Below are 144179 nucleotides of genomic sequence, written 5' to 3'. Positions count from 1 at the left end.
TCCACTGCTTCACGATCAACTGTTGAGTGATCTCTATAAACCCCAAGATGTCAATGACCTGTATCGTTCGATTATCTTTATGGTTAGGAATGTTACACATGGACATACATGACAAATAGATGTTTTGTCAGATTTGAAAACATACGTTCAGCATGTGGTTGCATGGCATCCCCATATGCTTGAACAGGTCACACTCACTTCAAACTTGTTACCGTCGTTCATGAACTTAACCTCGTACACCATCCTTGTTGGAAATATACCCTAGAGACAATAATAAATTTGTTATTATCATAGTTCCTTGTTCTTAATAAGTGTTTATTATCCATGCTATAGTTGTATTAATCGGAAACTCAAATACATGTGTGGATACATAAACAGACATCATGTCCCTAATGAGCCTCTACTAGACTAGCTCATTGATTAAAGATGGTTAAGGTTTCCTAACCATAGACAGGAGTTGTCATTTATTAACGGGATCACATCATTAGGAGAATGATGTGATGGACAGACATAATCATAAGCTTAGCATCTGATCATGTCACTTAGTTTAATTGCTACAACTTTCGTAATCAAGTATCTGTTCCTTGGACCATGAGATCGCGCCACTCCCTAATATCGGAAGAGTACTTTGTGGGTATCAAACTTCACTTCATAATTGGGTGATCATAAAGGTGATCTTCCACTACAAGAAATATGTCAACTAGTGACCTTCTGTCAGTGACCCTGGAGAATTGGTCATAGATCTATGACAATTTCAGACCAATTGGTCAGAAGTTGTTCGGGGGGCTCCAAACCCTAAACTATAACGACTATTTTGGTCAGAAAGGTCGTAATTTCCTTACACGAAATGGTCATAAAGCAGATAGCACAGGTCCGCTGCCTTATTTCTAGCTGATCATGACCAATATAGATGGTCACAACCTTGTAAATTGTGGTGGGTTGCTATGACTAGGCGCCACCTCATCAGTTTTGCCTATGTGTCATGTCCATGTGGCAGTTTTTGCCCTAGGTTGTGAAGCAACCTATATTTCTGTCATTCCCAAAATTCCCAAAAAATCTCATAAATTCTTTGGGTCATATCTTCGTCAAATATGTAAAAAACCTTCCTTGCCTAGTTCAAAAATAATTCAAAAATATTCATTTTCCTATTCTGTTCAGAAAAACACTTTGTGAAGGAAGTACCACTTTGGCATGTCCAAATGGTATCCATTTTCTACAGTGCTTTCCTATGCCCAAATAACCATCCTCCACCAAATTCCAGCTCAACCCATTCATTATTTTGAGCCCAGCTTCAACATTCGTATTTATGTCTAGTGTGGTACTTTGCAAAGCAAGTACCACCTAGGCTCCTCCTTTTGAGCTGAAAATTTGTGAAGACGGTCTTCTTAGTAACTGATCATCCTCAGCCAAAACTCACGCCCATTAGCCATGTGCATTTCCCGTACCGCTAATCAAACACTTGGCTGCTTATTCATGTTTGAGCATCGATCGGTCTCCTCGTGAGAATCTTATGTTGTGATTTTCTTCCTAGCACCTACCTGGGGAGTGCCCAACCCGCTAGACATGCCTAGGCCGCCCAGAACACATGGCAACGCCACGGTCACGCAGTGACCACGCGGCGGGCATGCGAGTTTATGTGCTCTAGAGTTGGGGCCCTCGGCCACCGTCCAAACCTCGACGTATCGCCACCAAACCATGTATTTATGATTAAATAGGTACTTATGTAACTAGAAAAGATTTTTAGAAAAATTAAATAGCAAACTATGAGGCAGCTGCAGTTCAAATTTGACCCGCTTCCAACTGAATCAGCGGGAATTTGTCTTTTTCACCAGAGGTGGATCAAAACTTTTGACACCCAACCATTTTGTCAATTGTGCATTGAATATGGCCTAGTATTTTAGGAAATTGATTTGGTCCAATTTTGCAACAAATATATGGTAGGTCCTTCACAAAAAAAACTCATTTCAGGCACTCGGAAAATGGAAAATGAATTTTCCATGCAAAGAAAATGAAAACTTCCTTAGGCAACATTGTTGGAATTCCAAGATGCGCCCTTGTGCACAATATGAGATCATTTGAACAAACTATGCCATGAATGTGGCCATAAGATTGATCATTTGGCTTGAAAGCCATGAATCTTCACGCATCATAGCTCATTTCTGAGAACACTTTTTTAAAATAACTACCATATTACATGTTTATTATTTTTTCTGGAAACTTGGTCGCATATGATGACACAATGCGGAGGTTTTCCAATTTTTTAATTTTTTTTAATTTTTTATGCCCGTTTCAAAATGCGGTCAAAACGGCGGGCTTGACCGTTCCTAGCTAGTGGTTGAATCTTGGAAAACTTTTGATGTTTCGCTTGTTAAATAGATACTTATGTACCTAGAAATGATTTTTGAAAAAAATAAAGAGCAAACTACGAGGCAGCTGCAGTTCAAATTTGACCCGCTTCCAACTGAATCGGCGGGAATTTGTCTATTTCACGAGAGGTGGATCAAAACTTTTTACACCCAACACTTTGGTCAATTTTGCATTAAATATGGCCTAGTATTTTAGAAAATTGATTTGGTCCAATTTTGCAACAAATATATGGTAGGTCCTTCACAAAAAAACCTCATTTCGGGCACTCGGAAAATGGAAAATGAATTTTTCGTCCAAAGAAAATGAAAACTCCCTTAGGCAACATTGTTTGGAATTCCAAGATGCACCCTTGTGCACAATATGAGATCATTTGAACAAACTATGCCATGAATGTGGCCATAAGATTGATCATTTGGCTTGAAAGCCATGAATCTTCACGCATCATAGCTCATTTCTGAGAATACTTTTTTGAAATAACTACCATATTACAAGTTTATTTTTTTTCTGGAAACTTGGTCACATATGATGACACAATGCGGAGGTTTTTCATTTTTTTGATTTTTTTTGAATATTTTATGCCCGTTTCAAAATGCGGTCAAAACGGCGGGCTTGACCGTTCCTAGCTAGTGGTTGAATCTTGGAAAACTTTTGATGTTTCTCTAATTAAATAGATACTTATGTACCTAGAAATTATTCTTGGAAAAAATAAAGAGCAAACTACGAGGCAGCTGCAGTTCAAATTTGACCCGCTTCCAACTAAATCGGCGGGAATTTGTCTTTTTCACAAGAGGTGGATCAAAACTTTTTACACCCAACCATTTGGTCAATTGTGTATTAAATATGTTCTAGTATTTTAGAAAATTGATTTGGTCCAATTTTGCAACAAATATATGGTAGGTCCTTCACAAAAAACCCTCATTTCGGGCACTCGAAAAATGGAAAATGATTTTTTCGTGCATAGAAAATGAAAAACTTCCTTAGGTAACATTGTTTGTCATTCAAATATGCACCCTTGTGCACAATATGAGATCATTTGAACAAACTATTCCATGAATGTGGCCATAAGATTGATCATTTGGCATGAAAGCCATGAATCTTCACGCATGATAGCTCATTTATGAGAACACTTTTTTTAAAATAATTGCCGTATTACAAGTTTATTATTTTCCTGGAAACTTGGTCACATATAATGACACAATGCGGAGGTTTTCCAATTTTTTGATTTTTTTTGAATTATTTATGCCTGTTTCAAAATGCTGTCAAAACGGCGGGCATGACCGTTCCTAGCTAGTGGTTGAATCTTTGATTTTTTTGGTGTTTCTTTGATTAAATAGATACTTATGTACCTAGAAATGGTTTTTGGAAAAAATAAAGAGCAAACTATGAGGAAGCTGCAGTTCAAATTTGACCCGTTTCCTGCTGAATCGGCAGAAATTTGTCTTTTTCACCAGAGGTGGAACAAAGCTTTTAGCACCCAACCATTTGGTCAACTAAACATTAAATATGACCTAAGATTTTATAAAATTGATGTGGTCGAAATTTGCAACAAATATTTGCTAGGTTCTTCATAAAAAAATCATTTTGGGCACTCGAAAAATAATTCTCTTACAAAAAACTTATTTCTGAGAACACTTTTTTATGATATTTGCATTATTCAAAGTTTGTTATTCTTAGTGAAAAGTAGGTCACACTTGGTGACACAATGCAAAGATTTTGATTTCTATTTGTTTTTATAAATTTCCTAGGCTGTCAAATAGCAGACATGATTTAACATCTTATTTTCAATCAATTATGACCAATTTAAATGGTCTTAAAATCATCAAAGGGGTACTGCGTTTTGATTGGTCCAAAACCATCTCACGCGGATCATGGATTAGCACCGTCGGATGCACCCGGATCCAACGGCAGCCCACACCCCCCTCGTCGCTCTCGCCCCCTCCCTCTCATTCTCGTCGTCCCACGCGGAGCCCAACCACCCAAACCCTAACTCAGATCCCCTCCCACTCCAGCGGCCGCTGCCCCCTTCTCCCTCCCAGATCCAATCCAAGCCCTCCCACCCCCGGCCTCCATCTCCATTCCTCCGGCGGAGCTCGACCCCCACCCCCCAAGCGCTGCTGCTCCACCCTCTCCCAGATCCCCATCTCCAAGTCACCCTCTCCCTCGCTCAGATCTCGATCCGCCGCCGCCCACCATCGACGACCCTCACCATAGACGAGATCGAGCTCCTCCCTCCCTCCTATTCTCCCCCAGCCTTATCCACTCCGAGCCAACCAACCACTCCGTCCTTGGGATTTTGCCGCGCCTCGTCTCGCCGGCCCGACGAGCACAGGCAGCCAGTCCACGGCCAGGATGGTGACGTGCCCCGCCGCGACCATGTACGCGCACGACACTCCACGCCTCCCCTCCCTCTCCTGCGGTTCCTAACAGGCGCGCTCCTCTCCTCTCCTTGGGTGACATGCAGGGCTTGCAATGGTGGTGCATTGGGTGATGAGCCTGCCACGGTGGTCGTCGCCGTCGGCGTCCCCAGAGTTGGCGCAGGAGGGGCTGGCCGGCGTCCCCTGTCGACGCCCTCCTCCCTCTTCTCCTGCGTGACCTAGAGGGGGACTGCTCCCATGGTGAGATCAATATCCATCTCTCTGTCTACCCCCGATTAGGATTTGCAGTTGCTTTGTTTGGTGATGAAATGGGGAACTCAGAGAGGGAGGGGCTCCTACCCCTGCACCCCATTATTTATACTTGCATTTCAGAGAGTATTCATTTGTAATGCTTGTCTGAATAAAAATCAAAGATCCTGGAGTTTTCCATGTGTGGCTGAACTAATTGTGTCTGTCTGTTAGTTTGAGCCATTGTGCTGATAAGGTATCTGGTTATGCAGAACTGCAGATCGTAGAAAAGATAGATTCAGACATGCTTGTGCTAATTAATTTTGAGAAACTTGCCAAATGGACTAAAATCTACTACGAAGAACATGAATCACTGTGTGTTGTCGTAATTTGTTTGCTTCAATCCGTAGACATGTCAAGTCCTTCTGCACAATGTTGGTAAGCGCCTGATGCATACAACTTCAATCTGTAAGGAGGGGCTAATAGCATATACGTACTTACGGATGGTTGTTGCAGTTTGAAGATACTTTCAGGGTGCATGAGTGTTAGGTTGTTAACTTGTTCCAGAGTACCGATCACTCTATATCTCTAGCCGTTCCTGATGTACGTCTCTATTTTTCTGGATACAGGGATTTTCCTTACAATATGCCGTGTGCAGGGAGCTCAGCATCCGAGTCCCAGCCCACCCCTCGCCCTCGCTCCGATCCCAAGGTACCGCGCGGTTCCCGGCCAGTTCATGATTTTGGCTTCTGCGGGCTCTGATCAAGTTGGCGTCCGGTGGCAGGATGAAGGCCAAGGTGAGATCCCGTGCCGGCGACTCTAGGTCAGTGCCCTGACCCGACCCCTCGCTCGTTATATGGTGTAAGTGCAATGGTACGCTAGCTATGTGGTGTAAGTATCTCCACAAGATTTCATTCAGCAAATCATCTCAATTATCCAGTTTTGAAATATTTTGCCGATGCATCAACTCTATGTGCCAGAGTAGTAGCACTCTTTGTTTGTTGAGTAGATGTTCCTGAGCCATATAACTGCATAGCTGATAGTGTCAAACTATTCACCATATATTTATGTTCCGATATGGCTGCTCTGGTCTAGTTGTGTGAACGGGAACAGGCAAGCTGATCTGTTGCTGTTTTTCTCCCCTTGAACGATCTGGTGAAGGACAAGTTGGTCCATAGGTCCTCCTGCCCTGCTATCTCTCTCTGCTGCATAGATAGGTTCAGTTTTCTTTTGTTCTCTTTCTAGTTTAAGCATGAGGATATTCCAGTGTCTATGTATTCCTCTCGTGCTCATAAGTCAGAACATGTAATCTAATTAGGGACTGCAGACTTGCTCATGTCATGTGCAAAACTTTCATGAATGTACATAAACATTTTCATGTCCAGAACCATGACTGTACATACTCGTATGAAAATCATTCACAACCTTTGTTCACTAGTTCCAACTAGTAATCATGTATATATACGTAAGCTCCAAGCCTGATGTGCTTTAGGCGTTAAATCTGTGTATATATACGATCTTCTTAATGCATGTATAACGTGACACACACATCAGGAAATCTGGTTATGTTTCTTGAGTCAGGATTCACTTGATTATGTTTCTAACTTATCATAATTTATTATTTGCAGATGCTGGCCTTTAGTCTTCAGAAGTTGGAGCTCTAGGAAGAAGAATCCTGAAGAAAATCCACACCCATCAATGCGTTTAGCTCACTGGACTAGTTATTATCTGTTTATTTAGTTGTATTTTAGCTAAATACCAGATTTGTACTGTTATCTCACTGTTACCAGATTTGTATTTTAGCTAAAAACCAGATTTGTACTGTTACCAGCAATGCGTTTTAGCTCACTGGACTAGTTATATGTATCATTGTAATTTACTTTGCTTGTATGTTGTATGAAATATTATGCCTTATTGGCTCTTTTTGAATCAAGTTATCTAATTGCACAAATATAGAACTAACGCGTGGTACAGAAAGAGTGATCCTGGCGACCTACTTTAAAATGAGAAAGAAATAAAAGAAAACTGACAAGTGGGCTGGAAAAACGCCGAGGCCCAAAAAAATGTATACTGTAAAAGGCTGGCCTAAAAGAATAAATGGCTGTTCGGCTTGGTCCATGAAGCTAACAAAAAATTCATAGGAAAAAATATAAATGGGCCGAATTGTTGGGCTAGGCCCATGTAGAAAATCGAATTGGACCGGGCTGATTCTTGTGCCACATCAGATTGCCACGTCGGATGCCTACGTGGCCTGGGGAGGCTGCTAGTGACCAAAACAAAACAGTAGGCATATTTTGGCCGTAAACATCTACGACCTTCGTTAATTTCAGTTTACGACCGCCAGCTTTTGACCTTATGTTTTTGGTCACAAAAAGGTCGCAAATGAAAAACAATGACCTTTCAGTGACCAATAGTCAAGGTCACAAGTTGACATATTTCTTGTAGTGTTCAGGTATCTCGGAAAGTATTTGTTGGGTTGCAAGGATCGAAACCGGGATTTGTCACCCCGTGTGACGGAGAGATATCGCTAGGCCCTCTTGGTAATACGACATCCTGAGTAACTTGTAAGCATGTGACTAATGTGTTTAGTCACAGAGATATTGTATTACGAATGAGTAAAGAGAATTGTCGGTAACGAGATTGAACTGGGTATGGCGATACTGATGACCGAATCTCGGGCAAGTAAAATATCGCGACAAAGGGAATTGTATAAGTGATTATCTGAATCCTTGCGTGGTTCAAATCGATAAAGATCTTTGTTGAATATGTGGGAGTCAGTATGGGTATCCAGGTCCCGCTATTGACTATTGATTAGAGAGGTGTCTCGGTCATGTTTGCATGTTCTCGAACCCATAGGGTCACACACTTAACATTTGGTAATGCTAGGGTAGTACTGGGATATTCATAATGGTGAGTCCGTGATACATCTCCAACGTATCTATAATTTTTTATTGTTCCTTGCTATTAAAGTATCAATCTTGGATGTTTGATTTCTACTACTGTCGGTGTCAAAACCGACGGATCTCGGGTAGGGGCTCCCAAACTATGGACCTTGGATCGATGGGGAACAGTAGACGTGGGACACGATGTTTACCCGGGTTCGGGCTTTCTCAAAGAGGTAAAACCCTACGTCCTGCTTGGTTATATTGCTTGTGTACAAGGGGGTTACAGAGTAGATCTACCACGAGATCAGAGGAACTAAACCCTAACTAGTAGGATGGTATTTGTTCTTCTAGCCTCTACGGACTAAGCCCCTAGTTTATATAGACACCAGGGGTGCTAGGGTTTACAAATAGTCGATTATAAAGGAAACATCGAATCTTCCATCGTGCCTTGGGGTGGACTCCAAGGCACAAAAGGCCTTCGGCCCAGATACAACGCGGCCCACCAATCCGGCCCTATGAGAGATAGGCTAGCCTCCCGAGGACCCCCTAATCCAGGACTCCCTCAGTAGCCCCCCGAACTAGCCTTCAACGTTGGTGTTTGTGATAGGCATTCGCATAACCTGCAGTCTCCGGTTTGCGAGGCGAGTTCTCCATCCTGTCCTGTGTGAGCTCGGAAGTGAGCGGTGTCTGGAACCCAGAGTATTGGCTTTACTTAGCCCTGAAGGTCAAAATGCCCTTAATGTGAACAGTGCCCTCATCTGACAACTTTCGGTGAAGGGTCACGTCCAGTCATAATGCCGAACGGCTGGAAATTCTTGATGCGTGGCTCGAGGCCGCCCTTCCATTGGCATACCTCATCAAGGCAGAAATCATGCCCCCTTTTTAGGGGATATGATCAATGATTTCGATCGTTCCACCCGCGCATAACGTCGCGAGTATATCGGGACCCTTGGCATCTTAGCGGCCTATAAAAAGGGAGGACGACTGCCGCTATCGGCCTACGCCTTCTTCCTCCTCTCGGCGCCGCTCTCCCAACTCTGGAGCTCCAGCACCCAGTCTAGTTCTTCCACAAAGAATCCATCCAAGCCTTGCCTCTCTCAAACCATGGCTGGGTCAGGGTCAACGACAAGTGGGAGGCCTTTGCCGTTACCAACGACGACATTGAAGATATGAAGGGCGCCGGCTATCTATCCGTCCACGTCATGCACCGGGCCCCAGAAGAGGGCCAGGTCATCCCCACGCCGAAGCCAGGCGAGAGGATGGTGTTCATCCCCCACTTCATCTGGGGGCTCGGCTTCCCGCTACACCCCTTTGTTTGGGGGACTGATGTTCTTCTATGGGCTAGATTTCCATGATCTAGCCCCAAACTCCTTCCTCCATATTTTGGCCTTCATCATCATCTACGAGGCTCTTCTGCGAGTCCAGCCGCACTTCGGCCTATGGCTCAAGGTCTTCAATGTCAAGCCGAAGATAGTAGGCGACGCCCAAGCGGATTGCGGCGGAGCGATGATAAGCAAGCTCACTCGCGTTCAGTGGCCAAAGGGCACGTTCATCGACACCGTCAAGGTTTGGCAGAAGGAGTGGTTCTATATCACAGAACCACGGGATGCGGCCTCGACGGCGGCTCCTGAATTCAGATCCGGACCCCCGGCAAGATTGACCTCGTGGACCAAAAAAGGTCTCGATTGGGGATCCGCCGACGAGGTGAAGATGCTACAAAGGCGCCTCTCCAACGTGATGGAGACTGGTGCCCAAACTGACCAACGTGGTCCAAATAATGCTCGGTTGTCGCCTACTCCCCTATCAACAAAGGGCCGCTCCGATGTGGTCCTTCAAGCCCGAGGACCCGACCACTGTGCGGTACTTCTCTGGCACCACCGGTGTGGAAGTTGCTGTTCAAGCCTCACGAGGAGTGGTCGGCAGGGGAAGAAGACATCGGCCTTGATGCTGCAAATCCTCCGAAGAAGGTAATTGAGTTCTTACCCGCGTTATGTTCGGGCATTCGTATTGTGCAAGGCTTAGTCTAAGTTTCTCTTTTACTGTCTTTATAGGGCTGGCTCAAGAAGGCCAAGAAAATCAGTAGTCCGGCCCCATCGCCCGAGGAGCATCGGACGGCTCAGCTGGAGGAGCTGCTAGTCGTGGCGCCTTACAAGGCGCCGAAGAAGAAAGGGAAGAAGAAGAAAGATCTGCCAGAGGCTAGTGAAGGCCTCCGTTCCAGAGGTCGTCCGGACACCAAGGCCGGAGACTCCGCGGCCCCGTCCGCCCATGGAAAGGAAGAGGACGAAGACGAGGAGGAAAGCACCTCCTCCTGCTCCAAGAAGAGGATGGCGTCCGAAGACGTCGAGGAGGAGCAACGTCCTCCAGCCCCGAAGAAGCAGTGCAGACCTAAACTGGTCTTGCCTGATAGCTCAGGCTCCAACGAGGAGTCTGTGGCGTACAAAGAGACCCCGAAGAGGGACCCCAAGGTCAAGCCCCTAAACGCAAGGTACGAATCTTCACATTTTTGTTTATTGCTTTAACTCGTCAATCTTTTGCTAACAGCCACCGGGCGTGTGGAATTACAACCCGCCGCGTGACCACCCCACCGAGCCGAGCTCGGAGGGGACTTCTCCGCCCACCGAACTAGCGGACAGCGGATCTGTGTCACGCTCCGCACCTCCCCCGGTCCTTGAAGAGCCCGGGGAGGTGCTGTCCCGAAGGACCCCACCCTGCCCAAGCACGGGGGAGGGTGATCAGACCATGGCTAAGGCAAATGCCCCGGCCATTGGAGACTAGGAGGATGCGTCCCTCGTGGTGAACAAGAAGGGGGAGTTTGGACCGTCAGAGCCCTACCAACCAGCTATACCGGACCACCCAAGGCCCTCAGAAGTGCCAATCCAGCCTTCCGCCAAAGGGGGAGCCGGGGCCCCGCTGTCTGCATCGGACACGATCAATCGAGCAGCGGCAGGCTAGCCGGACGCGATGGAGGAGTTGGTGAACAATTCCCTCATCGTCGCCGAACACCGCATCCTTATGGGTGCGGTTTTGCAAGGTGTTCGGTCCGTACACACCGGACTGGACAATGCTGTTCGAGGCCTTCTAACAGGCTTCAAGGTGAGTCAAGTAATGTTCTTTCCCCGCAGAGTGGATTTAGCTTTTAGTCATAGTTTCAGCAAGCCTTGTGTATGACAGCCCCCGAGACTCTGTGAGGATTTGCAAAAACCTAACAGTGGATCAGATATCTACAGGGTAGTGGTTTAGACCTTATGATTAATTTGATATTGCAGGCATCATCCTTGGCGGCGGCTTCTAACGTCGCGGTGCTGGAGGAGATGGATCGTAAACTCAAACGCTTCGATTCAGAGCTTGACCTTGTCAATAAGCGATTTGATGAGGTGCAAGGTAAGTCCCGATCGAGATTGATATTCCGGATAGTTATGTTCGGGACTATATGATGGACCTAAGGTGTTTTAACGACCACAGCTGCCGCCGCGGAGGTTGGAGGCCTCAAGGCAGCGCTGAAGAAGGCCGAGGCCGAGGCGGCCGAACGGAAAGCGACGACCGAAAAGGTGGCGGCCGAACTCGAGGTGGTGAGGACCGTCGGTGCGAAGCACGATGCTCGAGTGGCTGAAGTGTAGCAAGAAATCAAGGATGCCGTCACGAAAAGTGAGGACCTCGAGAAAAAGAATAATGACTAGGCTTCCAAACTGGTCAGGGTGAAGCAGGAGGCGAGAACGGAGGTGCGAAGTGTTCGGGAGGAACTCCGCCAAGTGAGGCAGATTGCTGCTGGTAAGCCATACTTACTTCAGAGTGTTTTTGGCGGCCAAAGATTTAGGTTGCTCACCCGAGTCTGGCATTCCGTAGGCGCCTTTGTGGAGCTCCCGAGGAGTGCAGCTGGCGCCGCGAGGCATTATGCGTCTCGGAGGGAGCCGGTGATTTGAGGCTATTCTGGGAATAATTTCAGGCGCGGGAGCACCCTCCCCTCCTCGTTAATCAAATGAGGCAAATGATGAGCTGCACCGCATGGTGGAGCCGGCCATGAAGGATCTGTGTGTCCGGCTATGGCCTGCCGAGGCCATACCGACCAGCTACTTTGGTCTGGTGACCAAACTGTGTGATGGTCCTACCCGTATCTAGGCTATTAAGCGCTCTGTATGCATCGACGGAGCTCAGATGGTGTTTGCAGAGACGATGGTGCATTGGCCGAAAATCAAACCCGTCGAGATGGACACCGGTCCTCCGCCAACCGGGAAGGAGCATCGCCGCCCGGAGTATAACTTCGCCGCCGTGATGGACGGGGCTCGGGCAGTGGAAGCACAATGTTCCAAGGATGTACTCCTGGAGTAATTGTGTTGTAATGTATTAAACTATGGTCGAACCTTTATGCCATTATGCGGCTGTTTTTGTATGGTTTATCATACTCATGTTTTAATTTTGACTCCTTTGTGGTCATTTTATCCTGAAAGTTACCAGTCATCGGCTTCAGCCCCCACGCAGATGCTACGAGGGGTGTTCCGTCCTCCGTATTGTAACCTTCAGCCGACGTGTCGATGCGCAAGAGCAGTAGTGTAGGAGGGGAACGAGGCAATCAGACTATGCGGTTTTAGTACCTTCACTTAGCCATAGAAGCTTGACTGCGGGGGCTGGTGACAAGCCCCCGGTGCGGTGAGATGCTGGGAGAACCTTAGGGCCGGACATTACTCACTTGATTTGTTCGAAGAAGAATCCTTCGTTTTACACGGCAGAATTGCTAACAATTTTTGGTTCAAAGACTAGTCATCGGATCGCCGACCGGTTCTCGCATAATATGACAGTCAGTTTTCGGCTTTCTCCACTAAGGTAGTTAACCGCGCTAGGTGGAAGTACAATCGTAGTGGTTCTCCCTTTAACTTCTTAGCCGAACATGCGGGATGTAAGAAGGCAAGCACAGGAGCGGGGCAACCCAACTATTGATCCAAGACATAATTCGGAACCGGTGCATATAATGTAATATCCGGGATGCCAAACATAGTGAAAGAGAAAGGTGTCGGTCTTTAATGGATGAGGCGGTTGTCTAGGCTGAGCCCCCAGTCTAATAACCGACGCATGAATGAAATCCGGACTGTATAATACTTGATTGAGGCAGGTTCGAAGAGCGAAAGGGAACAAATAGGCAAAATACAACATAAGGAACTCTAGGTGAACCATAAGAAGGTTTGCTTTATTTCCAAGAAGCTCATCACGTCTAGCCGTACAATACGAACAGCCCGGTAAGACATCGTATAGGGATGCGTAAAAAAGATATATTTATAGATGAAAGGTTTACGCAGGGCCTTGATGTGTGGGTTAATAGCCGAACTGTGCCCTGCTGCACCTGTGCGCCTTTGCTTCTGCTACAAGAGACAACTTTGCTTGATGGTTATCCCATGGAGTTCTCGATAGCTTGCTATGTTGGTGGGGCTTGAAGCCGGATCGGTCCTAGATGGTTCCTGTATATTGTCCGAAGATGTTTTGTTCGATAGTGCGATCAGACCGATTTATTGGTTGAGGCCTCACAGCTTCCCATGGTATTTTGAGCGCGAAGTTGCGATATCAAGGCATGTGATATGCCCGTGTGATGGGCGGTCCATGGGGTGCATATTCCTATGTGCGTCGAACGCGGGAAGGCTCCTTGGCCGGAGATGAGGCCCGTGCTCGCTTGTTTGCTTCACGCGCCTTGGTAGCAGGCACTTCGATCCTTCGTATTCAGTCGCCAAGGCCGCAGTGTGTTCCTCGGTCCGAAGAGAGCGCTCTATATTACCATTGACTGTGACAACGCCTCTTGGTCCGAGCATCTTTAATTTGAGGTAGGTGTAGTGGGGATGTCATCAAAACGAGTGAACGCCATTTGGCCTAGGAGGGAGTGATAGCCACTGTGGAAGGGGGCGATATAGAAGATCAAGTCTTCACTCCGGAAGTTTATCTGGAGAGCCGAATACCACCTCTAGGGTGAGGGTGCCAGAGCAACGGGCTTCCACACCGGGGATGACCCCCCTTAAAGGTGGTATTACTGGGTTTGATCCTTGATGGGTCGATACCCATTTTTCGGACTGTATCTTCATAGATTAGGTTGAGGCTGCTGCCTCCGTCCATGAGGACTCTGGTAAGGTGGTATCCATCGATAATGGGGTCTAGGACCAGGTGAAGGAGTCCTGGATTAGGGTGTCCCCGAGCGTCCGTGCTATGTGACATGGGCCGGACTGATGGGCCGTGAAGATACAAGATAGAAGGCATTCCCTCGTGTTCGGATGGGACTCTCCTTTGTGTGGATGGCAAGCTTGGCGTTCAGATATGAAGATTCCTTTCTGTGTAAACCGACTCTATACAACCCTAGGCCCCTCCAGTGTCTATATAAACTGAAGGGTTTAGTTCGTAGAGGCGATCATAATCATATAGGCTAGACATCTAGGGTTTAGCCATTACGATCTCGAGGTAGATCAACTCTTGTAACCCTTATACTCATCAAAGTAAATCAAGCAGGAAGTAGGGTATTACCTCCATTAAGAGGGCCCGAACCTGGGTAAACATCGTGTCCCTTGTCTCCTGTTACCTTCGATCGTTAGACGCACAGCTCGGTACCCCCTACCCGAGATCGGCCGGTTTTGACACCGACATTGGTACTTTCATTGAGAGTTCCACTGTGCCGTCGACAGAAGGTTCGATGGCTCGATCGATCATCTACAATGATGCTATTTCGGGGGAGACTTCCTCCCCGACCAAATTTTCGTATTCGGCGGCTTCGCACTGCGTGCCAACTCGATTGGCCACCTTGAACAGATCGACAGCTACGCCCCTAGTCACCAGATCAGTTTCGGGAACCTAAACTATGTCGCTGATATCCGAGGAGACTTGATCTTCAAAGGGTTTGCGGCCCCGACCATTGCTCTGGCATTAGATCCGGAGCAAACCATCATGTCCGAAGATGGGAGTGTGGAGCCCACCGGACTCTTTGCTGCAAACCGCATTATCGAGGATCCGGAGGCGATGTGTGCACGGCGAACTCGGAATCAGTCCAGGTTCCCCCTATCATTGAAAGGCCGGACTCGCCCCCGGACTCCAGATCCGAACTCTCGAAGTCCGTGCCAAGTAGGCAGGGCCAGGAGGCTTTCACCCCGGCCAGCCCCGCAGACTCTCGCTTCCACGTCCAAACCTCGCTCCTAAACGAGGCCCTAGACTTAATGCGATCCCTCGCTATTACAGAGGAATCACTTCTGAACTACGCCCAACCCGGACTAGGGCCTGAGAGCGGGGAATTTTACGGCACCGGAGATAATAACACTTCGGAGAACGCTAAAGACCTCGAAGCCCCTTTCGAGCCAACATTCGAACGGGATGATTGGGAGGATGGGCAAGTTAACCCTGACGATCCATTCGGGAACGAGGACTCGGAGGATAGTAACTATCTACCAATCTCCGAAGATGCTATGAGCCTCGGTGACGAAGACTTCATCGTACTAGAGGAACCACTCGAGCAGGAGCGCTTTAAGCGCCAGCTAATCGCCACTGCGAGAAGCCTAAAAAAGAAGCAGCAACAGCTCCAAGCCGAGCAGGATACACTCAACGATAGATGGACCCAAGTCCTGGCTGCCGAAGAGTACGGCCTTCAATGCCCAACAAAGAGTTATCCGAAGCGTCGGCTACTTCCACAATTCGACGACGAGGCCGTCGAGCCCATAGCGTCAAGATACGACCGTGCTGATGAACCAGACCGGCGCCACGTGGATGAGATAAAGCGGCCACCTACGCCGAACACCAACCCGCACCACCTCATCGTAAAGGCAGAGAGACAGCGGCTCCAAGATACACCTACGACCTACGGCAGGATTTGGACAATAGAGCAGGCCAAGCCAGATCGATCTATGGATTGAGGGGGCGAGCTCCAACGCGCGAAGACGGCCATCAGGCCTGGCGCGGCAGGCACAACCTCACTCGGGCCAAAACTGCATACAAACTTCATCCAAACTGCGTTGTGACGTCGCCCGATACAGAGGCGCCGCACACCCCCTATGCTTCACCGACGAGGTAATGGAGCACTAGTTCCCAGAAGGGTTTAAACCCGTGAACATTGAATCATACGATGGAATGACAGATCCCGCAGTATGGATTGAAGACTTCCTTCTCCATATCCACATGGCCCGCGGTGATGATCTCCATGCCATCAAGTACCTCCCGCTAAAATTAAAGGGACCAGCTCGGCACTGGTTAAACAGCCTCCCAGAAAACTCTATCGGTAGCTGGGAAGATTTGGAAGATGCCTTTAGAGAGAACTTCCAAGGTACCTATGTTCGGCCTCCATACGCCGATGACCTTAGTCACATAGTCCAGCAACCCGGAGAATCAGCCCGAAAGCTATGGACCAGGTTCTTAATTAAAAAGAACCAAATCATGGACTGTCCGGACGCCGAAGCCCTCGCGGCCTTTAAACACAGCGTCCGGGACGAATGGCTCGACGGACACCTTGGCCAAGAAAAACTGAAGTCCATGGCAGCCCTTACCGCACTCATGACCCTCTTTTGCGCGGGAGAAGACAACTGGCTCGCTCGTAGAAGCAATAGCACTAGCGACCCTGGCACCTCCGAAGCCAGAGATGGCAACGGTAAGCCACGACGCAATAAACACAAGTGTCGAAGCAACAACGAAGATACGACGGTCAACGCCAGATTCAGTGGCTCTAAACCCGGTCAGCGGAAGAAGCCATTCAAAGGAAAAAAGATGGTCCATTCAGTTTGGACAGAATACTCGATAGGCCTTGCCAAATTCATGGCACCCCTGACAAGCCCGCCAATCATGCCAACAGAAATTGTTGGGTCTTTAAGCAGGCCGGTAAGCTAAACACCGAATATAAGGGGAAAGGGCCGCCCAACAAGGACGACGATGAAGAGTGATAACCCACAAGTATAGGGGATCAATTGTAGCCTCTTTCGATAAGTAGGAGTGTCGAACCCAACGAGGAGCTAAAGGTAGAACAAATATTCCCTCAAGTTCTATCGACCACCGATACAACTCTACGCACGCTTGACATTCGCTTTACCTAGAACAAGTATGAAACTAGAAGTACTTTGTAGGTGTTTTTGGATAGGTTTGCAAGAATATAAAGAACACGTAAATAAAAAGTAGGGGCTGTTTAGGTAAAGACATAACTAAATTAGTTTTAGTAGAGAGCTTTTTGTTACGAGAAAGTTATTTGTCCCTAGGCAATCGATAACTAGACCGGTAATCATTATTGCAATTTTATTTGAGGGAGAGGCATAAGCTAACATACTTTCTCTACTTGGATCATATGCACTTATGATTGGAACTCTAGCAAGCATCCGCAACTACTAAAGATCATTAAGGTAAAACCCAACCATAGCATTAAAGCATCAAGTCCTCTTTATCCCATACGCAACAACCCCCTTACTCGGGTTTGTGTTTCAGTCACTCACGCAACCCACTATAAGCGAATCATGAACGTATTGCAACACCCTACAGCGGGGATCCCTCACGCTTGCGCGACACGGAGAGCACCATAGGACAGCACCAATAATAAAACATGCAACTCAAACCAATCACGATCATCAATTAACCCATAGGACAAAACAGATCTACTCAAACATCATAGGATAGCCATACATCATTGGGAAATAATATATAGCGTTGATCACCATGTTTAAGTAGAGAGTACAGCGGGTAAAAGAGGGATTACACTGCTGCATAGAGGGGGGAAGAGTTGGTGATGATGGCGGTGAAGTTGTTGGTGAAGATTGCGGTGACGATGATGGCCCCCGGTGGCACTCCGGCGCCACCGGAAGCGAGGGAGAGAGAGCCCCCCTCCTTCTTCTTCTTCCTTGACCTCCTCCCTAGATGGGAGAAGGGTTTCCCCTCTGGTCCTTGGTCTCCATGGCATGGGAGGGGCGAGAGCCCCTCCGGGATTGGATCTGTCTCTCTGTCTCTCTGTTTCTGCCTTCAGGTCTTCTGCCCTTTCACTGTTTCGTATATATATGGAGATCCGTAACTCCGATTGGATTGAAACCTTTGCCGAGATTTTTTTCCGAAAATTAGCTTTCTTGCGGCCAAAGTAGAGCAGCAACCGCCTTACAGGGGGCCCACAAGGGGGGCAGGCGCGCCCCTGCCTCGTGCCTCCCTCGGGCACCATCTCGCGTTGATTCTTCCTCCCATATTCTCCAAATATTCCAAAAATATTCTCCGTCCGTTTTTATCCTGTTTGGATTCCGTTTGATATGGGGTTTCTGCGAAACATAAAACATGCAACAAACAGGAACTGGCACTGGGCACTGGATCAATATGTTAGTCCCAAAAATAGTATAAAAAGTTGCCAAAAGTATATGAAAGTTGTATAATATTGGCATGGAACAATCAAAAATTATAGATACGACGGAGACGTATCAGCATCCCCAAGCTTAATTCCTGCTTGTTCTCGAGTAGGTAAATGATAAAAAAGATAATTTTTGATGTGGAATGCTACCTAGCATAATCTTGATCATGTATCTAATCATGGCATGAATATTAAGACACGAGTGATTCAAAGCAATAGTCTATCATTTGACATTAAGATAATAATACTTCAAGCCTACTAATAAAGCAATCATGTCTTTTCAAAATAACATGGCCAAAGAAAGTTATCCTGCAAAATCATATAGTCTGGCTATGCTCCATCTTCACCACACAAAATATTCAAATCATGCACGACCCCAATGACAAGCCAAGCAATTGTTTCATACTTTTGATGTTCTCAAACCTTTTCAACTTTCACGCAATACATGAGCGTGAGCCATGGACATAGCACTATAGGTGGAATAGAATATGATGGTGGAGGTTGTATGGAGAAGACAAAAAGGAGAAAGTCTCACATCGACGCGGCTAATCAATGGGCTATGGAGATGCCCATCAATTGATGTCAATGTGAGGAGTAGGGATTGCCATGCAACGGATGCACTAAGAGCTATAAGTATATGATAGCTCAAACTGGAAACTAAGTGGGTGTGCATCCAACTTGATTGCTCATGAAGACCTAGGGCATTCGAGGAAGCCCATCATCGGAATATACAAGCCAAGTTCTATAATGAAAATTCCCACTAGTATATGGAAGTGATAACTCAAGAGACTCTCTATATGAAGAACATGGTGCTACTCTGAAGCACAAGTGTGGTAAAAGGATAGTAGCATTGCCCCTTCTCTCTTTTTCTCTCATTTTTTTATTTTCCTTTTTTTAATATTTTTTTGGTGGGCTTCTTTGGCCTTTTTTTTATTTGGGCTTCTTTGGCCTCTTTTATTTTTTTGTAAAGTCCGGAGTCTCATCCCGACTTGTGGGGGAATCATAGTCTCCATCATCCTTTCCTCACTGGGGCAATGCTCTAATAATGATGATCATCACACTTTTTTATTTACTTACAACTCAATATTACAACTCGATACTAGAACAAAGATATGACTCTATATGAATGCCTCCGGCGGTGTACCGGGATGTGCAATGATCTAGCGTATCAATGACATCAAAAAACGGACAAGCCATGAAAATATCATGCTAGCTATCTTACGATCATGCAAAGCAATATGATAATGAATGCTCGAGTCATGTATATGATGATGATGGAAGTTGCATGGCAATATATCTCGGAATGGCTATGGAAATGCCATGATAGGTAGGTATGGTGGCTGTTTTGAGGAAGGTACATTGTGGGTTTATGGTACCGGCGAAAGTTGCGCGGTACTAGAGAGGCTAGCAATGGTGGAAGGGTGAGAGTGCGTATAATCCATGGACTCAACATTAGTCATAAAGAACTCACATACTTATTGCAAAAATCTATTAGTTACCGAAACAAAGTACTACGCGCATGCTCCTAGGGGGATAGATTGGTAGGAAAAGACCATCGCTCGTCCCCGACCGCCACTCATAAGGAAGACAATCAATAAATAAATCATGCTCCGACTTCATCACATAATGGTTCACCATACGTGCATGCTATGGGAATCACAAACTTCAACACAAGTATTTCTACAATCCACAACTACCCACTAGCATGACTCTAATATCACCATCTTTATATCGCAAAACTATTGCAAGGAATCAAACATATCATATTCAGCGATCTGCAAGTTTATGTAGGATTTTATGACTAACCATGTGAATGACCAATTCCTATCAACTCTCTAAATAGATATAAGTGAAGCAAGAGAGTTTAATTCTTTCTACAAAAGATATGCCCATGCTCTAACAAATATAAGTGAAGCAAAAGAGCATTCTACAAATGGCGGTTTTCTATGTGAAGAGAAACAGGCAATCCAAACTTCAAATGATATAAGTGAAGCACATGAAGCATTCTATAAAGCCATACTCAAAAGATATAAGTGAAGTGCAAAGAGCATTCTATAAATCAACCAAGGACTATCTCATACCAGCATGGTGCATAAAAGAAAAATGAAAACTAAAGCAAAAGACGCTCCAAGATTTGCACATATCGCATGAACGAAACGAATCCGAAAACATACCGATACTTGTTGAAGAAAGAGGGGATGCCTTCCGGGGCATCCCCAAGCTTGAGCTCTTGCCTCTCCTTATTCTCCTCACATCGAGACCTTCTCGATCATCGAACACTTCATCCACACAAAACTTCAACAGAAAACTCGGTAAGATCCGTTAGTATAATAAAGCAAATCACTACTCTAAGTACTATTGCAAACCAATTCATATTTTGTTTTTGCATTGTAGCTACTGTAATATAACTTTTCCATGGCTTAATCCACTGATATAAATCAATAGTTTCATCAAAACAAGCAAACTATGCATCAAAAACAGAATCTGTCTAAAACAGAACAGTCTGTAATAATCTGAACATTCACCATACTTCTGATACTTGAACAATTCTGCCAAAATTAGGAAAAATAAACAATTTGTAAAGAAAGACAGTGCAAAAAGAATCAGAACCAGTTGACGTCAGTAAAAAATGTAAAATCGCGCACTACAGCCAAAGTTTCTGTCCTGCACTATACAAACCAACAAGCATTGTAAACATCCTAAAGGCAAACCTTGGCACATTATTTTTATAATACAATGGAATTGTACAAGGGGGTAATTATTTTTGTTGAAAAGTTTCTGTAATCAAGATTCACAAAGTTTCCGTGAGCATGAACAAAGTTCAAGGCTAGCTCCCACTTTAACAATGCTCGTCTTTCTCACTTTCGCTTTTCTTTTTGAAAAAGTTTTAGGTTCCCCTCTTTATCTGTTTTTTGTTTTTAAACTATATAAAAGCACTCAACAAAAATAAACGACTCTCTAAAACTTCCGGGTTCTCTCCCTGGCAGCGCTTTCTTTAAAGCCATTAAGCTAGGCATATAGTGTTCTAGTAATGAATCCACCCGGATCCCAAGGTATATCAAAGCAAATTTTAATTAGCAATGATTTAGCATTTAGTAGTGAGCACAAAGCAACATATATCAAGCAATGAAGAAGTCTAACTCTCTTCCTATGCATCAGCATGTCATAAAAGAACAATTCATGCACACATAGTAAAGGCCAATGCATAGTATAAGCAGTTTCTTGCAATTTTATCGTGTGGGAAACATAGAGAGGTGGAGGTATAGTTCCTCTCTCATAATAATTGCAAGTAGGAGCAGCAAGCACATGCATATTATATTAATCAAAATAATCATGTGCAATAGTAAAAGGCAACCCATCAATATAATCCTTAATAAGGGCAAACTTCTCCGATATAGTGTAGTCGGGAGAATTCAAAAGGATAATAGGACTATCATGCGCGGGTGCAATAGCAACAATTTCATGTTTAACATAAGGAAATATAGCAAGTTCATCTCCATAAGCATAATTCATATTGGCATCTTGGCCACAAGCATAGGAAGCATCATCAAAAAGGGATATTTCAAGAAAATCAACGGGATCATAACAATCATCATAGCAATCATCCTTCGGTAAGCACGAAGGAAATTAAACAATGTATGGGTTGAAGAGTTACTCTCATTAGAAGGTGGGCACGGGTAGCTAATCCGCTCTTCCTCCTTTTGTTCTTCGCTCTCCTCATCATCTTTTTCATCCAATGAGCTCACTGTTTCATCAATTTCTTCTTCCATAGACTCCTACAAAATATTAGTCTCTTCTTGGACAGCGGAGTACTCCTGAATATATGGTTCAACATAGGCATTAGAAGCATAATTATCATAGCAATATTTAAGTATGGCAAAATTTTCAGATTTGTAAAGAGTAGCATCATACGTTTCAATCAAAGAAGCAATTTCGTAAGCACCCTTAAAAGCAACAAATTCTTCAATTTGTTGAACATCATAGTAATTATAAACACCCTTAGAATACGAAGATATGATTCCATTAACAATAAACTCACATTGGTAGGGAAGGTGTTTCTTAGGGTTTTCAGAACAACAAGTAACTGTCACATCCCTAGTTCTGGTAATGCCTAGTGCTAGCATCTGGTGTTGCATCATGTTTAAATTTTATCTAAATTTGAAATAGGGGTGATCAATCCCTAGCACCAAAAGAACTCAACTAGGTTCAACTTAAAAACATTTTCAGTGAACCCAAAGTGCCTCAAGAAAAGTTCATGATTTTTGGTTAAGGTAGAAACCTCTGCCAAAAATGATGAATATATTTCTAGGACATTTTTGGATTTTTGAATTAACTCATATTGTATTTGACTTGGGGTTATAAATTCCTATAAATACTTTTATAACTCCAATCATTCTGAAAAATATTGTGGGGCTTTGGGCTAGTCCATATTGCATCCACAAATAATTTCAGAAGCAACAAAAATGGGTTAGTATTATTACTAAATCAAAATAGCAAAAAATAAATAGAAAACAAAAAGAAAAATAGGAAAAGAGAGAAACTTACCTAGCGCTCACATGTAGCTTACTGGCCCAGCCCACCTGGCACTGCCAGTCATCTCCCCCCTCACGCCAGGAGGACAGGAGCGTGTGCCCGCCGCGCACGCCTGGCCACCTCCTGCTTCCCGCCGCTGCCTCGACGCCCAGGACGTCGCCACGCGCCCACCTGGCTCCTCTCGCTCTCTCCCCGCGCTCATTCCCTCCCCTGGATCTCTCTCCCTCATGCACCGAGTGGAGTCCGTCGCCGCAGTTCACTGCCACCGCGTCCACCGAGCTCCCCTCGCCCCTCTACTTCGTCCAACGGGCTCGCCTCGATGCCGTGGATCACCAAGACGAAGCACGCGCTAACGGGATGCCTAAAACGTCGCCATCGAGCTCATCGTCGTCCTCTGCCCCGACGATCGCCTCCCTTTGATTCGCCGCCTCCGGCGCTTCCCAAACCCCGCTGGGCTTCTCTGCGAGTCCTCTGTGAGCTCCTCTTCCGTTCGCCCTTTTCCCCGTCGCCTCACACGTCCCCTAGCGCTAGCGCCGCCGTGCCCGAAGCTCACCGCCTCCCAACCATGTCACCGCCATGGCCACCGTCACCTAGAGCCGCAACCGAGCGCACCACCGTGCTTAGCGTGTCTTCGCGCACCCGTAGCCACCACCGGCTCCTCCTCCCGAACACCCTAGCGAGGAACTCGAGCACGGCCGAACCATGGCCGCCGCAAACCTCATCGCCGGCATTGATTCCGGCGACCATCTGGTCCAGCTCCACCACCCACAGACGCGGCTCAGCCCCGGCTCTCCATAGAACCCAACCACGCCCCAAACCGTGGCCTGTAGCGCAATCCCGACGCGGACGCCGCCGCGATCTGAGGTCGCCGGCGGTGAAACGCCGGCAGCTGACGTGGCGCCATTAGCTTATGCGCTAAACTCGTTTAGTTAGTGCCTGTGTCGATGACATGTGGGTCCCCGAGCCCAATTAGTTTAGTCTAACTTCCTGTTTAGATTAGTGCTAATTTGTGTGGACCCCACGTGTTAGCTTCGACTTTGGTCAAGTCAACGTTGACCGGTCCCACCTGTCATCCACCCAAACCAGCCTGAGACACTGACGTATGGGTCCCACAGGTCAGGTTTGACCCGGGTCAACCTGGTTGACCTGCTGACGCAATGCTGCTGTCATGCTGTCGCAGTATTGGTTTTCTGGATTTAAAATAATTCAGAAAATTCCAGAAAATAGTATAAACTTCAAAAAATCATAGAAATTAATCTATAGCTCAGAATGAAATAATTTATATATGAAAAATGATCAGAAAAATCCAATCTATCCATATGCACAGGTTTCATGCATGTTTAAACAACTTAAACTTGCTGTATAGTTCAAAACATGTTAATGCACTTTGGAAATTCATAGTTTGAATTTGAATTTGAACCTTTTGTTCAAATCAACTCAAACCCTTATGTTGCTAGCTGCATTAGCTCAAATCACATCATATTGCCACGTCACATTCATGCATCATATTGTCGCATTGCATTGATTGTGTTTCCTCTCTGTTGCCGGTAACCGTTCCCCTTCCGTAGACGTGGTTCTGACGAAGAGTTCGATGACACCGATGAAGAACTATACTATCTTCAGAAGTGCCAGGCAAGCAAAACCCCCTTGTTCATTCCGATACAATCCCACTCTCTCGCTCCTGCTCTTTTATTGCATTAGGACAACAACGATTCATCTGTTACATGCTGCGGTAGTTGAACCCCTTTTCCTCTGCATGACCTGTCATTGCCACAGTAAATAGATGAAACCCACTAGCATGAGTAGGAGTTGTTTGAGCCTTGATGTGCCTACTCATTCATGCTTGTTTGTCATGCCTGCTACTGCTTAGAGTTGAGTCAGGTCTGATTCATCGGGGATGAATCGGAGGTGTGTGAACATGTCCTACTGTTGAGAGCTCAGTGTGTGAACACGATTTGGTAAAGGTGGCGGTGAGAGGCCATGTAGGAGTACATGGTGGGTTGTCTCATTGCAGCCGTCCTCAGGAACTGAGTTCTGTGTTTGTGATCCATGAACAGTTACTACCACACATTGGGCTCCGGGCGCTCCAAGCTCTCTCGACTAATTAATCAACCTGATCTCTGTCCAGGAGTTGCAACTAGTTTCTGGTGTTTGTAGGTAGTGTTAGTAGTCTACCAAGTGGCACCCGGTACAGCTGGACTTGGGACAGACTAGGCACAGTGGCACGATGTACCAAGTGGCACCCGGATGCTGGGCTTGGGAACCCTGCTCACATCGTTTGGGGCCCTGAGTGACACCCCGGCCGGATCTCCTTGCGGATGGAACCCGAATAGGCGATAAACATGGACGAGAGACTTGTGTGGTTAGTCAGGTCGTGGCCGACTCCCTCGCCAGGCTTCCGCTTGAAGGTTGCCGAGATACACGACGTGTACATGGTGGTAAGTGGCGAGAGCGTGTGTGAAGAAGTACACCCCTGCAGGGTTAACATCATCTATTCGAATAGCCGTGTCCGCGGAAAAGGACTTCTGGGTTGCCTATACAGTTCATAGATAACTTGAAGTGGATACTCTAAAATGCGCAAGATAAGCGTGAGTGCTATGGATGGCGTTCTCGTCGGGAGACGGGAGCGGATCCATAGTGGCGTATTGATATGGTGAATATGTGGACTCGTGTGCGCCACTCAAAAGAGTTACTTGCAGTCGTAGTTTAGGATAGCCACCGAGTCAAAGCTGGCTTGCTGCAGTTAAACTCCACCACCCCCTTTGTTGATACTGATGCATATGTAGATAGTTCTGATGTAAGTCTTGCTGGGTACATTTGTACTCACGTTTGCCTATTTTATGTTTTGCAGAGAGACTTCAGTCTCGCTATTAGTTCTGCGTGGACTTCAACGTTTAGCTTGTTACCTCAGCTACAATCTTGTGCCCTTAGCAGGATCTTGTAGATAGACAGGCTTCTCAGCCTTTTTCATTTGTAGTTGTCTGTACTCAGACAAGTTAAGCTTCCGCATGTGCTTGTTGCTTGTATGCTCTGTATGTTGGGTCATGAGACCCATGTTTGTAATACTTGGCTCCTCGGAGCCTAATGAATAAAATACTTGTTGTAGAGTCATGTTGTGATGCCATGTTGTATTTGCACATATCGAGCATATTGTGTGTATGTTATTTAAATGCTTGGTATGTGTGGGATCTGATTATCTAGTTGTTTATCCTTGGTAGCCTCTCTTACCGGGAAATGTCTCCTAGTGCTTCCACTTAGCCATGGTGGCCTGCTATAGCCCGGATTACCGGAGTCTTGCTAGCCCAGTTGCTACTGCTCCGGAACACTTAGGCTGGCCGGCATGTGTCCTTCTTCGTTCCTGTGTATGTCCCTTCAGGGAAATGTCACGCGGTGATCCTTTAAGTCCTTGTAGCTTGCTACGACTTGGGATCCTTTAAGGCTCTTTTTACTCCTTTACCTTATGCCCTTCTGATCGGAGTGAACCTCTTCTTTTCTACGGGGGTTAAGAACTAGGCTTCTCATCTTTCTATCAGGATCACGTGTTACTAATCTGTAGACCTATAAGATTGATGGTTTCAAGCCCCAGTTCAGTTCCTACTACTTATGTGTGTTGACAGTTGAACTCAGAACCTTGATATTGTGCTTCTGAGTGGTTATGCCACCATTTTGCAGGATGTCTCAAATCTTCTTGAGCATTTACAGCCGTTATGTTGTCCGAGTCATCTGAGGTTTCTAAATAATCGGATGCATTTGCAAATCCCTTCTTTCCGTTCTCGATGTTCCTTTGGGCCAGATTAACCACACTAATCGTTGAGTTGAGGTACTCTGTTGCCTTGACATATATGTTGGATTTATTATTATGACCCTAGGTGTCTTAGAGGATCACCTAGTAATCTAGCCATGTTTTGTGTTCCAGTGTGATGATTCTGGCCATTATTCTCGAAAGCATCCCGTGATGCTACTTAGTAGTAGGTATTCTACTCCTGGGTTTTTGAACCCGAGATTCACCCCACTTCATGTTGTTAGTATTTTCTAGTTCCCTTAAGATATTAGTAACCTTCGTGATAATCCTCGAGGTCTGTGGTATATCGTTCTTCCAATACCATGAACCATCCTTGGCAGGAGTTCCTTTGAACCAAAAGATCACAATAAGAGTATCATGGGAATTGCACACCATCCTATGAACTCTTGATACAGTGATACTTCTCGCCATCATTATTCATTCATCGGTCCCCGTGTTGTTGCAACCGGAATGCCGACAAGTGAACTGTGATGCGTGAAATCAATACTCCTAGCAACTGTGTTGCTTGGTAGTTAAAGGACAATAATTTCATTCTTAGCGTGTTGGTTATTGAATCATCATTCTAAGATAGATTGTGCTACCTAGTCCATTTTCCTGGTGCACTCTGCGATCAGTGAGTTAAGATTGTGTCAATCCCTCGCTCCCTTGATCCTATCGTCTTGCCCTGAAAAGCAAGATTGATCTCAAGCTTAGTAACATATCGGTGGTTCGTGATTTTCCGATTATCTTCTCGAAAGTATTACCAGGTTTCCCCCTGACTGTTATGTTGAACTCGTGATCAAGTTGGCTTTCCTTTAAACCACCCCTTCTCCAAGAGTCCGTGTTGGGTACCCCTGAGCTAGTTGGTTAAGCCAAACAACAACTTGGAGAGTTGGAAGATAAAGCTTACCTAGCTTAGTTCATTTCAAGGGATATCTTGTATGTGTGTTGAAGGAAGATGGTATTTTCATCGACTGACCTCGTGATCAGTTAATAGACCTATCACCTTATCCAGTCCTTGATTTGAGTATGGGCTATTGTCAAATCAAATCAGAACCAACGATATTCGTAATGTTGTCTTACTCGTGGTTGATCCCTCGGGCATACACCATTATATCTTTTGGTCTGATCAATGCTACCACCCTGTTCACATAGTTGTGGAATTCCAACTATATGGAAACCTAGATGAATTGTTGTTGAGCCCATCAACAACATTTTTACCTCCTCCATGATTCGTGTTGAGCATCTAGCTAGTGTTGGAAACTTCTAAAAGCATTATCTTCATGTCCCGTTCATGAAGCATATGTTGGATGAAAGAAGTGACTTCCTCTAATTCATGTGCATGTGATGCAAGTTGCCGCCGTGAATTCGAGAAAGTTTGTTTTTGCCTCCTCTGGAACCATCCCAAGTTAGTCATGCACGTGCAAAGTGCTCTACGGTTTGATAGGTTGGCCGCCTCCACTCCATATGTGTTCCTAGCACACCAAGCCACTGATTGGTTTGTTCGAGGAAAAGGAGTTGTTGTGCGAATACTAGTTCATGCACAAGATTCCAATATCCTCGAAGATGGTTCCCCACCTGAACTCGGTAGTGTTTTATTATAAGACTACTACGTGGTCATGCTTGTCTTGGACAGCGTGTTCACAGGTTTGTAGCAGAACCAACTCATGTTTTGGAGCTTGCTATCGTAGTTCATTTCTCGAGAATATCGCAACGCCATCTCGTCGAATTGTGTTGCAAACTTTCTTTTGCAGACTTGTTGAGTCTGAAGTATCCTGTTACTAACCAGATCTGAATCTCAGGTAGATATGATGGTTGGAACATTCCAACATTTGCATTTTGTTCCTAGCTTGCATCGTCTTTGTGCCTTTTCACTATGGGATGCCTCCTTAGTAATTCTTATTCAGGATCATCTTCAAAAGTGGTCCTACCATGGATTCCACCCATTTCCGATGATAGGCAAAATCATCCCTTGTGTTGTCTTCAACAAAGTAATCCACATCATCCACTCTAGCCCGAGTATGCCGTTCTCTCGAACTCCTTAAAACGATCAATTGTGAATTGCCTCAGGCTGGTATGAAGAGTTCCAATGGTCTATGGATCAAAAGTAATTCTTTTTGACACTTAAGGGAATAATTCAACAAGCCACCTACTCTAAGGTGCCCCGTTATGGAATCATGGCAGTTTAGCTCCTCGCTACTTTGAAATGCATCCACCATCCTTTCAAGCGTGGGATTGTTGCCTACCAAATTGAACCTCCGTCATCTGTTTCTTCCATCCCTCCCGATGTGCGTTTTGTGTCTCAGCTCAAGAGATGTTTCAACGTCTCACTCCATGAGTTGATCTTGAGTTGTTCGATCTTTGAGAAGATCGATTCCTGTAGAGTTTCTTCTGTTGTCACTATGTTGGACAAAGATCTCGAAAGCAAGGATGTCAAGATCAACATGATGCAATGAATCAACATCCTCGAGAAAGACATCTGGATCGTGAAGATTGTGTTAGCTTGTGTCCCTCTGTCTTCTTACGTCACGACTTGAATCTCGGGACGAGATTCTTGTTTAGTAGGGGTGAGTTGTCACATCCCTAGTTCTGGTAATGCCTAGTGCTAGCATCTGGTGTTGCATCATGTTTAAATTTTATCTAAATTTGAAATAGGGGTGATCAATCCCTAGCACCAAAAGAACTCAACTAGGTTCAACTTAAAAACATTTTCAATGAACCCAAAGTGCCTCAAGAAAAGTTCGTGATTTTTGGTTAAGGTAGAAACCTCTGCCAAAAATGATGAATATATTTCTAGGACATTTTTGGATTTTTGAATTAACTCATATTGTATTTGACTTGGGGTTATAAATTCCTATAAATACTTTTATAACTCCAATCATTCTGAAAAATATTGTGGGGCTTTGGGCTAGTCCATATTGCATCCAAAAATAATTTCAGAAGCAACAAAAATGGGATAGTATTATTACTAAATCAAAACAGAGCAAAATAAATAGAAAACAGAAAGAAAAATAGGAAAAGAGAGAAACTTACCTGGCGCTCACCTGTAGCTTACCGGCCCAGCCCACCTGGCACTGCCAGTCATCTCCCCCCTCACGCGAGGAGGACAGGAGCGTGTGCCCGCCGCGCACGCCTGGCCACCTCCTGCTTCCCGCCGCTGCCTCGACGCCCAGGACGTCGCCACACGCCCCCTGGCTCCTCTTGCTCTCTCCCCGCGCTCATTCCCTCCCCCGGATCTCTCTCCCTCACGCACTGAGCGGAGTCCGTCGCCGCCGTTCATTGCCACCGCGTCCACCGAGCTCCCCTCGCCCCTCTACTTCGTCCAACAGGCTCGCCTCGACGCCGTGGATCACCAAGACGAAGCACGTGCTCGCGGGATGCCTGAAACGTCGCCATCGAGCTCATCGTCGTCCTCTGCCCCGACGATTGCCGCCCTTTGATTCGCCGCCTCCGACGCTTCCCCGACCCCGCTGGGCTTCTCTGCGAGTCCTTTGCGAGCTCCTCGTCCGTTCGCCCTTTTCCCCGTCGCCTCGCACGTCCCCTAGCGCTAGCGCCGCCGTGCCCGAAGCTCACCGCCGCCCAGCCATGTCGCCGCCGTGGCCACCGTCACCTAGAGCCGCAACCGAGCGCACCACCGTGCTCAGCGTGTCTTCGCGCACCCGTAGCCAGCACCAGCTCCTCCTCCCGAACACCCTAGCGAGGAACTCGAGCACGGCCGAACCATGGCCGCCGCAAACCTCATCGCCGGCGTTGATTCCGGCGACCATCTGGTCCAGCTCCACCACTCACAGACGCGGCTCAGCCCCGGCTCTCCATAGAACCCAACCACGCCCCAAACCATGGCCTGTAGCGCAATCCCGACGCGGACGCCGCCGCGATCTGAGGTCGCCGGCGGTTAAACGCCGGCAGCTGACGTGGCGCCATTAGCTTAGGTGCTAAACTCGTTTAGTTAGTGCCTGTGTCGATGACATGTGGGTCCCCGAGCTCAATTAGTTTAGTCTAACTTCCTGTTTAGATTAGTGCTAATCTGTGTGGACCCCACGTGTTAGCTTTGACTTTGGTCAAGTCAACGTTGACCGGTCCCACCTGTCATCCACCCAAACCAGCCTGAGACACTGACGTATGGGTCCCACAGGTCAGGTTTGACCCGGGTCAACCTGGTTGACCTGCTGACGCAATGCTGCTGTCATGCTGACGCAGTATTGGTTTTCTGGATTTAAAATAATTCAGAAAATTCCAGAAAATAGTATAAACTTCAAAAAATCATAGAAATTAATCTATAGCTCAGAATGAAATAATTTATATATGAAAAATGATCAGAAAAATCCAATCTATCTATATGCACTGGTTTCATGCATGTTTAAACGACTTAACCTTGCTGTATAGTTCAAAACATGTTAATGCACTTTGGAAATTCATAGTTTGAATTTGAATTTGAACCTTTTGTTCAAATCAACTCAAACCCTTCTGTTGCTAGCTGCATTAGCTCAAATCACATCATATTGCCATGTCACATTCATGCATCATATTGTCGCATTGCATTGATTGTGTTTCCTCTCTGTTGCCGGTAACCGTTCCCCTTCCGCAGACGTGGTTCCGACGAAGAGTTCGATGACACCGATGAAGAACTATACTATCTTCAGAAGTGCGAGGCAAGCAAAACCCCCTTGTTCATTCCGATACAATCCCACTCTCTCGCTCCTGCTCTTTTATTGCATTAGGACAACAATGATTCATCTGTTACATGCTGCGTTAGTTGAACCCCTTTTCCTCTGCATGACCTGTCATTGCCACAGTAAATAGATGAAACCCACTAGCATGAGTAGGAGTTGTTTGAGCCTTGATGTGCCTACTCATTCATGCTTGTTTGTCATGCCTGCTACTGCTTAGAGTTGAGTCAGGTCTGATTCATTGGGGATGAATCGGAGGTGTGTGAACATGTCCTACTGTTGAGAGCTAAGTGTGTGAACATGATTTGGTAAAGGTAGCGGTGAGAGGCCATGTAGGAGTACATGGTGGGTTGTCTCATTGCAGCCGTCCTCAGGAACTGAGTTCTGTGTTTGTGATCCATGAACAGTTACTACCACACATTAGGCTCCGGGCGCTCCAAGCTCTCTCGACTTATTAATCAACCTGATCTCTGTCTAGGAGTTGCAACTAGTTTCTGGTGTTTGTAGGTAGTGTTAGTAGTCTACCAAGTGGCACCCGGTACAGCTGGACTTGGGACAGACTAGGCACAGTGGCACGGTGTACCAAGTGGCACCCGGATGGTGGGCTTGGGAACCCTGCTCACATCGTTTGGGGCCGTGAGCGGCACCCCGGCCGGATCTCCTTGCGGATGGAACCCGAATAGGCGATAAACCTGGACGAGAGACTTGTGTGGTTAGTCAGCTCGTGGCCGACTCCCTTGCCAGGCTTCCGCTTGAAGGTTGCCGAGATACACGACGTGTACATGGTGGTAAGTGGCGAGAGCGTGTGTGAAGAAGTACACCCCTGCATGGTTAACATCATCTATTCGAATAGCCGTGTCCGCGGAAAAGGACTTCTGGGTTGCCTGTACAGTTCATAGATAACTTGAAGTGGATACTCTAAAATGCGCAAGATGCGTGAGTGCTATGGATGGCATTCTCGTAGGGAGACGGGAGCGGATCCATTGTGGCGTATTGATATGGTGAATATGTGGACTCGTGTGCGCCACCTCAAAAGAGTTACTTGCAGTCGTAGTTTAGGATAGCCACCGAGTCAAAGCTGGCTTGCTGCAGTTAAACTCCACCACCCCCTTTGTTGATACTGATGCATATGTAGATAGTTCTGATGTAAGTCTTGCTGGGTACATTTGTACTCACGTTTGCCTATTTTATGTTTTGCAGAGAGACTTCAGTCTCGCTATTAGTTCTGCGTGGACTTCAACGTTTAGCTTGTTACCTCAGCTACAATCTTGTGCCCTTAGCAGGATCTTGTAGATAGACAGGCTTCTCAGCCTTTTTCATTTGTAGTTGTCTGTACTCAGACAAGTTAAGCTTCCGCATGTGCTTGTTGCTTGTATGCTCTGTATGTTGGGTCATGAGACCCATGTTTGTGAAACTTGGCTCCTCGGAGCCTAATGAATAAAATACTTGAGTTGTAGAGTCATGTTGTGATGCCATGTTGTATTTGCACATATCGAGCATATTGTGTGTATGTTATTTAAATGCTTGGTATGTGTAGGATCTGACTATCTAGTTGTTTATCCTTGGTAGCCTCTCTTACCGGGAAATGTCTCCTAGTGCTTCCACTTAGCCATGGTGGCCTGCTACAGTTCGGATTACCGGAGTCTTCCTAGCCCAGTTGCTACTGCTCCGGAACACTTAGGCTGGCCGGCATGTGTCCTTCTTCGTTCCTGTGTATGTCCCTTCAGGGAAATGTCATGCGGTGAGCCTTTAAGTCCTTGTAGCTTGCTACGACTTGGGATCCTTTAAGGCTCTTTTTACTCCTTTACCTTATGCCCTTCTGATCTGAGTGAACCTCTTCTTTTCTATGGGGGTTAAGAACTAGGCTTCTCATCTTTCTATCAGGATAACGTGTTACTAATCTGTAGACCTATAAGATTGATGGTTTCAAGCCCCAGTTCAGTTCCTACTACTTATGTGTGTTGACAGTTGAACTCAGAACCTTGATATTGTGCTTCTGAGTGGTTATGCCACCATTTTGCAGGATGTCTCAAATCTTCTTGAGCATTTATAGCCGTTATGTTGTCCGAGTCATCTGAGGTTTCTAAATAATCTGATGCATTTGCAAATCCCTTCTTTCCATTCTCGATGTTCCTTTGGGCCAGATTAACCACACTAATCGTTGAGTTGAGGTACTCTGTTGCCTTGACATATATGTTGGAGTTATTATTATGACCCTAGGTGTCTTAGAGGATCACCTAGTAATCTAGCCATGTTTTGTGTTCCAGTGTGATGATTCTGGCCATTATTCTCGAAAGCATCCCGTGATGCTACTTAGTAGTAGGTATTCTACTCCTGGGTTTTTGAACCCGAGATTCACCCTACTTCATGTTGTTAGTATTTGCTAGTTCCCTTAAGATATTAGTAACCTTCGTGATAGTCCTCGAGGTCTGTGGTATATCGTTCTTCCAATACCATGAACCATCCTTGGTAGGAGTTCCTTTGAACCAAAAGATCACAATAAGAGTGCTCTTGATGAGTTCTTCGTTCTACATTGTGAATCTGCCAGTTCTACCTTTCTGCATTGGGTTATCCGGAAGAAATGTTGAGCTTTGCTTGACATACTAATCTATGCATCCACAACTCAGAAAGATATATGTCCCTTTGAGTTTGTCCCTCTTTAGTTGTATTCCGACCTTCGTCTATCAATAGATAGTCAAGGGTATGTGTGCATTCATGTTCATCGGTGTCTATTATTCCTATGGTTCGTCAAGCCATTCTATTCCGGAATGACTAGGAGAAACAAACTCCAGTACCTTATCCATATTTAGGATTGGGTCAAAGCAGTTGTATTCCACAGATCAAAATGCGAACCCAACTTTTATTCTGTTCTACCTTGGAGTATCACAATCTTTATATCAAGAATATCATGGGAATTGCACACCATCCTATGAACTCTTGATACAGTGATACTTCTTGCCATCATTATTCATTACTCGGTCCCCGTGTTGTTGCAACCGGAATGCCGACAAGTGAACTATGATAAGTGAAATCAATACTCCTAGCAACCGTGTTGCTTGGTAGTTAAAGGACAATAATTTCATTCTTAGCGTGTTGGTTATTGAATCATCATTCTAAGATAGATTGTGCTACCTAGTCCATTTTCCTGGTGCACTCTGCGATTAGTGAGTTAGGATTATGTCAATCCCTTGCTCCCTTGATCCTATCGTCTTGCCCTGAAAAGCAAGATTGATCTCGAGCTTAGTAACATATCGGTGGTTCGTGATTTTCCGATTATCTTCTCGGAAGTATTACCAGGTTTCCCCCTGACTCTTATGTTGAACTCGTGATCAAGTTGGTTTTCCTTTAAACCACCCCTTCTCCAAGAGTCCGTGTTGGGTACCCCTGAGATATACGGTGTCGCACATAACAAGCATGCTCATCTAAAGATTTGCCCTCAACTTAGCTAGTTGGGGTTTCAGCACGAGCACATAGGGATCGAAGATGATCCAAGTAATAAGCTTCAGGAGTGTGATAGATTTTGAGTGGTTCTTCAACCATTGGTTCAGTAGGTACAACTATTTTTTTGGGTATTTTGTGTTTCCTACCCATAACTAAAGATAGAAAACAACTAAGAATAGCAAATAAAAATTACTTAGTGATAAAGCAAACAAACACACACGAGAATATTCACCCCAAGCTATTGCTCCCTGGCAACGGCGCCAGAAAAAGGTCTTGATAACCCACAAGTATAGGGGATCAATTGTAGCCTCTTTAGATAAGTAGGAGTGTCGAATCCAACGAGGAGCTAAAGGTAGAACAAATATTCCCTCAAGTTCTATCGACCACCGATACAACTCTACGCACGCTTGACGTTCGCTTTACCTAGAACAAGTATGAAACTAGAAGTACTTTGTAGGTGTTTTTGGATAGGTTTGCAAGAATATAAAGAGCACATAAATAAAAAGTAGGGGCTATTTAGGTAAATACACAACTAAATTAGTTTTAGTAGAGAGCTTTTGTTACGGGAAATTTATTTGTCCCTAGGCAATCGATAACTTGACCGGTAATCATTATTGCAATTTTATTTGAGGGAGAGGCATAAGCTAACATACTTTCTCTACTTGGATCATATGCACTTATGATTGGAACTCTAGCAAGCATCTGCAACTACTAAAGATCATTAAGGTAAAACCCAACCATAGCATTAAAGCATCAAGTCCTCTTTATCCCATACGCAACAACCCCCTTACTCGGGTTTGTGTTTCTATCACTCACGCAACCCACTATAAGCGAATCATGAACGTATTGCAACACCCTACAGCGGGGATCCCTCACGCTTGCGCGACACGGAGAGCACCATAGGACAACACCAATAATAAAACATGCAACTCAAACCAATCACGATCATCAATTAACCCATAGGGCAAAACGGATCTACTCAAACATCATAGGATAGCCATACATCATTGGGAAATAATATATAGCGTTGAGCACCATGTTTAAGTAGAGAGTACAGTGGGTAAAAGAGGGATTACACCGCTGCATAGAGGGGGGAAGAGTGGGTGATGATGGCTGTGAAGTTGTTGGTGAAGATTGCGGTGATGATGATGGCCCCCGGTGGCACTCCGGCGCCACCGGAAGCGAGGGAGAGAGCCCCCCTCCTTATTCTTCTTCCTTGACCTCCTCCCTAGATGGGAGAAGGGTTTCCCCTCTGGTCCTTGGTCACCATGGCATGGGAGGGGCGAGAGCCCCTCCGAGATTGGATCTGTCTCTCTGTCTCTCTCTGTTTCTGCCTTCAGGTCTTCTGCCCTTTCACTGTTTCGTATATATATGGAGATCCATAACTCCGATTGGATTGAAACCTTCGCCGAGATTTTTTCCCGAAAATTAGCTTTCTTGCGGCCAAAGTAGAGCAGCAACCGCCTTACGGGGGGCCCACGAGGGGGGCAGGCGCGCCCCCTGCCTCGTGCCTCCCTCGGGCACCGTCTCGCGTTGATTCTTCCTCCCATATTCTCCAAATATTCCAAAAAATATTCTCCGTCTGTTTTTATCCCGTTTGGATTCCGTTTGATATGGGGTTTCTGTGAAACATAAAACATGCAACAAACAGGAACTGGCACTAGGCACTGGATCAATATGTTAGTCCCAAAAATAGTATGAAAAGTTGCCAAAAGTATATGAAAGTTGTATAATATTGGCATGGAACAAACAAAAATTATAGATACGACGGAGACGTATCAAGGAGCCTCGCCCGCCGAACACAGGGGGACAGAAGAAATTTCCCCCTGGGGTAAAAACGGTGAGCGGGAGCGCAAGCGCACATTAAGGGACGTCTATGCCATAGAGCCAGTCGCCCCAAAATTTAACCCATGGTCAGCCTGTCCGATCACTTTCGACAGCAGAGACCATCCGACCAGTATCCGTCATGGAGGTTCGGCCGCATTGGTCCTCTGTCCAATTATCGACGGATTCCACCTCACGCGAGTACGTATGGATGGCGGCAGCAGTCTTAACCTGCTTTATCAGGACACTGTCCGTAAAATGGGTATTGATCCATCAAGAATCAAGCCCACTAAAACCACCTTTAAAGGGGTGATACCTGACGTAGAGGCCTGTTGCACAGGATCCATAACACTGGAAGTCGTCTTCGGCTCCCCAGATAACTTCCGAAGCGAAGACTTGATCTTCGACATTGTCCCCTTCCGCAATGGCTATCATGCACTGCTCGGACGAACCGCTTTTGCCCGTTTCAACGCAGTCCCGCACTACGCTTATCTAAAGCTCAAGATGCCTGGACTATGTTGCGTTATAACAGTCAATGGAAACATGGAGCGCTCCCTCCGTACTGAGGAGCATACAGCAGCCCTCGCAGCCGAAGTGCAGGGTGGCCTCATTAAGCCGAATACTACATCGGCAGTCAAGCCCCCGGACACTGTCAAACGAGTCCAGTCTACCCTGCAGAATGCAAGTCCGGCTCGTCCAGAGCTAGACTAGCAATTCATCCTCCTTCTAAGCCCCAACCTGATAGCGGCATATGTACCGCACGTACATAACTACGCACTAAAGATACCATGGGCTAGGTTAGAGGCCTACTAAAAATAAGGTCCACAATACGGTTCGACCCTATCCGGAGCCTCATATTCTTCTTTTTCTTCTTCTTATTTTTATTTTTCAGGTTCTTTACAACCCACATCACTTTTTGATGGTACCCAGGGCCCTTTTTTCCAGGCCCTTATGTATGCTCGATCGTTTATCCTCTCGAAGGATCACACACCAAAGCGAAAAGCAGCGCAGACATGCGGCAGAGTATCCAAAGGATCTTCAAGATCATCTTCCCCCTTTTAGGACCTGTATACTGCTTTCCCTTGTGCCCGGCATGTAAAATAGCCTAGATGCTTATCACATCCTCTGTAAAAATACGTTTTGACGTATCAATCAGACTATAATGGAAACAGTTTCGCCCAACCCTGTTCGGTATTGGCTTATTTCTTAATCTGTATTCCCTCTTTATGTCAGATTGTTGTATATACCTCAGCACAATTCAAATACCCAGGGGCTTTATCTGGCCACATATATTTTTTAAAATAAGCCCAAACACTTTTATAGTATGCATCGGCGTCCCGAATATGGCACTATATGCATCGGCTCTGAATCATGTCTTTGGTCAATACTTGGGTTGCCCGGCTCATGTGATTACCACCTTACATTCCGCTTGTTCGGCTAAGGTAGTAAAGGGAGAAGTACTGCGATTGTGTTTTTGGCTCGTCCGGTCAAACACCTCAGTAGAGAAAGCCGAAAACTGACTGTCATGATGCGGCGTGAGCTGGTCAGCAATTCGGCGACCTACTAAATATCTAGTGATTTCTTCCATATAACACGAAGGACTGGCTCTTTCCAGTCACATGCTTAAGGCATCCAAGTTCGGATAGCCGCACGCGCACCAGGGGCTATCTCACAGTCCCATTGTCAAACTCCTATGGCTAAGTGAGAGTAATAAAGCCGCATAGTCCGATTGCCTGGTTCGCCGCACTAACACCTCCTTCAGAGACCAAGACGTTGGGTCAAGTGTGGTTATGTGCTAGCCCGAACACCCCCGTAGTATCTACGTGGGGGCTGAAGCCGACGACTGGCAAACTCTCAGGGATAAAAACGGCCGCACAAGAGGAAAAACACTTTAAAATAAACAACATAAATATATTACAAAGCTTTGGCTCATACAACGCCTGGGCAGTTCAGATACATTCACTCGAATATGATGTCCTTCGAGCACTGGCCCTCTATCAAGCGGGCACCCTCCAGGGCGCCTTCAAAATAGTGCTCCGGCGTGCGATGATCCTTGCCTCCGGGCGGAACCTCAACTGCCACGATGGCGGCCTTCATTTTAGCCCAGTGCATCTTGACACGGGAAAAGGCCAGCCGCGCACCTTCTATACATGACGACCGCTTGACCGCGTCAATACGGGGCAACACGTCAACAAGTCGTTGCACCAGGCCAAAATAGTTGCTTGGGACAGGTTTGGCTGGCCACAACCGGACTATGACTTCCCTCATGGCCAATCCGGACATCCTATGCAGCTCGGACCACTGCGCCATCTGGTCATTCAACAGCGCTGGGCGCTCCTGCGCCGCGAACTGTGACCAGAACAGCTTCTCCGTCGTGTGCCCTCCTGGGCCCAGAAGAACTGCGCAGCATCGGTGGCGCTCTTTGGAAGATCCGCAAAGGCATCTGGAGCAATCCACAGTCGAGTGAGCAAGACATACTTCTGATTGCCGAATTTACTCTGTAAAAGAAAAGGCTCACCAGCCGCTATTTCTCCGGCCTGCTTGATTTCCTCGCGCGCCGCTCGGGATTCGGCCCGCGCCTCCTCGGCCTCTTTCAAGGCCTTGGCAAGGTCGGCCGCCTGGGCTTTATTCTTCTCCTCTAGGGACTCACACTTGTTGGCAGCATCCTTGAGCGCCTGCTCCACTTCGGTCACCCGCTCCTCGTATTGGCAGCGGACGATCTGCTCAGACTTCAAGTCCTCGTCCGCTTTATTAGCGGCCGCTTTGTTCACCCTTGCCTACTCCTTGGCCTGGGCAAGTTCACCCCTAAGGGCCTCGATCGTAGAAGCACTGCCTGCAATCATACACATAGCAGCGCATGAGCTTTGACTCAAGATCTACATATTAATACAGGCATGAATGAAATATTCTGAAACATACCTTGGGCTTCATCAAATCCCTTGTTGATACAGACGAGATCCTCATCGGCCATCCCCAGCTTACGCTTGAGCTCGGATACTTCGGCGGCCTGGGCGGTTGCCGCTAACAGTGAAGCCTGCCTCTCAACATATAAAAGTACATTATCTCCTGCGAATGTTATCGATCCTCTGCTCCCCTTTTTTGAAAAGACGACCAGAGTCTCAGGGGCTACTATCTATACACAGGCATCTTTTTCATATGAAAAGTGGTCAGGAAAATTACATCGCCTACCCCGAAGCCTGTTAGTAGGCTAGTGACGGCCTCGTTCAGCCTGCTCTTGGTGGACTGAACCTTTTCAATCGCCACATCCATCAGGGTGCAGTGCTCCTCCACGACGGAAGCACGTTGCAGTGCCTCCATTAGTGTGTTCGGCACCTCCAGATTAGTGGATGTTGCCGCGGAAGTTGGCACTCCCCCCTCCCTTGCGGGGGGTCGCCTATTCGATTCCGGAGCCACTTGGGTTTCTGGAATAGTGTTCGGCTGGGGGCCGGACTGGTCAAGGCCCCCGCCGTTAGTCTCCATGGGATTGCTCCCCCCGTGTTTTCGGCAGCCAAGGCGTTACCCTCTAGCGCCGTTTCGGCGGCCTCCCGTACCACCCCGTGGCCCGGAGAGGCCCTTCGGGACAACACTTCGGTGTCGTCCGTGGTGATAGGCGGGGAGGCTCGCGAATGCGACTCACTCTCCATCATCTTCGGGTCCAAAGAATTCCCCTCTGATGATTGTTGGGGGAGATCATGGGCCGGACTACACCATATAATGTGTTAAATTACAATCATAAAGATTGGGCATATGAAAGGCACCCTTGTATACTTACGATGCGGCAAGGGGCTTCGGCCTGGGGTGCCACTTGGGATGGCGTCAGCATCCGAATCCGAGCCATCCGGGAGGGATATCTCCCCCCTCTTGGGCGCCTTCGCTTCTGGATCTACAAAGGCCTCCCTTTTATTCCTTCTCCCCTTAGAGGGAGAATTGTTCTCTGCCTCCTCCTCCTCCTCTTCATCTTCATCTTCCTCATGGAAGGAGTGAGTTTCGATCTCTCCGGACACTGCGTCCGAAGTACCCTTTCGGTGGAGGCCACCTTTGGCCTCCTTGCTCTTTTTCTTGGCCTTTTTCTTCGGCGCCTGATAGGGCGCTGGAACTAGCATCTTCATTCACAGAGGATCAGCTGGGTTTTCAGGGAGTGGAGCCGGACACCTGATCTGCTCTGCCTTCTTTGTCCAGCCCTGTTATAAGACGAAAGTCTCAGTACACCCCTTTTTGATTGATGAACTAAGTTATGTTCGGACATATGGCACTTACCGAGGAAGCCGGATGATTGCAGTCAAGGCCGTTGTCTTCGGACGTCTGTGGCCACGACTTTTGAGTCTTGAAGAGCAGCTTCCAGATTGCTTCATGCGTCGTGCCGAAGAATCACTGCAGGGTCCGTGGCCCTTCCGGATTGAACTCCCACATGCGGAGAGGCCGGCGTTGGCAGGGAAGGGTTCGGCGGATGAGCATCACCTGGACCACGTCAGTGAGGCTAGTGTCCTTCTCTATGATACTTTTGATGCGCTTTTGCAGCCTCAACACCTCGTCCGATGATCCCCAGTCCAAACCCTTGTTGGTCCACGACGCCAGTCGCAGCGGGGGTCCGGATATGAAAGCAGGAGCGGTTGCCCACTTGGTGCCGCGAGGTTCGGTGATGTAGAACCACTCCTGCTGCCACGTCTTGACGGTCTCCACGAAAGCTCCTCTAGGCCAGGTGACGTTGGGAAGTTTGCTCACCATGGCGCCGCCGCAATCCGCGTGCTCTCCGTCGACCACCTTCGGTTTCACGTTGAAAGCCTTGAGCCACAGGCCGAAGTGTGAGGGGATGCGGAGGAATGCTTCACACACGGCGATGAATGCCGAGATATGGAGAATGGAGTTTGGGGCTAGATCATGAAAATCTAGCCCGTAATAGAACATGAGACCACGAACAAAGGGGTGGAGGGGAAACCCTAGTCCGCGGAGAAAGTGAGGGAGGAACACAACCATCTCACCGGGCTCTGGAGTGGGGATAACTTGCTCTTTGGCAGGGAGCCTGTGTTTGATTTCTGCTGTCAAGTACCTCGCCTCCCGGAGCTCGTTGATGTCCTTCTCCATCACGGAGGAGGCCACCCACTTGCCTTGAGAGCCGGATCCGGACATGGCTAGAATGTTTGGTGGCGAAGAAAAAGACTGAAGCTTGGGCGCTAGAGCTCGAGGGTGGGAAGGCTGAGGAAGAAGAAGGCGTGGGGTAAAAAGATGGGTCCTTATCCTCTTATAAAGGCAGTGAATATCAAGCGCCCCCTCACAAGCCTTAAAACTCGCTTATTCCCAAGGGGTCGTGCGAACGACACGGTTGGATTACCCAAACCCGTATTGATGCTGCAATAAGGGGACACGATCTCTGTTTTGACAAGACGTGTCAATAGAGGTCGTGCCTCGAGGCGCGGAGCGGGAGGCCACAAAACGGTTCAAAATAGTAATAAGGCTAGAACATAACGTCTCACCAAAAAAGCTGTCAGTAGACATGACTTATTTTGCTTAAGTATTTCACCCTTGTGGTTCAGGGTTGTAACTGTTATACAGAGTCGGATATAGTTCTTTTGTTAAGCTACTTTGGAGTATTCGGAGGAGGAACCCGCCTTGCAATGCCGAAGACAATCTGCGAGTCGGACACATCGTCATTGAAGCCTAGTGCAGGGGCTACTGAGGGAGTCCTGGATTAGGGGGTCCCCGGGCGTCCGGGCTATGTGACATGGGCCAGACTGATGGGCCGTGAAGATACAAGATAGAAGGCCTTCCCTCGTGTCCGGATGGGACTCTCCTTTGCGTGGATGGCAAGCTTGGCGTTCAGATATGAAGATTCCTTTCTCTATAAACTGACTCTATACAACCCTAGGCCCCTCCGGTGTCTATATAAACCGGAGGGTTTAGTCCGTAGAGGCGATCATAATCATACATGCTAGACATCTAGGGTTTAGCCATTACGATCTCGAGGTAGATCAACTCTTGTAACCCCTATACTCATCAAAGTCAATCAAGCAGGAAGTAGGGTATTACCTCCATTAAGAGGGCCCGAACCTGGGTAAACATCGTGTCCCTTGTCTCCTGTTACCTTCGATCCTTAGATGCACAGTACGGGACCCCCTACCCGAGATCGGCCGGTTTTGACACCGACACCAGGGCCGCCGATCCTCCATGACGGATACTGGTCGGGTGGTCCTGGCGATCAAAGGTGATCGGACATGCCGACCATGGATTGAACTTTGGGGCGATGGGCTCTAGAGCGTAGACATCCTGAAGTGCATGTTTCCTCTCCTTCTTGGGTATGTGGGTGGCATAAATCATGTTCACTCTTTTAACCTCATGGGGGAATTGTTTTTGGCCTCCATTATTCGGTCTGCGGGGTTCCTCATCATCCTCGCTACAGGGACTTTTGCCGGCATCTTCGGCTATAGCCTTGTTGGCCTGCTTAATTACCCAACAATTACGGTTGGTGTGGTTGGCGGGTTTATGAGCGGTGCCATGTATCTGACAAGGCCTATCCAAGATAGCATCCAACTTGGAGGGTCCGTCTTGGTTTCCTTTAGAGGGCTTCTTACGCGGCCCTGTTATGGGATTATGGAATTCAGCATTTACTACCGTGTCATCGGCCTCGGTGCCGTTGTGTCGACGTTTATTTTTGTTACGCCTCGGCTTTCCGTTGCCATCTCGGACTTCCGAGGTGTCGGGGTCTTCTGGGTTGGTGCTTCTAGGAGCCAACCAACTTTCCTCATGCGCACAAAAACGGGTCATAAGGGAGGTAAGGGCCGCCATTGTTCTCGGCTTGTCTTGGCCAAGCTGGCGGGTGAGCCATTCGTCCCGGATACTGTGCCTGAATGTGGCTATGGCTTCGGCGTCCGGGCAGTCAACTATCCGATTCTTTTTAGTTAAGAACCGATTCCAGAATTGCTAGGCTGACTCCCCGGGTTGTTGGACCACATGGCTTAGGTCGTCGACGTCCGGAGGCCAAACATAGGTGCCTTGGAAGTTGGCTTGGAAAGCGTCTTCGAGCTCTTCCCAGCTTCCGATGGAGTCTTCATGGAGGCTGTTCAGCCAATGTCGGGCTGGTCCTTTAAGCTTTAGTGCGAGATATTTGATGGCATGGAGGTCATCTCCTCGTGCCATATGGATGTGGAGAAGAAAATCCTCAATCCACATGGCAGGATCAGTATTTCCGTCGTATGGTTCGATATTCATGGGTTTAAACCCTTCCGGGAATTGGTGCCACATCACCTCATCGGAGAAGCACATTGGGTGTGCGGCGCCCCTTATCCGGGCCACATTGCATCGAATTTCAGAATCCATTCATGCCTGGCGTTGGTCGTGAACTCTATCATTTCGGTAGAGCCATGATTGGTATCCATTTCTTCTTTTAGAAGGGTACTTTCTTGATCCATAAATGGACCTGGGCTGACCAGCTCTAGTGGCCAGGTTGTGTCGAAGATCGTATTGATACTCTGGTTGCGTCGCCTTCGTGCCTTTACGGCGGGGAGGGGCTGGTGGGTACTCGGCCTCGCCAGTTGTTCTGTACCTTCCTCGAGGGGGGCAATCGGGCTGGTTACCCTGAGTTTATCTAGGTGGTGCGGGCTCGACGATCTCATTGTCAAATTGTGGCAGCAACATGCGCTTGGGGTAGCTCTTTGTTTGCCATTCGTGGCCGTACCCTTCTTCGGCTGCTAGGACTTTGGTCCATCTTTCATTGAGGGTATCTTCATCGGCCTTTATCCTTTGCTGCTGCTTTTATAGGCTTTGCCCAGTGGCTATGTGCTGTCACTTAAAGCGCTCTTGATCTAGTGGATCTTCTAGGACGATGAAGTCTTCGGCTCCAAGGCTGATCTCTTCTTTGGGGAGGGGCATATAATTGATGTCTTCGGCATCATTAGGGTCCTCGGGGTTGCTCTGATCCTCATGCCCCTTCGAGCCATCGGACTGGTGCTCGGGGGCAGGGTCACCGAGGCCCTCCGCGTTGTCCGGGGTGTCACCTTCTCCAGTGCCTGTGTTGCTTTCCCTGCTATGTCGCCCCTTAGATCGTCGGTGTTGTCTTTGGCTTTTGGGGGGTTCCTCTTCGAAATTGTTACCGTCCCTTCTGGGGTGCTATCCCCGTTAGCGCCATCGCCGTCCCTGGGGGTCTCCACCATGTAGATGTCGTAGGTGGATGTGGTCGCCTAACGGCTGGTGACGGGAGGGGCGGTATCCATGCGGGTTGTGGCCTCCTCGTCGTCATCCATGTCGTCGGCCTCCTCATAGGCATAGTCTAGCATGTCGGTTAAGTCTTCGACAGTGGCTATCAAGTGGGTGGTGGGTGGGACATAAAATTCCCTGTGGCCTCCCTTGAGGCTTCGTTGAACGTGAGCCAAAGGTGGGCCATCAATAATAGCCATCCTCTGGATCCGGTCAAGCGCCTCGTTCAACAAGGCGAGGCTGGCCGGATCGGCATATGAAGTTTCCTTGTTGCTGACCTCCATCGCAAAGGTGGGGTGAGGCACGGGTCTGGCCAGGACAGACCCTTGGCGGGCGGGTGATACGTCTCCAACGTATCTATAATTTATGAAGTATTCATGCTATTATATTATCCATCTTAGATGTTTAATGGGCTTTACTAAGCACTTTTATATGATTTTTGGGACTAACCTATTAACCCAGAGCCCAGTGCCAATTCCTGTTTTTTCCCTAGTTTCAGTGTTTCGAAGAAAAGGAGTATCAAACGGAGTCCAAACGGAATGAAACCTTCGGGAGAGTTATTTTTGGAAAGAAAGCAATCCGGGAGACTTGGAGTGCACGTCAGGGGATCAACGAGGAAGGGGGCGCGCCCACCCCCCTGGGCGCGCCCTCCACCCTCGTGGGCCCCTCGTGGCTCCCCTGACGTATTTCTTCCTCCTATATGTACCAATATACCCTAAAACCATCGGGGCACAGAAGAGATCGGGAGTTCCGCCGCCGCAAGCCTCTGTAGCCACCAAAAACCAATCGGGACCCTGTTCCGGCACCCTGCCGGAGGGGGGCTCCCTCACCAGTGGCCATCTTCATCATCCCGGCGCTCTCCATGACGAGGAGGGAGTAGTTCACCCTCGAGGCTGAGGGTATGTACCAGTAGCTATGTGTTTGATCTCTCTCTCTCTCTCTCGTGTTCTTGAGGTGATACGATCATGATTTATCGCGAGCTTTGCTATTATAGTTGGATCTTATGATGTTCTCCCCCTCTACTCTCTTGTAATGGATTGAGTTTTCCCTTTGAAGTTATCTTATCAGATTGAGTCTTTAATGATTTGAGAGCACTTGATGTATGTCTTGCGTGGGATAACCGTGGTGACAATGGGTTATTCTATTGATTCACTTGATGTATGTTTTGGTGATCAACTTGCGGGTTCCGCCCATGAACCTATGCATAGGGGTTGGCACACGTTTTTGTCTTGATTCTCCGGTAGAAACTTTGGGGCACTCTGTGAGGTTCTATGTGTTGGTTGAATAGATGGATCTGAGATTGTGTGATGCATATCGTATAATCATACCCACGGATACTTGAGGTGACATTGGAGTATCTAGGTGACATTAGGGTTTTGGTTGATGTGTGTCTTAAGGTGTTATTTTACTATGAACTCTAGGGCTGTTTGTGACACTTATAGGAATAGCCCAATGGATTGATCGGAAAGAATAACTTTGAGGTGGTTTCGTACCCTACAATAATCTCTTCGTTTGTTCTCCGCTATTAGTGACTTTGGAGTGACTCTTTGTTGCATGTTGAGGGATAGTTATGTGATCCAATTATGTTATTATTATTGAGAGAACTTGCATAGTGAAAGTATGAACCCTAGGCCTTGTTTCAACGCATTGCAATACCGTTTACGCTCACTTTTATCATTAGTTACCTTGCTGTTTTTATATTTTCAGATTACAAAAACCAATATCTACCATCCATATTGCACTTGTATCACCATCTCTTCGCCGAACTAGTGCACCTATATAATTTACCATTGTATTGGGTGTGTTGGGGACACAAGAGACTCTTTGCTATTTGGTTGCAGGGTTGCTTGAGAGAGACCATCTTCATCCTACGCCTCCCACGGATTGATAAACCTTAGGTCATCCACTTGAGGGAAATTTGCTACTGTCCTACAAACCTCTGCACTTGGAGGCCCAACAACGTCTACAAGGAGAAGGTTGCGTAGCAGACATCAAGCTCTTTTCTGGCGCCGTTGCCGGGGATGCTAGGTAAGCGGCACTCACACCCCGTCAACTAAGCTCTTTTCTGGCGCCGTTGCCGGGGAGGTGAGTGCTTGAAGGTATATCTTTAGATCTTGCAATCGAATCTTTTAGTTTCTTGTTTTATCACTAGTTGAGTTTATAAAAGAAAACTACAAAAAAATGGAATTAAGGTTGCCTCATATGCTTCATCTTTTTAATGTCTTTCGTGAAAATGATGGAAAGGAAAATTGTGCTCAAGTGCTAGAAGAAGAATGCATTAAAATGTTTGGTACTAAATCTTTGTATGATGAGCATGATTGCAATGTTGTTAGTATGAATTCCTTGAATATCCATGATGCTAACGATATGCAAAGCCACAAGCTTGGGGAAGCTATGTATGATGAAGATGATATTTTTTGTCCCCGAAGCTTTGATGAGCAAATTTACTATGATGAAAGCATGCCTCCTATCTATGATGATTATTGTGATGACACGTTTGCTTTAAAGAATAATGATAACCATGAAACTTGTCATCTTGATCTTAATTCTCAATCATATGATAGTTATTTTGTTGAGTTTTCTCCCACTACTATTCATGAGAATAAATTTTCTTATGTGGAGAGTGATAAAAATTCTATGCTTGTAGATCATGAAAAGAATGCTTTAGGTGCTGGTTATATTGTTTAAATTATTCATGATGCTAGTGAAAATCATTATGAGGGAGGAATATATGCTTGTAGGAATTGCAATAATATCAAGTTTCATCTCTATGTGCTTAAAGTTTTGAAGTTATGCTTGTTTTGCCTTCCAATGCTAGTTGATTATTGTTCCCATAAATTGTTTGCTCACAAAATCCCTATGCATAGGAAGTGGGTTAGACTTAAATGTGCTAGTCATATTCTTGATGATGCTCCCTTTATGTTTCAATTCTTATCTTTTATGTGAGCATCATTGAAATCATCATGCCTAGCTAGGGGCGTTAAACGATAGCGCTTGTTGGGAGGCAACCCAATTTTATTTTAGTTTCTTGATTTTTGGTTTTTTTTAGTAATAAATAATCCATCTAGCTTCTGTTTAGATGTGGTTTTGTGTTTTAATTAGTTTTTGTGCCAAGTAGAACCTTTGGGAAACTTGGGTGAAGTCTTTATGATCATGCTGTAAAAAACAGAAACTTTAGCACTCACGAGATTAGCTAAAACTTTTTACTGGAGAGTGCTATTTAGTTGGTTCTTTTTGCAGATGATTAGTAGACAAATTCCTCAGGTCCACCAATTTATTTTAGAATTTTTGGAGTTACAGAAGTATACGTTTGATACAGATTACTACACACTGTTCTGTTTTTGACAGATTCTGTTTTTCGTGTGTTGTTTGCTTATTTTGATGAATCTATGGCTAGTAAAATAGTTTATAAACCACAGAGAAGTTGGAATGCAGTAGGTTTAACACCAATATAAATAAAGAATGAGTTCATTACAGTACCTTGAAGTGGTGTTTTGTTTTCTTTCGCTAACGGAGCTCACGAGATTCTCTGTTAAGTTTTGTGTTGTGAAGTTTTCAAGTTTTGGGTAAAGATTCGATGGACTACGGAATAAGGAGTGGAAAGAGCCTAAGTTTGGGGATGCCCAAGGCACCCCAAGGTAATATTCAAGGACAACCAAGAGCCTAAGCTTGGGGATGCCCCGGAAGGCATCCCCTCTTTCGTCTTCGTTCATCGGTAACTTTACTTGGAGCTATATTTTTATTCACCACATGACATGTGTTTTGCTTGGAGTGTCATTTTATTTTCTTTTGTTTTGCTTGCTATTTGAATAAAATACCAAGATCTGAAAATTCTTAAATGAGAGAGAGTATTCACATAGCTACATAATTATTTAACTACTCATTGATCTTCACTTATATCTTTTTGGAGTAGTTTGTCATTTACTCGTGTGCTTCACTTATATCCTATGAGTAAATGGTTGAATGATTTGAATGTCATAAATCTGAAATTATATATGTTTCATATGCTTTTCCCATGGGGAGTAATGCCTTCACATATAAGAAGCAGAGGTGGTAAATTTATTGAAGGTTAGCAAACATTGTATTGGTCACTTGAACAATTCATGAAAGAATATTGAAGGAAGAGAGATTTCACATATAAATATACTATCTTGGTTGTCTTCTATGATTGTGAGCCCCATTAGTTATTTTCAAACCTGAGCAAATTAGTTGAAGTTGGACAAGGAAGACAACATAATGAGTTATGCTTGGGTATATTTGTATAGAAGTTATATTGTTTTGGATCATCTAACATGTGGTGCTTGCTATTTAGAATCCTTTGCTAGCCAAAATATCTGTACTAAGCAGGAATACTGCTTGTGCATCCAAATTCCTTGAACCAAGTTTCTTCCATGAGTGTCCACCATATCTACCTATATGTGGTATTTACCTGCCGTTCCAAGTAAATTTGCATGTGCCAAACTCTAAACCTTCAAATAATAATCTGTTTTGTATGCCCGAATCGCTCATGTAGCGACTAGGGGCTGTCAGTATCTTCCATGCTAGGTGGGTTATTCTCACGATGAGTGGACTCCTCTCATCATTCACGAGAAAATGGCTGGTAACTGGGATGCCCAGTCCTATGATCAAAAGATCAAAAACAAATTCGCAAATAATTTAAACAAAACTCCCCCAGGAATGTTGATAGTTGGACGACACCCGTTGTTTCGGACAAGCCGTGGAGTGTGAATGTTGGTGGAGGGGGAGTAAAAACTTTACCTTTCTGCGTGGGAACCGCCTATAATGTATCTAGTATGGAAAATATTGGGAACTCTTGGTTGTTATGTTGACAATGAAAGCATACCTCTCAAAATTATTTTCATCTCTGTTTTTGCTCCGAGCTCTGGCACCTCTGCAAATCCCTGCTTCCCTCTACGAAGGGCCTATCTTTTACATTTATGCAAGAGTCAGTAGTATTCCTTCTCATTCCAACCTACTCTTTAGTTGGCAAGCATCATGTGATGGAAAGATCTGAGCATATATGGCCATTCAAATATATTTGATCATGAATTATTATTGTTGACAATTATCTATATGATAAATAAGTTGGGAGGCAAAACATTAAGCCCCTATCTTTCTCTGTGTTCGATGGATGCTATTTGTTCTAAAAATATGCTTTGAGTGGTAGCAATCATGGAAGACTAAAAGATAGTTGAGTATGTGAAGTTTGCTGAATCAAAGCTCTGACATAGACTCTTCCTGAAAATAAGATGAATTGTAATTGTTTGATGACTAATAACACGATTTGTTAGTTTTCAAGAAAGTTTATGATCTATACTTTAACATGTGAATAGCTTGTTACTTGATCATGAAAAGTTCTATGAGTTGAACTACTGTTATGACATATAATGATGCTAGAAAAGGTGATTGAAATTATCATTGATCAAACTTATGCACCTGCTAGCATTCACACTTCATAAATTATTTCTTTTATCATCTACCTACTCGAGGACGAGCAGGAATTAAGCTTGGGGATACTGATACGTCTCCAACGTATCTATAATTTATGAAGTATTCATGCTATTATATTATCCATCTTAGATGTTTAATGGGATTTACTAAGCACTTTTATATGATTTTTGGGACTAACCTATTAACCCAGAACCCAGTGCTAGTTCCTGTTTTTTTCCCTTGTTTCAGTGTTTCGAAGAAAAGGAATATCAAACGGAGTCCAAACGGAATGAAACCTTCGGGAGAGTTATTTTTGGAAAGAAAGCAATCCGGGAGACTTGGAGTGCACGTCAGGGGATCAACGAGGAAGGCACGAGGCAGGGGGGCGCGCCCACCCCCCTGGGCGCGCCCACCCCCCTGGGCGCGCCCTCCACCCTCGTGGGCCCCTCGTGGCTCCCCTGACGTATTTCTTCCTTCTATATATACCAATATACCCTAAAACCATCGGGGAACAGAAGAGATCGGGAGTTTCGCCGCCGCAAGCCTCTGTAGCCACCAAAAACCAATCGGGACCCTGTTCCGGCACGCTGCCAGAGGGGGGATCCCTCACCGGTGGCCATCTTCATCATCCCGGCGCTCTCCATGACGAGGAGGGAGTAGTTCACCCTCGGGGCTGAGGGTATGTACCAGTAGCTATGTGTTTGATCTCTCTCTCTTTCGTGTTCTTGAGGTGACACGACTGAGGGTATGTACCAGTAGCTATGTGTTTGATCTCTCTCTCTCTCTCTCTCTCGTGTTCTTGAGGTGACACGATCTTGATGTATCGCGAGCTTTGCTATTATAGTTGGATCTTATGACGTTCTCCCCCTCTACTCTCTTGTAATGGATTGAGTTTTCCCTTTGAAGTTATCTTATCGGATTGAGTCTTTAATGATTTGAGAACACTTGATGTGTGTCTTGCGTGGGATAACCGTGGTGACAATGGGTTATTCTATTGATTCACTTGATGTATGTTTTGGTGATCAACTTGCGGGTTCCACCCATGAACCTATGCATAGGGGTTGGCACACGTTTTCGTCTTGACTCTCCGGTAGAAACTTTGGGGCACTCTTTGAGGTTCTATGTGTTGGTTGAATAGATGAATCTGAGATTGTGTGATGCATATCGTATAATCATACCCACGGATACTTGAGTGACATTGGAGTATCTAGGTGACATTAGGGTTTTGGTTGATGTGTGTCTTAAGGTGTTATTTTACTACAAACTCTAGGGCTGTTTGTGACACTTATAGGAATAGCCCAATGGATTGATCGGAAAGAATAACTTTGAGGTGGTTTCGTACCCTACAATAATCTCTTCGTTTGTTCTCTGCTATTAGTGACTTTGGAGCGACTCTTTGTTGCATGTTGAGGGATAGTTATGTGATCCAATTATGTTATTATTGTTGAGAGAACCTGCACTAGTGAAAGTATGAACCCTAGGCCTTGTTTCAACGCATTGCAATACCGTTTACGCTCACTTTTATCATTAGTTACCTTGCTGTTTTTATGTTTGATTACAAAAACCTATATCTACCATCCATATTGCACTTGTATCACCATCTCTTCGCTGAACTAGTGCACCTGTACAATTTACCATTGTATTGGGTGTGTTGGGGACACAAGAGACTATTTGCTATTTGGTTGCAGGGTTGCTTGAGAGAGACCATCTTCATCCTATGCCTCCCACGGATTGATAAACCTTAGGTCATCCACTTGAGGGAAATTTGCTACTGTCCTACAAACCTCTGCACTTGGAGGCCCAACAACGTCTATGAGGAGAAGGTTGCATAGTAGACATCAGCGGGCGCCATGATTAAGGCTCGAGGCCGAATCTGTAGTGAGAAGGGTGAGCTTGGAGGGGTTTGACTCCCTATCTCCGGATTCCAAACTCTCGCTAAGGCTCAAGGTTGAATCCTCACCAGGGAGGTCGGGTCCGGACAAGGTTGATTCCCGGTCTTCGGACATGGGAGACACTTCCGAGCTCGAGGCTGGTTGCGTAATGAGGGTCGATCCAGAGACCGGATCAGGGATAGCCCCCGAGGTCGATACTTCGAAGGCCACAGTTGCTGGCGGGGCTAAGAAGCCCGTGAAGATGAGATCGCCCCGAGCATCGGTGACGTACTCGAAGTTGTTAAACCTGATTTGTTGCTCAGGGGCGAAACTGTCGATCTGGTTGAGGCGGCCGGTTGCGTCAGCGTGCAGAACGACACTGTCGAACATGAAAAGCTACCCGGGGACGAAGATGTCAACGGTGCTTGATTATATTGCTTGTGTATAAGGGGGTTACAGAGTAGATCTACCACGAGATCAGAGGAACTAAACCCTAACTAGTAGGATGGTAATTGTTCTTCTAGCCTCTACGGACTAAGCCCTCTGGTTTATATTGACACCAGTGGTGCTAGGGTTTACAGATGTCGATTATAAAGGAAACATCGGATCTTCCGTCATGCCTTGGGGTGGACTCAAAGGCACAAAAGGCCTTCGGTCCGGATACAACGCGGCCCACCAATCCGGCCCTATGAGTGACAGGCCGACCTCTCGAGGACCCCCTAATCCAAGACTCCCTCAACTACACAACTTTATTCTTGTAGACTCGTGTTGGGCCTCCAAGTGCAGACTTTTGTAGGACTGTAGCAATTTTCCCTCAAGTGGATGACCTAAGGATTATCAATCCCTGGGAGGCGTAGGATGAAGATGGTCTCTCTCAAACAACCCTTGTAACCAAATACAAGGAATATCTTGTGTCCCCAACACACCCAATACAATGGCAAATTGTATAGGTGCACTAGTTCGGCGAAGAGATGGTGATACAAGTGTAGTATGGATACTAGATATTGGTTTTCGTAATCTGAAAATAAAAAATAGCAAGGTAGCAAGTGATAAAATGGAGCACAAACGGTATTGCAATGATTGAAAACAAGGCCTAGAGTTCAATCTGAAAATAGAAAACAGCAAAGTAGCAAGTGGTAAAATGGAGCACAAACGGTATTGCAATGCTTGAAAACAAGGCCTAGGGTTCATACTTTCACTAGTGCAATCTCTCAACGGTACTAACATAATTGAATCATATAACCATCCCTCAACGTGCGACAAAGAGTCCCTCCAAAGTTCTTATCTAGCGGAGAATATAAAATGAAATTATTTTTAGGGTACAAAACCACCTCAAAGTTATCCTTTCCGATCAATCTATTGAACTATTCTTATAAGCGTCACAAACAACCCTAGAGTTCATACTAAAATAACACCATATGATACACATCAACCAACTCTAATGTCACCTTGATACTCGAATGTCACCACAAGTATCGTGAGTTGATTATACGATATGCATCAAACAACTTCAGATTCATAATATTCAATCCAACACGAAGAACTTCAAAGAGTGCCCAAGATTTCTACCGGAGAAAGTAGGATGAAAATTTGCATCTATCCCTATGCATAGATTACCCGAATGTCACCTCGGGAATCCGCGAGTTGAGTGCTAAAACACACATCAAGTGAATCAATATAATACCGCATTGTCACCACGGGTATCCATATGCAAGACATACATCAAGTGTTCTCAAATCCATAAAAGTATTCAATCCGATAATAGTGAAACCTCATAGGTAAAATCTCAATTCATCACAACAAGATAGAGAGGGAGAAACACCATATGATCCAACTATATTCACAAAGCTCGCGGTACATCAAGATCATGCCAAATCAATAACATGAGAGAGAGAGAGAGATCAAACACATAGCTACTAGTACATACCCTCAGCCCCGAGGGTGAACTACTCCCTCCTCGTCATGGTGGCTGCCGGGATGATGAAGATGGCCTCCGGTGATGATTCCCCCCTTCAGCAGGGTGCTGGAACAGGGCTCCAAATGGTATTTCAAAGGTACAGAGGCTTGCGGTGGCGGAGTCGAAGTTCTAGGGTTATTTCTAGGGGTTTCTCTATTTATAGGATTTTTTTGTAACATCCCAAATTTTCAATTTGGAATGTTATACATAGGTCATTCATGCATATCATATTTTTATTGCATTTCATTTCGCGATCCTCGAAATTCTAAGCAACTCAAGAACCCTCAGAGAGAGTTGGGGATTTCACGATTTTCATATTTGAATTCTATCAAATATTGAAACAAGGATCATTTTGGTTTTAATTAATTTTTCTCTCCGAAAATATTTCATATTAAAATATATGAGAGGAGATAATATGACTTCTCCAAAGTAAATGAAATATTGGAGGAAAAATATTAAAATCAAATAAATGAGTTTATTTGGTTTTTATTGCAATTTTATTTGAATTAGGAAAAATACGCGTTTTTCAAAATTGCATTTTAGGCCCAAATAAATGTTCACCTTGCCAGGCATATTTTTAGAGGACGGGGAAATATTATTTCGGGATTTTTGGAGTCCGTTTAGTATTCTTTTTCTGCGCGTCGGAATTCATTTAAAAAAAGTAACCGACCGACGGGCCGTAACCGGCCCGGACTCCCTAGGCCCCTTTATAAGGCGCCAGCCGCCGCCCCGCAGCCCACCCCGCGCCGCCCCCAGCCCAGCCGCCGCCCCGCGCCCGAAACCCTAGCCGCCGCCGCCTCGGTTCCTGCGCCGCGCCGCCGCCAGCCGCCGCCGCTGCGCCGCCTCGCCGCGCCGCTGCCGCCAACTTCGCCGGAGTTAGCCGCCGCTGCCATTTTTTTTGTTGTCGTTTTATTTCGGTAAACCCTAGATGTAGATCCGTTTTTTAGTTTTCGGTTTAATTTATTAGATCGGTTTTTCCGTCGGTTTACTTATTTTGCGGACGTTCGTCCGTACATTCGTTTTAACAAACGCCGTTCACCCGTTAGTCACAAACAACGAACATTCGTTCGTTAGCCTGTTCGTCAGTTTTTCTTTTTCCAGGGTTTTTTTGTGATTATTTTCGATCGCGATTTCTGACCCGATTTTCGTTTTGTGACGCCCGGATAATTAAGCTACATTAATCCCACGTTAACGACGCCACGTCACCCCGTTTACTGTTGATAAACTCTCGATAGTTCAGAACCGAAACAAATTAAAAATTTAAATAAAAGCAAATAATAAAAGTTTACAAATATTAAAACTAAAATGTTCGGAGTGAGCCAAATAGTCCATAATAAATATTGGTGATAAAACCACACTTTTCTAAAGTATTTAACTGCACTATAGTAAGTAAAAACAGCAGCAAAACAATTATGTAAATTCTTTTAAATACTAAACAAATGTTAATCTAGTTTATATAATCACCAAACTTTTTGGAGTAGGTGGCCTATGTTATTATGCTAATTTAGGAGTAGGGGTTGTATTTTTGTAAAACTGTTTTGCTAACTAAAATAAATAAAACAGAAAAGAAAATAAGAAAAAGATAAAAAAAGAGAGAAAGCCCACTGGCCAACTGGACCAGACGGCCCAGCTGGCCGACCCACCTGGCCCAACCGGCGAGCCCACCTACTCCCCTCCATAACCCCCCACTACCCGAAACCCTAGCCAGCGCACACACTCCCCCGCCCCCCCGCACAATAACCACCCCACTCTCTCCTCCCTCTCGCCCCCTCGATCTGGATCGGGGTGCTCACGCCCGCCCCACCGTCGTCGCCCGTGGCCCTCGCCGGACGCCACCGCCGCCTCGAGCCCCGTCATTGGCTGCCGCCCTCGACGCCGCGCTCCTCCGTCCCCGCCTCTCCCTCGTCGGCCTACGTCAAGCCACGCCGCCCGGATCGACCATCGCCGCCGACTGGGACGACCACGCCGGACGCCATCGCCGCTCCTCCCCCGCGTCGCCGTCGATCTGTGCCAACGCGCCGTCTTCGTCTCCTCCCCGAGCCCCACTGCCCTGTCCCTACACCAGCGGTGAGGCCCCCGGCCTCCTCTTCCCTCTGCCGTTGCGCTCGTCGTTGCCCGTGTCGACGGCCACTGCTCTGGCCCGCACGCGCTGCACCACACCTCCGCGCGCGCCTGCGCCACGCCTAGCCGCGCCCCGTGCGTCCAGACGCGCCCCGACCCTGAGCCACAACGCGTCACCGCCCGCCTCCGCTGCATGCTCACACGCCGGCGGCCGCCCTCGCCCGGCTCTGTCGCCCCTGCCCCGCGTGGCCTCGCCTCCCCCTCCCTGCCGGCACCATGCCCGTCGGTGCCCCTCTGGGTGCCGCAGCGCATGCACCCGCCTACCCGTTGCGCCTGCACCCGTTTGGCCCTATGGGCCAATGACAACTGGGCCCCGCCCTTGTAAACGAAAACGTTTTTTTAAAGAAAATTGAAATTAAAAATATATTAATTAATTAATTAGTGATATAATTAACTTAATTAATCCCGATTAACTAAACTAATTAAAGTTAGTTAACTTAATTGAGTAACTAAACGATTTAGCTCTGTTTAGATAAAACTGTGTCAATGACAGTAGGGCCCCACCTCTAATTAGACTGTTTTAAACTTTCTGTTAAAACACATGTGACACTGACATATGGGGCCCCATTAACCCTGTTGACTAGTCAACTTTGACCAAGTCAATGTTGACTGTACTGCTGACTGGACTTTGACTGGCCCCACATTTCATCGATTGTGGCTGGCTCAGTCTGTGTTTAAAAAGTATTTACTGTTAATTTCGAATTAAATAAATTCCAGAAAATTTAGAAAATCTTTTAAAATCTTCAAAAAAATCATAGTAAATAATCCGTAATTCGGATGGAAAAACTTCGTCCATGAAAGTTGCTCAGAACGACGAGACGAATCCGAATATGTAGCCCGTTCGTCCACCACACATCCCTAGCATAGCGAACATGCAACATTCCCCCTCTGGTTCATCTGTCCGAAACCGCGAAACACCGGGGATACTTTCCCAGATGTTTCCCCCCTTCGTCGGTATCACCTCCTACCGCGTTAGGGCATACCTAGCACCGCGTTTTGCCTCCTTATGTTTTGTGATGCTTTGTTTGCTCCGTATTTACTGTTTCTTCTCCCCTCTCCTTCTCCGGTAGACTACGAGACCGACGCTGCTGCTGCCCAGTTCGACTACGGAGTTGACGACCCTACTTCTTGCCAGAGCAACCAGGCAACCCCCCTTGATCACCAGACATCGCCTATTCTTCTCTATACTGCTTGCATTAGAGTAGTGTAGCATGTTACTGCTTTCTGTTAATCCTATCCTGATGCATAGCCTGTCATTGTTGCTACAGTTGTTACCCTTACCTGCTATCCTACTGCTTAGTATAGGATGCTAGTGTTCCATCAGTGGCCCTACACTCTTGTCCGTCTGCCATGCTATACTACTGGGCCGTGATCACTTCGGGAGGTGATCACGGGTATATACTATATACTTTATATACATGACACATGTGGTGACTAAAGTCGGGTCGGCTCGTTGAGTACCCGCAAGTGATTCTGATGAGGGGGCTGAAAGCACAGGTGGCTCCATCCCGGTAGCGGTGGGCCTGGGTTCCTGACGGCCCCCGCTGTTACTTTGTGGTGGAGCGACAGGGCAGGTTGAGACCACCTAGGAGAGAGGTGGGCCTGGCCCTGGTCGGCGTTCGCGGATACTTAACACGCTTAACGAGATCTTGGTATTTGATCTGAGTCTGGCCATTTGGTCTATACGCACTAACCAACTACGCGGGAACAGTTATGGGCACTCGACGTCGTGGTATTAGCCGAAGCCTTCGTGACGTCAGCGACTGAGTGGCGCGCGCCGGATTGGACTGGAACGCCTGCTAGGCTAGGTCTGCTTCCGCCCGCGTTCGCAACGTGCAGGTGTGCAATGGGCGATGGGCCCAGACCCCTGCGCCATAGGATTTAGACCGGCGTGCTGACCTCTCTGTTGTGCCTAGGTGGGGCTGCGACGTGTTGATATTCCGAGGCCGGGCATGACCCAGGAAAGTGTGTCCGGCCAAATGGGATCGAGCGTGTTGGGTTATGTGGTGCACCCCTGCAGGGAAGTTTATCTATTCGAATAGCCGTGTCCCTCGGTAAAAGGACGACCCGGAGTTGTACCTTGACCTTATGACAACTAGAACTGGATACTTAATAAAACACACCCTTCCAAGTGCCAGATATAACCCGGTGATCGCTCTCTAACTGGGCGACGAGGAGGGGATCGCCGGGTAGGATTATGCTATGCGATGCTACTTGGTGAACTTACCATCTACTCTCTTCTACATGCTGCAAGATGGAGGTGGCCAGAAGCGTAGTCTTCGACAGGATTAGCTATCCCCCTCTTATTCTGGCATTCTGCAGTTCAGTCCACCGATATGGCCCTTTACACATATACCCATGCATATGTAGTGTAGCTCCTTGCTTGAGAGTACTTTGGATGAGTACTCACGGTTGCTTTTCTCCCTCTTTTCCCCCTTTCCATTCTACCTGGTTGTCGCAACCAGATGCTGGAGCCCAGGAGCTTGACGCCACCGTCGACGACGACTCCTACTACAATGGAGGTGCCTACTACTATGTGCAGGCCGCTTACGACGACCAGGAGTAGTTTAGGAGGATCCCAGGCAGGAGGCCTGCGCCTCTTTCGATCTGTATCCTAGTTTGTGCTAGCCTTCTTAAGGCAAACTTGTTTAACTTATGTCTGTACTCAGATATTGTTGCTTCCGCTGACTCGTCTATGATCGAGCAATTGTATTTGAGCCCTCGAGGCCCTTGGCTTGTATTATGATGCTTGTATGACTTATTTTATTTTTAAAGTTGTGTTGTGATATCTTCCCGTGAGTCCCTGATCTTGATCGTACACGTTTGCGTGTATGATTAGTGTACGATTGAATCGGGGGCGTCACAAGTTGGTATCAGAGCCGACTGCCTGTAGGAATCCCCCTTTCCAACTCCTTGGCCGAAGTCGAGTCTAGTCATTGAAAAACTTTTACTAACATGGCTGTGTGGCTTATGGGCCCACGTCGCCATTGGGTGGTATTAGGATCTTTTACTCCTTGTCTATACTCTGGGACTCTGATCTCTCTTCTATTCGGGTTAAGTGAATTTTGCTAAATCTAACATTAGGATCTCATTATCACTTTCACCCGGAGAGCCCCTTATTACTGATGATCGTCTGCTGCACGTGAAGACCCTGAAGATACTCTCCGCTGATAACCCGAGAACTTGTGTTCATCGCTTTTGCAATTCCCTTTCATCGATAAACTCCTATGGATAACCACGTATACTCGCCATTCATACATTGTTTCCCAGTTGATCTTGTTATTACAAGATACCCTGAAATTCTCTCTGTTGTTTCGAGAATCCTTTGAGCTTACTGCCTTGCTGTTCTTTGTCACCTGAATACCCCTACGGAAAATTCTCGCACTTACCGAATATCCGCTCATCCCCAGTTGATTCAAGTATTTCACAAAAGTGTTCAAAATACCATTCGATCTTCCGAAAATCCTCAGGAGCCTTTTGCTCTTGAAATTCTTGCTTACTTGCATTATGATTAATCTTAAGTCTCGCAATCTTATTGGCATCTCTTGTCATTATCATTTTGAGTCCGTTGATTCAATTTGTTGCGAATGCTCGCAATCCTCAATCAGAGCCTAGAATTCATCCTTCCGGCTCAGACGTCATTTGAAACGTGAACTGGTTATCGACCAATCAAATTGCCGTCGGTTGTACCCCTAAGTCTGTTCAACTTATCCATGCTTAATCAGACCATTGGCTTCTGATCCCTTGATTTGGAAATGATAATTCCCTTGCATTTGAGCTTTGAATTACTCAGCTGTTTTTATAGTCCAATGCCCTTTTGTTCCTTCTTCCTCTGATAGAGTAACGATACTCGCATCAGCTCCCGTTGTAGACCACAAGACCCCTTGTTGGGTTATTATCCGACAGTGTCCTCCATATTCAATAACCTTGTGATCATTTTCATGGATATATAATGCCTTTGGTAATTTGTATCCTCTGCTTGATAACCATACTCTACTTTTGAGCTGGTGATTTTACTCTTGAAGTTTGAGGTATATGTTCCTAAGATGCCCTGATGGGTTGAACCTACGCCTTCCCTAATCCGTGTGAACCCGAAAGATTTCACGGGTCATACTTATCTGGTATTGCATCAGGTAAAAACTGTCAACAACTAATGTCATTTTCTAAATACAAGAGGTGAATGAAAGGTTATGCGTTGAACAAGTGGGAGTCGACCTTGAACCCTGTGTTCATGCCCATGGACACGATGTATACCTTATCATGGAAGCTTCTCTTAAAATAATTATCCCCTTGTAATAAGTTCATCTGGTATCCGTGGACGTGGTTTCGGCCATGTTTCTCCTTGATTCCGTTTCTCGTGCAAGTTTGAGCACTTGTCTTCTGCAGGGCAATACCCTAGTCCAACCTTTACCTTGATCTGTCGTCGAGTATTACCCCCTGGTATCTCAAGATTATCATGGAACTGCATAACTTCTTATGAGTTCTTCATCAAGTGCTACATTCTCACTGATTCCAATTTTCCACGGGCTCTGAGTTATTAGTCACTCGAGAACACCGATAAGTGAATCGATTCCGCACTCCGATTCAATAACTCTAAGTAATTCTTGTTGCTTACGAGTTTAATAATCCTTCAAGTCATTCCTAGCCTTATCGGCTATATCATTATCGTGCAAACTTTTTAACTGTGCTACCCGGTCCTTCCCGGAACACAACTTTCGATGATGAGCTAAGCTTACGTCGATCTTCCTCGTCATATCAGCTCGCCTTGAACAACAAGCTTGATTTCAAGTTTGTGTCCTACCCATGGTTCCAATAACCTTCCGCTTCATCATTCCTTTGACTTGATGTCGTCGCTGATTGATTACATCTTCATGAAATCTCTCGACAAATGTGTCGTGATCATCATCAACCTTATGAGCTCTTCCAGGATATCAATTGAGTTCATGATGAGAAATACCATCCTTGCCCCGATGATTGGTGTTATCTTTGACCACTTTATTGCCTTCCGTTTAACACAAACTTGTTCGTGTTTTGTGTTATACCTTGAGATCCTTGCTATCCAGCATTTGTTCGTCTTTACCTTGGGGTATTACCATCTTTTATGTCAAGAATGTCGTGAGAATTTCACCACCTCTTAAGAATTCTTGATACAGGTGATACCTTTTGCCATATCCGTTCATTCCTTGGTCTCCGTGTTATTTCTAACCGGAAAACCGACAATCGAACTATGATGTGCGACTTCAAAACTTCTAGCAACCCTATTGCTTCGAAGTTAATGGTCGATATTTCATTCTTAGACCATTGGTTATCGAACCACCATTCTAACATTGATCATGCTACTTAAGCCCATATTTCGGGTGCACCTTTCAACCAATGTTTAACTGTGTATGTTTTCCTCGAGCATACATCATTATATCATTTGATCTGACTAATGTTATCTCCTTGTTCACATAATTGTGGAAACCCATCTTTTGGAAGTGTCGATGAATTGTCGCTGAGTTCATCAGCTACCGCCTTTTCCCTTCATTGGTTTAATGATGAGCTTTTGTTTCGGAACCCGCTTTCATAGTAATTTTCTCGAGAATCTTACAATGTCGTCTCGTCAATTTGTTTGCACCTTTTCTTCTCAGGCATCCTGAGTCTGAGGTATCCTGACACCAATCAGATCTGAATCTCGGTCAGATATGATGGTTGGAGCATTTTCCAAGAGTCATAGCATTGGTCTTTATATAACCCAGTAGGGTGATATCATGCCTAGAGGCCCTATTGTTATAGATTCCTTTTCAGCATGGTTATACATTCTTCCATGAGGAAATTGTAAGACTTATTCTATAAGTTGTTTCTGATGGATCCTTTGTATCCAAAGTCTGACCCTTGCTTGAAGACCATGCCAATGTTATCTCGAAGCATGTCTGTGGCACTCCGATTTTCAATAAGAGCATTTGAAGAACAATGCTAAATTTTCTTTGTCCATTATCCAAACACCGTTGTTTGGGTTATGTCACGAAATTCCTCTCCCCTTACCTAAATGGTTTTCTACTTTCTATCCTGTCATGGATATCATGCTCTGCTTGTCCTTGGGAAGGATATACCCCTGAAATATGTGTTTAAACACATTTTCCTTTCCATTGTTCTGTTTAATCTGATAATCATATTTTCCTTTCCATTGGTTGGTTTAACGTTTCTGGTGATCATTATGATCTAAGCAGTATTAATTCCCTACTTGTGCAAACACCTCGGTGTACAACTCTGTCAGTAAGACCCTGTTACTATTGTTGGTGACATTCCGGTAACCACCGATGGATGAGAACTTTGCCTATTGGTCCGCCTCGTTCAACGAGCAGGAAAATGGTTCTCTTCGTCCCTCGCCCTTGGTACTGACGATGTTGCTGACATATAACTGACAGGCTACCCTCTGACATGCCTTGCTATCATGGTCGTGCAAGATGTCACCGCCCTTCCTACTTTTAACCCACATGGTGGGCCCATAACCCACAGTTCCACAGGATCGAAACCTGACTCTCCTATACACCCTGTTGTCGAAGTTATTCCTCGAGCTTGACTTCGTATGTGATTCACGGGCCACCTGCCTAGTGATCTATTCTGGTACCAGACGCAATACTTTCCCATTTGCTCTGAACCCCTGTCACGTTTCGTATCAGGCAACGAACGATTGTCTATGCACTTGAAACTTCTATTTTTGCACCTTCTTACTTGCTCTCGATAATATCTTAAGTTTTAATCCGAGGGTTACCTCCCGCCACCCTCCCTGATGTTATCTACTAGATAAGCAAACATTGTAGCGGCCCATTTTTCCATAATGTCCCCTTATCCTTTCGTAAGTACGATGGAGTTCCCGAAGAAAGGACGACGACTTCATCATGATGCATTGGAATAAAGAATTGAAGACATCAACCAAAGGATTAACTTCTTCGAGAAGATCCGTTAGAATATCGTAACCAGAACTTTCCCCCTTACTCCCCTCTTAAATCTCGGGACGAGATTTCTTGTAGTGGAGGAGAATTGTGATGCCCGGATAATTAAGCTACAGTAATCCCACGTTAACGATGCCACGTCACCCCGTTTACTGTTGATAAACTCTCGATAGTAGAACCGAAACAAATTCAAAATTTAAATAAAAGCAAATAATAAAAGTTTACAAATATTAAAACTAAAATGTTCGGAGTGAGCCAAATAGTCCATAATAAATATTGGTGATGAAACCACACTTTTGTAATGTATTTAACTGCACTATAGTAAGTAAAAACAGCAGCAAAACAATTATTTAAATGCTTTTAAATACTGAACAAATGTTAATCTAGTTTATATAATCACCAAACTTTTTGGAGTAGGTGGCCTATGTTATTATGCTAATTTAGGAGTAGGGGTTGTATTTTTGTAAAACTGTTTCGCTAACTAAAATAAATAAAACAGAAAAGAAAATAAGAAAAAGATAAAAAAAGAGAGAAAGCCCCCTGGCCAACTGGACCAGACGACCCAGCTGGCCGACCCACCTGGCCCAACCGGCCAGCCCACCTACTCCCCTCCATAACCCCCACTACCCGAAACCCTAGCCAGCGCACACACTCCCCCGCCCCCCGCATGATAACCACCCCACTCTCCCCTCCCTCTCGCCCCCTCGATCTCGATCGGGGTGCTCACGCCCGCCCCACCGTCGTCGCCCGTGGCCCTCGCCGGACGCCACCGCCGCCTCGAGCCCCGTCATTGGCCGCCGCCCTCGACGCCGCGCTCCTCCGTCCCCGCCTCTCCCTCGTCGGCCTACGTCAAGCCACGCTGCCCGGATCGACCGGGACGACCACGCCGGACGCCATCGCCGCTCCTCCCCTGCGTCACCGTCGATCTGCGCCAACGCGCTGTCTCCGTCTCCTCCCCGAGCCCCACTGCCCTGTCCCTACACCAGCGGTGAGGCCCCTGGCCTCCTCTTCCCTCTGCCGTTGCGCTCGTCGTTGCCCGTGCCGACGGCCATTGCTCTGGCCCGCACGCGCTGCACCGCACCTCCGCGCGCGCCTGCGCCACGCCTAGCCGCGCCCCGTGCGTCCAGACGCGCCCCGACCCTGAGCCACACCGCGTCACCGCCTGCCTCCGCTGCGTGCTCACACGCCGGCGGCCGCCCTCGCCTGGCTCCGTCGCCCCTACCCCGCGTGGCCTCGCCTCCCCCTCCCTGCCGGCACCGTGCCCGTCAGCGCCCCTCTGGGTGCCGTGGCGCACGCACCCGCCTACCCATTGCGCCCGCACCCGTTTGGCCCTATGGGCCAATGACAACTGGGCCCCGCCCTTGTAAACGAAAAACATTTTCTTAAAGAAAATTGAAATTAAACATATATTAATTAATTAATTAATTAGTGATAGTTAACTTAATTAATCCTGAAACTAAACTAATTAAAGTTAGTGAAGTTAATTAAGTAACTAAACGATTTAGCTCTGTTTAGATAAAACTGTGTCAATAACAGTAGGGCCCCACCTCTAATTAGACTGTTTTAAACTTTTTGTTAAAACACATGTGACACTGACATATGGGGCCCCATTGACCCTATTGAGTGGTCAACTTTGACCAAGTCAATGCTGACTGTACTGCTGACTGGACTTTGACTGGCCCCACATGTCATCGATTGTGGCTGGCTCAGTCTGTGTTTAAAAAGTATTTACTGTTAATTTCGAATTAAATAAATTCTAGAAAATTTAGAAAATCTTTTGAAATCTTCAAAAAAATCATAGTAAATAATCCATAATTCGGATGAAAAAACTTTGTACATGAAAGTTGCTCAGAACGACGAGACGAATCCGGATACGTAGCCCGTTCGTCCACCACACATCCCTAGCATAGCAAACATGCAACTTTCCCCCTCTGGTTCATCTGTCCAAAACCGCGAAACACTGGGGATACTTTCCCAGATGTTTCCCCCCTTCGTCGGTATCACCTCCTACCGCGTTAGGGCATACCTAGCACCGCGTTTTGCCTCCTTATGTTTTGTGATGCTTTGTTTGCTCCGTATTTACTGTTTCTTCCCCCCTCTCCTTCTCCGGTAGACTACGAGACCGACGCTGCTGCTGCCCAGTTCGACTACGGAGTTGACGACCCCTCCTTCTTGCCAGAGCAACCAGGCAAGCCCCCCCTTTGATCACCATATATCGCCTATTCTTCTCTATACTGCTTGCATTAGAGTAGTGTAGCATGTTACTGCTTTCTGTTAATCCTATCCTGATGCATAGCCTGTCATTGTTGCTACAGTTGTTACCCTTACCTGCTATCCTACTGCTTAGTATAGGATGCTAGTGTTCCATCAGTGGCCCTACACTCTTGTCCGTCTGCCATGCTATACTACTGGGCCGTGATCACTTCGGGAGGTGATCACGGGTATATACTATATACTTTATATACATGACACATGTGGTGACTAAAGTCGGGTCGACTCGTTGAGTACCCGCAAGTGATTCTGATGAGGGGGCTGAAAGGATAGGTGGCTCCATCCTGGTAGAGGTGGGCCTGGGTTCCTGACGGCCCCCGACTGTTACTTTGTGGCGGAGCGACAGGGCAGGTTGAGACCACCTAGGAGAGAGGTGGGCCTGGCCCTGGTCGGCGTTCGCGGATACTTAACACGCTTAACGAGATCTTGGTATTTGATCTGAGTCTGGCCATTTGGTCTATAGGCACTAACCAACTATGCGGGAACAATTATGGGCACTCGACGTCGTGGTATCAGCCGAAGCCTTCGTGACGTCAGTGACTGAGTGGCGCGCGCCGGATTGGACTGGAACGCCTACTAGGCTAGGTCTGCTTCCGGCCGCGTTCGCAATGTGCAGGTGTGCAATGGGCGATGGGCCCAGACCCCTGCGCCATAGGATTTAGACCGGCGTGCTGACCTCTCTGTTGTGCCTAGGTGGGGCTGCGACGTGTTGATATTCCGAGGCCGGGCATGACCCAGGAAAGTGTGTCCAGCCAAATGGGATCGAGCGTGTTGGGTTATGTGGTGCACCCCTGCAGGGAAGTTTATCTATTCGAATAGCCGTGTCCCTCGGTAAAAGGACGACCCGGAGTTGTACCTTCACCTTATGACAACTAGAACTGGATACTTAATAAAACACACCCTTCCAAGTGCCAGATATAACCCGGTGATCGCTCTCTAACAGGGCGACGAGGAGGAGATCGCCGGGTAGGATTATGCTATGCGATGCTACTTGGTGAACTTACCATCTACTCTCTTCTACATGCTGCAAGATGGAGGTGGCCAGAAGCGTAGTCTTCGACAGGATTAGCTATCCCCCTCTTATTCTGGCATTCTGCAGTTCAGTCCACCGATATGGCCCTTTACACATATACCCATGCATATGTAGTGTAGCTCCTTGCTTGCGAGTACTTTGGATGAGTACTCACGGTTGCTTTTCTCCCTCTTTTCCCCCTTTCCATTCTACCTGGTTGTCGCAACCAGATGCTGGAGCCCAGGAGCTTGACGCCACCGTCGATGATGACTCCTACTACACTGGAGGTGCCTACTACTACGTGCAGGCCGCTGGCGACGACCAGGAGTAGTTTAGGAGGATCCCAGGCAGGAGGCCTGCGCCTCTTTCGATCTGTATCCCAGTTTGTGCTAGCCTTCTTAAGGCAAACTTGTTTAACTTATGTCTGTACTCAGATATTGTTGCTTCCGCTGACTCGTCTATGGTCGAGCAATTGTATTCGAGCCCTCGAGGCCCCTGGCTTGTATTATGATGCTTGTATGACTTATTTTATTTTTAGAGTTGTGTTGTGATATCTTCCCGTGAGTCCCTGATCTTGATCGTACATGTTTGCGTGTATGATTAGTGTACGATTGAATCGGGGGCGTCACACGGTTTAGTTTATCTTTTCCCTCGTTTATCAGAATCAGGCGATTCAAGCGCCTAGATCTTCGTCTCGAAGCCCTCTTTCTGTTTAAACAACTTGAACAAGATTTTGGTATTGTAAAATTTGACTTTAGTCCAGATTATTAATCGGATCTTATTTCTTTCGCAATTTGAGTTTCGTTGCTCCGTTTGATTTGATTCTTTTTGCAAACCAGAGTTCTTAAGTTGAACTTTGTGGTTAGATCTTCTTATTTGAGTTTTACCCATGCATGTTTGCTTGATTGCTTATGTGTGTTATTGTTTGTTTGCGATAGAATTCCCGAAGTGCGAAGCGTGCTACTACGAGTCCCTAGGTTTTGCAGATCGTCAGCAAGGCAAGTAACACTTTGATCATACTCCTCTCATACCCAGTTTTTATGCATTAGTTAAATCCTCAAACATTGCATGATTAGGATGTGTTTAACTTGTGGGTTTGGGAAGTAGTGATGAGGTAGAACCTATTGCCCTGTTTGTTATAAAACCTTGGGAGTTACTTCTACGTTATGCTTATATTGCCATGCTATGCTCGTAGACGTTGATTGGGTTTAGTGTATCCATGACAGATGTGAGCTTGTTAATTAATGGTTCAACTTAAGGTGGCAACTTAAATACACATCTGGGTGGATTGCTTGTGGGCACCTGGGGAATCCAGTGTTGTCCTAGGAGATCCCGGGGATATACCGTGTGATCCTCCTACGGTCCGCCACCCAGGCTCAAAGGGATCGTGAGATATTTCATGCTAGAAACTTCCGTGTGCAGCCACAAGCCATTATGGGCTCTGGCATAGTTGAGTATGTTGTGTGACCTCTTTCAGTGGTGGGCTAGCAGATGTAGAGGGATAGTAGGTGTAACTGTCCACCCGGAGTAAAGAGTTAATGCTTCTGAAAGACTGTGTCTCGGTCATCCATTTCTCAAACACCATGTAGTGCGAAAAATCCAATGGAGGCGATCGAGTCTTGTGGGGAAAAGTGCGCAAACCTCTGCAGAGTGTACAAACTAATCATGGTTAGCCGTGTCCCCGGTTATGGACATTTTGAGTATCTAGTACTTGGATTATCCTATTGTATCTCATCACTCTAATTTAATTTGTTGGGTTGATAATTACTTTTAATTGGGATTGAGTTGGAGGTACCTTCTCAATGATGTTTCAACTACCATGATAGTTAAATAAAATTTATTCCTTTGTTGTAGGGAAAAATTGGCTTTTCGCAAAAACATATAACCATAGAGCCTCCACCAGCCATATATGCATATAGTGATAGTATTTATCTGTTCATTGCTCTACTGTGTTATATTGCCAGCATATTCCATGTGCTGACCCGTTTTTGGGCTGCAACGTATTATGTTGCAGACTTTTCAGACGACGAGTAAAGGTGCGATAGGTCGTTGTCATGCACTCAGCTATGCTGTTGGAGTTGATGGACTCACTTTATCTTCCAAGTCTTCCGCTGTTATCGTGTTAGATGGCCTTAAGCCATATTTATTGTAATAAGTTCTCTTTGGAGACATTCGATGCAATAAGTGTGTGATTGCTACTCTGTTATAAATCCTTCGAGTACTGTGTGTGTCAGCATTACCGATCCAGGGATGACACTGAATCACAGAGACTTGACCGCCTGAGGTCGGGTCGCTACAAGATGGTATCAGAGCACATGCTGAATGTAGGACACGACCACTAAGAAAACCATAGGTCACTCTTCTCTACTCATTTCTGACTCCTCTCCATTTTCTACTCTTTAGGATGGCGGACTCGAGGAACAAGTTTGCACAACCGGATGAAGACACCCCCTTTGGACGACACTTGAAGGAAATCACTTGATATCTGAACATTGGAATACCAAGCTTCACCGGGACCTACAACGCCACATTACCAGAAGAAGAGCGCTGGATGATTCGAGTTCAAGTTCCAGGAAGGACATTCACGCCAGTCACGGAGCCCATAGAGTTTTCTTTTGATGCCCGAACCTGGAGTCTGGGAAAGAGCATGGCAGCCCACATCGCCATGGGATGCATTGGCGAAGTTTACCACAAGGATCTCAAGGATACTATTTACCAGATATGTGGGCACCAAGATGAGCAATGGGAGATAGTCAGCACCAGGAGAGACAGGTCCATTGCAGCATTCATCCAGGAGCTAAACCAGCACATTCGAAGCCAGGAGAACCAGATGTGCGCAAGCATGATAGATTTGAAGAAGGCGATGACAAGGATCACCGAGCTAGAAGAGGAACTCAAGTATACATGAGATGAATATGAGGAGGAAATCGCAACACTATTGGAGAAGAACAACGACCTGATAAAGAAGATCAGAGTATTCATGGGGGACCCCGCACCAGGAGGAGAGGACGACGATTCCACTTGTCCGGAGAACTACACCATCATTGACGACATCGACTCCGACCCTGACGATAGTGATGATGATTATGAAGACGAAGCTGGAGCGGATATCATGGAATCTTCCACCGATCAATATTTCTAGATGACCACCATATGACTAGTAGTATTCCCCTGTACATAGTAGTAGTCTGAACACTTTTAACGATAGTTCTAGACCGATTGTATGCCCTTGCTTGATTGATTGAGTGATATGATTGTGTTTGCCTCATGTGCATATGGGTAGTGCTTTCTCACTAGGCCTTTTTCTATTCTAATCTCTCCCCTCTAAACCCATCGGATACGCTTGACCATTGGAAGCCATGTTTTCCCCTTCGACTTGATGATTCTAGAGTCGCAAGGATTGGATGTGATACTAGGAATGGATTGGTTATCGAAGTATGGAGGAAACATTGACTGTGCTAGTAGGTCTATTCTACTCACCACCCCGGAGGGAAAAAGGATCAAGTATGTATCCAGGCATGCGCCGAGGAGGACTCAAGTAAATTCTCTCACTTGAGTTGTTCAGGAGGAAGTGCCGGTAGTAAAGGATTACCCAGATGTATTTCCAGAGGAATTACCAGGCATGCCGCTAGATCGAGACATCGAGTTTTTGATAGAGCTGTTGCCAGGCACCGGACCAATATCTAAGAGACCATACCGGATGCCCGCAAACGATCTGGAGGAGATTAAGAAGCAGATTAAGGAGTTGTTGGAGAAAGGTTACATCTGAAGAAGTTCATCACCATGGGGAGCCCCAATGCTCTTGGTCGAGAAGAAGGATGGATCCTTAAGGATGGTTGTTGATTATCGTGCGTTGAATGAAGTAACAATCAAGAACAAGTACCCACTGCCGATGATCAATGATTTGTTTGACCAGCTGCAAGGAGCAAATGTGTGTTCGAAGATCGATCTGCGATCAGGATATCACCAGCTGAAGATTAGGGAAAAGGATATACCTAAGACAACTTTCACCACCAGGTACGGGTTATACGAGTATACGGTTATGTCCTTTGGACTAACTAACGCCCCTGCCTATTTCACGAGTATGATGAACAAGGTGTTCATGGAGTTCTTGGATAAGTTTGTTGTGGTGTTCATTGATGATATCTTGGTATACTCGAAGAATGAAGAGGAACACAAGGAGCATTTGCATTTAGTTCTCGAGAAGCTCAGGGAACATCATTTATATGCCAAGTTCAGCAAGTGTGAGTTTTGTTTGAAGGAAGTTGGATTTCTTGGACATGTTATATCAGGAGAAGGTATAGCAGTGGATCCCACCAAGGTTCAGTCACTCACTGAGTGGTTGGCACCCACCTCAGTTGGAAAGATCCGCAGTTTTCTTGGACTCGCGGGATATTATTGGAGATTTATTGAGAATTTTTCTAAGATTGCGAAGCCTATGACAAAATTGTTGAAGAAGGACACCAAGTTTCATTGGACTGAAGAATGTGAAGCAAGTTTCCAGGAGTTGAAGAAACGTTTGACTACAGCCCCAGTGCTGATTCTGCCGGATATACGCAAGGATTTCCAAGTGTATTGCGACGCATCTCACTTAGGACTTGGAGGAGTACTTATGCAAGACAGAAGAGTTGTTTCGTATGCCTCACGACAACTTCGACCGCATGAGTTGAATTATGCCATGCATGATTTGGAGTTAGCAGCCGTAGTGCGTGCCTTAAAGACCTGGAGACATTTTCTTATTGGAAACCGTTGTGATGTGTACACGGATCACAAGAGTTTGAAGTATATTTTTACTCAGAAGGAGCTGAACCTCAGGCAGAGGAGATGGTTAGAACTCATAAAGGATTATGACATGAAGCTGCATTATCATCCAGAAAAGGCCAATGTCGTAGCAGACGCCTTGAGCCGTAAGAGTTATGTTAACACCCTCGTAAGCGGAGGGATGCCAAAGGAGTTAGCCAAGGATCTCAGGGAGCTTCGTTTGGAGATTGTTCCTAGAGGTTTTGTTGCAGAAATGGAAGTTTAGTCTACATTGTTGGGAAAGATTCGAGAAGCTCAGAAGGATGACAAGGAGATTGCCGAGATAAAGGAGAAGATGAGTGAAGGGAAAGCCAAAGGTTTTCGTGAGGATGGGCACGACACCTTATGGTTTGAGGACCGTATATATGTGCCCAATAATGCAGAGATCAGGAAGTTGAAACTTCAGGAAGCTCATGACTCGCCATACTCGATACACCCCGGAAACACTAAGATGTATTTGGACTTGAAGGAGCGTTTCTGGTGGACGGGTATGAAGAAGGATATTGCCGAGTATGTAGCCATATGTGATGTATGTCAGAGAGTGAAGGCAGAACATCAGAAGCCAGGAGGATTACTGCAGCCTATGCCGATACCCAAATGGAAGTGGGACAAGCTTGGCATGGATTTCATCACCGGATTGCCTAGGACCCGATTAGGATATGATTCTATCTGGGTAGTAGTGGATCGCTTGACCAAATAGCCCACTTTATCCCCATGAAAACCACCTATACCAGTGATAAGTTGGCTAAGATATATATGACCAGGATCGTATGTCTGCACGGAGTTCCAAGGACCATCGTATCAGATAGAGGAACACGGTTTACTTCAAAGTTTTGGCACCAGCTGCACCAGACCTTGGGTACCAAACTGGATTTTAGTACAACTTTTCACCCGCAGACAGATGGACAGACTGAGAGAGTCAATCAGATTCTGGAGGACATGTTGAGAGCTTGTGCGCTAGATTACGGATCTAGTTGGGATGACAACTTGCCCTACGCGGAGTTCTCTTACAATAACAGCTACCAGGCCAGTTTGAAGATGGCACCGTTCGAAGCCCTATATGGAAGGAGATGCCGAACACCATTGATGTGGGATGAAGTTGGAGACCGCCAGTTGTTCGGGCCAGATTTGATTAAGGAGTCTAAAGAGAAGGTTAAGCTGATTCGAGATAGACTGAAGGTAGCTCAGTCCCGATAGAAGAGTTATGCAGATTCAAAATGCAAGGAGGTAGTCTATGAAATCGGAGACCGAGCATATCTGCGAGTGCCCCTCTTCGAGGAGTTAAGCGTTTTGGAGTTAAGGGAAAGTTAGCCCCGAGATTTGTGGGACCGTTCCGTGTTTTGGAACGCATGGGAGAAGTTGCCTACAAGTTGGAGTTACCCGAAGGACTGTCGGGAGTACATGATGTGTTTCACGTTTCCCAGTTGAAGAAGTGCCATGCAGAGATGGCCGATATTCCTCTGAGAGATACAATGCCCCTGGAAGCAATTCAGTTGGATAGTGACTTGAGGTATATCTTGGAAGCGTGTAAATGCATCTCGCCCCAATAGGGCGTGATATCCACTGTTGAAAGGGGCCACTTGGAAGGTTATCTCTTCGGACCGATAATTCTCCGGTGTGCCGAATACTACGTCGAGCGTGATTTTTCCCGCATATCACGCCTCCCGATTGGGAATAATTCCTCAGAAGGTCGTGCTACTTTGCTCGATGCGGATCCTGTATATTTCCATTTTGTTGAGTGTATCCTCGTAGATGAGGTTTAGTCCGCTACCGCCATCCATGAGCACTTTGGTGAGCCGAAAACCGTCCACAATTGGATTGAGGACCAAGGCGGCTAGTGCCCGGGCTGTCCGGAATTTTGGTTCATCACTGGCATTGAAGGTTATGGCCGTGTCGTTCCAGAGGTTTATTGCTGCGACTTGGCAGACTTCGGCGAGGTCGCGAAAGGCCCTTTTGCGCCGATTGTTTGAAGTGAAGGTCTCGAAGACTGTCAATACGCCGAGGTCCTCATCTTTCGGGGGGTGTTGCGCTGGGGTATTTTTTGTGAGGATATCCTCGCCGCTCTTGGCCACTTGCCAGAGTATCCAACATGCTCTAAGGTTGTGGGTTGGTGTGGTATCCAGTGTTGTGTGTATTTTGCATGGCCTATCGAGCCATCCCTCCAGAACGGTCCCACGCCCCGTAATGGGCTTAGATTTCTTTACTGCTGGGTCGGGCGCTCCGCGAGGGTGCGTCCTTTTTGCCGAGACGAGGGGCTGAGTGGAAACCGGTGGTTCCCAGCGAGCTGCCTGAGTTTTCCAGGCGCTTTCCATTGTGCAGTACTTCTGTACTATGGTCACCAAGTCAGCGAAGTGTGATACGCGACGGCGGTTGATGGCGTTGAGGATTCCTTCGTCCATGCAATTATTGCAGAATACTGAGATCGCGTCTTCGTCGCGGCAATCTTTAATCTTGTTTTTGACAAGGAGGAATCTGGCCGAAAAGTGATGGACTGTTTCCTGAGACTGCTGCCATAGGTACATGAGATCGCGTATATCTGGGTGGGTGGGTGGATTTAAATCCGAACCCTGACCCAATTTGGGATCCGGAGTTTGAGAAACCTCCGAGCTTAATAGTTCGGGCTCCGGGATATCAACCGGTTTTCCAGGTCCACCGTCCGATTCCAAGTTTGGAGGACAGGGCATGTCGTTCCGCGGACGGGTATCCGGCTCTTCGAGCTTGGAAATACGAACATAGTTTGTCCTAAATATAAAGGGAGAGTTGTTGTTTTGCTCCTCTACTACCGCTATCTGATGGGTGATCGGCGGGGATTTGATTTCTCTCTGATCGGGTTTAAGCCCAATCCGATCGTAGTGTGTAGCGACCCCCAAGGCGCCGATGCGATCCAGGAGTTCGTTTAAAGACGACAGCTCCATCGGATCCATCTGTTTGGAGTATTACGAGTCAACACAGAGGCAATTTTTGATGACCCGAGAAGTCATCGTCGGCTTAACGGCCGGACGGGCGGTCATGGTGAAGCCGCCCAACCAGAGGGTTTGGCCTGATGCAAGGGCTCCTCCGGAGGTGATACTGTCCTTGATAACAAGGCGAGCCATCAATCATGTTTTCGACGTCACAGCGGAACTCTTAATGAAAGCACCAATGTCGGTGTCAAAACAGGCGGATCTCGGGTAGGGGGTCCCGAACTGTGCGTCTAAGGTCGATGGTAACAGGAGACAGGGGACACGATGTTTACCCGGGTTCGGGCCCTCTCTATGGAGGTAATACCCTACTTCCTGCTTGATTGATCTTGATGAATATGAGTATTACAAGAGTTGATCTACCACGAGATCGTAATGGCTAAAACCCTAGAAGTCTAGCCTGTCTGATTATGATTGCCTCTACGGACTAAACTCTCTGGTTTATATAGGCACCGGGGAGGACTAGGGTTGTACAAAGTCGGTTACAGAGAAAGGAATCTTCATATCCGAACGCCAGGCTTGCCATCCACGCCAAGGAGAGTCCCATCCGGACACGAGAGAGAGTGTTCTGGCTTGTATCTTCACGGCCCATCAGTCTGGCCCATGTCCAACAGGCCGGACGCGTTAAAGTCATTCACGGGCCATTACAAGGGCGGCCCCACCATGATTGGCTTTACACGTCGTGCGGGAAAACCGGAAACCAACCCAGGCTCAAGATTAATGAAGAAGCAAAGAAGACCCCAAGAGGCCAGTCTCTTCCACAGCCCTGCCCGTGCACTTGTTGGGGCCTACCCCAATGACGCTTGGCAGCACATTCGGGGCAGGCCCGGGGGCTTCTGTCGGTGCAACAAACCTGGGTCTATTGCCCAGACTGTGCATGGGCATGGGGAGCAAGATTACAGCACCAGACCACGCCAAAGTACAAGAGACCAAGATCTTCAAAGGACCAACATACAGATCAAGGGGACCAAGACCAAGCCAGAGAAGTAAGAAACCACCAGGAGAAAGGCCTCCCTTGCCGGGTAGGCGAGCCTAGTGAGGACGGGGTTACCCCTGGAGGAAAACCTCCAAGATGCCCCGGCAGGTCCTGCCGGGACTCGCGGAGGTGGAACCACCTCACCAAACCACCTCACCACGACGCACATTGTCGATCAGTGCGGTGTCAAGCCGCAAAGTGACTAAGTGGCAGCCATTTGCCACATGGCAGCCTCTTTCTACAGGAAAAGCCTACAGGCGGCCCCCGTCCAACAACGTGTCAAGCGAGCAGGCACGAAGCTGGCAAAGCATCCCGGTAAGGCTTGCCAAGCGACAATGTGACGTTGAGCGGCACATTTAATGCGCCCTGTCAGCCTCCAGAGTTAGGTATGATAGCACTATTTTCTATCTTATCAGTGCATAATGACTGATTTGCCACTGTGGTGACCCCTTAGCCTATAAAAGGAGGCCCATGGAAACCTTAGAAAGGGTTGGACCCTGTGTTAGTGAATCCACCCCTCATATTTCGTACGCTCATAGCCGTTTCGCCCTGAGGCAACCCTGCCGGGCAACGCACTACGACCACCACCATTTTTCCGCCATCAATCCACCAAAGTAGGAGTAGGGTTTTACTCCTCATGGCGGCCCAAACCTGGGTAAAATTGCCCGTGTGATCTCTGCCGTGCTGCCCCACGTTCTTCTGCTCTTTGTGAACTGTGACATCCCCTCGCCAAACCAGCAAGGGACCCTTGGTCCCATAGGTGGTCGTGGTTTCCCACAACACGATGTGAACTAGATTATTGACTCTAGTAAACCCTTTGGGTGTTGATCACATGGCGATGTGAACTATCGGTGTTAATCACATGATGATGTAAACTATTGGTGTTAAATCACATGGCGATGTGAACTAGATTATTGACTCTAGTGCAAGTGGGAGACTGAAGGAAATAAGCCGTAGAGGCAATAATAAAGTTATTATTTTATATTTCCTTATCCATGATAAAGGTTTATTATTCATGCTAGAATTGTATTGATCGGAAACTTAAATACATGTGTGAATACATAAACAAATACCGTGTCCCTAGTAAGCCTCTACAAGACTAGCTCATTGATCAAAGATGGTTAAGGTTTCCTAACCATGGACATGTGTTGTCATTTGATAATGGGATCACATCATTAGGAGAATGATGTGATGGACAAGACCCACCCGTTAGCTTAGCATCATGATCGTTCAGTTTATTGCTATTGCTTTCTTCATGTCAAATACTTATTCCTTCGACTCTGAGATTATGCAAATCCCAGATACTGGAGGAATACCTTGTGTTCTATAAAACGTCACAACGTAACTGGGTGATCATAAAGATGCTCTACAGGTATCTCCGAGGGTCTTTGTTGAGTTGGCATAGATAGAGATTAGGATTTGTCACTTCGAGTATCGGAGAGGTATCTCTGGCCCTCTCGGTAATACACATCATAAGCTTGCAAGCAAATGACTAAGGAGTTAGTCGCGAGATGATGTATTACGGAACGAGTAAAGAGACTTTCCGGTAACGAGATTGAACTAGGTATGAAGATACTGACAATCAAATCTCGGGCAAGTAACATATCGATAGACGAAGGGAATTATGTATGTTGTCATAACCGTTCGACCGATAAAGATCTTTGTAGAATATGTAGGGGCCAATATGGGCATCCAGGTTCCGATATTGGTTATTGACCGGAGAGGTTTCTCGGTCATGTCTACATAGTTCTCGAACCCGTAGGGTCTGCACGCTTAACGTTCGTTGATGATATAGTGTTATATGAGTTATATGTTTTGGTGACCGAATGTTGTTCGGAGTCCCGGATGAGATCATGAACATGACAAGGAGTCTCAAAATGGCCGAGATGTAAAGATTGATATGTAGGACGATGGTATTTGGACACCAGAAGTATTTCGGGACGTACCGGGAAGAAATCGGGTCACCAGAAGGGGTTCCGGGCACCCCCGGCATGTATATGGGCTTAATGGGCCAAGGGAGGGACAGACCGGCCCACAGGGGGCTGGTGCGCCCCTTTCCCTAGCCAAACAGCCCAAGGGAAGGAAAAAGGGGAGGGCTAGCCCCTCCCGCCTTTCCCTTTCATGGGAGAAAGGAAAAGGGGGGCGCCACCCTCCCTTGCCTTTCCCCCGCTCCTATACATGGCAGGGGGCACCACCTTGGGAGAGACCCCAAGTAGGATTCCTCCTACTTGGGCGCCCACCTTGGCTGCTCCCCCTCCCTCCCACCTATATATATATATATATATATATGTGGGAGGGGGCGCCTAGCACACAACAAACAATTGCCTAGTTGTGTGCGGCGCCCCCTCCACCGTTTACACCCTCGGTCATATTTTTGTAGTGCTTAGGCAAGGCCCTGCGAGGATTACTTCACCATCACTGTCACCATGTCGTCGTGCTGACGTAACTCATCTACTAACTCGATGACTTGCTGGATCAAGAAGACGAGGGACGTCACCAAGCTGAACGTGTGCAGAACGCGGAGGTGCCATGCATTCGGTACTTGATCGGTTGAAGCGCGAAGAAGTTTGACTACATCAACCGCGTTGTGAAACGCTTCTGCTTACGGTCTATGAGGGTACGTAGACACACTCTCCACCTCGTTGCTATGCATCTACATGGATAGATCATTGCGTGCGCGTATATTTTTTTTTGTTTTCCATGCACCATTTCCCAACACACTACTCATTAGCATTGTAATCATCGATGGCCGCACACACAATGTAATGGAGGAAAACGCGCTGAGTCCGTATAACTAACCTCGAAGGCGAGCTCGACTGGCGCGCCTTGATCTCTGGGAGAGTGCGAGGACAACGTATAAGTCCATCTCCAATGGCTATCGAGCCATGGGACCTCCCGCCACCAGATATCAGCAGCAGCTCTAGATCAATGGGACCCTGGCTCGGGTTAAAGTCCTCCCTTTTCCTCGACTCCTCCTCATCTCTATACCTCACGAGCTTTTTGTGGGAGGAGATGTTGGTGAAGTTCTCTGGATGATCGAGGTCAGACTCAGAGAATGCCTTGACCTTCTTGTATGAGGCAGTATGGGCCATGGCATAGAGGTCGTACACCTCTGGCACCTCCGCCTTATTTTGTCGCGCCTAAAAGAGAGGAATTGAGTAAATTACTAATTAATGGGCTCAATCTAGCATGAAGAACAAATTGCATGAATCAGGAAGCAAACCACATACCTAGTTCACCTGAACTGATATAACTTGGCGCTACCTTGATGGTGTGGCACAACTTCTATATGGGCACGCCGGTCCTTTGCATTGTTGTGGAGGGCTAGCCATTGGTTTGAGCACCACTCATCCACCAACACCTCCCAACAATCCATCCGATCTGCACATCATCTCGGGGGCACCTAAGTTAGTAAAGAGAAACTTGAGCGCTACGCCTACGAATCAAATCAAGGAAACTAAGAACAAGGCCTTAAGAATAGGTAAATACCGTCATGTACTGCTCCTTCTTCACAAACTTATTGCGGCACGCCGGCTTGGTCTTCTTAATACCATGCGAGGCGTAGTAGTCTCGAACAGCCTGCACCCGAGCCTCGTGCCATAAGTTTTGTAGTAGACGCTTGCACTTGGCATCGATAACCTGTGCCGCGGCCTCCTCGTATCACTCCTCACACCTACAGAAGGTCTGGAATCAAACAAGACAACATTGATTAGTACAATAACTAGCAATTTGAAGATTTTTTATTGTGTAAAGGAGAAATTACCCAAAACTTTCTGATCACCATGTCTACCCTTGTGTGGCACAAGACACCGTCGATCATCTCCTCCAGCGGGGCCGGGGAAGCCAAGTAGTGCTCCCAGCTCAATCCTAGCTGTGGGAAGCTGACCCTCATGGGGCAATGTGTCAAACCTCGGGATGTTTGCCAGCAAATCACACCAAGGACGGTGTTGGGCCTGCGGACATCCGGAGCATGATTCCAACCCCTACAGTATGACTAGATATTTGAAGAAACGTGAAGGCAAAAGGTACAAACCGAGTAAATGCACTTACCTCTCCCCATCAGGGTAAACCAACCACCTATGCTCGCGGGTCGCCGGCACGGGCGGGAGCCGTGTACAACCACCCTGGTAGACAGTGGCCGCCTCGACCACCTCACCCTCGCTATCATTCGGATCCCCGCCACCATCAGCATGGCCACTCGGCCCCTCAGGCAGATGCGGTCCAGGTACCCCATCCGGACGTCTCCTAGGACATACCCTCATCCGGACTCTCGTGGGTCGAAGGCCCGTCGACCTGAGGCTCGTGGGCTGGAGTCCGCGTAGCCTCCTCCTCAGACATGCCCACCCTACCAGTCCTATGCTCGGGTGAATCAACTGGGGGTGGCAGTGAGGAAGGCGTAGGAGCCTGCCTACCTCTCGCACGGCCACGTCCTCCCTGATATCCTCTCTTCTTCCCTCCCCGACCTCCTCTCACGATGGGCAATGACGCCGACGAAGTAGCGCCCACTGGTGTCTGCATACTGTCGAGCAATGCTCTCCGGAGACACAGGGGTGGAATGGAAGTACCCCTCCCACCACGCGCCAACGAAGAAGGAGCCTCGGAGCGGTCTGGACCCACACCCAACATCTTTCAACACCTGCCATGACAAAGAGTAAACAAAATTTGTACAACATAAAAAATTTAATACCGACATGAATAATAATATGTATATAACCTAAGCGTATCATCATCAAGTACAACATAAAAAAATTGAATACCTAACATGAACTAACAATATATATAATACAAATTGAATACCTGACATAACTTTTAGTAATCTTGATCATCTATATATGCTCCGGGATCAATAAATGCATCATCATCATCACTATCATGAATGACGTGCTCATCGGGTTCAGTGGCATCAACATGTGGAAGGCCACCTTTATGTAATCGGTCAAACATTGACAGGTCATCCACAACAGTAACCTCTTCTTGTTCCGGCTCAAGGGTGAAGTCGGATTCACTATCGCTGTCTACTTCAATGTTCTGGGGTGAAGTAGAACGGTTCTTGAAACATTTTTTTGGAAAACGTGTTTCTTGGAAGAATTCTCCTTCATATGTGTCTGGGTTAATGTGAGGTTCATAATCTTCTTCATTAGGGGGAGGTGGTCTAACACGTGGCAACACTTCATAAACGACAACCCAACCATTTAGATTTGGATCAGTTTGGCAGGCCCACGGTAGAGAGAAAACTTTGGTCGCCTGTTGAGCCGTAATATAGACATCGGGAACAACTAAATGGGTGCTATGTTTGATTTCGACTTGCCCTATATGTTCATGAGTCCTTCTAGTCTCCTTCGGCTGGAACGAATAACATTTGAAGACTACGACGTTCGGTGGGTTTTCACAATAGAATAGAAGTTCATAAATTGCTTCAACTCTCCCATAATACTCGATACCTCCCACGCTGATAGCAGAGCCACATCAATTTGTAGACTTTTGGTTGGCCATAGATAGCTCTTTGCGAAGGTATGAAAGCGATACCCGTTGATGTCGTATTTGTCAATGTACGAACCTTATAGTCAAAACCATTAGCGACTTGTCTCAATTCGGCGTCCATAGACTCTGAATTAGCCTACAAGTTTAATACAAAAGGATTGTTGAATTAGCCGCAAATTAGACGAAGAAATGAGAATGGTCTAATGGATTACCGTTTGTTTGAACCAAGAGATGAAACGGGGAAAGCCGCCTCCATGCTTTGCCAGAAGCTCATACTCTTTGATGGATTCCTTTTGGATCACAGCTCCATCCGAGAATCTCGCGACATATCGACTGTATCAAATATCTGGGAATAAGAGTAGTTCAAAGGAATTAGAAGTTGCGAAGCAATGTACCGAGGACTTACTCGATGTACGGCCACACTTCTATTAGGTTGTTGAAGATATACAAAGAAATGGTCCGCCATTCTTCGACATCCAACGATATTGGTTTCGAAGCATCGGTTGGTGCGAGATTCCCTTTGAATAGGCTGAGGTTGGATCCACCTTTTTAGGGTCGCCAGCGTTGTACCGAGGCTTCGAATTATGCAAATGACAATTTTTGGCTTCGTAGTGTGCTGTCACGAAGATTGCCGCCTCCTCAGTAATGAATGCCTCGGCCATCGATGCTTCAATTCTACGTTTATTTTTACATTTTGCTCTAAGCGTCTTCTGCATCCTCTCAGTTGCGTAGCACCAACGATTTTGCACGCCCCCCAATCTTGCCTCGGTTGGGAGATACGAAATCAAATGCTGCATTGGATTAAAGAAGCCCGGTGGAAAGGTCTTCTCTAACTTGCGGATCAACTCCGGCGCCAACTCTTCCATTTCTTCTAGCACGCCATGCGATAGTTCTTTTGCACAAAGAACATGGAAGAAATAGCTCAGCTATGCTAGTACTAGCCATGCATCCTAAGGGATAAAGCCACGCAACATCACCGGCATTAGCCGCTCAAGCCATATGTGCCAATCATGACTCTTGAGACCAAATATTATCAATTTTTCAAGACTCGCTCCCCTCTTTAGATTCGTTGCATACCCATTGGGGAACATCAACTGCATTTTCACCTACAAGATAATTTCCCTCATAGCTGGCCTTCCAAGATTGAACCATGGCTTTGGTTTCGTCCAGTTCTGCTTTCCTTTCGGTTCTTGCATGTTCTGTAACGGTCTATCACATAGCGCCTCATGATCGACTCTAGCCTTAGTATTATCCTTTGAATTCCCCTCTATGCTGAACAATGTTCCAAAAAGGGCCTCGACGATATTCTTTTCAGTGTGCATCACGTTGATGTTGTGTGGGAAAAGGAGGTCTTTGAAGTAAGGCAGATCCCACAAGCATGTCTTGTGAGTCCAGGCGTCATGATCATTGCAACAAGTAGTAGACATAGCAAAACTAGCATCCCCAAGCTTAGGGTTTTGCATATTATTAGCACAATTGACATCAAGAGAATTTATTATAACATCATCGCAATCATGCTTTTCATCGAAGGAACTATCAAGTATGGGTGCAATAGCAACGATCTCATGTTTAACATAAGGAACTATAGCAAATTCATCTTCATAAAAATTGGCATCATGGCCACAAGAATAGCAAGCATCATGTTCATCAAGGGATGTTTCAATCAAATCATCGGAATCATAATTATCTATAGATTCATGCATATCATTATTTTCTTTAGAAGCAACGATAATTCTTTCAATAAATTCTTTGACATAGACATTATGAGCATAGTTTTCATAGCAATATTTAAGTATGTCAAAATTTTCAGATTCATAGAGAGTAATATCATACTTTTCAATCAAAGAAGCAACTTCATAAGCACCCTTAAAAGCAACAAATTCTTCAATTTGTTCGATATCGTAGTAACTATAAACACCCTTTGCATAAGAAGATAAGATTTCATTATCATTAAACTCACATAGGTAGGGGAGGTGTTTTTTAGGGTTCTTAGAGCAACAAGTAAAATCATAAATTTCACAAAGATTCCAAGCATAACACAGCAATCTATTTATTTGATCCCATAAGAGTCTCCCTTTTTCAGACAAATGGTGACGCACAAAATAAGCATGCTCATCTAAAGATTTCCCATCAACTAGGCTAGTTGGGGTTTCAGCACAAGCGCATAAGGATTGAAGATGATCCAAGTAGAACTCTTTAAGTGGATCCATATCAATAGATTTTTAGCAAGCAAAGATGCAAGCAAATAAAAGGCACATGGAAACACAAACAAAGAAACATACGGGAAGAAGGCGAAGAAAAGGCAAAGATGAAGTGGGGGAGAGGAAAACGAGAGGCAAATGTCACATAATGTAATGCAAGGGATAAGAATTTGTGATGGGTACTTGGTATGTCTTGACTTGAGCGTAGATCTCCCCGGCAACGATGCCATAAATTGGCAAGTTGATGGGAGATCAAATCTTGACTTGACTTGGCGTAAACCTCCCCGGCAACGGCGCCAGAAATCCTTCTTTCTACCTCTTGAGCATGCGTTGGTTTTCCCTTGAAGAGCAAAGGGTGATGCAGCAAAGTAGCGTAAGTATTTCCCTCAGTTTTTGAGAACCAAGATATCAATCCAGTAGGAGACTACATGCAAATCGCGTAGTACCTGCACAAACAATCAAGAACCTTGCAACCAACGCGATAAAGGGGTTGTCAATCCCTTCACGGCCACTTGCAAAAGTGAGATATGATAAAGATAATAAGATAAATATTTCTGGTATTTTTGTTGTATAGATTGGAAAATAAAGATTGCAAAATAAATGGCGACAGAAATAGCTAGTTGACGGGAAACTAATATGATGTAAAATAGACCTGGGGGCCATAGGTTTCACTAGTGGCTTCTCTCAATGTAGCATACATTACGGTGGGTGAACAAATTACTGCCGAGCAATTGATAGAAAAGCGCATAGTTATGAGAATATCTAGGCATGATCATGAACATAGGCATCACGTCCGTGTCAAGTAGACCGAAACGATTCTGCATCTACTACTATTACTCCACACATCGACCACTATCTAGCATGCATCTAGAGTATTAAGTTCATAAGAAAGAGTAATGCATTAGGCAAGATGACATGATGTAGAGGGATAAACTCAAGCAATATGATATAAACCACATCTTTTTATCCTTGATGGCAACAATACAATACGTGCCGGTAACCTTTCTGTCACTGGGATCGAGCACCACAAGATTGAACCCAATGCTAAGCACTTCTCCCATTGCAAGAAAGATCAATCTAGTATGCCAAACTAAACCAATAATTCGAAGAGACTTGCAAAGATATCAAATCATGCATATAAGAATTCAGAGAAGAATCAAATATTGTTCATAGATAATCTTGATCATAAGCCCACAATTCATCGGATCTCGACAAACACACCGCAAAAAGAGTTACATCGAATAGATCTCCAAGAAGATCGAGGAGAACTTTGTATTTAGATCCAAAGAGAGAGAAGAAGCCATCTAGCTAATAACTATGGACCCGAAGGTCTGTGGTAAACTACTCACACATCATCGGAGAGGCTATGGTGTTGATGTAGAAGCCCTCCATGATCGAATCCCCCTCTGGCAGATCACCGGAAAAGTCCCCAAGATGGGATCTCACGGGTACAGAAGGTTGCGGCGGTTGAAAAGTTGTTTCGTGGCTCCCCTAGATGTTTTCAGGGTATAAGAGTATATATAGGCGAAAGAAGTAGGTCAGTGGAGCTACGAGGGGCCCACGAGGGTGGGGGGCGCGCCTACCCCCCTGAGCGCGCCCTCCTGCCTCGTGGCTGCCTCGTTGCTTCCTTGACTTCCACTCCAAGTCTCCTGGATTGCATTTGTTCCAAAAAAGATCCTCGCGAAGGTTTCGTTCTGTTTGGATTCCGTTTGATATTCCTTTTCTGCGAAACACTGAAATAGGCAAAAAAACAGCAATTTGCACTGGGCCTTCGGTTAATAGGTTAGTCCCAAAAATAATATAAAAGAGCATAATAAAGCCCAGTAAACATCCAAAACAGATAATATAATAGCATGGAACAATTAAAAATCATAGATACGTTGGAGACGTATCACCTGCTAGCGAATGTGATGTAGGGTGGAACCCTAGACGGCCGATCTTTCACGAAAGGAGCGGATCCCAACTAAGAACATGAAGAACATGAGGGGGAAACGAGGGAAAACACAAGCGGAACTCTCAAAACCAACAAGATATAGTCACACATATGCTAGATCCTCGAATCACAAGGGGAGATACACGATCCAAATCCAACAAAGGACGATACAAAGGGTAACGGGTTCTTCTCCATGCGGAGGTCTTGATGGGGCCACCCAAGAGGGGGTCTTGAATCCAACGTGGATCGTCTTCGTAGAGGGACCGCGGTCTCTCTTGAGGAGCAGATCCGTATGGATGAGCAATGCTCTATCTCACATATGAGCTAAACCAATGATGAACCTAGAAAGATGGAGGAGATGGAGTATATATAGTCTAGGGGGCGAAGGGGTACATGGGCTTTGGCCCTTTACTGTGCGCAGACAGACGAGGCCAGATGTCCGAGCCTTCCCGAAGGGCCGGATGTCCGGGCTAGGAGGCCGGATGTCCGGGCTAGTGGAGGCAGCTTCTGTAGGTTCTGGTGTGTGGCGCCGGATGTCCGGGCTTCTGGCCGGATTTTCGGGCTCGGTTCGGATATCCGGGCTGGGGCCGGATGTGGGCCTGTAGATATTGGGAGGCTAGGAGGCTGCTGAGGAGGATGCTCCAGTGGCCGGATGTCCGGGGTCCTGGCCGGATGTCCGGGGCTTGGGAGGTGTTCTTGACACTTTCCTTTGGTTCTCTTCATCCATGGACTTGGCGACTTGTCCGTCTTCATGTACATCTCTGGGAGGGTCCTCTTGACACCTAATCATGCATAGCATATTGGACTTAGGTAGTAGCCATGTCTCGAGTGGATCATATGTGATATCACTAAGGAAAGAAGTCACGTCGTTCTCGAGAGCTCTAGCTCGTGCTCGTGTCATAGGTCCTCTTGGCTCTTGGTGAGACGATGGTAGGTCCATGGGGATGACTGTAGGATGCTCCACATCATCTCCCCTCTCTTGGGAAAGATCCGACCTCGGATCAAAATCCTCATCACCATGGTACGGGGAGAGATCTTTGATGTTGAAGATGTCGCTCACGGAGTACTTGTCACGTGGGATGTCGATCTTGTAGGCGTTGTTGTTGTAGCGTGCAAGCACCTTGAAGGGTCCATCGGCTCGTGGTAGAAGTTTGGACTTGCGTTCATTGGGGAAGCGGTCCTTGCGAAGGTGTAACCACACAAAATCTCCAACATTGAATATCATCGGTTGCTTGTTAACGTTGAGCTTGGTCGCGAGGCGTTGTACTTGGCGTTCAATGGTGTGCCTTGTATCTTCATGCATCTTCTTGAGGTAGTTGACTCGGGCACTCGCGTCCATGTTTGTGCACTCTTGTAGTGGTAGAGGGAGAATGTCCAATGGAGACAACGGGTTGAAGCCATAGACGACCTCGAAGGGGGACTTGCTGGTAGTTGAATGTCTTGCATGGTTGTAGGCGTACTCGGCGATAGGTAGGCACTCCTCCCACTCCTTGATGTTCTTCTTTATCAACACGCGTAGTAGAGTGGAGAGCGTGCGATTCATCACCTCCGTTTGGCCGTTGGTTTGTGGATGGTATGCTGAAGAGAACAAAAGCTTGATTCCGAGCTTGGCGCACAAGGTCTTCCAAAAGTAACTCAAGAACTTGATGTCGCGGTCCGAGACAATCGTCTTCGGCACTCCATGAAGTCGCAAGATTTCCCTACAAAAGATATTTACAACATGTGAAGCATCGTCTATCTTGTTGCAAGGAATGAAATGAGCCATTTTGGAGAATCGGTCCACAACAACAAAAACGGAATCCTTGCCATTTCTAGTTCGAGGCAAACCAAGGACAAAATCCATGCTAATATCTTCCCATGGTTGGTACGGAATTGGAAGAGGCATATAGAGTCCATGAGATTGAGCTTTAGACTTAGCTTTGCGACATGTAGAGCATCGGTTGGTGAATCGGTTGACGTCGCGAAACATCTTGGGCCAAAAATAGTTCTCGGAGAGCGTGGCAAATGTCTTGTCGCGTCCGAAATGTCCCATTAGTCCTCCGCCATGAGATTCTTGAAAAAGCAACAAACGAAGAGAAGACTCGGGGATGCATAGTTTGTTAGCTCTCATAAGATAACCATCTTTGATGTAATAGCGTTCCCAAGATGTATGCGTCAAACACTTGGCATAAGGAATAGCAAAAGTAGGATCATGCTTATACAAGTCTTTTATGTGCTCAAAGCCAATGACATTCAATTCAAGTTGAGTAACAAGCATGCATACACGGGAAAGTGCATCCGCCACAACATTTTCCTTTCCTTTGATATACTTGATGACATAAGGAAATGACTCAATAAACTCACTCCATTTAGCATGACACTTGTTCAACTTAGTTTGACCCTTAAGATACTTCAGCGTTTCATGGTCGGTATGGATGACAAATTCGTGAGGGCGAAGGTAATGTTCCCATTCATGCAAAACTTGCACTAAAGCATATAGCTCTTTGTCATAGATGGGGTAATTGAGTTGCGTGCCAGAAAGTTTCTCACTAAAGTATGCTATGGGGCGCTTCTCTTGCGTTAACACACCTCCTATGCCATTACCACTACCATCGCAATGAATTTCAAAAGGTTTGTCAAAGTTGGGTAATGCAAGCACGAGGGCATGAGTAAGCAAATTCTTAAGCTCATTGAATGCGCTATCTTGCGATGGTCCCCAAACAAAGGGTGCATTCTTCTTGCTCAAAGCATGTAAAGGAGATGCAATAGTGCTAAAATCCTTCACAAATCTACGGTAGAAACCGGCTAAACCAAGAAAACTACGCACTTGTTGCAAATTGGTTGGTTGGGGCCAAGTTTTAATAGCATTTATCTTAGATTCATCAACATGAACACCCTTGTTAGATACTACAAAACCCAAGAAAACTAGCTTATCAACAACGAAAAGGCATTTTTCCATATTAGCATAAAGTTGCTCTTTTCGAAGAGTTTGTAGCACGGTGCGAAGGTGGGTGACATGCTCTTTGAGAGATTTGCTAAAAACAAGGATATCATCGAAGTATACAACAACAAATTCACCAATATAAGGGCGAAACACATAATGCATAAGACGCATGAAAGTACAGGGTGCTTCCGATAAACCCATAGGCATGACTAACCACTCATACAAACCAAACTTTGTTTTGAGAGCGGTTTTCCATTCATCACCTTCTTGTATGCAGATTTGATAGTAACCACTTTTGAGATCAATTTTGGAAAAAATAGTGGCACCGCTAAGTTCATCAAGCATATCATCAAGGCGTGGAATGGGGTACCTATAGCGAACGGTGATAGCATTGATGGGTCTACAATCGGAACACATGCCAAAGCTACCATCTCTTTTTGGCACAAGAATTGCCGGTACGGCACAAGGACTCAAACTTTCACACACATGTCCATGATCTATGAGATGCTTTACTTGCCTTTGTATTTATTTGGTTTCTTCGGGGTTGACTCGGTAGGGAGCCTTGTTTGGGAGTGGCGCTCCGGGGATGAGGTCGATGCGGTGCTCGATGCCTCGTAGTGGAGGTAGACCCGGAGGTAGCTCGTCGGGGAAAACATCTTGGAATTCCTGTAATAGAGAAGATAACACTAAAGGTAGATCGTGAGAGGTGTTAGCTTTTGGTGCATCGTCCTTGCACAAAAGGACATAGTGCATAACACTTGATGGGTTCTCACACACTTCTCTCATCTCACGTTTGGTGGTAAATAGGACTAAGTTCTTCTTGTCGCTCATCATGGAGGCACTCAATTTGGGCTTGTGGTGATCACTCTCTTTTTGGTGGCTCGCTCTCTCACTATTCTCTCCATGATGGGTGGCTTGCTTGTCGGCGATCACTTGGCTTGGAGACATAGGTCGTAGCACATACTCCTTTCCTTCCATCTTGAAGCTATAGTTGTTTGTACGCCCGTTGTGGATGACACCTCGGTCGAATTGCCATGGTCGTCCAAGAAGGAGGTGGCACACGGTCATCGGGATGACATCACACTCCAAAGTGTCTTCGTAAGCTCCGATCTTGAAAGAAACTTGTACTCTATGCTCAATTTGCAAAGTGCCGGTGTCGCTTAGCCATTGAACCTTTGTAACGCCCACGATGCGGCTATATCTCCCACGTGTCGAGGCACGACTTAGAGGCATAACCGCATTGTGGTTTTGTCGCAAGAAGGGTCATCTTCACACAATCCCATGTAATGAACAAGAATGGGATAACGAGAGTTGGCTTACAATCGCCACTTCACACAATACATAAATATAATTCATACATCATCCAAAATCCACACTTAGACCGTCTACGGTCAAGATCCAAATGAAAATAAGATAAGCCCAAATGCTAGATCCCCGATCGTCCCGACTGGGCTCCTCTACTGATCATCAGGAAAAGAAACATAGTAATGGCCACGTTCCTCATCGAACTCCCACTTGAGCTCGGTTGCGTCATCTGCACTGGCATCGTCGGCACCTGCAACTGTTTTGGTAGAATCTGTGAGTCACGAGGACTCAGCAATCTCACACCCGCGAGATCAAGACTATTTAAGCTTAATAGTAAAGGATGGTGTAATGAGGAGGAGCTGCAGCAAGTACTAAGCATATATGGTGTCTAACATACGCAAGTGAGAGCGAGAAGAGAAGCAGCGGAACGGTCGCGAAGCTAGAGATGACCAAGAAGTGATCCTGAAACTACTTACTGTCATGCATAACTCAAACCGTGTTCACTTCCCGGACTCCGCCGAGAAGAGACCATCACGGCTACACACACGATTGATGTATTTTAATTTAAGTCAAGTGACAAGTTCTCTACAACCGGACATTAACAAATTCCCATCTGCCTCATAACCGCGGGCACGGCTTTTGAAAGATAATACCCTGCAGGGGTGTCCCAACTTAGCCCATCATAAGCTCTCACGGTCAACGAAGGATAAACCTTCTCCCGGAAAGACCCGATCAGTCTCGGAATTCCGGTTTACAAGACATTTCGACAATGGTAAAACAAGACCAGCAAAGCCACCCGAATGTGCAGACAAATCCCGATAGGAGTTGCACATATCTCGCTCTCAGGGCACACCGGATTGTCCAAGCTTCCGATAGGCGAGCCCAGAGTTTCCCCTGGTGGCCACCGGCGACTAACAGGTTGGACCAATACTCAGAGGAGCACTGGCCCGGGGGTTTAAATAAAGATGACCCTCGGGCTCGCGAAAACCCAAGGGAAAAGGCTTAGGTGGCAAATGGTAAAACCAAAGTTGGGCCTTGCTGGAGGAGTTTTATTCAAGGCGAACTGTCAAGGGGGTCCCATAAATCACCCAACCGCGTAAGGAACGCAAACTCAAGGAACATAATACCGGTCTGACGGAAACTAGGGCGGCAAGAGTGGAACAAAACACCAGGCATAAGGCCGAGCCTTCCACCCTTTACCAAATATATAGATGCATTAATTAAATAAGAGATATTGTGATATTCCAAAATATCCATGTTCCAACATGGAACCAACTTCAACTTCACCTGCAACTAGCAACACTATAAGAAGGGCTGAGCAAAAGTGGTAACTTAGCCAAACAATGGTTTGCTAGGAAAGGATGGTTAGAGGCTTGACATGGCAATATGGGAGGCATGATATAGCAATTGGTAGGTAGCGCAGCATAGCAATAGAACGAACAACTAGCAAAGCAAAGATAGAAGCGATTTCGAGGGTATGGTCATCTTGCCTGCAAGGTTCTCAGAGTTGTCGAAAGCTTGATCCTCATAAGCGTACTCAACAGGTTCCTCGTTCACGAACTTGTCTCCCGGCTCTACCCAAAACAGGAACACAAGCAACAGAACTACAATCAATCACGGGAAATGCACAAGCAACATGATGCAAAACATGTATGATATGCGAGATGTGGTATGCGATGCATATGCGTGCTCGGAAGAAAAATGATGAACAAGGCAGTAACTTGGCAAACCAAGCATGCCACTGGAAAGATGACATTATTTCGGTCGAAATCGATATAAAGATCACCGGAAACGGATGCACGGTTTGCAAATGGCAAGCAAAACAAAAATGACACGATTCTGTGATTAACAGCATGATAGCACTTAGAATACATCAAATAACTATGCTACAGCACTCCAACATAGCAACAGAGTATATGGAAGTAATCTACAGGCGATGCTTGACAAAAGATGAACACTAAGCTACGGCTAGATCACAACATAACATGTTCAAACAAGCATGGCAAAAGTGCAAAAGATATCAGGTTCACAGACTTGGCGAAATTACTGGACATGGCTGAAACAGCATCAGGTAGCGATGTTCAGAGCAAGCAAACAACATGCTACAGAAACTTAACATAGCAAAACAAGGCATGTCATGAATCTACTAAATGCATAGAACAAAAGTCCCTTAATGACCATAAGCCACAAAGGACCAGAAGATATGATGGCATCTTTGTGAGCTTGATGCACTCACCACAAAGCAATGCATGACAAAATAAGCATACCTACAGCAAGATGGCATGTTTATGAAGCTATCCATGTCAAGAGCAAAGTCATAGCATGAATGAAACAACTAAAACAACCTTGGCAAAAATTGAATAACACGTAAACAATCTGCCAGAAATATTTTAGAGCAAAAGTAGAGCAAGATTAAGACATGGTATGGCACTCCATAATTGCAAACAAGGGCATAGCTGGATAGATTATCACTATATCTACAAAACATATTTACTGAACATCACCCAAAGAAGCATGGATCTCTATGTAGACACATGGATACATAGCAACAAAATAACAGCAGTCATAGACTTGGTGAAATTAGTGGACATGACTGAAACAGCATCAGGTAGCAATGTTCAGAGCACGAAATCAACATCCTACATGAACTTAACATGGCAAAACAAGGCATGGAAGTATTCTACTAAATGCATATGACAAAAGTCCCTTACTGATCATAAGACAAAAAGGACCAGAAGATATGATGGCAACCATGTAAACATAGCAAGTTTCGTTAATAGGTTTCAGACTTAGCAGAAAACAGAGCATGTCAGAAACAGACATTATGAGGGCATCTTTGTGAGCTTAATGCACTCACCACAAGGTAATGAATAACAAAACAAGCATACATGAAGCAATATGGCATGTTATGAAGCTATACATGGCAAGAGCAAGTACATAGCATGTATGAAACAACTACAACAAGCTTGGCAAAATTGAATATCATGTTAACAATCTGCCAGAAATATTTTATAGCAAAAGTAGAGCAAGATTGAGTCATGCTATGGCACTCCACAATTTCCAACAAGGGCATGAATGGATCAACTACAACAATACCTATAAAACATCCTTACTGAACATCACCAAAATATGCATGGATCTCTCTGTAGACACATGGATACATAGCAACAAATTAACAGCAGTCACAGACTCGGTAAATTTACTAAGTCCCTGAAATCAGAAACATCACGAAGCCTAGTTTGCATGCTTATGCTAGTCACCACAGAGATCACAAAAATACATGGAATACACCTCTGTAAATATGGCATGGCATACATCAAAACACATGTAGAGCTCATGCCCATAAGATGCACACATCAATAGCAACAAAAATAACAAATCCTCAAGTTCTGATAAGTAACAGCAGTTAACAGCATATAGCACTCTTGCACCAGAGATTTGGGCATCAAGATGGACTCAAATGAACATGGCATAATGGAACAAAATGAAGAGCATCTTGTAATGAACATTTTGATATATTACATGCACGAAACGGAGCTATATGCAGAGAGTTATGATGCGATGAACAGGAGCATATATTGCAAAAAAATTGGGACTTAGAATATATCGGGGGAGGAGAAGTCAACCTTCCAGAAATCTAGGGTTCGGCGGGCTCGAGGCTGCCGGAGCGCTCGCCGGCGAAGGGGAAGGAGAAGGGCACGGCGGCAGGCGGAGCTCGGGGCGGCGCAGCGACGGCCGGCGGGCGGCGGGGGAGCTGCGGGAGGGCGCGGGGGCCGGCAACGGGCCTCGGCGGGCCGCGGCGGCTGGCGGAGCTGGGTCGCCACGTGGCGGCGGCTGGCTCGCTGCGGGCGGCGGCGCGGATGCGTCCGGCTCCTCTGGACGTGTCCGGCAGCGAAGGGGAGCGGTTTTGCTAGGGTTAGGGGTGGATTTGCCCGAAATTTCGGAGGGGGAAGGTGTTTATATAGACATAGGGAGCTAGGAGACTCCAAATGGAGTGCGGTTTTCGCCCACACGATCGTGATCGAACGACCTAGAGCATGGAAGTGACTTAGAGGGGTTTTGGGATGTTTTGGAGGGGTGTTGGGCTGCAACACAAAAAAGGACTTTGCGGTTGCCCGGTTAACCGTTGGAGTACCAAACGACCTCCAAATGGAACGAAACTTGACAGGTGGTCTACCGGTGGTATACCAAGGCCACTTGGCAAGACTCGGTCCATTCCGAGAACATTCAACACCCGCTCACGAAAAGAAACAAGAGGGGTGCGCCGGAGGAGGTGGGAGTGCCGGATAGCAAAACGGACAACGGGGAAAATCCTCGGATGCATGAGACGAACACGTATGCAAATGAGATGCACATGATGACATGATATGAGATGCATGACATGAACAAAATGCAGAACGAAAAACAAAACCCGACCACGAAGGAAATATCATAGCACATAGCCGAAAATGGCAAGAGTTGGAGTTACAAATATGGAAAGTTGCATCCGGGGTGTTACAACCTTGTAGGGGTGTGGGTGCTTCATCTTGACCAAATTGAAGCTTGGAGCATAGTTCTTCACTTGCTAAGTTATGGCAACTCCCTCCATCGATGATGACCTTGACGGACCGTCCATTGATACTGGCCTTGGTGCGGTAGATATGGCATCTTTGGTCTTCTTCTTGTTGATGTTGAAGAGTCAAGACCTCGGAGACAACAAGAGCGGGGCTTGAATCTTCGTCACAAAAGACTTGATCATCTTCATCTTCGTTGTTCACTTGCCGGTGCATGGCCACTTGCTCAAGGGCTTCCATTTCTCCTTCACTCATTGAATCATAGGTTCCATCGTCGTTGAGGATCATGGTGCTCTTGTTTGTGCACTCAAAGGACTTGTGCCTCGGCCGCCGCATGTGAAGAATTTGAAGGAACTTGTCTTGATGGTCTCATCGGTTGGGGCAGATGATGATGAAGCTTTCGGCTTGAAGTTGCTTGAAGTAGGAGGACGACTTGAGCTTGTCGAAGTTTTCTTGTAACTTGACTTGTCGCCGTTGCTTGTAGAAGGCTTGGTTGAGGTAGAAGGTGTCAGAGTCGTTGACGTTTGAGAGTTAGAGAAACCATATGACTTGGATGAGAACTTGGCATATTTGAGGTCATCTTGCACTTGGCGTTCCGCTTTGGTAGCTTGATGCACTAGCTCGATGAGGTTCGAGTATGGTTGGAAGTCGGCAACCTTCTTGATAGGATGGTTGAGTCCATTCAAGAAACGTGCCAAAGTTTGCTCATCATCTTCCGTGACATTGGCTCGTATCATGGCAATCTCCATTTCCTTGTAGTACTCTTCAACGCTCTTGGTTCCTTGCTTGAGTAGTTGGAGTTTCTTGAAGAGGTCGCGGTTGTAGTAGTTTGGCACAAAACATGCTCTCTCATGACATCCTTCATCTGCGCCCAAGTAGTGATGGGTGGTTCACCTCTTGCTTCTCGTCGCTCAATGACTTGTTCCCACCAAATGAGGACATAATCTTGGAATTCGAGGGATGCCATCGCAATTTTCTTCTCTTCCTCATAGTTGTGCAAACGGAAGATTTTGCCGACCTTCAATGCCCATGATATGTACTCTTCGGGGTCATTGCTTCTGGAAAACTTGGGCATGGTGAACTTTAGCTTGCCGTATTGTTGCTCTTGATTGTGTTGGGGTCGGGGATGATGACGCCCATGTCGTTGAGGGTTGACAATCTCATGTTGCGCTTGGCGAGGAGGGTTGTCGACCTCATGTTGCTCTTGTCTTGGAGGATTTCCATTGTCATGTTGCTCTTGTTGAACTTGATGTTCTTGGCGAGCTTGTGGAGGAGCTTGTCGAGGTTGACGAGGAACTTGAGGAACTTGACGATGCACACGTGATTGATAAATCCTTTCTTGAGCTTCATCGCGAAGTGCTTCTTGATGTAAACGAGCTTGTCGGCCTCGGTTGGCTACGGCTTGACTTGAACCTCTAAGGGCACATTGCGCCTCAAGTGCTTGAGCTTCACGTAATTGTTGTTCTTGACGTTGTGCCTCGGCGTCTTGTGCATCTTGATGTTGTCGCGCTCGTTCCTCTTGTTCTTGTTGGCGTTGGCGTTGCCGTTCTTGTGCTTGCGCGAATGTAGCTTGATTTTGACGGTGTCGATGCTCTTTGGAGTCGGTGTCGTGTAGAGGATTGCGGCTTGCTTGACGATCTTGATGCGCGGCACGACGAAGAGTGTTCGATGTCGGGGTACTTGAGCCGAAGATAGTGTCGTCGGAGTGTCGACTCGAGCGGCTCCGTCTTGAGTAGGACGAAGTGGTAGAAGAGCGGTTGACCAACAAGGCACGAATCTCGTCCATTCTTGCGTCATTCTCGTGCTTGTGTTCGTCGAGCTTGTTGTTGAAGTAGTCTCGTGTACGTTGCTCGGAGAGTCGCAAGTCGGTGGTGAGGTTGTCGATGCGATCGCTCATCGCTAGTTGCTCTTCATGCAAAGCTCGCTGTGTACCAAATAGGTGTTGCTTGGTGACGTAGTTGTTCGGGTCGTCGTCTTGCTCTAGGAAGAGTGGGTTGGTAGAAGTACTTCGCCTATCCATCATTTCAAACAAATATATGTGAGTGGGAGAAAGAGAAGAACTTATACCAAATGTACCTTGACCGATGTAGAAAATGGATCAATGATCACTCCAATGTGGAACAAGGAAATAGCACAATTGGTAGCAATTCTTGTCGGTTTCTCACACCTACACAAGTAAAAGCTGATGGTGGAGCTCGGTTAGGATGGTGGCACAAAATTTGATGCAATTGTAAGTGAGACTCAATAATGTTGGAAAAGATTCACAAATTTGCAAATCTAACAAGTAGACCAATAGCAAGATAAGGTACACAGAAACACACACGCAAATAGATAGATGGGGTCGTGCAACCAAGGAATGAGCCAAAATGTGGAGTCCATGAAAATGCTTTGTTGCACAACACTAGAGAGACGCTAGCACGATTGCACAATAGGCGGGTACGAACTTGTGCACAACCTACTAAGCAGAAAATGCAACGACTTCTACCCCAAGTATGCTATATGTATGGTATTCCGATGATATGATCCAAGATGACCGAGTATGACAATCTTAATGTTGTATGATGCTAAGGTTCTTGCTTATAAGCTCTTTGGTTATCTTCCCTTTTTCTTAAAAGCTTGTTTGGCTCTTTGTTGTTTGAGCTCTTTTCTCATGCAATGCTTCACGAACCAAGATAGCAATTGTGTATGCGATGACAACTTTGTGACACAAGAGATGATAACAAGATATGCAACACGATGATATGGTATGTTTGCTATGGGAAGTATGATCACTAATGTGCACAAGTCACGTTGCCGACAATACTCAAAGGCTAGTCTCGATGGGTAAGTGACGCAAAAGTAAGGCTATGGGGTTATCAATGCAAATGCAAGAAAGTATGATGATATCACGATACCTAGATGAGGTTGATACCAAAATGATGTAGCCGTTTGTAGTAGTCCTTGGCGAGATGAGCGGTGGTGATGTTGATGTCGAACCGTACCTAAATAGCAAAACACAATAGGACACGGAAACCACAACTCAAATTCTCGAAGCAAAATGGGTCAAAATTGACGGAGTTGGTAGCGGTAAAGCTATGGTGGTGCTATGCGGAAGTGGTGGTGGTATGCGGAAGTGTATGTGGGCACCGGAACAAAATTGGATGAAAGTTAGGCGGAATTGGAGTGGTGGATGGAAGTGTTGCTGTCAGGGGCCGGATGTCCGGGCTGGTCGCCGGATGTCCGGGCTGTGGGGCTGGATGTCCGGGCTGTGGATTCGTGGACGAACTCGATGAACACCGCGTGGAGAGGTCAAATCCGGGGAAAAATTCGGAAGATTTTGTGGATGGAAATTGGGGAAAAGATGGGGAAACGCTAGATCTACCTGCAACACACGAAATCCGCGGATCAAATCCAACAAAACTTCATCACACCAACAAATCACAAAAAAAAAATTGGGGCTATTTTTGTGGGGCAATTTTCTAATTAGGGACAAAATCAACAAAACTAGGCTAGAAAACAAAGAGAGGGGGCTCTGAAATCGTGATCAACGTGGCTCATGATACCAAGATGATGTAGGGTGGAACCCTAGACGGCCGATCTTTCACGAATGGAGCGGATCCCAACTAAGAACACGAAGAACACGAGGGGGAAACGAGGGAAAACACAAGAGGAACTCTCAAAACCAACAAGATATAGTCACACATATGCTAGATCCTCGAATCACAAGGGGAGATACATGATCCAAATCCAACAAAGGACGATACAAAGGGTAACCGGTTCTTCACCGTGAGGAGGTCTTGATGGGGCCACCCAAGAGGGGGTCTTGAATCCAATGTGGATCGTCTCCGTAGAGGGGCCGCGGTCTCTCTCGAGGAGCAGATCCGTATGGATGAGCAATGCTCTATCTCACATATGAGCTAAACCAATGCTGAACCTAGAAAGATGGAGGAGATGGATTATATATAGTCTAGGGGGCGAAGGGGTACATGGGCTTCGGCCCTTTACTGTGCGCAGACAGACGGGGCCGGATGTCAGGGCGACGGGCCGGATGTCCGGGCCTTCCCGAAGGGATGGATGTCCGGGCTAGGAGGTCGGATATCCGGGCTGGTGGAGGCAGCTTCTGTAGGTTCTGGTGCGTGGCACTAGATGTTCGGGCTTCTGGCCGGATTTCCGGGATGGGGCCGGATCCGGGGCCTGTAGATGTTGGGCGGCTGGGAGGCTGCTGAGGAGGATGCTCCAGTGGCCGGATGTCCGGGGTCCTGGCCGGATGTCCGGGGCCTGGGAGGTGTTCTTGACTCTTTCCGTTGGTTCTCTTCATCCATGGACTTGGCGACTTGTCCGTCTTCATGTACATCTCCGGGAGGGTCCTCTTGACACCTAATCATGCATAACATATCGGACTTAGGTATAGCCATGTCTCGATTGGATCATATGTGATATCACTAAGGAAAGAAGTCACCTCGTTCTCGAGAGCTCTAGCTCGTGCTCGTATCATAGGTCCTTTTGGCTCTTGGTGAGATGATGGTAGGTCCATGGGGATGACTGTAGGATGCTCCGCATCAGAATTGCAAAGAACTGGCTAATGGCAAATTGTATCTTTGCCATCAGCTAGGTCTTTGTCGTCCGTTACTTTGTCGTCAGCTAGCAGACGACAAAGAACTGGCTGATCGCAAATTCTCTGATTCTAGTAGTGTTAGCAAATGATATTATTGTATGAGAGTCAAGTTTAAGCAATATAATTGACAGATTATTGCATAATTATTTGTTATCGCAGTTGGTTCAGTTTCTCTGAGTAACACACAATACCAAGCTTTGTGTTAAACATGAATGACTCCCCATGATGGAGGTGACCTGCCCAAAATAAATCTCTCATGATAAAAAATATACAAATATCTATTTTAACTTAAAAAATATGTACGCATAATAAGAAAATACAAAGTATAATTACTGAAAGTGTAAATGATAAATATCTCACCTATGATGTAAGTACCTCCCTATAGACGATGTTCCTCGTGTAATTACCAACATGACAGTTGGGTTAGTGGTAGGTTTAGGTTAGTGCTAGGTTTAGGTTTAGATTATTAGAAGAAGAAGAAAGTTGAAAAAAAGAAGAATAAGTAGAAGAACAGGAAAAGGGAAAAAAGGAAGAAGAAGAAGAAGAGAGTTGAATAAAAAAAGAACAATAAGTAGAAGAAGAGGAAAAAGGAGAAGAAGAAGAAAGTTGAATAAAAAAAGAACAATAAGTAGAAGAAGAGGAAAAATGAGAAGAAGAAGAAGAAGAAGAAGAAGAAAGAAGAAGATGAAAAAAAGATGAAGTAGAAGAAAAAGATGAATCCCGACCCCGACATGACCGATGGTCGAGGGTCGAGGGGAAAAGGGGTCGATGGTCGAGGGGTCGAGGAGCGAGGGTTGCCGAGTGGTCGAGGAGCGAGGGTCGCCGAGTTTAGTTTAGTTTAGGTTAATTTAGTTTAGGTTACATTTAGTTTTTAGTTTAGTTTAGGGTTTTTTTCTTCTGATTTTTTAGAATAAACAATAAAGATGAAAAAAATAAGTAAAATAAGAAGAGGAAGAAGAAGAAGAATAAGAAGAAGATGATGAAAAAAGAATAATAAGTAGTAGTAGAAGAAGAAATGATGATGATGAAAAAAACAAGTAGAAGTACAAGATGAAAAAAAGAAGTAGGAAAAGTAGAAAAAGAGGGTCGCCGAGGGGTCAAGGGTAGCCGAGGTCGAGGGGTTGAGGATCAAGGGGAAAAGGAGTCGAGGGTCTAGGGGTCGAGGATCGAGGTGTCGAGGGGTCGAGGGTGAAGGGGAAAAGGGGTCGAGGGGTCGAGGATTTGCCATCCCGACCCCGACACCCGACCCCCTGACCCCGACACCCCGACCCCGACACGACACCCCGACAACCCGACCCCGACACGACACCGCGACCCCGACACAACACCCCGACCCCGACACGGCACCCGACCCCGACACAGCACCACCGACACCCCGACCCCCGACACGACACCCGACAACCGACACGACACCTCGACCCTCGACACCTCCCAAAAACATGCTCTTCGACCTTCCAGAGGTCGATGGGGTCATATATTTGTGAATTATGTACATATATATATATATTATTAATTAGTTCATGTTATTAGGTATTCAATTTTTATTATGTTCATGATGATGATACACACTTAAATATTTTATTATGTTTATGTTCTACTAATTTCGTTTACTCTTTGTCATTGCAGGTGTTGACAGATGGTGGGCGCGGGTCGAGAGTGCTCCGAGCCTCCTTCCTCGGCGGGTGCTGGAAGGGGTGCTATTATTCCACCCAGCACCTCCGGAGAGCGCTGGTAGACAGTATGCACACACCGGCGGGCGCTTCTTCTTCGGCTGGAAGTGGTCGGGAGAAGACGAAGAGGGCTGCTAGAGGTGGACGTGGCGGCGGGAGAGGTAGGAAGGCTGCTGCGCCTTCCTCGCCGCCACCCCAGCTGATTCTCCCTACCACCAGAGTGCTCCGTCTCAGGTGGACCCATCTGACTTGGACCCGTCTTGGACTCCGGTCCACAAGCCTCGGGTCTCTGAGCCATCGCTTGACGAGACTCGGGTCCCAGAGTCTTCGTCCCAGGAGACTCGGGTCCCAGAGTCTTCGTCCCACGTCACTCTGGAGACTAGTGGCCATGCTGATGGTGGCGAGGACACCTTTTCTGACGATAGCTATAGTGAGGGCGAGCTGGTTGAGGGGGGCAAGAAGGTCTACCAGCGTGGTGGTACAAAGCTCCCGCCCGTGCCGCCGACCCGCGATTGGAGGTGGTTGATTGAGCCTAACGGGGAGAAGTAAGTGCATTTACTCTTTTTTAACTTTTTGCCTTCATGTTTCTTCAAATTAATATCTAATGTGTTGGCCTTGTCATATTGCAGGGGTTGGAAACATGCCCCTGGTGTCCGCAGGCCCAACCAGGTCCTTGGTGTGCTTTGTCGGCACCAGTTCCTGGGGTGGGTCACGTTGCCCGGTGAGGGTCAGGTTCCACATCTAGCACTGAGCTGGGAGCTGTACGTGGCTTCCCCGGCCCTGCCGGAGGACAGGGTCGACGGCGTCTTGTGGGAGACGGTGGCCGACATTGTGACCCGGCGGTTTTGGGTAATTTCTCCTTTACAGAATTAAAAATCAATAGTACCTAGTGATTGTACTAATCAGTGTTGTCTTATTTGATTGCAGAGCTTCTACAGGTGTCTTGAGGAACACCAGGCGGACGCGGCTATGGTTCTCGAAGCCGAGTGGAAGTGCCTACTTTAGAACTTAAAGCACGAGGCTCGGGTGCAGGCTGTTCGAGACTACTACGCGTCGACTAACATTAAAAGGGCCAAGAAGAAGTGCGCGCCAAGTATCTGAGTAAGGAGAAATACATGAAGGTAATTACCTATTCTTAAGGCCTTGTACTCAGTTTCCTTGATTTGATTCCTAGGCGTAGCGCTGGAATTTCTCTTTGTCTAACTTAGGTGCCCCCGAGATGGTGCGCGGATAGGATGGACTGTTGGGAGGCGTTGGTGGCTGAGTGGTGCTCTCCCAAATGGCTAGCCGTCCACAACAAGGCCAGGGATAAGCGTGCCCAAATGCAAGGTGTGCCACACCATCAAGGTGTCGGTGTCAAAACCGGCGGATCTTGGGTAGGGGGTCCCGAATTGTGCGTCTAGGATCGATGGTTACAGGAGACAGGGGACACGATGTTTACCCAGGTTCGGGCCCTCTCTATGGAGGTAATACCCTACTTCCTGCTTGATTGATCTTGATGAATATGAATATTACAAGAGTTGATCTACCACGAGATCGTAGTGGCTAAACCCTAGAAGTCTAGCCCGTATGACTATGGTAATGAGTCTCTCCTATCCGGACTACGCCCTCCTGTTTATATAGACACCGGAGGGATCTAGGGTTACATAAAGTCGGTTACATAAGAAGGAATCTTCATAGTTGGTTGCCAAGCTTGCCTTCCACGCCAAGGAGAGTCTAATCCGGACACGGGTACAATCTTCGGCCTTCATGTCTTCACAGCCCATCAGTCCGGCCCATGGATAACAGGCCGGACGCCCGCGGACCCCTTAGTCCAGGACTCCCTCAGTAGCCCCTGAACCTGGCTTCAATGACGAGGAGTCCGGCGCGCAGATTGTCTTCGGCATTGCAAGGCGGGTTCCCCCTTCCGAACTCCAAGGTAGTCTTCAGATGAAAATGATTGTATCCGGACTTGTATACACAACTACAGAGGATATAATATTTCACGAGTTCAATCCGCTGACAACTTTTTGGGAATATGACATCACGCCTGCTCGGCCATTATTTTCGAATCGTTAGCTGACCCGTCGTCCCACGTCTCAAGACGTGGTTTTATTGGCATGTCTTATCCAAGCGGAGATCATGTCTCCCCTTTTTTAAGGGATTCCTGTCAACCCGGACGTGGGTAATCCAACCGTCGCTTGGGTACAACTCCTTCGGAATAGGCAATTTTTGAGGCCCAGGAGGAGACGTTTGATATTCGCAGCCTTTATATAGGGGTACAGACCCGTCTTTTTCTTTCACGCTTGCTTCTTCCTCAACCCTTGCCACCCCGAGTTCCAACACCCGGGTTTCAGTTGCCACAAGCCCCAATCATGTCCGGATCCAGCCGTCAAGGCCGGTGGGTAGCTTCTTCTGTCACGGAGGGAGATATTGCCAAGCTTCGGGCGGCGAGGTATCTGACCGCAGAAATCCATCATCGGCTTCCTGCCGAGGGGCAGGTTATTCCCACCCCCAGATCCGGCGAGAGGGTCGTGTTCGTGTCCCACTTCCTCCGCGGGTTAGGGTTTGCACTTACCCCTTCGTCCGAGGGCTCATGTTCTATTATGGCCTAGATTTTCACGATCTGGCCCCGGACTCTATTCTTCTTAACTCGGCATTTATCGTCACGTGCGAAGCCTTCATCCGAACTCCTCCACACTTTGGCTTGTGGCTCGAGACCTTCGGTGTGAAGCCACAAGTGATAGAGGGGGAGCAAGCTAAGTGCGGTGGTGCTACAGTGAGCAAGCTTGCTAGCGTTGTTTGGCTGAAAGGATCCTTTGCCAAATCTTCCGATTTATGGCAGCAGGGGTGGTTCTATATCACCGAGCCCCGCGGATCCAAGTGGGCAGCTGCGCCTGCATTTCGATCCAGCCCCCCAATTCAGCTTGCATCATGGATTAATAAGGGGTTGGACTGGGGATCAACGGACGAGGTGCGAACTCTGCAAAGTCGCATCCGAAACCTCATTGAGAGGGACATCAATATCGTCAACATTGTTCAAGTGATGCTAGTCCGCCGGACCCTGCCGTGCCAGCGACGGCCTCTCCGCATGTGGGAGTTCAATCCAGAATGGCCGCGGACTCTTCAGCACTTCTTCGGCACTACGCACGAAGGAATGTGGAGATTATTTTTCGGGAAACAAAAGCTATGGCCGGACATCACCGAAGATATCGGCCTAGACTGTAACCATCCGGACACCCCGGTAAGTACCCGTTCGTTGAACACCTCATAATCAGTCACCAAGACGCTGACCGAGTCATCTTTTTCAGGGCTAGATAATGAAGGTGGAACGGATTAGGCGCCCGGCTCCCCTTCCCGAAGACTCAGCTAATCATATGTTAACAAGGATGCTGGCCTCGGCATCATACCAGGCGCCGGTAAGGGAGGGTAAAGAGGAGAGTGAGAAGACCCAAGATGACCTTGGTTCCGGAGGTAAGTCGGACACAGAGTCCGGGGAAATCGACCTTTCCTCGCCTGAAGACAGAGGCAAAGAGGACCCAGTATCCCTTCTTCGAGCAGGAGGAAAAGGGCCGCCTCCGAAGGTTGGGAGGGGCGGTCTCCCAAGAGGGGCAAGATATACGGCTTGGGTTTGGAAAGTGACGCCATTGAACAGCTCCAACAAGGGGACAAACCCTCGGCCAAACCGTAAGTGAATCCGGAGTACTTTGATAGCGTCCCGCTCCGTTGCTGTTACCGAAGATATACGTAACGCCTTCGTGCATTTTTACAGGTCAGCACAGGGTTTTTCTGGGCAATCCTCTTCTTCGGGAATTCTCCTCCCAGAGATGATGGAGAGCGAGACGCCTCCTCCAACCTCCTCGCCCAATAAGGCAGATGATTCTGAAGTGTCATCGCGGAGGGTTCCTCTTGATCAACAAGTTACGCAGGGGACAAAAGAGGCAGTACCCGAAGGTGGATCTCCCCCTGTCCGGGATTCTGGGGCTGATAATAACAAAGGCCCCAGACTGTCTGGCTTGCAGCCGACAGTGATTCTGGAGATGGGTGAACAGATTCCTTCAAAGGATGGTCGTGCTCCTAGAGTGGCTTCCGAAGACCCGGAGGCTCCGGATATATTGCGGGACAAGTTGCGGAAAGCATCTGTCTCGGGGGAACAACGTACCTTGATGGGTACAGTGGTTGAGAGGATTTTGTCCGCAAAGAGCGGTTTTGAATGAAGCCTTCATGAGCCTGCTAAAAGGCTTCGAGGTTTGTGATATAATATTTTCAGCTATGTTTTGTTTGCAAAGATGCACCTGTGTATAGGTAGTAGCCCCTGAGACTCGGGTTGGATTCCACTAGGAAGCGAATCGGAGGATAAAAAGGATTACTCAAGGACTGATCTGATGAACTTGAACGCAGGCTGTTTCCCCCTTGGCTACTTCCCAGACTATGGATATTGCCGAGCTGCAGCGGAAGCTTGATGTAGCAGGGGATGACCTTGCGTTAATCAATATGAGTCTTGACGAGTCGCAAGGTATGTATTTGGGGCAATCCCCATACATTTTTTGTGGTATAAGCATGATGCTAAAACCTGTATGCTGGAATATGCGTGGCTGCAGATGGTGCTGCCGCCGTTGAAGTTCTTCGAGCGGAGCAGGCCCGGGCCAAGGAGCAGGCCCGGTGTAGCAATGCGGCGGCCGAAAAGGCATCGGCCGAGTTAAAAGCCGAACAAGCTGCGCGGCGCCAAGATGAGGAGAAGATATCCACGATGACGCTCGAACTGGAGAATGCTATTGGACGCTGTGAATTTCTGGAGAAGGAGAGTAAAGCCTTAACGGCTGAACTGGACAAGGCCTTACAAGAGGTGAGAGAAGCGCGGTTGGAATCCAGAGCAACCCGTGAGGAGATCCGGCAAGCTAGGGAGATTGCGGCTGGTAAGCCGTTTCTGCTGCAAACTAAGTTCGGTGATCCAAACTATGCTCAGCTTAACCAAGTGTGGAGTTCTCCGAACGAGTTTTTAGACCTGCCGAAGAGTTCTTCCGATGCGGCGCAGTATTACCAAGCGCGAGATGGGTATGCAACGGAGAAGCTTTTTTGGTCGCAGTTTGGCGCATCAAAGCGCCCTCTGTTGCTCAATGAACAGATGTCCCAGTGGGCCGAACTTCATAGGATATCCGGCGCTGCCATGAAGGATGTCATAATCCGGTTGTGGCCAACTGAGCCTATTCCAGATAGGTACTTCGGTTTGGTACAAAGACTTGTTGACGCAGTGCCGCGAATCGATGCTGTGAAGCGGTCGGCGTGCATTGAAGGTGCACGGATGGCCTTTGCCCGAGTCAAGACATTCTGGGGAAAGATGAATGCCATCAATGTCGCGGCTAAGAGTCCACCCAAGGGCAAGGACCGTCCTGAACGGGAGCATTATTTTGAAGACGTCCTAGAGGCCGCCCGCTTAATAGAGGGTCAATGCTCGAAAGACATAATGTTCGAGTGAGGTGTATGATAATTGTAAAAGACAATTTTTTAGTTAATCTATTTTTATGTCTTGCTCGAAAGCTTGTATTCCTCCTGTGCGGCCGTTTTAATAAAATCTGAAAGTTTTCCAGTCGTCGGCTTCAGCCCCCTCGTAGAAAGTACGGGGGTGTTCGGAAAAGCATTTAATCACTCTTTATCCAACGTCTTGGTCCATGAAGGAGGTGATAATGCGGCGAACCAGGCAATCGGACTATAGGGCGTTAACACTTTCACTTAGCCATAGGAGTTTTATGGTGGGGCTACGAAATAGCCCCTGGTATGTATACGGCGTATAATATGGCGCCTTACATATTTGATCTGAAAAAGATCCTTCGTGTGACACGGAGAATCGCTAAAGATTCCAAGAAGTCGTCAAGTGGTTGACCAGCTCTCACGGCATCATGACAGTCAGTTTCCGGCTTTCTCTACTGAGGTACTTGACCAGATGAACCGGAAGCACAATCGCAGTAGTTCTCCCTTTACTACCCTAGCCGATAGAGCGGAACGTAGGGTAGCAAGCACAGGAGCCGGGCAACCCAACTATTGACCCAAGACAATGATTCGGAGCTGATGCATATAAGGCCAAACTTGCGACGCCAAAGTACGCTGTAGAGCTGTTCGGGCTTTTGCTGGCAACTCATTTGTTCCCATACCGAGCCCCTGGCAGGTTATGCCAAGGTATATCTATGAAAGAACCATGGGAGTCATATTTAGTGGCGAAACAACACAAATGATTAATTCAGATACTGTTTACTGAGAGCTGAGCGATATGCCAATGATTATTTATTATATATATATAAGCCATCCTCCCGGCTATTTGACATGCTCGGGGTCGGAGGCGGAGGAACAGGCATAGTACAGGCTCAAAATAGAGAGTGCGGTATACAAAAAGTTGTTTTGGACCTCCTGTCGCATGTCTGTGCCGCAGTCCTCGGCGGGGGGAATCCTTGATGGAAATAGCCCCTTAGGTGAGTGTACGGATCCGAACTCCGATAGAGCCAGTTTCAGATGTTTGTCCTGTTCGTCACCTGTTTTAAAGGTATAGTGAAGGAAGAAATAAAAAGAAAATGGATAAAAAATGTTACGGGGATGCTTGCAGGCTTGTCCGTAGTGTGCCTCCGCCAATGCCCATGGTATCTTGAGTGCGTAGTGATGTACGCGACACAAATTTTGCAGGTGTACGAGGTAGGCGGGGGAAGCCGGACTGCTATTTTCGCTCCGGGAGTAGTTGATCCTCGGGTGGAAATTGTTTCTGACCCCCGGTATTTCGTTGGTGAACCTCTCCGTCATCCTTGTCGCCTGGCGGCCTCCTCCCCTTGTGTTCGGCGCTGAGCTTGCCGGCCTGTTTAAAGACCCAGCAGTTTCTGTTAGTATGATTAGCTGGTTTGTCGGGGTGGCCGTGAATCTGGCAGGGTCGGTCCAGTATCCTGTCTAGGTTGGATGGTTCGTCTCGTTTAGCCTTGAATGGCTTCTTCCGTTGACCGGGCTTGGGATTGCTGAATCCGGCATTGACCGCTGTGTCGCGTGATCTTTCATTATCATTGCGACTGTTGTATTTGCTTCGTCGTGGCTTGCCGTTGCCGTCTCGGATTTCGGAAGTGCCCGGGTCGCTGGCGCCGTTGCTTCTACGAGCGAGCCAGCTGACTTCTCCCGCACAAAAGCGGGTCATCAGAGCAGTGAGGGCTGTCATGGATTTAGGTCCATCCTGACCGAGGTGGCGTGCAAGCCATTCGTCACGGACACTGTGTCTGAAAGCCGCAAGGGCTTCCGCGTCCGGACAGTCGACGATTCGGTTCTTTTTGACTAAGAACCGAGTCCAGAGCTTCCTGGCTGACTCTCCGGGCTGCTGGACAATGTGACTTAGGTCATCGGCATCCGGTGGCCGGACATATGTTCCTCGGAAGTTGTTGAGGAAGGCCTCTTCCAAGTCCTCCCAGCTGCCTATGCAATTTTTAGGCAGGCTGTTTAACCAGTGTCGAGCTGGCCCTTTTAGCTTTAGTGGGAGGTATTTAATGGCGTGGAGGTCGTCCCCACGGGCCATATGGATGTGGAGGATAAAATCTTCTATCCATACCACGGGATCGGTTGTTCCGTCGTATGATTCAATATTGACGGGTCTGAATCGTTCGGGGAATTCATGATCCATTACTTCATCGGTGAAGCAAAGCGGGTGCGCGGCGCCTCTATGTTGGGCCACACTGCGACGTAACTCCGAAGGAGTCCAATTGCGGTTTTCGGCTCGGGCGTGGCTAGGTTTGTCACATCCGAATAGGTAGCCATCGTCGCGTGTCGAGGCATGCCTTCGCAATCCATAGATCGGTCTTGCGTGTCCTGCTCTACTGTCCAAGTCCCGCTGTAGGTCGTATGGACAATCGTGAGCTGCGTTATTCCTGCCTTTACGGCGAGGTGGGGCAGTCTGGTGTTCGGCTTGAGTTGCCTCTTTATCCGGACAGAGTTGTCGGTGACCTGCCGCATTGTGTAATGATGGTACGGGCTCCAACGCCTCGTCATCGAATTGATGTAGCAATCTATGCTTCAGGTAGCTTTTGGCTAGGCCACTAAGGCCGTATTCTTCGGTGACCAGGACTTCAGTCCATCTATCATTGAGTAGGTCTTGGTCAGCTTGAAGCTGCTGCTGCTTCTTTTTCAGGCTCCTTGCAGTAGCTATTAGCCTGCGCTTGAAGCGCTCCTGCTCGAGGGGCTCTTCGGGTACGATGAAGTCTTCATCGCCGAGGCTTACCTCATCTTCGGAGAGCGGAAGGTAGTTGTCGTCCTTCGAATTGTCACTGGGCAGGGCCTGTTCATCGGGGCTGGCTTGCCCGTTTTCCTGCTCCACCTGTTCGGATCTTGCTCCAACAGGGTCTTCATTGTTTTCGACGTCGTCCGGAGTACTATTTTCTCCGGTGCCATCGTTGCTGCGATGTGACTTTGAGCAGCGTTTAGGGCACCGGTACTTAGACTGTGTCTCAGGAGGTTTATTCTCAACTGGATCTCCTTTGTCATCGTCGCGAACTTTTTTAAGTGTATCAACCATGTACACGTTGTATGAAGGGGTGGCCGTCCCACGTCTGGTGACTGGCGGGTCTTGGCCTTGCTCCTTGTTGGCATCGTCTTCTATACCGTCAATGTCTTCGGAGCCATAATCAGGCATGTCGGTTAAGTCCTCGACAGTGGCTACGAAGTGGGTGGCGGGTGGGAAGCGAAATTCTCCAGTATCAGCCTCTAGCTCGAACCGGACATAGTTCGGCTGTGAGTCCCCTGCCAGGGGAAAGTTTTTTTTAATGAATTTAGCACATCGCCGAAGGGCGAGTGTTGGAAGATATCTGCGGCGCTGAACTCGAGGATCGATAACTGATCCAACTCGGTGTCCGTGGGCGTGCGCGGTTCGGAACTTATAGCCGGAGACGAGTCCAGAATTCCGTTGACGCTAATATTCCCTGGTGTTGAGTCTCTGTGCGGCTCCAACGCCGCGGACTCTGTGGCTTCGGATGGTGCAATCTGCTCCGGATCTAAGGCCATGGCAGTTACAGGAACCATCTCCTAAATCTGGTCCGATGACAGATTTAAGTCATGTTCATCGGAGCGAGGGGGAGCGATCGCCGCAGTCTCAAATCCATTGAAGATCAAGTCTCCACGGATATCCGCGACATATTTCAAGCTTCCAAATCTGACCTGGTGGGCAGGGGCGTAGCTATCGATCTGCTCCAGATGGCCAAGCGAGTTGGCCCGCAGTACGAAACCGCCGAACACGAAAATCTGTCCAGGGAGGAAGGTTTCTCCTTGGACAACGTCACTATAGACGATTGAAGGGGCCATCGAACCTTTCGTCGACGGCACAGTGGAACTCTCAACGAAAGCACCAATGTCGGTGTCAAAACCGGCGGATCTCGGGTAGGGGGTCCCGAACTGTGCGTCTAGGATCGATGGTTATAGGAGACAGGGGACACGATGTTTACCCAGGTTTGGGCCCTCTCCATGGAGGTAATACCCTACTTCCTACTTGATTGATCTTGATGAATATGAATATTACAAGAGTTGATCTACCACGAGTTCGTAATGGCTAAACCCTAGAAGTCTAGCCCGTATGACTATGGTAATGAGTCTCTCCTATCCGGACTACGCCCTCCGGTTTATATAGACACCGGAGGGATCTAGGGTCACATAGAGTCGGTTACATAAGAAGGAATCTTCATAGCTGGTTGCCAAGCTTGCCTTCCATGCCAAGGAGAGTCCAATCCAGACACGGGTACAGTCTTCGGCCTTCATGTCTTCACAGCCCATCAGTCCGGCCCATGGATAACAGGCCGGACGCCCCGAGGACCCCTTAGTCCAGGACTCCCTCACAAGGGAGCTCCAACCTGTTTGAGTACGGAGATCACTTGGTATGTGGTTTGCTTCACGATTCGTGCAATTTCATTCTTCATGCTAGCTTGAGCCCTTAACTAATATTTTGTTCCTCTCTTTTAGGCGCGACACAACAAGAAGGACGTGCCACCGCTATACGACCTCTGTGCCATGGCCCATACTGCCCCGTACAAGAAGGCCAAGGCATTCTCTGAGGATGACCTCGATCATCCAGAGAGCTTCACCAACATCTCCTCCCACAACAAGCTCGTGAGGTACAGAGACGTTGGGAAGACAAGGAAAGGGGAGGACTTCAACCCGATCCAGAGTCCTTTTGATCCAGAGATGGTGATGCTATCTGGTGGCGGGAGGTACCATGGCTCGGTAGCCATTGGGGATGGACTCATACGTTGTCCTAGAACTCTCCCAGAGATCACGAAGCGCCAGACGAGCTCCGATCCTGAGATAAGGCCTCATCCATGGCCAATGGAGCTCGCCATCGAGGCTAGGGCCCAGGAGCTTCTGGCGGAGGCAAATAGGCGGGCGGCATAGAGGGAGAGGGACTTGGAAGAGAGGACGGCTAATCTGTTGGAGGTGGAGAGGAACCGGAAAGACGCGTCTCACAGGGCCCTATACGAGCTCCTCGTGGTAAGTTTCTCCTGCATATTAGCCAAATCATGCACGTAATGTTCGTTTCATTACTAACCAATATGACTGACCCGTGAAAGCAAAATGTGCAGTCCGTGTGCGAGAAAAACGGTCAGACCCCTCCTCCGATGCCCCAGATTGGTATGGCGGACACGGATGAGTTTCATTTGAATGGTCATTAGTTACTAGTATTCAAGTTTTAGTTGCATCATGCTAACGAGACATTGCAAACGATCTTTGGTGCAACATGCCTCCCGACAAGCGTCGACCGATCCTTCTCCTTCTCGCACTCGCGCAACCCCGACTGCTCCTTCTCCATCTGGTACTGGCGCAAACCCGACCGGTCCTTCACCTCCGTGATGATGGTAAGTTTTCCCAAGCGTTTTGCTTAACAAATGCATTCTTAGCTTAAGAAATGACCTACTTAGCTCCAAAATGACCTATACTTAGCTTATTTTCCTCAAAAATGACATAATAACCTTACTTAGCTCCAAAATGACATAATTTACCTAGGATAGCTATAAAATGACCTATACTTAACATTTTTTCCTCCAAAATGACTTGATATGCTTAGTTCGCTAAAAAATGGCATAACTACCTAGGATAGCTCAATAATGATTTATACTTAGCTTAGCTAGTTCAATTATGACATAATTAGCTCACTTAGGTAAAAATGGCATAATAACCTTGGTTTAGCTCCAAAATGACCTATACTTAGCTTATTTTCCTCGAAAATGACATAATAACCTTACTTAGCTCCAAACTGACATACTTTATCTAGGATAGCTATAAAATGACCTATACTTAGCATTTTTTCCTCCTAAATTACTTAATATGCTTAGTTAGCTAAAAATGGCATAACTACCTAGGATAGCTCAATAATGATCTATACTTAGCTTACCTAGTTCATGTATGACATAATTAGCTTAATTAGGTAAAAAAAATGGCATGATAACCTTGGTTTAGCTCCAAACTATCATATAATTGGTTTATTTTCCTCCAAAATGACAAAATAACCTTACCTAGCTGCAAAATGACCGATTTTAACTAGGATAGCTCTAAAATGATCTACACTTACCATTTTGTCCTCCAAAATGAATAAATATGCTTAGTTAGCTCAAAAATGGCATAACTACCTAGGTTAGCTAAAAAATGACCTATACTTAGCTTCTTTAGTTCATTTATGACATACTTAGCATACTTACGTAAAATATGGCATGCTAACCTTGGGTTAGCTCCAAAATGACATAGACTTAGCTTATTTTCCTCCAAAATGACAAAATAACCTTACCTACCTCAAAAATTACCGATTTTAACTAGGATAGCTCTAAAATGACCTAAACTCTCCATTTTGTCCTCCAAAATGAATAAATATGCTTAGTTAGCTAAGAATGGCATAACTAGCTAGGTTAGCTCAAAAATGACCTATACTTAGTTTCTTCAGTTCATTTATGACATACTTAGCATACTTAGGTCAAAAATGGCATGATAATCTTGGTTACCTACAAAATGACATAGACTTAGCTTATTTTCCTCGAAAATGACATAATAACCTTACTAAGCTCCAAAATGACCTACTTACCTAGCTCAGCTCTAAAATGACCTACACTTAGCAATTTACCTAGCTTAGCTAAAAAATGGCATTTTTACCTACCTTTGTTAGAAAAAGAAGAAGAAGATAAAGAAGAGGAGAGGAGAAAAAGAAAGAGAAGAAAAAATATTCTTCTTCTTTTTCTTCTTCTTCTAGTAGCTAGTCTCCTTCTTCTTCTAACTTTCTTCTTTCCAAATTTGCATATTTGCTTTTGATGAGGAAGCTTGCATTGATGGAGTTTTCTCTTCTCCTTGTGCTTCCTTTTTGTTTTTGGAAACATGTTGTTGGATATGTATGTATGAATGAAACCATTGTATGTTGGATATGTTGTTGGAAACCATTGTATGTTGGATATGTTGTTGGAAACCATTTATGTTGGATATGTTGTTGGAAACTTGTATGTTGGATATGTTGTTGGAAACTTATTGTTGGTATGCTTGCTGAAATTATTTTCAAATGTGTATATATATCTATGAAATTATGTGAAATCGAATGAATTTAAGAAAAAACAGGGGTTGTACAGGCTCTTTGCCGTCTGCTGGCGCTTTGCCATCAGCCAGCAGACGGCAAAGCTGCCACATGGCAGCTACCTGTGCGACCTGGGGTGCACTAGGCTAGCCTATTTGGTAGCTTTGCCGTCTGCCAGCAGACGGCATAGCATGCCACGTGGCAGCTACCTGGGGGGCATCTGGGCTGGCCTATTTGGGCAATTTGTTGTCCTCTGGCAGATGGCAAAGATGCAAACTTCTTTGCCGTCTGCTAGCACACGGCAAAGCACGCCGTTAACCCCTTAACGGACCTAAGTTGCCACGTGTGTCATCCATGCCCTTTGCCGTCTGCCAACGGACGACAAAGGCCTTTGCATCTTTGTCGTCTACCAGCAGACGACAAAGAGCCCTTTGCCATAGTTTGTTCAGTCGGATGTGTTGCCATCTGCTGGCTGACGGCAAAGGCCTTTGCTGTCCGCCAGGCATGCCTTTGTCATCTGCCATGGCAGATGGCAAAGTTCCTGATTCCTGTAGTGTCATTAATATGCTTCCCCTTCTATTCTTTAACATGTTCCTCTTCTATTCTTCTTTAGTAAGTACAGTATGTTCCTTGTCAGGAAGGGGAGTAGGGACATGTGAAGTCGATAGCTCTATTGGGTTGGTTCTGCTACATGATTTCGCACTTCGAGTTGGTCTGCCATAATATCCTGGAAATGGTGGGAGCCGCACGGTCTTTGTTAGACTTGACTGATAGTAACAGCTATGCGCCTTAAGATGAATAGAGCTGACATGTAGGTGATCGATAGGCTGCATATTAGTAGCGGCAAAACCCTGTATTTTCCAGCCAGTTCCGCTTTCCCGATTTATTTATGGTGGTTATGGTGTACCCCTATTATCTACACTATGATCTGCCTAGTGGCTCTACGCTCTCGTTATCATGGTTTGGCAATAAAATTTATATACGGTATATTATGAACCTATCATATGTCAACTATCCTTACATCTAGAACTCCCAACAGGGAGCCTATTTTTGTGTGTAGTTGTGCCAGATTATATTAATCGACTCACCATATTACAGCACACATGGGCTCTCTCATCAGAATCCAGTGATAGCACACAAGGGTTTACAGGGAGCCCTTATTGTATTACAATATCCTCTGCATTACAAAGAGAATCTCACTACTATTTATGTTTTCATGCTTTTCAGATATTGTACGTAATCACAATGAATATAAGAATGTGCACATCAGAGGAATATTGCGAAACAGTTCAGTGGGTAACAAACTTGGCACCAAGGGATTGAGGTCCATTGTGGATGCAATGAAACCCGCATGCTCCCAACCTATAGATTCGTATTCAGAATATGATCCTAATGACTATTCTGAGCTCAAGGAGTCAAAGGTAGATTGCCTATCATGTTCACCCAATAAGGTGCATGTTCTAATTTGGCCATGTTTTATTGGTTGCACATATCTTGCATAAGGTGTCTTGCATTTCTTTTACTTCGTTGCACCGCCATCTGCTTAGTTTACTCATGATATATGTGAAGATGACATGCCCATCCATTATCAACACCTATACCATTTGTCGTCATACCATGTTTTCCATTCAAATGCTGCTGTTGTGTTTTAGACATCCAAAAGGAAGAGGGTTATTGCAGAACATGAAGGAGTACAAGCAAAGTCCTTGAAAAAGGTGGTGCTACCGGAGAAATCACATACCACCCGACGTACATTGGCGATAGAACCAGCGCCGCAAAACCTAGGATATCGCAACTATGCTGGTCGTTGCTTTGCTCTTGTGAGTTCCTGTTGTCCTATGGCTATCCTTACATTCATACTTGGTGGATTATGTGACATCATTGTGGATTATAGCTTTCTTATCCACTATTACCTCCAAATTATCAGATCTATATTAATGCTTAAATTAATGTAGAATAAACCCAATGCTTATGAAGAAATTTAGTTCTGCATTGTTCTTGTATGTATCTGCTATCCTTCATCACTGTACTTATATTTGTCAGCTAGTTCTTCATGTACACTTTGCAGCTTATTTTCCCTTGCCCTCCATTTTCTACACATCATATCTACATTTACTCTTGCCAAAATATTGAATAAAACCAATGTTACTGAAGAAGTTTAGCTCCGCATTGCTCTTGTCAGTGCCTTTTGCTTGTATGTTGTATTTACATTTGTTCCTTGCATCTTAGGTTAAATAATCACCATTTGTTCCTATATTTTCACAACTATATTTACTCTTAACAAAATGTAGAATAAAGGCAATGCTCTTGAAGAAGAGTGTGCAGTAAACTTCTTGAATTGCCCCCCCCCCACATCAATATGGACAAGGGCTTTATAGAGCTTGTCTTCACTACTAATGTAAGTTTGTCCTCCCCGAGCCTTCAAACTCTATTGTGTATATTTGGATAGCTATGAGTGCAAATGTTGTTTATTTTTGTCGTCTGCATCAAATTTTTGTTCAAAGTTTATAAAGAAGAAGTACATAAACATAACTTTGTCCTTCTCAATTTTAGTATTTAGTTGTACAACCTAGTTTCGTATTTGTACCATGTAAATTAAACTAAACATGGCAAGTTATCTTCTTTAGCACTATGTGTATACCTGTGATCTTGATCTGTAATCCACTGGTGTGGTGAAACTACCAACAATAGCACAATGTCATATCCTGCTATGTCTCAACTATGAAGAATGCCATATTATATTAATGTTATTTAAATCGTGTCTCTTTGTTTACCAATCTGAAATGGTATAAATTGACAGTACACTCACCATTCATGGTTATACGTTGTTTAGAACTACATGCATGTTTGTGTTCTTGATCTGTAATCCAGTGGTCTGGTGAAGCTGGCCGCTCTTGCACAATGCCATTTCCTGCCGTATTAACTATGAACAACGCCAATTATGCTAATGCTATTTTAAACCGTGTCTATTTCTGACAAAGACATGAGATGAATTGACGGCGCTGATGCTTATACGTGCAAAACCTGTTATCTACCTACTTGTTTCTCTTTCAGGGTGACAACACTGATGCTAGGAAGAATTGCCACAATGATAGTAAGATGAACCCATTGTTTGTCCCTCTAACATATATTCCAGAGAAGAAGGCAACACATCTTGAGGGTAGGGATACAACCACAAAGTCATATCTTGATGTAGTGTCGAACTTACTAAGTGACACAAGCTCGATGAAGTCGTCGCCTAAATCCGTTCGACTCCTTCAGTCTGAAATTCAAGCAGAAAGACATGCTTCCGCTCAAATCCGACTGGAACTCCAATCTCTATGCAAGATTAACCATAAGTACATGACGTCTATTGGTGCTATGCACCTTAAGTTGGTGGATATAAGCGTCAAAGAAGCGCAGTCTCATCAGGTTGCTAAGCTGCTTGCGCTGCGGCTCCTGGGCCGGGCTAACCTTTCTTGAACTGTGTTGAAGTGTTGCGGTTCTGTCTATTATTTTGTCGGTCTGTTTACTTCCACTTGTGGCGACCTGCCCAGTTTATGGAATCTGCTGTCTGGTTGCCCTTTATTATCACTGGCGGCAAACTTTGATGCCCAGGGGATGTAATATGCTGTAATTTCTTTGTTGTATAGTCTAGGTTTATCTCTCGTCACGATACTGTAATTTATCTGCTGTTTATGCTGTCGTCGCTCTGAGAAAATGTCGCAATCTTCAATCGGTGCACAATGAGCCAATATGTTAGGTTTATAAAATAATAATTTCTGTACTAAAACTGCCCGGTCGCCAATCGCTAGTACGGGCCGAACTGTGGGCCTACAATCATCTTGGGCCATCAGTTAGGTCTAGTCTTAACCTGGCCCACTATTAGTTTCGGGCCTTTGAAAGGCCGAGTAGACCGCTTGCCTTAATTGGGCCGAAAAATTAAACAGGCTTTTAACAGGTTGAAAACTAGATTCAGCCTTAATTGTGGTGAACAAATCATGGGCCGACAGCATGCTGTAATATAAATCGGCCCATTATTGGCCTATTCGGGTGACGGGCCATTAACAGGCTGAAATATTTTTGGGCCTTGACTGACTCAATTACATGACGGGCGGGAAGTAGGCCACATGTATAACGGGCCAAAATTAGGCCCAACACTCTCAAGGGCCTTTACCGGGATGATAGGCAGTTTGGGCTAGAATGTATCCACGAAGACTACGGGCCGCTAAGAGGCCGAAAGTAACTACGAACCAGAATTAGGCCCAGGTGCAACTCGGGCCTTTAAATGGCCGAAAGTGAAATCAGGCCAAAAGAGGCCCATATGTAGACAGGGCCGCTGACAGGCCAAAACTAATCGGGATGAACTGTTAAACGAGCCATTAAGAGGCAGAAGAGCAAATCAGGCCCCCAATGGGCCCAATGGCACGGTAGCTGTTAAAGGGTCGTATCTGTTATGGCCCGTAATTTGGCCCAAGAAATGAAAGTAAGATAACGGGCCGGATCAGGTATGGATGATATGGGCCGTAAAATGGCCCAGAATATTGCAGTCATTTAATGGCCTGTATCTGATGTGGGCTATAATTTGGTCCATAAAATGTTAGGCTGTTAACGGGCCAGCCCATTAGATCCGAGGTAATCTCGTGGGCCTGTTCCTCGGCCGTCTTTTAAACCTATATGGCCCTCTATTGGGCCATCCCACGTGTCAACGTTTCATTGGAGATTCTTGTCAAATGGACGGTTGACTTCTGTCCCAACGGTGAGACGACACGTGGATCGTCGGCGAACGAGAATTTTACATGTGGAAAATCGCAATTGGTCCGAACTATTAACGGGTTATCGGATCCAAACCGGAACCCGATAGCTTAACGGTGACCTGTTACGGTGGATGCCACATGTCGGTTACCCTTGACGAAAGCACTTCTATGACGCGCGATTTATCATTGTGGAAGTGGACACTTCTGTGATGATAATATTGGTAATGTCATGGAACACTTCTACGACAGCATAGGTATAACTATCTTGATTCTGTCATAAAATCGTCATGGATGTAGATGCATGACAGAAAACGTGACCTACTGTGACAAACACGTATCATCATGGAAGTGGTTTTTTTCTAGTGTCGGCAAGGTTTATCTTTTTCATTATTATGCTGATGAACAAGTACAGACCTTACAGAACACAAACATGGATAAAAGAGACTATATAATTTGAACTAAAGTTTGGCAAGTGCCTACACATTTTAGATTGAAAAAAGATAAGTGCCCCATGATGCCCTTTCTTGTCCCTCTCCTCCTAGGCACTACGGCAGGAGGTGAAGAGGGCAAAAGGGGCACCTAGGCAGAAGCCTAGCCTGACGCTGTCAGGCTCTAGGAAAGGTATCCAGACAAGACCAGGAAGGCGCGGGTGAAGGTGATGGTGAAGAGATTGGCGGAGACGACCCGCCAACCGCCACAACCAGGGCCAGCAGGACGCAGCAGGGCGAACAAAGCCGCGGCCCGCGAGGAAGCCTGCCGGGGCCCAACTGGAAGGCTGCTGGAGGATGAAAGAATCGAGAAGAGGTGTCTAGAGGGGGGGGGGGTATTAGACCCTCAACAAGAAAAAGTAGCAGTTTTTAAATTCTTCAAGTTGAGGTGGAGTTTTAGCTAAAGTTTAAGCATTCACAATACATTTCAAGCAAGCATGGCAAGAGTATATGAGTAGCAAAAAGTAAAGCATGCAATTTGCAAGAAAGTAAAGGGATGGGATTGGAGTGTGCAAACGCAATTGGAGACACGGAGATTTTTGGCGTGGTTCCGATAGGTGGTGCTATCGTACGTCCACATTGGTGGATACTTCAACCCACGAAGGGTAACGGTTGCGCGAGTCCATGGAGGGCTCCACCCATGAAGGGTTCACAAAGAAGCAACCTTGTATATCCCACCATGTCCATCGCCCACGAAGGACTTGCCTCACTTGGGTAGATCTTCACGAAGTAGGTGATCTCCTTGCCCTTACAAACTCCTTGGTTCAACTCCACAATCTTGTCGGAGGCTACCAAGTGACACCTAACCAATCTAGGAGACACCACTCTCCAAAAGGTAATATATGGTGTGATGATGATGAACTCGTTGCTCTTGTGCTTCAAATGATAGTCTCATCAACACTCAACTCTCTCTCAGAGATTTGGCTATGGTGGAAAGATGATTTGAGTGGAAAGCGGGGAAGGCTAGAGATCAACATTCTTGTGGTTTGATTGGAATGTCTTGGTCTCAATGCATGAGTAGGTGGCTCTCCCTTAGAAAATGAGTAGTGGAAGTGTAGGAACGTTCTAATGGCTCTCTGTAGAATAGAGAAGGGGTGGAGGGGTATATATAGCCTCCACACAAAATCTAACCGTTACACACATTTGACCCAACTTGGTCAGACCGAATAGGTGAACTCGGTGAGACCGATTTAGTTCAAAATGTGAATGTTAGGATTCTCGATGGGACCGACCTGATCAAATCGGTGGGACCGATGTGCTAGCGTTAGGGAAAAACCTCATCTCGGTGTGACCGATTGCATGAACTCGGTGGGACCGATTTCAGCAATGAGCAAACAGAAATTTGGTCAGGCAAACTCGATGAGACCGATTGTTTATTTTGGTGAGACCGAACTAATTGCAACGGGCAACAGAGAGCTTGTAGGGCCATCTCGGAGAGACCGAGATCCCGATCGGTGAGAGGGAACTGATTAGGGTTTCTAGTAGTGGTTATGTCAAGGAACTCGGTGGCGCCGGATAAATCAAATTGGTGGGGCCGAGTTTGACTTTAGGTTTTGGACATATTAGGACATGAGAAAGTGGTTGAGGGGTTTGGAGCATATCACTAAGCAATTTTAGCAAGTAGAACATTAAGCAACACCTCATCCCCTTTTAATAGTATTGGATTCCACTTTAACGAACGGGGTACTCTCCTTCACCTCCATTGGGCGAATCTTACCAATAGACTAGTCTTGAATTGCTTCTGAGGGATCTTTATCTCCTACATCAATTGGCAATTGCTCTACTTGCGAGCCGTTAGATTCATCAAACTTCATATCTACAGTCTCTTCAACATTTCGGGTGAAATTGTTGTAGACATGGTAAGTGTCAGAGTTTGAGCCATAACCGAGTAAGAAACCTTCATGAGATTTAGGAGCAAATCTTGAGTGACGATGCTTATCAAGAATGTAGCACTTTGAGAAAAATACTCAAATGTATACAACTTGGGGTTTGTTACTGTTGAGAAGCTCGTATGTTGTCTTTCCAAGAAGCTTGTGAAGATATAGTCGATTTGTTGCATGACAAGCTGTCTCAACCGCTTCCGCCCAAAAGTGTTTTGGAGTCTTGTATTCATCAAGCATCGTTCTCGCCATCTCAATAAGTGTCCGGTTCTTCCTCTCAACAACTCCATTTTGTTGAGGTGTGTACGTAGCTGAGAACTCATGTGAAATCCCTTCTTCATCAAGAAAGGTGTCCACATTGGCGTTCTTGAACTCCGTTCCATTGTTGCTGCGAACCTTCTTGATATTCACTTCAAATTGATTTTGGGCCTTCCTAGCGAAGTTCTTGAAGATCTTTTGGACCTGCGATTTGTCATCAAGAAAGAACACCCACGTAATTTGCAAGAAAGTAAAGGGATGGGATTGGAGTGTGCAAACGCAATTTGAGACACGGAGATTTTTGGCGTGGTTTCGATAGGTGTTGCTATCGTACATCCACGTTGGTGGAGACTTCAACCCACGAAGGGTAACGGTTGCGTGAGTCAACGGAGGGCTCCACCCACGAAGGGTCCATGAAGAAGCAACCTTGTCTATCCCACCATGGCCATCGCCCGCGAAGGACTTGCCTCACTTGGGTAGATCTTCATGAAGTAGGCGATCTCCTTGCCCTTACAAACACCTTGGTTCAACTCCACAATCTTGTCGGAGGCTCCCAAGTGACACCTAACCAATCTAGGAGGCACCACTCTCCAAAAGGTAATAGATGGTGTGATGATGATGAAGTCCTTGCTCTTGTGCTTCAAATGATAGTCTCCCCAACACTCAACTCTCTCTCTCACAGATTTGGCTATGGTGGAAAGATGATTTGAGTGGAAAGCAACTTGGGGACGGCTAGAGATCAAGATTCTTGTGGTTGGATTGGAATGTCTTGGTCTCAACACATGAGTAGGTGGTTCTCTCTCAGAAAATGAGTAGTGGAAGTGTAGGCATGTTCTGATGGCACTCTCTTGAATAGAGAAGGGGGTGGAGGGGTATATATAGCCTCCACACAGAATCTAACCGTTATAGACATTTGACCCAACTCGGTCAGACCGAATAGTTGAACTCGGTGAGACCAATTCAGTTCAAAATGTGAAGGTTAGGATTCTCTGTGGGACCAACATGATCAACTCGGGGGGACCGATGTGCTAGGGTCAGGGCAAAACCTCATCTCGGTGTGACCGATTGCATGAACTTTTTGGGACCAATTTCAGCAATGAGCAAACAGAGAGTTGGTCAGGCAAACTCAGTGAGACCGATTGCTTATTTCGGTGAGACCTAAATAATTGCAATGGGCAACAGAGAGTTTGGAGGGCCATCTCGGTGAGACCGAGATCCCGTTCGGTGAGATCGAACTCATTAGGGTTTCTTGCAGTGGCTATGTCAAGGAACTCGGTGGCGCCGGATAGATCAAATCGGTGGGGCCGAGTTTGACTTTAGGTTTTCTACATATTAGGACATGAGAAAGTGGTTGAGGGTTTTGGAGCATATCACTAAGCACTTTGAGCAAGTAGACCATTAAGAAACACATCATCCCCTTTTAATAGTATTGGCTTCCACTTGAACGGACAAGCTACTCTCCTTCACCTCCGTTGGGCGAATCTTGCGAATCGACAAGTCTTGAATTGCTTCCAAGGGATCTTTATCTCCTAAATCAATTGGCAATTGCTCTACTTGTGAGCCGTTATATTCATCAGACTTCGTATCTACCATCTCTTCAACCTGTTGGGTGAAATTGTTGTAGACACGCTAAGTGTGAGAGTTTGAGCCGTAACCGAGTAAGAAACCTTCATGAGATTTAGGAGCAAATTTTGAATGATGATGCTTATCAAGAGTGTATCACTTTGAGACAAATACTCGAAAGTATCCAACTTGGGGTTTGTTACTAGTGAGAAGCTCATATGTCGTCTTGCCAAGAAGCTTGTGAAGATATAGTCGATTTGTTGCGTGACAAGCTGTCTCAACCGCTTCCGCCCAAAAGTGTTTTGGCGTCTTGTATTCATCGAGCATCGTTCTCGCCATCTCAATAAGTGTTCGGTTCTTCCTCTCAACAACTCCAGTTTGTTGAGATGTGTACGTAGCCGAGAACTCATGTGAAATCCCTTCTTCGTCAAGAAAGGTATCCACATTGGTGTTCTTGAACTCCATTCCGTTGTTGCTGCGAACCTTCTTGATATTCACTTCAAATTGATTTTGGGCCTTCCTAACGAAGTTCTTGAAGATCTTTTGGACCTTCGATTTATCATCAAGAAAGAACACCCACGTAAATCTTAAAAAATCGTCGACAATGACTTAACCGAACAAGTTACCACCGAGACTCTTGTAGGCATTGGGACCAAAAAGATCCATATGAAGTAGCTCGAGCGGTCTTCTTGTGGTCATGATTTTTTTCATGGGATGACTTACTCCAACCTGTTTTCCGGCTTGACAAGCACTGCAAAGTCTATCCTTGTGAAATATAACATCTTTAACACCAAGGATATGATCACCTTTAATAAGCTTATCAAGATCTCGCATTCCCACATGACCTAACCTTCTATGCCACAACCAACCTTTAGAAGATTTAGCAATTAAGTAAGTTCTAGGTTGAGCCTGTTAGTGAAATCAACAATGTATAGATCACCTCTACATATACCGGTAAAGACCATCTTACGATTATCTCTTCGAAACAATTGGCAATCTACTTCAGTAAATAAGACATTGAAACCGAAATCAGCTAGTCTAGATACGGAAAGTAAATTATAGCCAAAAGATTCAACGCGCATAACATTTGGGATGGAGCTGTCATGTGAGATGGCCACCTTACCAAGGCCAACCACCTTACCCTTTTAGTTATCACCAAAAGTGACATACTTTCGAGGGCCGTTGTTTCCAGCAAGTTCACGAAACATATCCATGTCTTCGGTCCTGTGATCGGTACATCCACTATCAAGAACCCATTCCTTTCCTCCAACCATGTAGCCGCGAAGGATAGCCATAATACCGAAGTGTCTCATAGACTCATCAAGATCAAAGTAACTATCATCATCCTCATCATGGTATCCATGTTCAAAACGTCTTGTGATTGATCATCACCTAGAGAGAGTGATTCATTAGATGTATGACCATGGCAATGTTCATCTTTATGAATTCTAATGACTTGAGAGATGATGCTACTAATGATTCCAACATCTCCTTTGGCACGCATAAGGTCACGAAGCTCAAAAAGACAATCATCAAATTTAGGGTCACTAGGTTTCATTTTATGAAAAGCTATGGACTTTTAAAGAATTTCATCTAGATTTTTCAAGGAATAGTTTGGAAAACGTTCCTCAAGATATCTCCATATGGTGTAAGCACATTCAAGAGTAGGCAAGCATACAATCAAATTTCTAGGCAATCCTCTAATGATAAGATTAATGGTTCTAAGGTTGCGGATCGTGTCAAGAGACTCATTGGGGGTAGGATGCAATGGATCAATAAGATGCGCCCAAGGGCTAGTAATATACTTGTTCAAGTGATATTCATTGAAAATCTCAAGCATCTCGTCTTTACAGGCACTAAAGAACTCTCCATGAAGCATAGGCACTCTACATCTAAAACTCCCAATCGTAGAATCATCCATCTTCCTCCAATGGTGATTAGACCAAAGCAATGGAGAACAAAGCTCTGATACCAATTGAAAGGATCGATAAGAGGTGTCTAGAGGGGGGATTAGACCATCAACAAGCAAAGTAGAAGTTTTTAAATTCTTCAAGTTGAGGTTGAGTTTTAGCACAAGTTTAAGCATTCACAATACATTTCAAGCAAGCATGGCAAGAGTATATGAGCAGCGAAAAGTAAAGCATGTAATTTGCAAGAAAGTAAAGTGTTGGGATTGGAGTGTGCAAACACAATTGGAGACACTGAGATTTTTGCCGTGGTTCCGATAGGTGGTGCTATCGTACGTCCACGTTGGTGGAGACTTCAACCCACGAAGGGTAACGGTTGGGCGAGTCCGCGGAGGGCTCCACCCATGAAGGGTCCATGAAGAAGCAACCTTGTCTATCCCACCATGGCCATCGCCCACGAAGGACTTGCCTCACTTGGGTAGATCTTCACGAAGTAGGCGATCTCCTTGCCCTTACAAACTCCTTGGTTTAACTCCACAATCTTTTCGGAGGCTCCTAAGTGCCACATAACCAATCTACGAGACACAACTCTCCAAAATGTAATGGATGGTGTGATGATGATGAAATCCTTTCTCTTGTGCTTCAAATGATAGTCTCCCCAACACTCAACTCTCTCTCACAGATTTGGCTATTGTGGAAAGATGATTTGAGTGGAAACCAACTTTGGGAAGGCTAGAGATCAAGATTCTTGTGGTTGGATTGGAATGTCTTGGTATCAACACATGAGTAGGTGGTTCTCTCTCAGAAAATGAGTAGTGAAGTGTAGGCACGTTCTGATGGCTCTATCTTGAATAGAGAAGGGGGTGGAGGGGTATATATAGCCTCCACACAAAATCTAACCGTTACAACATTTGACCCAACTCGGTCAGACCGAATTGGATTCTCGGTCGGACCGACACGATCAAATCGGTGGGACTGATGTGCTAGGGTTAGGGCAAAACCTCATCTCGGTGTGACCGATTGCATGAACTCGGTGGGACCGATTTCAGCAATGAGCAGACAGAGAGTTGGTCAGGCAAACTTTGGTAAGATCGATTGATTATTTATGTGAGACCTAAATAATTGCAATGGGCAACAGAGAGTTTGTAGGGCCATCTCGGTGAGACCGAGATCCCGATCGATGAGACCAAACTCATTAGGGTTTCTGGCAGTGGCTATGTCAAGGAACTCAGTGGCGCCGGATAGATCAAATCGGTGGGGGCGAGTTTGACTTTAGGTTTTGGACATATTAGGACATAAGGAAGTGGTTGAGGGTTTTGGGGCATATCACTAAGCACTTTGAGAAAGTAGACCATTAAGCAACACCTCATCACCTTTTAATAGTATTGGCTTCCACTTGAACGGACGAGGTATCTCGTTCACCTCCGTTGGGCGAATCTTGTCAATAGACAAGTCTTGAATTGCTTGTGAGGGATCTTTATCTCCTACATCAATTAGCAATTTCTCTACTTGCGATCCGTTAGATTCATCAAACTTCATATCTACTGTCTCTTCAACCTTTCGGGTGAAATTGTTGTAGACATTGTAAGTGTGAGAGTTTGAGCCGTAACCGAGTATGAAACCTTCATGAGATTTAGGAGAAAATTTTGAATGATGATGCTTATCAAGAATGTAGCACTTTGAGCCAAATACTCGAAAGTATCCAACTTCGGGTTCGTTACTGGTGAGAAGCTCGTATGCCGTCTTGCCAAGAAGATTGTGAAGATATAGTCTATTTGTTGCATGACAAGCTGTCTCAACTGCTTCCGCCCAAAAGTGTTTTGGCGTCCAAGCACCGTTCTCGCCATCTCAATAAGTGTCTGATTCTTCCTCTCAACAACTCCATTTTGTTGACGTGTCTACGTAGCCGAGAACTCATGTGAATTCCCTTCTTCGTCAAGAAAGCTTCTCCTCACGCGCCTCGAGCTGGCGAGCCGCGGCAGCGCATTCCTTGCACAGGTTCTCCAGCTCGACCTCTGCTACCGGGCAGCGCTGATTGGTGGCCTCGGCATCCTTCAGTGCCAACCTTTTGTCAAGTGAGGGCGGTTGCCGATGCAGCGTGGGGAAGCGGAGACGCCCAAGTCCCGTCAATCGCCACACGTCAATCAAGGCAATAGGCTGTTGGGGCCTGCGGCACTCCGCACTTGCCCCTTGGCTTCGCCTCGAAGCCAAGTCCGAGCGCGCCTTGGGCCCGGGGGCTACTGTCGGTGTCCTGGGAATGGGGGTACCCAGACTTGCCTGCTTGCGGCCCATGGCGTGGCTCCACCAGCGGCCTGGTACGACCCATCTTCAACAGCAACCACTCAAGACCCTCGCGAGGGGCCGAGCCTCGCGAGGTGGATGACACCAAGACCTCCTCAGGGGCAGCCTCGCTTGGCTGGCTCCGAAGGAGCGGACATATCTATGCAAGGGGCACCTCGCTAGGTTCACGTGACATGAACCATGACGACCAAGGCCATGCGGGGACCAGTTTCTTCTTTGGTGCTAAAGGGGCAAGCGCAGGCGAGGAGTCCCGAGGCATCAGGCAAAGGTTTCCATATCGGTGCAACGAGACCAAGACCAGCAGGACGGCAGGACGGAGGTCATCGGGGAGCCCACAGCTACATCACCACCAGAGCCTTTGGCAGGCGAAGACCACCTTTGTCAGGATAGCTTGTACTAGTTGTCTCCCTTCAAACTTGGCCGTTGTGGGATCCCTTCCCGCCTGATATTTGGGAAGAGGACCAAAGCCTCTATAAATAGGACTAGCCACCACCATAGGAGGCAACTGATCTGGGATTGGATCCATTCCACCAAGGCCATCCCACCAGCTCACCGAGCCCTAGGACACCTCTCCTCAGGAGGCTGTTATTACCTTGTACTATTCATCCCCAGCCTACAAGGCAATCCACCAAACCACACTGGAGTAGGGTATTGCACCGCAACGGTGGCCCGAACCAGTATAAACTCTTGTGTCTCTTGTTCTTTGGGTTCGTCGAGCTAGGCCTAGAGATCGTTGTGCGAGCGAGCTAGGGAGAGAGAGATCTTCGTGCGCACCCCTGTGTTCGAACCTAAAGGGTCTGCCGGAACCCGTAATCCGACACTTTTGGACCAGCGATTTATGATCTAGAAAGAACATCCACGCAAATCTTGAAAAATCGTCATCAATGACTAAACCGAATGAGTTACCACCGAGACTTGTAGCCATTGGGACAAAAAATATCCATATGAAGTAGCTCGAGCGGTCTTCTCGTGGCATTCATGTTTTTCATGGGATCACTTCCTCCAACCTGTTTTCCGGCTTGACAAGCACTGCAAAGTCTATCCTTGTGAAATATAACATCTTTAACACCAAGGATATGATCACCTTTAATAAGCTTATCAAGATCTCGCATTCCCACATGACCTAACCTTCTATGCCACAACCAACCTTTAGAAGATTTAGCAATTAAGTAAGTTCTAGGTTGAGCCTGTTAGTGAAATCAACAATGTATAGATCACCTCTACATATACCGGTAAAGACCATCTTACGATTATCTCTTCGAAACACTTGGCAATCTACTTCAGTAAATAAGACATTGAAACCGAAATCGGCTGGTCTAGATACGGAAAGTAAATTATAGCCAAGAGATTCAACGCGCATAACATTTGGGATGGAGCTGTCATGTGAGATGGCCACCTTACCAAGGCCAACCACCTTACCGTTTGAGTTATCACCAAAAGTTACATACTTTTGAGGGCCGTTGTTTTCAGCAAGCTCATGAAACATATCCTTGTCTCCGCTCATGTGATCGGTACATCCACTATCAATAACCCATTCCTTTCCTCCATCCATGTAGCCGCGAAGGTTAGCCATAAGACCAAAGTATCTCATAGACTCATCAAGATCAAAGTCACTATCATCATCCTCATCATATTAAACCATGTTCAATATCGTCTTGTGATTGATCAACACCTAGAGAGAGTGATTTATTAGATGTATGGCCATGGAAATGTTCATCTTTATGAATTCTAATGACTGGAGAGATGCTTCTGCTAATGATTCCAACATCTCCTTTGGCACGCATAAGGTCATGAAGCTCAAAAAGACAATCATCAAATTTAGGGTCACTAGGTTTCATTTTATGAAAAGCTATGGACTTTCGAAGAATTTCATTTAGATTTTTCAAGGAATACTTTGGAAAATGTTCCTCAAGATATCTTCATATGGTGTAAGCACATTCAAGAGTAGGCAAGCATACAATCAAATTTCTAGGCAATCGTCTAATGATAAGATTATTGGTTCTAAAATTGCGGATCATGTCAAGAGACTCAATGGATCAATAAGGCGCGCACAAGGGCTAGTAATTTACTTGTTCAAGTGATATTCATTGAAACTCTCAAGCATCTCATTTTTTCAAGCACGAAAGAACTCTCCATCAAGCATAGGCACTCTACGTCTAAAACTCCCAATCGTAGACGCATCCATCTTCCTCCAATGGTGATTAAACGAAATCAATGGAGACCAAAGCTCTGATACCAATTGAAAGGGTCGAGAAGACGTGTCTAGAGGGGGGATTAGACCCTCAACAAGCAAAAGTAGCAATTTTTAAATTCTTCAAGTTGAGGTGGAGTTTTAGCACAAGTTTAAGCATTAAGAATACATTTCAAGCAAGCATGGCAAGAGTATATGAGCAACAGAAAGTAAAGCAATTTGCAAGAAAGTAAAGGGATGGAATTGGAGGGTGCAAACGCAATTGGAGACACGAAGATTTTTTGCGTGGTTCCGATAGGTGGTGCTATCGTACGTCCACGTTGGTGGAGACTTCAACCCACGAAGGGTAACGGTTGCGCGAGTCCATGAAGGGCTCCACCCATGAAGGGTCCACGAAGAAGCAACCTTTTCTATCCCACCATGGCCATCGCCCACGAAGGACTTGCCTCACTTGGGTAGATCTTCACGAATTAGGCGATCTCCTTGCCCTTAGAAACTCCTTGGTTCAACTCCACAATCTTGTCGGAGGCTCCCAAGTGACACCTAACCAATCTAGGAGACACCACTCTCCAAAAGGTAATAGATGGTGTGATAGTCTCCCTAACACTCAACTCTCTCTCATAGACTTGGCTATGGTGGAAAGATGATTTGAGTGGAAAGCAACTTGGGGAAGGCTAGAGATCAAGATTCTTGTGGTTGGATTGGAATGTCTTGGTCTCAACACATGAGTAGGTGGTTCTCTCTCAGAAAATGAGTAGTGGAAGTGTCGGCACGTTCTGATGGCTCTGTCTTGAATAGAGAAGGGGTGGAGGGGTATATATAGCCTCCACACAAAATCTAACGGTTACACACATTTGACCCAACTCGGTCCGACCGAATAGGTGAACTCGGTGAGACCGATTCAGTTCAAAATGTGAACGTTAGGATTCTCGATGGGACCGACACGATCAACTTGGTGGGATCAATGTGCTAGGGTTAGGGCAAAACCTCATCTTGGTGTGACTGATTTCAGCAATGAGCATACAGAGAGTTGGTCAGCAAACTCAGTGAGACCGATTGCTTATTTCGGTGAGATCAAAATAATTGCAATGAGCAACAGAGAGTTTGCAGGGCCATCTCGGTGAGACCGAGATCCCGATCGGTGAGACCGAACTGATTAGGGTTTCTGGCAGTGGCTATGTCAAGGTACTCGGTGGCGCTAGATAGATCAAATCGGTGGGGCCGAGTTTGACTTTAGGATTTGGACGTAATAGGACGTGAGAAAGTGGTTGAGGGTTTTGGAGCATATCACTAAGCACTTGGAGAGGGTAGACCATTAAGAAACACCTCATCCCCTTTTAATAGTATTGGCTTTTCCTATGGACTCAATGTGAACTTGGATCACTTAAATAGAAATGAAGAGTCTTGAGCTTTTGCCAACCTCTGTCCTTGGCATCATGAAGGTGTTCCACATATTCTTGTCCATGCGACGCCAGTTTTGAACTTTCTGAAATATACTAGATAAAGATATAAGTCTAACAAGAGATATGTTGACATTAATTACCAAAATCACCCAGGGAGCACTTGTGCTTTCAGAGGAGCCGGGGCATCACCTGCACCCCTGCACCCAACTCCCCGGCAAATCACCTTGCCGGAGAGGAGATGTAGGTGTATATGGTGGTGCCGCCACCTAACGGTGATGGTGCGGCTGGTACTCAGCGGAGACAGAGTCGTCGCCCTCCTAGTTGGCGCCGTCGTCATCGCGGTCACTATCCTCCTCGTCACTATCACTCAAGGAGGAGCCTTCATCGTCGATCGAGCTCTCCGCGCAGCACCCTAAGGGAGCACCAGAGCACCCAAAGACCTTAACGGAAAGAAAATTGGCCCCCATTAATTTAAAATGGAGGATGTGCCCTTCCGACAGGCTATAGGCGCGAGCAAAGGTCTTCGACCCACGGCAGAAGAACATGACATGAGGAGTGGGGAAATCCACATCCACCCGCATGCTGCTGTTGGGGAACGTAGTAATTTCAAAAAAATTCCTACGCACACGCAAGAACATGGTGATGCATAGCAACGAGAGGGGAGAGTGTTGTCCACGTACCCTCGTAGACCGAAAGCGGAAGCGTTAACACAACGTGGTTGATGTAGTCGTACGTCTTCACGATCCGACCGATCAAGTACCGAACGCACGGCACCTCCGAGTTCAGCACACGTTCAACTTGATGACGTCCCTCGAACTCCGATCCAGCCGAGTGTTGAGGGAGAGTTTCGTCAGCACGACGGCGTGGTGACAATGATGATGTTCTACCGATGCAGGGCTTCGCCTAAGCACCGCTACGATATTATCGAGGTGTAATATGGTGGAGGGGGGCACCGCACATGGCTAAAAGATCAATGATCAATTGTGTGTCTAGAGGTGCCCCCTGCCCCCGTATATAAAGGAGCAAGGGGGGGTTTCGGCCGGCCAAGGGGAGAGGCACGCCAGGAGGAGTCCTACTCCTACCGGGAGTAGGACTCCCCCCTTTTCCATGTTGGACTAGGAGAGAGAGGGGGAAGAGGTGGAGGGGAGGAAGGAAAGGGGGGCGCCGCCCCCCTCTCCTTGTCCTATTCGGACTAGGGGGGAGGGGCGTGCGGCCCTGCCCTGGCCTCCTCTCCTCTCTTCCACCTAGGCCCACTAAGGCCCATTAAGTTACCGGGGGGTTCCGGTAACCTCCCGGTACTCCGGAAAAATCCCGATTTCACCCGGAACACTTCCAATATCCAAACATAGGCTTCCAATATATCAATCTTTATGTCTCGACTATTTCGAGACTCCTCGTCATGTCCGTGATCACATCCGGGACTCCGAACAACCTTCGATACATCAAAACATATAAACTCATAATATAACTATCATCGTAACGTTAAGCGTGCGGACCCTACGGGTTCGAGAACTATGTAGACATGACCGAGACACCTCTCCAGTCAATAACCAATAGCGGAACCTGGATGCTCATATTGGCTCCCACATATTCTACGAAGATCTTTATCGGTCAGACCGCATAACAACATACAATGTTCCCTTTGTCATCGGTATGTTACTTGCCCGAGATTCGATCATCGGTATCTCGATACCTAGTTCAATCTTGTTACCGGAAAGTCTCTTTACTCGTTCCATAATACATCATCCCGTAACTAACTCATTAGTTACAATGCTTGCAAGGCTTATAGTGATGTGTATTACTGAGTGGGCCCAGAGATACCTCTCCGACAATCGGAGTGACAAATCCTAATCTCGAAATACGCCAACCCAACAAGTACCTTTGGAGACACCTGTAGAGCACCTTTATAATCACCCAGTTACGTTGTGACGTTTGGTAGCACACAAAGTGTTCCTCCAGTAAACGGGAGTTGCGTAATCTCATAGTCATAGGAACATGTATAAGTCATGAAGAAAGCAATAGCAACATACTAAACGATCGAGTGCTAAGCTAACGGAATGGGTCAAGTCAATCACATCATTCTCCTAATGATGTGATCCCGTTAATCAAATGACAACTCATGTCTATGGCTAGGAAACATAACCATCTTTGATCAACGAGCTAGTCAAGTAGAGGCATACTAGTGACACTCTGTTTGTCTATGTATTCACACAAGTATTATGTTTCCGGTTAATGCAATTCTAGCATGAATAATAAACATTTATCATGATATAAGGAAATAAATAATAACTTTATCATTGCCTCTAGGGCATATTTCCTTCATTCTCCCACTTGCACTAGAGTCAATAATCTAGACTACACAGTAATGATTCTTATACCCATGGAGTCTTGGTGCTGATCATGTTTTGCTCGTGGAAGAGGCTTAGTCAACGGGTCTGCAACATTCAGATCCGTATGTATCTTGCAAATTTCTATGTCTCCCACCAGGACTAAATCCCGGATGGAATTGAAGCGTCTTTTGACGTGCTTGGTTCTTTTGTGAAATCTGGATTCCTTTGCTAAGGCAATTGCACCAGTATTGTCACAAAAGATTTTCATTGGACCCGATGCACTAGGTATGACACCTAGATCGGATATGAACTCCTTCATCCAGACTCCTTCATTTGCTGCTTCCGAAGCAGCTATGTACTCCGCTTCACACGTAGATCCTACCACGACACTTTGCTTAGAACTGCACCAACTGACAGCTCCACCGTTCAATGTAAACACGTATCCGGTTTGCGATTTAGAATCGTCCGGATCAGTGTCAAAGCTTGCATCAACGTAACCATTTACGATGAGCTCTTTGTCACCTCCATAAACGAGAAACATATCCTTAGTCCTTTTCAGGTATTTCAGGATGTTCTTGACCACTGTCCAGTGATCCACTCCTGGATTACTTTGGTACCTCCCTGCTAAACTTATAGCAAGGCACACATCAGGTCTGGTACACAGCATTGCATACATGATAGAGCCTATGGCTGAAGCATAGGGAACATCTTTCATCTTCTCTCTATCTTCTACAGTGGTCGGGCATTGAGTCTTACTCAATCTCACACCTTGTAATACAGGCAAGAACCCTTTCTTTGCTTGATCCATTTTGAACTTCTTCAAAACTTTGTCAAGGTATGTGCTTTGTGAAAGTCCAATTAAGTGTCTTGATCTATCTCTATAGATCTTGATGCCCAATATATATGCAGCTTCACCGAGGTCTTTCATTGAAAAACTCTTATTCAAGTATCCCTTTATGCTATCCAGAAATTCTATATCATTTCCAATTAGCAATATGTCATCCACATATAATATCAGAAATGCTACTGAGCTCCCACTCACTTTCTTGTAAATACATGCTTCTCCAAAAGTCTGTATAAAACCAAATGCTTTGATCACACTATCAAAGCGTTTATTCCAACTCCGAGAGGCTTGCACCAGTCCATAAATGGATCGCTGGAGCTTGCACACTTTGTTAGCTCCCTTTGGATCGACAAAACCTTCCGGTTGCATCATATACAACTCTTCTTCCAGAAATCCATTCAGGAATGCAGTTTTGACATCCATTTGCCAAATTTCATAATCATAAAATGCGGCAATTGCTAACATGATTCGGACAGACTTAAGCATCGCTACGGGTGAGAAGGTCTCATCGTAGTCAAGCCCTTGAACTTGTCGAAAACCTTTCGCAACAAGTCGAGCTTTATAGACAGTTACATTACCGTCAGCGTCAGAAGATCCATTTATTTTCAATTGCTTGCCGATCATCGGTCAAGTCAACCAAAGTCCATACTTTGTTCGCATACATGGATCCCATCTCGGATTTCATGGCCTCAAGCCATTTTGCGGAATCTGGGCTCACCATCGCTTCTTCATAGTTCGTAGGTTCGTCATGGTCTAGTAACATAACCTCCAGAACAGGATTACCGTACCACTCTCGTGCGAATCTTAATCTGGTTGACCTACGAGGTTCAGTAATAACTTGATCTGAAGTTTCATGATCATTATCATTAACTTCCTCACTAATTGGTGTAGGTGTCGCAGAAACTGGTTTCTGTGATGATCTACTTTCCAATAAGGGAGCAGGTACAGTTACCTCATCAAGTTCTACTTTCCTCCCACTCACTTCTTTCGAGAGAAACTCCTTCTCTAGAAAGGATCCATTCTTAGCAACGAATGTCTTGTCTTCGGATCTGTGATAGAAGGTGTACCCAACAGTTTCCTTTGGGTATCCTATGAAGACACATTTCTCCGATTTAGGTTCGAGCTTATCAGGTTGAAGTTTCTTCACATAAGCATCGCAACCCCAAACTTTAAGAAACGACAACTTTGGTTTCTTGCCAAACCATAGTTCATATGGCGTCGTCTCAACGGATTTCGATGGTGCCCTATTTAGAGTGAATGCAGCCGTCTCTAAAGCATAACCCCAAAACGATAGCGGTAGATCAGTAAGAGACATCATAGATCGCACCATATCTAGTAAAGTACGATTACGACGTTCGGACACACCATTACGTTGTGGTGTTCCGGGTGGCGTGAGTTGCGAAACTATTCCGCATTGTTTCAAATGTAGACCAAACTCGTAACTCAAATATTCTCCTCCACGATCTGATCGTAGAAACTTTATTTTCTTATTACGATGATTTTCAACTTCGCTTTGAAATTCTTTGAACTTTTCAAATGTTCCAGACTTATGTTTCATTAAGTAGATATACCCATATCTGCTCAAATCATCTGTGAAGGTGAGAAAATAACGATTTCCGCCACGAGCCTCAATATTCATCGGACCACATACATCTGTATGTATGATTTCCAACAAATTAGTTGCTCTCTCCATAGTTCCGGAGAACGGTGTTTTAGTCATCTTGCCCATGAGACACGGTTCGCAAGTACCAAGTGATTCATAATCAAGTGATTCCAAAAGTCCATCATTATGGAGTTTCTTCATGCGCTTTACACCGATATGACCTAAACGGCACTGCCACAAATAAGTTGCACTATCATTATCAACTCTGCATCTTTTGGCTTCGACATTATGAATATGTGTGTCACTACTACCGAGATTCATTAAAAATAGACCACTCTTCAAGGGTGCATGACCATAAAAGATATTACTCATATAAATAGAGCAACCATTATTCTCTGATTTAAATGAATAACCGTCTCGCATTAAACAAGATCCAGATATAATGTTCATGCTCAACGCTGGCACCAAATAACAATTATTTAGGTCTAGTACTAATCCCGAAGGTAGATGTAGAGGTAGCGTGCTGACGGCGATCACATCGACTTTGGAACCGTTTCCCACGCGCATTGTCACCTCGTCCTTGGCCAGTGTTCGCTTAATCCGTAGTCCCTGTTTCGAGTTGCAAATATTAGCAACAGAACCAGTATCAAATACCCAGGTGGTACTGCGAGCTCTGGTAAGGTACACATCAATAACATGTATATCACATATACCTTTGTTCACCTTGCCATCCTTCTTATCCGCCAAATACTTGCGGCAGTTCCGCTTCTAGTGACTAGTCTGCTTGCAGTAGAAGCACTCAGTCTCAGGCTTAGGTCCACGTTTGGGTTTCTTCTCCTGAACAGCAACTTGCTTGCTGTTCTTCTTGAAGTTCCCCTTCTTCTTCCCTTTGCCCTTTTTCTTGAAACTAGTGGTCTTATTGACCATCAACACTTGATGCTCCTTTTTGATTTCTACCTCTGCTGCCTTTAGCATTGCGAAGAGCTCGGGAATTGTCTTATTCATCCCTTGCATGTTATAGTTCATCACGAAGCTCTTGTAGCATGGTGGCAGTGATTGAAGAATTCTGTCAATGACGCTATCATCCGGAAGATTAACTCCCAGTTGAATCAAGTGATTGTTATACCCAGACATTTTGAGTATATGCTCACTGACAGAACTATTCTCTTCCATCTTGCAGCTGTAGAACTTATTGGAGACTTCATATCTCTCAATCCGGGCATTTGCTTGAAATATTAACTTCAACTCCTGGAACATCTCATATGCTCCATGACGTTCAAAACGTTGTTGAAGACCCAGTTCTAAGCCGTAAAGCATGGCACACTGAACTATCGAGTAGTCATCAGCTTTGCTCTGCCAGACGTTCACAACTTCTGGTGTTGCTCTTGCAGCAGGCCTGGCACCCAGCGGTGCTTCCAGGACGTAATTCTTCTGTGCAGCAATGAGGATAACTCGGTTACAAAACATGATCATCTCATACAATAAAATATAGCATCATGTCTTGACCATATCACATCACAACATGCCCTGCAAAAACAAGTTAGACGTCCTCTACTTTGTTGTTGCAAGTTTTACGTGGCTGCTACGGGCTTAGCAAGAACCGTTCTTACCTACGCATCAAAACCACAACGATAGTTTGTCAAGTTGGTGCTGTTTTAACCTTCGCAAGGACCGGGCGTAGCCACACTCAGTTCATCTAAAGTGAGAGAGACAGACACCCGCCAGTCACCTTTAAGCAACGAGTGCTCGCAACGGTGAAACCAGACTCGCGTAAGCGTACGCGTAATGTCGGTCTGGACCGCTTCATCTCACAATACCGCTGAACCAAAATATGACATGCCGGTAAGCAGTATGACTTATATCGCCCACAACTCACTTGTGTTCTACTCGTGCATATAACATCAACGCATAAAACCAGGCTCGGATGCCACTGTTGGGGAACGTCGTAATTTCAAAAAAATTCCTACGCACACGCAAGAACATGGTGATGCATAGCAACGAGAGGGGAGAGTGTTGTCCATGTACCCTCGTAGACCGAAAGCGGAAGCGTTAACACAACGCGGTTGATGTAGTCGTACGTCTTCACGATCCGACCGATCAAGTACCGAACGCACGGCACCTCCAAGTTCAGCACACGTTCAGCTCGATGACGTCCCTCGAACTCCGATCCAGCCGAGTGTTGAGGGAGAGTTTCGTCAGCACAACGGCGTGGTGACAATGATGATGTTCTACCGACGCAGGGCTTCGCCTAAGCACCACTACGATATTATCGAGGTGTAATATGGTGGAGGGGGCACCGCACACGGCTAAAAGATCAATGATCAATTGTGTGTCTAGAGGTGCCCCCCTGCCCCCGTATATAAAGGAGCAAGGGGGGGTTTCGGCCGGCCAAGGGGAGAGGCACGCCAGGAGGAGTCCTACTCCTACCGGGAGTAGGACCCCCCCTTTCCATGTTGGACTAGGAGAGAGAGCGGGAAGAGGTGGAGGGGAGGAAGGAAAGGGGGGGCGCCACCCCCCTCTCCTTGTCCTATTCGGACTGGGGGGGAGGGGCGTGCGGCCCTGCCCTGGCCTCCTCTCCTCTCTTCCACCTAGGCCCACTAAGGCCCATTAAGTTACCGGGGGGTTCCCGTAACCTCCCGGTACTCCGGAAAAATCCCGATTTCACCCGGAACACTTCTGATATCCAAACATAGGCTTCCAATATATCAATCTTTATGTCTCGACTATTTCGAGACTCCTCGTCATGTCCGTGATCACATCCGGGACTCCGAACAACCTTCGGTACATCAAAACATATAAACTCATAATATAATTGTCATCGTAACGTTAAGCGTGCGGATCCTACGGGTTCGAGAACTATGTAGACATGACCGAGACACCTCTCCGGTCAATAACCAATAGCGGAACCTGGATGCTCATATTGGCTCCCACATATTCTACGAAGATCTTTATCGGTCAGACCGCATAACAACATACGTTGTTCCCTTTGTCATCGGTATGTTACTTGCCCGAGATTCGATCGTCGGTATCTCAATACCTAGTTCAATCTCGTTACCGGAAAGCCTCTTTACTCGTTCCGTAATACATCATCCCGTAACTAACTCATTAGTTACAATGCTTGCAAGGCTTATAGTGATGTGTATTACTGAGTGGGCCCAGAGATACCTCTCCGACAATTGGAGTGACAAATCCTAATCTCGAAATACGCCAACCCAACAAGTACCTTTGGAGACACCTGTAGAGCACCTTTATAATCACCCAGTTACGTTGTGACGTTTGGTAGCACACAAAGTGTTCCTCTGGTAAACGGGAGTTGCATAATCTCATAGTCATAGGAACATGTATAAGTCATGAAGAAAGCAATAGCAACATACTAAACGATCGAGTGCTAAGCTAACGGAATGGGTCAAGTCAATCACATCATTCTCCTAATGATGTGATCCCGTTAATCAAATGACAACTCATGTCTATGGCTAGGAAACATAACCATCTTTGATCAACGAGCTAGTCAAGTAGAGGCATACTAGTGACACTCTGTTTGTCTATGTATTCACACAAGTATTATGTTTCCGGTTAATGCAATTCTAGCATGAATAATAAACATTTATCATGATATAAGGAAATAAATAATAACTTTATTATTGCCTCTAGGGCATATTTCCTTCAGCTGCCATTCCCGCAGCCTCTCATGTGCAGTTTTAATGCGTGCGGTTGCTAGAGCTCCATTGCCCTTGCAAATGGAGCAGGGAGACAGAGGTGGCCTCTCAGAGGCTTGTACAGCCTGATGAAAAACTCTAGAGGTTGATCTCCGACGTGGCCTTCCATCTGGGGAGGGGCGGCCAGTGGGGGCGCAATCAAAGCGCCACCCCGTCCTCCTCGGCCCCGTGCGCCACAACGACCACGACCTCGCCTCCTCCCACCTCCTCTCGTAGCAGGCTCCACCCCCGCATTTTCGGAGGGAGGAGGGAGACGCTGTCGAGCAGAAGTTCTAGTCGCCACTAGGGGAGGGCCGGACCCTCGACCTATCACCATGATAGACGTGGACTACTGCAGGAATTGAGAGGGAAGGAGGTGTGGCGGAACGTCCCACACCACACCCTTTTTTATAGGCGGGCAGGGCAGTGGGATGGATTTTTTCTCATGGAGGTGGCCTCCCCACTCGGCCAGTCCGGCTCCCCCTTGCCATCAACGGCTCGAAGAATCAAGGCCGACCCCCTGCACCAATCCACGACACCTGGCTTTCTGCCATGGCACTCATTCCCGCGCCCTCCGCATCTGCCACCAACCTTGCGCAATGCATGCGATACACGTGGCAGAAGCGCTTGGAGCGGGAAGGATAGTGGGGTGGCAGTTACCACCCCATGAACGTAGGACATGGGTACTCAGCAAATCTTGGCCCATTATCTCCCACACTGCAGTTGGCATTACACGACACACGGGAGAACCGAAAACTGACCTGAGCTCAGGGAAGCAAAGAAGATCTCAAAGGACAAGCAGCAAATCCTCTCTTGCCTCTGCACTGGTTAGGGCCTAACCCGACGACGCCCGACAGTGCGTTCGGGCCAGGCCCGGGGCTCCTGTTGGTGCAACAAACCCTGGGTCTGTTGCCCAGACCGTGCACAGGCCTAAGATCAAGATTACAACATCCAGGACCAGACCAAGCACAAGAGATCAGCTCTTTGAAAAATCAGAGTGCAGATCAAGAAGACCAAGTCAAGCTAAAAGAGTAAGACACCACTAAGGGAACACCTCCCTTGCCGGGTAGGCGAGCCTGGTAAGGTCAAGGTTACCCCGGAAGCAAGCCTCAAAGACCGACCCGGCAGGCTTGCCGGCCCCTACGAAGGCAAGCTACCCCGCCAAGGCTCTACCGCACCACCTCACAGCTACGCAAGTCATCGATCGGTGCGGTGTCAAGCCCCCAAGTGAATAAAGGGTTGTTTCTTGCCACATGGCAGCCACTTCCAATGGAAGTTACCTCCAAATGACACCCGTCCAGCGATGTGTCATGCAGACAGGAGAAAAGGTGGCTGAGCAGCCATACAAGCCTTGCCGAGCAGGACATGATGTGACACTAAGCGGAGCATTTAATGCCCTGTGCCCTATCTACAGAGTTAGGTATGGTAGCACTGTTTGCTATCTAATCAGTACATAATGACTGATTTGCCACTGTGGTGACCCCTTGATCTATAAAAGGAGGCCCATGGCAACCATAGAAAGGATTCGGACCCTTGTACACTCATACGCGCGTAGCTGCTCTCGCCCCGAGGCAACCCTGTCGGGCTAGAGCGCTGCATTTTCACCACAATCCACAATCAATCCACCAAAGAAAGAGTAGGGTTTTACGCCTCGCGGCGGCCCGAACCTGGGTAAAATCCCCCGTGTGATCTCTTCCGTGCTGCGCGATGCTCTCCGCTCTTTGTGCAACGTGCTCATCCCCCTTGTCGAACCACAAGGGGCTCATGGCCCCATAGGTGGTAGTGGTTTCCCAGGACACCTCCGCCGAGTGAACCTCCGGAGGACATCGCATGAGAAGGCCAAGCACCAACGACCCCAGGAGGTGACGTGAACGGGGTCGGCCTGCCAGACAGAGCTCGGCTGGTTGATTCCTCGACGCTCCGGGGACGGACCCGAGCACAGATGCCGTGCCGAGTCTTCTCATGCAATAATCCTAAAGAAAGACAACCGGCGCGCGGCTCCCACAGCGGCGAGGCACCGGGTTGCGCGCCCTAACTTATCCACACGCGATTAGCTCATGCGAGAACAAGGCACCAAGGACCATGGGAGGTGACGTGCACGGGAGCTGGCCTGCGAGACAGAGCTCGGCCACTTGGGTTTAGCGATGCTGCAGGGACGGACACGAGAACAGACTCCGTGCCAGTCCTTAATCATGAGGTGGTCGTGGGCGGGCTTGTGAGGGCGCACAACGTTCATGTTGACGAAGCACCGGACCTGCAGGTTGTAATATCTTAGGAAATTCATAAGAGGCGAAACCAGTTCTGATACATGTGCAAAATTATACAGGTTGCAGGGGCTGGCCCTAACAGCTTGAGGATGATGCAGCCCAAGGGGCACCCTCAACCGAACAAACCAAAGAGTCACATGGCACCGTTGTTGAAGAAGTGTTGGGGTAGCTGAAGATGCACGCTGAAGAGGTCGTTCCTTGTCGGAGTAAATGACCACGGGTAGCCTCATCAGTCCCCGATGGTATTTCAAGACATCGGGGCTAGCTTCGCCCCTTACACCTCCCAGACGAGCGGCCGGCTTCTTGGGATGGCTGGTCTAGGAGGCCAGCTACTAGAAGACGGCAAGACATCAGAAGGCGGCCACGAGGGAGCCGACTCCTAGCAGGCGGTCCCTCGTCCCCTCAAAGTTTGCACCCACATAACCACGACGGGACGGGGCGTGGCTACAATGCGACCTACCACCCCCGAATCCAGGGCGGATCGTGGCCACAGTGCGGTGTACCAAGCGGACACCCCTCGCCCGGTGCAACACTATTGCCACGCAGCCCGTGACATCACTTACGTCAGAAGGAGCCACGCTCCCACGACGGGCGGTCGGTACGGCCCGCAGGTGGCGGGCCCTACCTGTGCGCAAGCCACCAGAAGGCGGTGAACCCCAAGCAGACAGCGACAAGGGTAGGCCGACTCCTAGCAAGCGGCCCTTCGCCCCCTCTGAGTCCGCGCGCCATTAATCAGATGAGACGGGGTGTGGCTACGGTGAGCGCCCGCGAGGCGGCGGGACTGTAGCCACGCTCCCCCCGAAAAGGCCTCCGTCATCACGAGCAAGGCAACAGTATAAAGCAGTCGACATGGCCCGCAGGCGGTGGGCCCTACCTGTCGACCGAGCCCTCGGCAGTCGGCGGGACCCACCAAGTGGCGGGCCCCAGCAGCCGGCAGAGAAGTTGGCCCCCAGAGACACCAACGTCCGGGTCCTACACTCGGCCATATTACTATTGTACCCCTGGGGGGTAGGCCTATATAGACCCCCCAGGCTTCCCCATGCAAAGGGTTCAGAACCCTAGAGTTCATACACACACACACACACACGTAGAGAGAGGAGTAGAGTTGGCCCCGCCCTTCTTCCTCCTCTAGCCGAACAGCTCAAGGAGTAAGCTTGGAGCTACCCTATTGACCATAGTCATCATGGGGAGACCCCGCAGAGCAGGACTAGGGGTGTTATCTCCATGGAGAGCCCCGAACCTGGGTAAGATTCGCATACGTACGCGGCCTCGCTCATTCCCGCTTCCAGAGCTCAGCGACGTACTCTTGTCCCCATCCATGATAAGCCACCCCTGGCATATGTTGCTAGATATCCCCGACATTTGGCGCCCACCATGGGGCTAGGTGCACCGTCATCCGGAGACACGTTCTAGATGGGAACCATTTTCCTTCCTGGCGAGCGCAGCCAGCCCGGCACGCCCGATGGCGTTTGCACTGACACGGTGCGCAGCGTGGAAGCTGCCTGCGCCTCAAGCTGCCTCGCTGATCTCATCGGCGGGATCCGCCCCTCCAACGAGCTTGCACCCGCCGCGGGAGCAGCCAACTCCGAGAGCTCCCTTGTCAACCTCCTCGGTAAGCTTCACATCACCAACGAGCCGTCCTCCGACCTGGAGTCCGTCGGCTCCACCGACCCGCCTGTCGACATGATCATCGACGCCGATGCTGCGCCCTCTAATGCCTTCCCTGATGACTTGGTGATCATCGACGACCCGCTCCCCTCTGCTGACAGCCGTGCCAGCACCAGCACCGTCACAGAGGTGCTGGTCATTAGCCATGACGGAGCTTCTGACGGGGCCGACCAGGACCCGCTGCCAGCAGCCATGCGGGGCCTGTCCGCGCCCATAGCGTCTAGCGCAGATGGCGCGACACTGGAAACGTGCAGCGTCGGGCTCCTCGACAGCGCCAACAAACTGGCGGCCATGAGACGCCTCACTGAAGCCTACCAGCGTGAGATCGACCGCGCCGTCCTGTGGCACGCCGGCTGCTGGCGAGCCTAGCCATGCGGGCACGGTCCGGCAGCGCGGCGTGGCCATCGCCAACATGCTGGGAGCCAACCGCCCCATCTATGCCACTCCTATGGAGAACCTGCATGCCGCCCAGGTGATGGCAGATGAGCTGGATCACCTGGAGGGCGACGAGCGACGTTGCATCACGGAGCGCGTCTAGCAGCTCCTCGATGCGGCCGCTGCGTAGCAAGAAGCCGACTGCCGCGTGGTGGAACCCGACCTGCAGGCTGAAAAGCTCCCCCCCCGCCGCGAGCACGACGTGAACTCCCGGTCCCCGACAGGCGTGCCTGGGTTCGACGAGATGAAGAGCCGGCTGCTAGCCGCAGTCGGACGCAATGCACCCACATCACCATCGAGCGCGACCAAGACGGCTGCCCTCGAGCAGTCGAGCAGCAGGGCGATCGCCGGCCTCCCCCGCACAAGTTCATGGTGGCGCTGCCTATGCTTATCTCAAGATGAAGATGCCGGGCACCAAGGGCATCATCACCATGACCGGCGACTATCAAAAGTCGGCCGCATGCGCTGCTGCCAGCAGTCGGCTGGCCGAGTCCCTTGTGATTGCTGTAGAGAAGCGGCTCCTTCACCGAGTTGTGGCCATGGCCGGCAAGCAGCCGGACCTGTCCCCAGACCCCAAGGAGTCGGAAGCTCAGGGTTCCTTCCGGCCGGCCAAAGAGACCAAGAAGATACCCTTGGACCCGGAGCACCCGGAGAGGCACGCTGTCATAGGGGCCAACCTTGACAGCAAATAAGAAAGCGAGCTCGTCGATTTCCTCCGTGAGAATCCGGACATCTTTGCATGGTCTCCCAAAGACATGTCGGGTGTTCCGACGGATTTCGCCGAGCACAAGCTACATGTCCGATCGGATGCAAAACCAATCAAGCAAACCCTCCGCCGCCTGTCAGAAGAGAAGAGAAGAATTGTTGTTGAAGAGATCGCGTGGCTTCTGGCAGCCGACTTCATCATGGAAGTGTTCTACCCGGAGTGGCTTGCCACCCCGGTCCTTGTATTGAAGAACAACAAGTGGCGCATGTGCATTGATTACACCAGCCACAACAAAGCCTGCCCCAAAGATCTATTTGCTCTGCCTCGGATATACCAAGTGATTGACTCCACAGCCGGATGCGAGTTGTTGTCTTTTTTGGATGCCTATTCTGGTTACCACCAGATCAAGTTGAACCCCGGCCGATCGACTGAAGACCGCCTTCATCACACCATTCGGAGCCTTTTGATACCTGACCATGACATTCGGCTTGAGAAATGTTGGTGCCACGTTTCAGCATTGCATGCAGAAGTGCCTCCTCAAGCAACTCGGCCGAAATGCCCACGTCTATGCAGACGATATTGTGGTGAAGACGGAGAAGCGTGGCACCCTCCTGGAGGATCTCAAGGAGACCTTTGATAATTTGCGCCGTTTTCAAATCAATCTCAACCCGGAGAAATGTGTTCTTGGAGTCCCAGCCGGCCAGCTCCTTGGTTTCCTTGTCTCTGAACGTGGAATCGAGTGCAACCCTATGAAGATCAAGGCCATTGAGCGGATGGAGAGACCCACCTGGCCGCGAGACGTCCAGAAGTTCATCGGGTGCTTGGCATCCCTCAGCCGTTTCATCAGTCGGCTGGGCGAGAAGGCTCTCCCCCTGTACCAGCTAATGAAGAAAACCACTCACTTCAAGTGGAATGACAAAGGCGGATGAGGCCTTCCTTCAGCTCAAGAAGATGCCGACCACGCCGCCTGTCCTGGCGGCTTCAACTGCTAAGGAGCCCATGCTCCTCTACATCGCCGCTACTAGTCGGGTGCTCAGCACCGTCATCATGGTCGAGCGCCCAGAAGACGGCAGGGCATAGCCGGTCCAGAGGCCCGTCTACTACCTGAGTGAGGTACTGTCAGCCTCCAAGCAGAATTACCCCCACTACTAGAAGATGTGCTAGGAAGCTCAAGCAGTACTTTCAAGAGCACTCCATCACGGTCATCCGCACCGCCCCACTTGCCGAGATCATAGGCAACAGAGATGCATCAGGCCGGCTGGCGAAGTGGGCCATCGAGCTAGCTCCCCACACCATCCTCTACCAGCCATGCACCGCCATCAATTCCCAAGCACTGGCCGACTTCCTCGTTGACTGGGCCGAGACCCAGTATCTGCCGCCAGTGCCGGATTCCACCCATTGCCAGATGCACTTTGATGGCTCGAAGATGCGCACCGGTCTGGGAGCCGGCATCATCCTCACCTCTCCCAAGAGCGACAAGCTCAGATACACGCTGCAAATTCACTTTGCCGCCTCCAACAATGTGGCCGAGTACGAGGCACTCATCCCCGTCCTCCGATTGGCCAAAGAGATTGGCATGAGCCAAGTGTTGTGTTACGGCGACACTGACTTGGTGGTCCAGCAGTCGTCCGGCGATTGGGATGCCAAGGATGCAAACATGGCGAGCTACCGCTTCCTCGTCCAGCAGATCAGTGGATATTTTGATGGGTGTGAGTTCCTTCATGTGCCATGGGCCGAAAACGAGCAAGCAGATGCCCTGGCCGGGATTGCTCCACCCGGCTG

Source organism: Aegilops tauschii, chromosome 6 (genome assembly GCF_002575655.3).
Source record: "Aegilops tauschii subsp. strangulata cultivar AL8/78 chromosome 6, Aet v6.0, whole genome shotgun sequence".
In the NCBI taxonomy this organism is placed as follows: Eukaryota; Viridiplantae; Streptophyta; class Magnoliopsida; order Poales; family Poaceae; genus Aegilops; species Aegilops tauschii.
Note: the sequence above shows the minus strand (reverse complement) of the source record.